Source organism: Chelonia mydas, chromosome 4 (genome assembly GCF_015237465.2).
Source record: "Chelonia mydas isolate rCheMyd1 chromosome 4, rCheMyd1.pri.v2, whole genome shotgun sequence".
NCBI lineage: Eukaryota > Metazoa > Chordata > Testudines > Cheloniidae > Chelonia > Chelonia mydas.
In genome coordinates this window covers 32,856,994-33,001,172 of record NC_057852.1, presented here as the reverse complement: position 1 = coordinate 33,001,172, position 144,179 = coordinate 32,856,994, and the positions used below count along the sequence as shown (strand labels likewise).

Genomic DNA, 144,179 nt, shown 5'->3' with positions numbered 1-144,179 from the left:
TACGACAATAAAAGAGCTGATTTTATTTTTTTTAATTTGTTTTACAACCTTCCCCCCCCCCCCCCCCCAAAAAAAAACAGATGCTCCCTCAAATGCATTTCCGTGCAATTACCCAAGCTGCATGTCTATCTCTGGATAGAAGGGCAAGCAAATGGATAGTAGGACACCTAACTATTTGCACTAAAAATATCTAATTTTCAAATGCACTTCTGGGTATTTAGTACACAAATGTGTTGCTATGGTAATGTACATGTAAAACACCTTGCCAACCTTCATTTTGAAAAATCAGGCTCTAACTGTCAACACTGTTACCATTTCATTACTGATCTTTTAGGCAGAAACATGGAGCTCTCTAGGATTATGGGCGTAGCTAGAAAAAGTGAATGGCTCTTGAGAAGAGCATATCCATTCTTTATTTTTGTCTAATCTGAACATTGATAAGAAACATCTTTCTTCTTTCTTGTTACCTGACAGTATAATTAGTAAAAATTTATAAGAACTAACAGTCTTTACATTCACTACTAGCTCATCTGATGCATGTGTGGGTAGCCCTTTCCACAGAACTGTCATGAATTTCAGTTAGGGATTGCATAATTTAAGGAAAACAATCTGTATTAAATCCATATTATTGTTTGTAGTTCATTCTGGGAAAAGAACAGCATGACATTTTGCAATTGCTGTTGTTTACGGATTTACAATAGTTGATATATTTTATATATGCATTGATCCTTGATGGTGTTTTGTAAACACTCCATAAATTATGCATATCTAAGATAAATCAGGTACTTGAAGAGAACCTTACTGCAATCCATGTAAGAGCAACAGAACTGTAAAGTCAGCTGGCTTTTCTATAGTGATTTCTGACAACCATTCAGTTACCAATAATACTCCACCAATTATACGAAAAGCTATTCTCAAACATTGAAAAATAAAGCTATTGATGCATAATGAGTACAACTGGCCAAGTAGTGAGAATTTTTTTCCTGAATATTTTTGTGATTTGTGAATCATTTTCCAGTTTGCCATGTTTGCACTCCTTTATGTTCACATTACCAAAAAGATTTGTGTGGGTGGATTTTTGCTCACATTAATGTTGAGGAAAGCCTGTTTGTGCAAATGCCTATATTTACATACATAGGTATTTGTGTGCATATATGGGTATTCTCTATTTGTGCCAAAAGTGCTGGCCCTCTTTCTGCCTCAGGGACTAGAAACAATACCATCTTGGCATGTGACTTAAATAAATTAATCACATGGGGCCTGATTCTGTCACTCTTAATCACATTGAATAGTACCTCACTATGTAGCAGTCTCACTGAATGGGACTATGGGCCTAATCAACCTTCAAGGGGAATTGGATTAGACCCTTACTTTGCAATAAGATACGATGCAGTGTAAGTAAGGGTGGCAGAACTGAGCCAACATTGAATAACTAGTAGCAAATAGTTTCAAAAGTGACTAGTGATTTGGGGTAAGGGTGACCAGATGTCCCAATTTTATAGGGACAGTCCCAATATTTGGGGCTTTGTCTTATATAGGCACCTATTTCCCCCTCCTCCCCCCAACCCCTGTCCCGATTTTTCACACTTGCTGTCTGGTCACCCTATTTGGGGTTCCTCAGTTTTTGGATATCCAGCTTGAGATACTTTAAAGAGCCCTGATTTTCAGAGGGTTTATGCTGAGCACTTGTTGAAAATCTGGGCTCTTTAAATTGTCTTAAACTCGGCACACAAAAATGGAGGCAGCCAAAATCACTTGTCACTTTTGCAAGTCTTGATGGAATTCAATAGTTTACATAGGTTGAATAATGCATAGGTTGAAATAAGTATACATTGTACTAAATCCAAATATTTGTCTTTACTCACCCTTCATTTTAGTGCGGCAGGTCTGGAAAAACCTGTAAAAATAGAGGAAACCAGTAAAATGCTGTTAACATTTTCTTTTGCCCATTATGGAATTATCCTTTCTAATTATTTAGAATTAGAAATTGTCATCAAAAACATTATTAATTATTACCCTGCCCCTCAGATTATCACATAATTTGTCATTCATTCAAATGGGCCTCTCCACATATCAGGTCATCATGTTTGCTTATATGCATTTCTGTAAACTTCCTTTGGCAGCCTGATCCTGCAGTCACTGTGAACACAACCCCACTGTTCATTTCAGTAGGAGATTTGTACATGTGGACAACAGTTGCAGGATCAAGCTCCTCTTGGTGCTCTGGGAATGCAAGGCATGGATCCAATAATGTGTAGCAATAAAAAGTATAACGTACTCCCTATTCAGAAAATGAAGTGGCTAGATATTTTTGTGATAAGTAGTGATAGCTTGAAATTGGTAGCTACAAATATATCTTGTCTTCAGGCTATTTGCTCCAGAAATCTGAGCTGGATCCTGTAATCTAAAGAGATGACAGGTAGATATAATTTGCTTTTTCCATTTTGAAAGGACGGTTATTGAGGTATTACTTAAAGTTAAAATAACTCAGTGGTAGCTGGAAAATCTCTCCTTTTAATTTACTCCAACTGGCTTTCCCTTCAATCTGCACACACACTTAAATGTTGGCATAGGGTGGGGTTTCTTAGGAATTCTGGATTGCAGCCATTGACTTGGTGATTCTTGGGAGTGGGGGGAAGGTCAAAGCATGTGTCTTGAATATTTGTAACTGGCATAGTGTGCAGCTATGCCACTTTGTGTTATGATCCCATTGGATCTTAAGCCAAGCAGGTTTCAGGTTGGGTCAGTACTTGGAGAGGTGTTATGTGACAATGACAAGAAATCACAGAAAAGCCACTGTCTTCAAGAATGTAACAAGGAATTTGATCAGATATGAGACAACATTGTCCCTGAAGCTATTCCTTCTTTCCCCTTAAATTGTACCAGTGCACCCTGGGATGTCTGGAGCACCTATCTATTAGCACAATGGCATACCTATCTAGCACTTGGCTTTTGGGTAATTTCTAAATTCAAGGTTCTGTATTGTGGGATGGAATTAGGAGGACTGGCTGAACAGAACCAACAACAGGCCTCTGGATTCCTGTTCACATTGGGGCAAAATTATCATAGATTATATCACTTCACGTAGACCTGAGCTAAAGACCTCATCGAAAGCATTGTAACCCCTGGTACAATCAACAGTTGTAAATAATGGTGATTACATTTGTGTGTGGACACATGCGATTGTGTAGCATCGCAGGCTCAAGGTATTTCAATCAATGGTTTGTTTCAGTTGCTTTTTACAGCATCTAAATTGGCCTTTCCACTTATGATTAAGAATCACCATACTTTCCTGAAAGGGCTCAATAAATCTTTATAACAGCATTATTTTTCATAACAGATGTAAGATGTGTGGTGGTTTTGGGTAGTAACTGTAAATTAGTTCATTTGCTAATAGGATATTTTACTATTGTGTTTCCAATAACAGTCCAATGATGTGCTGACAGTGCAATATTTTAATGAAGGGCTCCCACATAAATTTTTCCTTTTAGCTTTTGATAAACCCCATGTAGGCAGGACCATGCTGACATGAGAGGTGAATTGGGGACTCTATTCATATGTTTTCCTATGTAAATGAAAAGGCTTTCTCATATTCACCACTTGGCAAACAATTATATTAAGTGCCCTTCTGCAGCAAAAATTTCCCTTTGGTCTCAAACAATATACATCCTGATCCTCAATCATCACTTACATGAGTAATTCTTATGCATTCAAATACTCCCATGAACATCACTAGGACAAGCTGCATGAGTAAAGATTACTTGTGAATGAGTATTTCAGGATCTGGCTCACATATACCAGAGGTTCTCAAACTTTTGTACTGACCCCTTTCACATAGCAAGCCTCTGAGTGCGACCCCCACTTATAAATTAAAAACACTTTTTAATATATTTAACACCATTATAAATGCTGGAGGCAAAGTGGGGTTTGGGGTGGAGGCTGACAGCTCACAACCCCCTCATGTAATAACCTTGTTACCCCCGCAGGGGTCCCGACCCCCAGTTTGAGAACCCCTGATATATAGTAAGTGTATTGATAGCAATGTATAGTTACACACTATTCAACTTGTGTATTGTGAAGTGAGGGGTGCAGATTGGGGCAGGGTGATGACCTTATAAAGGAATGGGGATTGGGTGCATTCTACAACAGAAAAAAGTTGACAGTATCTGATACATTCCAAAAGTTTAAAATACTGTTTACTCTTCTGAAATATTTTTATGAGCTCCAGAACTAAAAGCTGTCTCCAGAAGGCATGATTCAGTAGAATCCGGAGCGTGGTGAATCACATCACTGGAAGGAAAATCTCCCCAGTGCACAGCATTGTTTTATTACACCAATTGGTAAAATGCCCTACACCAAGTGGTGTCTTCTGTTCGAGTATAAGGAGCAAAAGATATTAACATAAGTGCACAGTATAAAATAAAATGCTGCAGGATCCATTTGCTCCGAGATTAAAGCATCCCAATATTAGCACTTTTTTTCTCTTCGAAGTAAAGACTAAGGAAATAATCCTTACATCAATCCTGTGAAGTAGGTAAATATTTCTCCCATTTAAGAGATTGGGAAAAGGTGTCAGCAAGGTTAATAAATTTGTCACAGAAGAAGACAATTGACCTTCTTGTGCTCTGGAACTTCCTGTGCTCTGACCACTAATCCCCATATGTATTTGGAACCGACCCCGGTAGATGGATCCAGGAATTGGTAATTGAAGTGCTCTAGACCTATTAATACTGATAGGATACTAATTCTAATCCAACACAGTTTGAAAGGGACCAGAATGCCATACCAACTGAGTTCTGTATTAATTTAGTTGGTGTTCACAGTCCAGTTTTCAGTGGATATATGCTTATATCACAAAACATCACTGCGATTGTGACTATTTGCAATGGTTAAAGTAGACAAACAGGAGGGGGGAGCTCTCACTGCACCAGCCAAGGAGAAAGGGGAGCACTGCTTACCCCAGCCAAAGAGAGGAGTGGGAGCTGATCCCTTGCTTTTAGCAGGGGAAGAAGAGTGCACTCTCTATTAATTTAACCCTTGAGTATTTGGAAGAAATGTTGACTGTCTCGGAAGTTAAAAATGGACATGGAGGCGGAGTTGCCCTCTCACCACAAACATGATCCAGGTTAGGAATGTGGCACAGTTGTGAGGCAATGTAGGGACCTTGCATTGCCACAGTGTGTGTTGCAACTGTTCTGGGACAAACAGAAGATTTGTGTCCAGGCCCATTCAGTAGCTTTCAAGAGAACTACATTCACTAAAATAAATAACATAAAGTAAATAAATCTGAAGCACAGATTAAGAAATTAAATAAATGGAACATAAATAATATAGTTAAATACAACACAATGACTCTATAAAATAAATATTTTCTTAAGGCCCTTTGGAGCCTCTTTTCAGATGTAGTTCTAATGTGTGGGCCCTGATTCCCTCTCTCTTATAATGGAATAATTCCATTGAAAACAGTTACACCAGGGTAAAATGGGTTCACGGCACTGTCTAGATAACAAAACTTTCATCAATGTAATTAAAAATCTATCCAGTTACACCACCTAATAGAGATGCACTTAAATCAGTTTAAACTGGTTTAAGGACAATTTAAATCTGTTTAAGTGCATTTATATTATGGGCTGCACCATTGTAACTGGATCAATTTTAGGTTCACCCGTGCAAGTTTTCTAACAGACAAAAGTTAGGTGAAAGAAGAATCAGACCAATGAAGTTGCATCAGGGCTGTTTTCTAGCTCCTTACACTTAGTGGCTTTAGTAATATCCTCTGAATACTAGTTGTTAAAATCTTTGTATGTTAAACACCACAACACTGGGTAGTATAGCAACAGAGGAGTTCCAAATGTGATGATCCTAAATTCTGTCTCCCTATGTATTTTGCTTTGTTTGTTTGTTTTGTTTTTTCCCTGTTTTTACCCTGTTGAACATCCTGGGATCCAATGTCGTTAATTTAAAGAAAAAAGTGTTCCTGTTTGAAATTATGGGGGAAAAACATTCAATGGGAGGAAAATTCCTAAGCAGATTGTTTGTATGTGTGCCTGGTGGGGGAGATCAAAAGTTGTTGTAAAGGCTTCCTTTTTCTCAAGTGAGATTAAAGCAGGGTTTGATTTATAATTCAAGTGTAAATCAAAGACATATTGTCAGTTTTAATTCACTTTCACTCTAAGTTTTTGTAATATGCTTAAGAACTTGAAAATACAGCTCCCCTTAACAATATTTTATCTTTTTCTATGTAGAAAACAATGGGTTTAAAAAAAGTTCAGTGATGGAGAGGCAGATGGTTAAGTATACACACACAAATATAAAGCCCAAAGCTCCACCAAGTTGGTCATATTAAGGGCCAGGAGAGGCAAATGTTGGGCTTGGAAACCATGACAGTATTTCAAAGTTCTAGACAGATGTCTCTTTATTACTGGTTTAGGGCATAGTTGTTCTGGAAATTGTAAATGTTGCCTTTTGCTGTTTATTTTACATCCCTATATAAACACTGGGGCTGGGAGGGAGGAGAGAGGGAATTTTCCTATGCCTTTATAATATCCTTGCTATAAAATGTATCTCTAAATAAAAAATTTTAATCACCACCCACTATTATGAGCGCTGTTGCACTGCAGTCATCAGTCCCCCAAGGGTGACAGGTACCACTCCTAGGCAAGTGCTGCAGGGCTTTCAGCTGCTAGACGGTTGGTCACCTGGCAAGCTCCAGACAGAACTCTGCCCAGTGCCTCCAGCCACCACTCAAAGGTCCCCAGGCACCCGCCTCCCTGACCCCCCTCCTCACCAACGGCCTTCCAACTGCCATGGCAACTTCTTCTCCTGGTGACCCCTATCCCTGCTAAGCAGGAGGAAAAGAGCAGCAGCAGATTCGCCCCCAGCAGATTCACCACACTGTGCTGGGACACTAAGGCTCAGCCAGTCCATTACAGTTCGGAGCCTTATCCACAGCTGGAATCACTCACGTTGTCTTCAGTAGGCTCTGGCCATTCATCCCTATTTGGTGACACCTCAGTGCTTCAAATAAAACTGGTTTAAAAAACCTAACCACTCTTAAGCCTTTTCAACATTGCAAAAGACAGGTTGCTGACCACAGGCGTCGGCAATAGGTGCAGCTGAACCAGTGCTGAACATTGCATGGTTGCAAGTGTAGACAAGGACACACTGTATTCAGCACCACTTCAGAAATGGTGATTTAAAAACTAGGGCCGAGATCTGTGCTGAACCTCCAGAAGGCACAGTACAGTGAGGCACAGCCCAGGAGGAGAGGTAGCAAAGGTGGATTTATGTCACCTTTGCACTCATCTGATTCAGGCTGTCTGGAGACCAAAACAGTCCCCAGCATAAATCAGAGCAGCCAGGAGCTGCTCTAAATTATCCACCTTCCACCTGCTGCCTGTGGGCTGCTCCGCAGCAGTGAAGGATCTCCACAGCTACACATGTTTTGGGTAAAAAGGAAATTCCCATGACAAGCCCCCACCCCATGCCAGGACTTGCAAGGATGCCTGTGCTGGCTAAGGGTCTTTTATCGTATTATACAGGTGCAATAGTAGCAGATAGAATCTCGCCCTAAGTCTTTATCACAGTGAAGATAAACCCTTAGTTGCCCTGATAGGAGCAAAAGCATAATTGCCAAAATGGAGGGGGACACATGCACCCACAGTAGCGGCTTGGGAAAATGTCACTGTATTGACACTGTTATAACTGTTGAGAATGCTATTTATTATAGGAAAAAATAGACTCATCAGGTTCACCAAAACTTGAAACTGAGCCCTCACAGTTGTGAAGAACAGCTTGAAAATGTGACCAAGTGTATCCGAAAGGTTCAAGAACCAGATCCCCAAATTCATTATTTTTGTTAAAATCTCATGATTTTTAGAGTGAGAGTTAGCCCTGATGGGACCTTCTAAAGCGTATAGTTACCACAGATTCCATAGCACTAATGGGTGAGAGAAACCTCTGCTTTCAACAGGATGGAGGTAAATCTTAAATCTCTATCTGTACATCTGTGTGTGTAGTACGAAGGCCAAAACCTCTTGACCCTTTAAATTAATTGTGATAGTTTCAGTATTGAGTCAGGCCCACCAGTTGTCCCAACAGTGCAGTTACCCCTTTAACCATCTGCTCTTTAGAAAAACAAGTTCCCTTCAGAGATCTGTCTGCTGGAAGCATAGCCCATGGATCTGGTCTTCAATGGAGGCCATTTCCCCGCCACTTGGCTTAGTAAAATAGCTCTTCCCTGAGCTGCCAGTAACTCTCTACTGATTCTGTGAGCATCCCATTCAGCCTTTAGTTGGCTTTCTGGTTCTTCAGGGCAGCTTCCTCTAACACCCTGACCCTGAAGATTCATCTCTGTACTGGCCTCCATGTGCTTGGCGTCACAGATTGCTGGTCTTGTCACCGAATGTTGGTCATGGAATCATAGAAATGTAAGGTTGAAAGTCATCAAGTCCAGCCCCTTGTTCTGAGGGTGGACCAAGTATATCTAGTTCATCCCTGACAGGTGTTTGTCCAACCTGTTTTGGACATTTTAACATTTTAACATTTTGAACATTGCATGGTTGCAAGTGTAGACAAGGACACACTGTATTCAGCACCACTTCAGAAATGGTGATTTAAAAACTAGGGCCGAGATCTGTGCTGAACCTCCAGAAGGCACAGTACAGTGAGGCACAGCCCAGGAGGAGAGGTAGCAAAGGTGGATTTATGTCACCTTTGCACTCATCTGATTCAGGCTCTCTGGAGACCAAAACAGTCCCCAGCATAAATCAGAGCAGCCAGAGCAGCCAATGTTAAAAGCCTGCAAGATGGGGATTCCACAAACCTCCCTGGGAAACCTATTCTAGAAATTAATTACTCTTTTATCAAGATAGATTTTCGTAATATTTAACCTAAATCTTCCTTGCTGTAGGTTAAGTCCATTACGTCTTGTCCTAATTTCAGTGGAGAACAATTGATCACTATCCTCTTTATAACAGACCTTAACTTATTTGAAGACTATTACCAGTCCTCCTCCTTTTCCCAAGACAGAACATGCCCAGTTTTTCAAACCTTTCCTCATGGGTCAGGTTTTCTAAACCTTTTATCATTTTTGTGGCTCTCCTCTGGGTTCTCGCTCTCTTTCACTCTTTGCAAAACCTTGGACTTCATCATTACTCAAGAGCGGACTTTGTGCCCTATAGTTTCAAAGCATTTTAAGTCTGAATGGCTAAGGCACTTCAAACATGTATTATACACTCTGAAGTATCATTAATGGGGAAACTCCAATGTCATTACAAGATCTGAAGAAATAGCATCTGGATGCAACACAAGAAATTGTCAAACATCTAATGCTCTAATGGGGCCATAAGAAATTAATGGGCTGGAAGTTATGGCTGTAGGTTGGAAGGAGGGAAGCTATAGTGGGGTCAGGGGTGACTTATCTGAACCTAAAGAAGGTTTAGATTCTATTCCGTATGGGACGCACATAGTTTTGGGCTGGTTATTGTATTTCAACAAGGGGTTGTCCGTCCCATTTTCTAATCCAGTGAGAGATGCTGATTCCCTGGGCCACCTTGGGGCAAGACCATGACCTTTCTGTACTTCAGCCTAGTCTGCTATAAATTTAACCAAGCAGCAAGCCACTGAAAAGCAAATGCTGAATCTGAGCTAATTACATTTTAAAAACTCTTCTGTATTGTTTGAAAGGGAGATTGGGAGATGGGGGTAGGTGGGTGGGAAAGCCTATGAAGAAAAGCTTGTTTGTACCTTACACACTGGACGAAGTGTTCCTCTCTGTGAAAGCATGACCCATGCTGTGCTGCCAGTGGTCACCATGACTTTGGCTATCTGGTGAGTTAGTACCTGTCATCTGAGTTAGTACCTGTCAAACCAGATAAAGCTGCCTTTAAAATCTTAGTCTGGTTTAGATTTCTACCCTCAACTGCCCCCTCCCCAAAGTTTGAAAGAAGACTATGTGTAATTTGCTTATTTTGGCTTGCTTGTCCCCCTTTTGTACTTTTCTACCCCCTGTTTTTTGATAGGAAACCTCTTCCCTGCTTACTTACATCTCTGGGAAATGTCCCAAGAGATACTAAATTCTCAGAGGACGAATGCATTCCCTGTGCCAAGAGAGATCCATTAAAGTGTGCTTCTAAAACTTTAAATTACACAGAAAAATTATGGAGGACACAGTCATATGTCAGATCAGAATATGTTTTATTGGCTGCTGTGTAAATAAACACAGACTGGTGCTTGATGTGGTTTCCCACAGTAATTGCACTAGGCTCTCATCTGTTGCAATTTTCACTGACTGTGTCATCTGCTGCCCTAACTACAGGTTCTAGGAAAATCCCTCTGTTCATTTTTAGCTCTTTATAAAACCAAAAAGGATTAAAGAGTCACAGTAGCCATCAAACAACCTTAAAATCAATACTTAGTAACTTCATAAGACTATATAAAGTGAGCATATATCTTGTTTTCTCCAGGACAGTCCTATTTTTTCAGGATTTTGTCCCAGAATTTGGAGCAAGTCTCCCATTCTATGCTCAGCAGCTCCCTTTGTTCTTCTTCCATAGCACAGGTTGCTGCTGTGGGCTCTTGGAAGACATTCTTCCCAGCCACATGGGGAGATTCTCCTCAACACAGAGTCTGATCCTGCCTATATGACAAGTATCACACCTTCGCCTGCCCACCCTGTACCTTGACTGACAGATGCCCTATGTTTTTTATTTGGAAAGTTTTATTCACTTTATATTGATGAGGGAGTCTGGACAGCTTATTCCAATGAAGTAGACTGTACTGTGGTAATAGTTCTACATTTACTATAGCACCCTTTATCTCAAAGCACTTTAAAAATTATGCCCCCAGTTTATCCTCTGTCGATCCACACCCTGAGGACTCCTTTCTTGTCTGGATTTCTGAATTTTCAGAGTAGCAGGTGGAGTGCTGACTCTATGGCCCCATTTTCCCCTTCCCTGTCTCTGAGCAGATGTCCTCTACCCCCATCCAAGGATGCCCTCAGGCTCCGCGAATGGCTGGGAGCAGGAAGGATACCACCATTTCCTCCTTTTTATGTAGGTTTCCATGCAGAAATCTAAGCAAAAAGTTACTTCAACTCAGAGTTGTATTGCCTTCTTCTTGGTCCCCTCTGCAGCTCTCACTGAGCAGATTTCAGGGACCAAAGTGGACAAATGCCCAGCGTTTTTGGTGCAGGGAGATAAATTACATCCTAATTTGATAACTGTTTATATATAGAGAGAGATCCATAATGATTAGCGCTGATTATCATGAAAGACTACATAAAGAGTGTTTTGTTAAAGAGAGAGTAAAATGAAAGGAGGGTGAGAGGGAGGTATGTGTTTTAGTGCATAAGGAAAGGGATATTATTCCAGGCACAAAAATCAGCATGAAATGTGAGTGGAAGAAAGATGTGAGGTAATTTTATAATATCATGCAGTTTAACCAGATCAAAGGTGTTAGACACAGATGCTTGGTATCACAGGGAGAGAAACTGTACCCAGTATAAACAATGGCTGGTGGCGAGCCAGCTGTTCAAAATAAACTCTTAAAAGCAAGATCAGCCTCAAGCCAAGTAAGGAAAAATGTCCCCAAACTTACCAAACCATAGGACAAGAAATCAGCAAGACTAGGAACAAATACAAACAAAATAGTGAATTTTATATGAAAACACTGTACCTGAATCAAGCAATTTAAAACATTGAGAGGGGAAAATAATATTTCACAGCAAGCAGAAATGAAATGATTGATTTGGAGAGAACTTCATGTCCCGCTCTCATGTTTTGAGTTACCTTGATTAGAGGAGTTTGGAATCTAAATTGTTTCTTGTTTGTTACCTGTTGTCTTCTTTGTCACAATGGTTCCCATGATTATCATACTTCATCATCTTCTGGCTTTGGAATTCTACAAGGCAAGAAAAGAGTGTGGGGAAAATATCAAGGGGGAAATTTTATCTCTCTTGATATTTTACCTCGCTTCATAGTCCAACAGTTCACTCCACATCCTATCCCACTCCATTGGTTCGCAAAACAGTGTTTTTAAAAGTTTAGACTTTACACAAAAAAACTCCCCAAAAAACACACCAACACAAACTGTACAGCCAGTCTTGTGATTTAGTCAGACTGCTGCTCATCACGAGTGCAAGTCAGCCCATGATAGTGTTACTACAGGAAGTATAGCTTGCTACAGAATCTTCTGTGCCCGTTTGTTACACGTTTAACAACATATATTAGTGTACATGCTACAAAATTTATGCATGCATTTCCACTCTTCATTTGGGGTGAAAGGGTGGAGTGCTTGTAGACAAGTCAATACTATTGGTTTCAACACTGCTTAAATGAGAGGCTGGCTTATATGGAAGAAATCTTACATGTGAGTGTGTATAACAGGGGTCGGCAACCTTTCAGAATTGGTGTGCCAAGTCTTCATTTATTCACTCTAATTTAAGGTTTTGCGTGCCAGTAATACATTTTAATGTTTTTAGAAGGTCTCTCTCTAATATATAACTAAACGATTGTTGTATGTAAAGTAAAATTTTTAAAATGTTTAAGAAGCTTCATTTAAAATTAAATTAAAATGCAGATCTTATCAGTTTAGTGTGATTCTTGCCCTTGCTTTTCCTTGCTGAGTTTTCCAGTGTCTGGCGCGTATTTGGGTCCTTTAACCTGTACACAGGCTTCTGAATGATCAGTTAACCGGCTCCGAGAGGGAGAGAGGACAGATTTCATGTGTGAAAATACCTGTTCACACAGGTATGTGGATCCAAATGCTGAAAGCATTGCAAACGCAATTTTCTTCAAACCATTAAATTTCACTGGCAGGGACATCCAGCAGGTCAGAATAGAGGCCCCATGATCTCTCTGGGTAGCTTCAAGTGCACTCCGCAGATCTCCAAACTTTGATGCCCACAATTCTGAGCTTTTTAACTGAATGAGCTGCATTTCGAAATCTTCAGCACCCATCCACTGAAATACAGACAAATCCAAGTCGCTTTCATTGAACTTTTCAGGTTTAATTAGAAAAGAAAGCATTGGGCCAAATTGCTGGAAATCTTTAAATCTGTCAGAAAATTCTGATTTCAGTTCTTCCATGTACATTTCAATCTCATCGACACTGACAGTGCAACATGTCGATAGCTCTTTTATGTGTTGGAAGTAGCGGAAAGTCGAAGTTCGAATATCCCGAGAAAAAACTGCTAGTTTTACAACAAATGCCTTCCAGGTTTCATAAAGATCCAGAACCGTTTGCCCTGCACCCTGGAGATAGAGGTTGAGTTCGTTTAGGTGAGCGGTGATGTCAATTAGAAACATGAGCTTACACAGCCATTTGTCATCATCCAGTTTGGGGTAGTTTTGTCCTTTTTCTGACAAAAAGGCCTTGATTGCATCAAAGCAGTTGACAAGGCGCACCAAAACCTTGCCACGACTTAGCCACTGAATGCTGCTCTGAAGTGGAATGTCATTATAAGCATTGTCAATCTCTTCTAGCAGTGCTTGAAATTGTCTGCGAGTCAATGCAGATTGAGCAACAAGGAAAGTCACAATTCGCACCACTGAATTCATCACATTATTAAGCTCTGAATTAGAAATTTTAGCACACAGGATTTTCTTGATGGATGGTATAGTGAAATTTGACTGTCGGGTGGCCAATGTGATCTTCAAGTAACTTTACAAATCCCTTCTGTTTTCTGATCACGGCAGGAGCACCATCTGTTGTCACACAAAATATTTTTCTGATGTCAACTCCTCGTTCTTCAAAATGGTTTACAAAACTTTCCACTATATCTTCTCCCTTTGTTGTGCCATGCAGGGGTTTTAGGCAACAAAGTTCCTCTTGGATTTCATTAGAAGCACAATATCTTGCAACAACTGCCAAACATGGAACGTCATTTATATCCATTCTCTCATCAACTGCTAAGCACTGCTGTGTCTTTTAATGCAGTTGTCTGCTTTTTGTTAATGTTTTTTGCCATTTCGCTTACACATCTCTCAACTGTTCTGGCAGAGACAGGCAGTTCTTCTATTCTAGATACACATCTTTATTTGGCAAATGATTGAACAAAACCTCCAAACTGCTGAGAAAAACTTCTTTTATATATTCCCCATCTGTAAATGGCTTTCTGTTTTTTGCAGTGCACTGTGCAATCTTGTAAGTTCCTTCTGTGGCTTGATTTTTACTTACACTTAAGCATTTAAAAACACTGCTTTGCTTCTCATATCCTGCTACTGCCTTTTTGATCAATTCAGTCTTGTCTGCTTCATCAAGAAAGGTTTCCTTGTGCTTCGTTTGAAAATATCGTCGAACACTTGATGTGCGACAAACAACACTCACAACAGAAAGCACAAACAGAACGGTCCTTCTTTTGAAAAATTCAAATGTGTCTGTCCAAGAAGGCTGAAATGAATGGACATCTAACTTTGCTTTCTTAGGAGCTGACATTTTGTCAAATGTACCCCTCAACTTACAGTGGAAAAAAAATCGCGACAGACAGTACGCACAATGTCAAACACAATGTGCTGTTCCACGTGACGTGATAGTGATGTAAGCAGAAAATCAGGACTTAAAAATATCCCAGTACAGTGGCGCTGGAATAAATTTTAAGGTGGGGGTGCTGAGCTGTGCCCGCTCTTGCCCCGTCTGCACCCCTCACTGCCCCAGGCTGGGGCCAGTGGGCCACAGCTCGGGATGGCTGCAGAGCCCCGGGCTGAGGCCAAGAGCAGAGCCCTGGACTGGCGGCCGGGACCCCAGGATGGCAACAGAGCCCCTGGGAACAGTGGTCGGGACCCGGGCAGTGTGCACCACTCAAAATCATCTCACGTGCCGCCTTTAGCATGCGTGCCATAGGTTGCTGACCCCTGGTGTATAACTTCTTGCCCATCCCCATTTCTATAGCACCTTGCCTCTAAGGATCTCAAAGTGATTTACAAACTTTATTTAAATAATATTTATATTATGAAATACAAGTACTAGCTGTGGCCTTACCCATTATGTTGGAAACACACACTTATTATCTGTTCTCTTGTCAGAAATAATAGAAAGTAGGGAATCCGCTGCTAAAGGTGACATGCAAAAGATTTTGCAATAGATACAGCTGCTGTGTGCTGTCGTACACTAAACCTCTTATGCTTCTCCAAAGCACCTGCTGTACCACAGCTTGGAGGCAGGTGCTGAAGGTGCTTCAGCTGCTAGGCCGTATAGCCACTAGCCCTGGTAACTCCCAACAAGCACTGAGACACGTGGATAAAGGGATATTTTTACTTGGGTCGGCAGGAAAAGGAAAGGTTGCAAATTCCCTAGGTACAGTGGCTTAACCAATTATAATTCAAGGTAAAACTATAGTGGTTCCTAGCTTGGCTTCTGGGGATAGTCCAATAGAGGATTATGGCTCCTCAGCCCTAGTACCTTGGGTGCCTTTTCCAGTATTAAAGGAAAGTAGGTAACTTGCAGGTTTCCTTGCAGGGACCAGTCTGTGGTGTCTGTCTTTGGGGCCCCTCTGCATTGTTTCGCTGCTGGTAAAGCAGCAGTTCCTCCACAGCTGTTGAAAATGGGCTGCTCCAGTGGCAGTGGTGGCTAGGCTAGATGGCCCAACAGTGCCTGGCTGAATACAAGGATAGTATTCCCTTTTGTTGGGTCCAATCCCTAATCAGAGCACATTGACCACTTCCCAGTCTAGTCACCAATGTATAGGGCACGTTACCTGCAATAGCCTTCTTCAGGCTCCTGTCCCTTTAGCAACCTGATCTAGCTGCTGGCTCTATGTCCCCAAAAGTTCTCTTCAAACCCCTCTCTGCTCTATTTCTGCTGCTCCCCACAAGTTCTGTGCAGCCCTGTGTCCAGCTTCAATGTCTGCCATCACAGCCTGCTCCACATGCAGCTCTTCATCTTCTGCTCCCTTGTTTGGCTTCTCCGCAGCCTGCTTCCCTGCTCTGCTCCCAGCTTGCCACTCCATGCCTTTCTCAGTTGACCATACAGCTCCTCCAGCTCCAGCATATAGGGCTAACTTAGCTGACACGAGCAGACCCAAGTTAAGACAAGATATGCCTGACCAAGTAACTGCGGAACAAACCCAAACAAGTAGTTGCTGAAACAACTAACTATTGTGAATTTGTTTATAGCTTTTTGTTGCCCTTACCTACAAACTGTTGTGGGAATGTGTGTAGTAAACAAAGTAGGCAGGAACACCCTGAACTAATAAGCTTGCTTTACACAATCCACAAAGTGGTTGGTCCTTACATGCAAGAAGTATAGATGTTAATAGCTCAGAAAGGTGTATATAAACTGTGTAGTGTGTGATATGAATTGGAATTGTGGTATCACCCTGAACCTAACCCCTGCATCTTGGCCTGGCCTTTGTGAGCAAAGAACTGTTACTTGCCTAATAAAGCAACCTGACTGATGAGCTGGAGTTGAACTGAGTTTTTGGATCCCAGAAAACTGGATGAGGTATTCTGGATAAGCCAAGTGAGACCAGGTCTACAAGGGAATCCCAACACAGCTTTCCAGCTCTGCTCTCAGCTTGCCATGCAGCCTCTTCAGCTTCTCCTGGTCTTTTTTCCCAGAGAGAGGTTGCTTCGGTGAAGTTCTTTCAGAGTTTCTGCCCCCTGTCTCTATTGGCTAGAGGAAGGAGATATACCTCTGTGTGTCCATCCTGGAGAATCACAGATCAATGGTCAGGGAATTTGAGTGCTTTATATCAATTTAGTTAAGGAATCAAGGCAGAAGACCTAACCTAAGACTCAAAAATTAGTGATGGAATGGATAAAACAGAATTTTTTTGGGTCAAAATCACTTTGGGAAAGAATGGTAACAAAGACTCCATCTAGTGCTTGGAGTCTGCTACAGACCCTTCAGGATCCAATTTGGATATGGATAGAGACCTCTTTAATATTTTTAATGAAATAAGTACTACTGGGAATTGTGTGATTATGGGAGACTGATTTCCCAGATATAAATGGGAGGCCAAATGCTACTAATAATGGTAGGGTCCAGATATTTCTGGATGTGATAGCCAACAGATTTCTTCACCAAATAGTCATCAAACCAACAAGAGATGATGCCATTTTAGATTTAGTATTGGTAAGTAGTGAGGACCTCAGAAGAACTGATTGTAAAGCACAACTTTTGTTTGAGTGATCATGAGTTAATTCCATTTAAACTAAATGGAAAGGTAAACAAAATATTATGGGAATTAGTTAGGGAAGTAGACTGGACTGAAGAACTCAAAGATCTGAATGTGGAGGAGGCTTGAAATTACTTTAAGTCATAGTTGCAGAACTATCTGGAGCCTGCATCCCAAGCAAGGAAAAAGATTCTGAAGGAACTGTTGCAACCCACACTGGATGAACAAGCATCTTAAATAGGCTATTAAGAGAAAGCCGAAAGCCTACAAAGAATGGAAGAAGGGATGGATCAGCAAGGAAAGCTACTTCTTGGAGGTCAAAAAGTGTAGGAAAAAAAGTGAGAACTGCCAAAAGACAAGCGGAGCTGGACTTTGCAAAGGAAATTAAAACCAATAGTAAAAGATTCTTTAGCCATATAAATAAAAAGAAAACAAGGAAAGAAAAAGTTTAACTGCTTAGCACTAAGGATGGGGTGGAGATTAAGAATAATCACGATGTGGTCTAAACAAATACTTTGCCTCAGTTTTTAGTAAGAGTATTGAGAAACTTCTGGGCAATGGCAGAGTGGCTTATGTGAATTAAGGTGACCAGACAGCAAGTGTGAGAAATCAGGACAGGCGGTGGGGGGCAATCGGCGCCTATAGAAGAAAATGCCCCATATATCGGGACTGTCCCTTTAAAATAGGGACATCTGGTCACCCTAATGTGAATAAGGATATGAAAGAAGAAATTACCACATCCATGGTGGAAACCAAACTCAGAGTTTAATGGAATCAAATCATGGGGCCTGACAATCTCCACCCAAGAATATTAAAGGAACTGACACATGAAATTGAAAGCCCAATAGCAAGGAGTACTGGAAATATAGTACCTGTATTTAAGTTAAAAAAAAAAAAGTGATTTGGGAAGCTACAGGCCCACTAGTTTGACCTCAATTGTATGCAAGGTCTTAGAACAAATTTTGAAGAAGAGAATAACAAGAATTTTAGTTATAAGCTGGGGACACATCAATTAGAAGTAACGGAGGAGGAGAAGGACCTTAGAGTATTGGTTGATCATAGGATGAGCTGCCAATGTGATATGGCTGTGAAAAAAGCTAATGCGGTCTTGGGATGCATCAGGAGAGGTATTTCCAGTAGGGATAAGGAGGTTTTAGTACCGTTATACAAGGCACTGGTGAGACCTCACCTGGAATACTGTGTGCAGTTCTGGTCTCCCATGTTTAAGAAGGATGAATTCAAACTGGAACAGGTACAGAGAAGGGCTACTAGGATGGTCTGAGGAATGGAAAACTTGTCTTATGAAAGGAGACTCAAGGAGCTTGGCTTGTTTAGCCTAACTAAAAGAAAGTTGAGGGGAGATATGATTGCACTCTATAAATATATCAGAGAGATAAATACCGGAGAGGGAGAGGAATTATTTAAGCTCAGTACCAATGTGGACACAAGAACAAATGGATATGAACTGGCCACCAGGAAGTTTAGACTTGAAATTAGACGAAGGTTTCTAACCATCAGAGGAGTGAAGTTTTGGAATAGCCTTGCAAGGGAAGCAGTGGGGGCAATGATCTATCTGGCTTTAAGATTAAACTCGATAAGTTTATGGAGGAGATGGTATGATGGGATAACATGGTTTTGGTAATTAAATATTCATGGTAAATAGGCCCAATGGCCTGTGATGGGATATTAAAGATGGGGTGGGATCTGAGTTACCCAGGAACTGTATCTGTAGTATCTGGCTGGTGAATCTTGCCCATATGCTCAGGTTTAGCTGATCGCCATATTTGGGGTCAGGAAGGAGTTTTCCTCCAGGGCAGATTGGAAGAGGCCCTGGAGGTTTTTCGCCTTCCTCTGTAGCATGGGGCACGGGTCACTTGCTGGAGGAGTCTCTGCTCCTTGAAGTCTTTAAATCATGATTTGAGGACTTCAATAGCTCAGACATAGGTGAGAGGTTTTTTGCAGGAGTGGGTGGGTGAAATTCTGTGGCCTGCGTTGTGCAGGAGGTCAGACTAGAAGATCATAATGGTCCCTTCTGACCTTAGTATCTATGAATCTATGAATCTATAAAGACATAGAGGTAAACAATGATTGAAATAACATACAACATGGTTTTACTGAAGGTAGATTATCCCAGATCCCTTTCTTTGAGAAGACAGTTCCTTTTCTGGACAAAGGAAATGCCGTAGATCTAATCTACCTGGATTTCAGGAAAGTATGACATATATACAGTTCCACCTGGGAAATTTTGTTAAACTGGAGAAAATGGGGATTAATACGAGAAACAAAAGGTGGGTAAGGAACTGGTTAAAAAGGACACTACAAGGGGTCAAGCTGAAAGGTGAACTGTCAATGTGGAGGGAGGTACAAAGTTGGGGGTTTTGCCAATAGAGAGGAAGACTAGAATATCATACAAGAAGATTTGGATGACCTTGAAAATTGGAGTAATAGAAATGGGATGAAATTTAATGGTGCAAAGTGCAAGGTCATTCACTTAAGCTGGGGACTCATCACCTGGAAATGACAGAGGAGGAGAAAGACCTGGGTTTATTGGTTGATCACAGGATGACTATGAGCTACTCATGGGATGCGGACAGGAAAAAGACTAATGCAATACTAGAAAGCATCAGGCGAGGTATTTCCGGTAGAGATAGAGAAGTGTTACTTCCATTGTACCAGGCACTGGTGAGACCTCATCTGGAATAGTGTGTGCAGTTCTGGCCTCCCATGTTTAAGAAAAATGAATTCAACTGGAACAAGTGCAGAGATGATCAGAGGGATGGAGATCCTACCTTGCAAGATGGGACTTGAGGAACTTGGCTTGTTTAGCCTGAGCAATGCTGGCACAAGAACAAATGGATATAAGCTGGTCATTAAGTTTAGGCTTGAAATTAGATGAAGGTTTCTAACAATCAGAGGAGTGAATTTCTGGAACAGTCTTCCAAGCGGAGTAGTGAGGGCAATAAACCTAACTTGTTTCAAGGCTGAGCTTGATAACAGAGAGCATGGGATGATGAGGTTGCCTTCTATGGCATATAGCTAATCTGGAACTGCTATTAGCAAATATCTCCAATGGCCAGAGATAGGATGCAAGAAGGGGATGGTTCTGAGCTACAACAGAAAATTCTTTGCCAGGTGTGTGGTTGGTAGGTTTCACCCACATGCTCAGAGTCTAACTAATTGCCATATATGGGGTCGTGAAGTAATTTGCCCCCAGTAAGATTGGCAGAGGCCCTGGGGATTTTTTACCTTCCTTTGCAGCATGGGTCACTTGCTAGTTTGAAATAATGGTGGATTCCCAGTAATGTGACATCTTTAAATCAAGATTTGAGGACTTTGGGAACTCAGCCAGAGGGATGGGCCTAATACAGGGCTTCATGGATGAAATTCTGTGGCTTGAAACATGCAGGAAGTGCTAGATGATCATGATGGTCTCTTTGGGCCTTAAACAGATGTCAGTGTATTAAGCATTGCAAGAGTTGTAATGATGCTTATGGATCACTGCCACTTGTCTATAAAATTTACTTGGGAAGAGCGATTTTCAAGCAGTTTGATCCTGATGAACTGCCCAGATGACCAGACTAAGAGCAGATTGAGATGAGAGGGAGCATGGAGGGGAAAATATGAACACAAATATGTTGATTCTGATGGCGTTACACTTAGCTTTAAGATTCAAAGCTTTCTTTGTTTTCTCCCTCTTTAGCTTTTAGCAGCTTCTTCCTTTCTGCCAGTCTGTCCTTCCTCTCCAGATGCTCTTAGATACTGGGAGGTTTATTTTTCATTCTCCCCTAACATCTTGAAATGTGATTCTATGGTATAATTCCCTAGAGAACAAAAACTCACTATTAAAATGTTCTTTTCCCTACTTGGCCATACTATACATCACTGCAATCCAATTTTTGATATGAAAAATTATCCATTGAGATAAGAGAATTTCTATAGGAACCCAGTAAAATCTCTAATTTCTTCTATTAATGAGGAATCCCATTGTAGATTACTGAGTTTTCTGTGTGAATTAGCATGTAAGTGATTATAAATTTAAATGCTGTGCACAGGTAACATACATATCTTTAAAAACAGATTTAGACAAAAGCCAAACAAACCCCTATCACTTAAGTCATGAGCAAAAGAAACATAATACAATAAATGTGATCATGGTAATGTGTTCTGTATACGCATCATGCACATTGCCACATTAGACACTTCCAGAAGAAAGTCATACAACTATTCTATCAGGTTCTGACTGTGTCGAAGTAAGCTGTGCCCTTTCTTTCACAATGGGGTGGAGGTGGGGGGAACTTTCTCAGAAAGATCTCATTGCTCTAGTCTTTCTGACAGCAGATTCGTAGCCTTGTTCTAGGGTAGAACTTAAATATGTGTTGTTCGAACATGTTAGCTACCCATTTGAACTAACATGTTCTATAAGTCTAGCGTAAACAAGCAGTGCATGGCTTAACACATGCTAAGCTGGTCAAGTTATAGCCAGGAACACAGGTACAAATTCCATCTGTTGGAAAAATTCCAACTGATATGATTATTGTGTCTGATGGATGACCATACAACTGGGTGGATGACCAGTCTGCATTCTGGTTTTATAGTATTGTAGTGATTTTGTAGCATTCTGATTTTCCTTACCGATCAGAATGGAAGTGTGGATACATCAAGTTAAGCACCTGAATCCAAATAACTGGCCTGAGTTTAACAGCTTCCAGTCACCTTGACCATATATAACTCCCAATAACTTATTGTTGCTTGTTGTTATAATTTTGTGTGTTAGGTTATTGCAAGAAGGCTTTTGCAAAAAAAGTGAGTCTTGCCACATACTCTGAAATGGTCATATGTGGGATCAGTCTTTTATCTGATATATTGTTCCACCTTCAATTGAGAATGCTTTCTCTCCTCAGTTGATCTGACACCATGATTAGTGTTAGCTGTATTTGTCTCAGAGGACTATAGCTGCTTCAGTTGGTCACAAAGGGAGACGCTGTCTGTAATCCCATCAGCCATCCCTCAGCCTGAGGATCTTTAAAGATGACGACCAGGCCTTGAAAACCAAGAACTGGCACCAGAACTGCATTAGGAATTTCATGAAGATGTCAGAAACCAGCATGCTATGTTCTCAGGGTTTTCTTCTTGCTAAGGAGGGCTGCTGCATTTTTACACTAGTTGGAGTTTCCATGTTGCTTCAGCCCTAGACAGAATGAGTTAGAATAGTCTAACCTGGGTATGATGAACATATAGATCCTTGAGTGAGAGGAAGATGAGTAGTTTCCTGGCAAGTTGTGGGCAGAGAAAGGCACTTCTCACTACTGTTGCTACCTGAGTATGCAGTAGAAAGTCAATATAAGTGATGCAGAATAGGGATAATATGGTCCTGTTTTCAGGGAGTGAGAGTAATATGGCTTCAGAATTCTACACCACTTTAAATTTAGAGAGTTAAGATTTAGAAAGAGGGAAACTGCAATAGTTAAGTATTGAGGGCATAAAATGTGTATTATAGCAGAGACTCCAGATAAGGACAAACTCTTGTAATTTTCTGAAGTAGAATAGGCAGATTTATGAACAAGGTATGAAAGAAAAATAAAATTGAGTAACATTTTTGGTCTTATGAGCAAAGTTTAGATTAGTTAGAGATATGGGACAAGCAAGACTTTTTAGCTAACAGGATGAGTTCAGTAGTGATTTCCCCCTAGCTAGCCAGAGAAAGAAGGCACAGTGGAGAACCAGTAAATGAAGAAGTAGAATTGAATGTCAAGTACTTATCATAACCAGTCACTCCAAAACCTCAGCAAAGACCTGGTATCGTTGCTTATCTCAAATAGTTCCTCAGGGGGACACAATGTTCACAGGGGCACTACATCAGACAGCGTTCAAGTTTTTGCCTGGGCTCTCCACATTCACATTTGGCACCATTTCTCAGCTTCCACCTGGTCATATTGTCACCAGTCTTTGCCACACCAGTTCTTGTTTGATTTAGAGCACATCATTGTTTTACTTTGAGGTCAAGAGTCTGGGGGCAGTTCTTCTGAAGGAACAAGGTTCTCCAAGATCATCAGCATTTCCTGCCATTTTCTGCTATTTTGTGATAAGGAATTCTCAAAGGCAAAGCTCTTTCTGGACTTCAGCCTCTTGGGTGTTGGAATGTGCCCAGGCAGTGGGCGTCTTGGATCATACATCTATTGATGTCTCTCCTTTTTAATGAAGGCATCCTGCCTCCCTGATGGTAGTACAATCCCAGCAAGGCAGTATAGCGACAGTGCAGGAGTCAATTTCAAAGTCCAAAGGATTAACTGAATGTCAATTTTGTATGCATGTGTCATGGGGTGCAACTGGATGATGCCTCCCACTGGCAATTCTGGGGATTAGCGCTGCTCAGTTCAGCACCCCCTTTCTTCTCTGTCACCGTTGCAGCTCTCCTTCCACCCACAGAGTCACAGCACAGCTGCTTTGTGAATTCTCCCTCCGGCTAGGTCACACTGTGATTCCCCTACTGGGAGAGTCTTTCAAAGTCTCTCTCCACAAGCAGCGTCAGGCAGTCCTCAAGCCCACTGCCCTGACTATGTCACTCCTGCTGTGGATGGTACGGGCCCACCCTTTACTCTGGGTTCCAGTCCCAGGCCCTATAGCAAGCAGTTAAGGTCTGTGGTTACGTCAACTTTACTGCTCTTGCCCCAGACTACTTCCTACCATGCTTCTCCAAGCTTTTCATTCTCTAGCCTTCCTAGTCAGACCCTACTCTCTTTGGCCTACCAGGTAAACCCTTTCTCAGGGGTTCCTATCCCCCCCTCCTTCTCCTTTATGATCAGGAGAGAGACTGTAGACCTCCTCCCTACAGCCCCCTACACTTTTCCCAGCCTCCTGGCTTTATAGAAGCCCCACCTGTTCCCTCACAGGTGAGTTTCCTTCTAATTAGCACCCTCCACACAGCCTAAATCTCCCTCCTGTTTGCAGCTTAATTGGTTGATTGGACCCATCTGGCCTAATTCAACTCTCTCAGGACTGGTGTAGGGAGTACACCCCATCACAGCATGGCTCAAATGTGACCATATCAGGGCATAGTACTGCACAGCTGATTAACACAGGGTGAGACTGGTTGCTCAGAGTATTTTGGGGTTAGCTTCCCACTTTGTGTTGGCTGGTTTCTGAGGTATACAATTCCTGTAGCTCACTTTCCTTTTCAGCTTCTTGATGTGCTCTTTGAATGTCAGTGACCCTAAGGTACACCAGATATTCATAGTGCTCAAAGATTGTACTGGGCAATATCTGGAGTTTTTGCTTGGCCTGATGGCATTTCAGCTGGAAGATGCACACTTCTGTCTTGATAGGGCTGGCATTCAGAAACCATATGTGATAGTATTTTCCAAGTACACTCAAAGAGCCACTTAAAAATCTGCTCAGTGTCTTCAAATCTTTTCAGCTGTGTGGTGATGCGAAGATCATCTGCTTAAATGAATCTTCGCACATTGGGGAATTCTGGTTGGTCATTTGTGTGGACATTAAACAGCAAGAGTGATAGCACTGACCCTTCGGGTAATCCATTTGACCAGGAGAGGACCTGGACCATTTTGCTATTTCTCAAAATTCTTGCCAATTTCAGTAAAAGTGTACTGTGGTTCATTGTTGTAAGAAGCCAACAGATCAACAAATGCATGCCCTGTAATTTTGCAGATTTCCAAGCCATCTTTGATGTACTGAGTTAGGTTTGCAACTTGGCTGCAGCATGAATGTCCTGGACAGAAACCTGCGTGGTCATCTGTCAGCTGCCCTTCCACTATTGGTGTTGTTCTACCTATCAGCATCTACTTCTACCTATAGCTTGTGGACTGAGCAAAGTAATGATACTGGGTGGTAGCTCTAAAAAGAGTTAGGGTCTTCAAGTCATTGTAGTGGTGCTATCAATCAATCACTTTGACCTGTCTTCACAGCCTGGGTATCTGCATTGTCTCTGTGCAAGAGTTAAAGAAGTCATACAGCTACTTCTGTGCTCTCATCCTGCAGAGTAGTAATAGTCCACTAGATAGACCATTGAGTCCAGCTACCTTTCCACATTTCAGGGTTTTCATGGATGTTGTCAGCCCCTTAATTTTCAGCTGTTCATTGTAGACTTTGCTGTCTCTGAGGAGTGAGCTAACTTGTTTCATTCTGCATTTTGCTTTGTGGGCTTGTTTACCAATTAGAATAAGCTGGTGTGCAACTTGGTTTGGAGAGTCTGTGGCAATGTACGTTGGTTGTTATCCATCCAGGTTCAGTTTACGAATGGTGACCAATGCTTTTTATTTTATTTTTATTTTTTTTGCTATTATGACACAGATTTGTTATTTTAATCCGCTCTCTCCACTGTTCCTTTCCAATCTCGCTCATAAGCATTTCCCCAAGCCCAGTGGTTTCTTCACCAAAGGGATCCAGGTCAAACAGCTCTGAATATCAAAGTATTGTTGGTTTGTCTGTTCTGAAGGCCCAGGAACACGGAGCGTCCAGCATGCTTTTGGGCAGTCTTCCATACCAGGAGACAAATTCTCCATCATGCTCGTATGTTGGAGTAACATTACAGATGGATTCATGCAATTCAAAGGCAAAGCACTTCCTAGACCGCCTTTCTGAAGCTGAATCTTGACAGGTACTTTTTTTCCCTGGGTTGTACTGCAGCCTCTATTGTCACTTGTACTGGTCCATGCTGCAATCCTGGGATCACTGTGAGAGATATTCACTTCAAGGAGTCAAAAATCATTAACTGTCAGTTGTCTGGAGGACCATACAGCCAATGGCTCTGGTCGGGAAAAGGGAGGTACCAGGGAGGTGGTGTTCTGGGATTGTTAAGAGATGTGTCAGCCCTCTCCTCTTCCCTAGAAAAAGAACTAGCATCTCAAGCTTCTCTGTTCCCTGGGTCCCCCTCTCCACTGGGAACATAGCCAGGGCCCCTTCTGCTGAGCTTGAGATGGAAATGGGGGTAGGGCTGCTGCTGTTACAGAGCTTTGCCTTTTCTGGTCTCCACTTGGCTGGGAAGTGGAACAGTGGCCCTTCATTCTGTCTCCTCTGTCCTAGCTCAGCAAACTTCTCCTGCCACTCCAACTGTCTTTACCAAAGATCCTACTTGCGACTCCCTTAGACTTCTCCATCCCACCCTCCTCGCACTCCCTAGAGCTGTAGCTTCTATACAAAATTGACACAGGAAATTCCATGGAGGAATGCTCTGTGAAAGTGTAATTTTCTTCAAGGAATTTTACTGGAATAAGGAAAAGAGTATCCTTAAAGCTACCCACTCTCTCTCTTCCTGAGGATTGCAGGAGTATTTGGGAACAAGGCTGGGTGTGCTTTGCTGTTTTCTCTGTGTTTTTCTATTGGGGAAATGGGTTTTTGTTTTTTTGAGTTTTGTTTAGTTTTGTGATGGTTACTGGTTTAATTTCAGGATTAAATGGCCAGCTCAAGGGCACAGAGACCTCAGTTTGTTGTGGATTCTGAGGATTTAAACCATGGCCATGTCTTGCGGGCTTTGCCTCCAGACCCTGCCTTTGTAGAGGAATGTGTTCTAACTGTGGGGAAGGTGACTGGGTTTAAAAATATGACGTATGCCTCCCACATGAATAAGGCTGCTGTGGCCACGCTTAGCCTTGTAGAGCATGTAGTTGGGAGGGGATCAGTGTACAGTGTTTTTGTCTCTGTAGTGCCCTTCTCAACACCTGCTGTTAAAGTCACCATCTCTAATGTTCCTCCTCTTCTAGAAAATGAGCAGCTGGCTGGAGACCTGGTGATTTATGGTCAGATCACTCCTGTTAGGAGGATTCTTTGGGCTGTAAAGCCCCAGAGGTTTGGCATGTCTTGTCCTTTCATAGGCAGGTTCATATGATATTAAACAATGCTTCCAAAGTTCTAAAAGTTTTCCTGAAGTATAGGATTGGGGACCATGACTACATTGTGTTTGCTGCCACTGAGGACATGGCCTGTTTTCATTGGTCTGTTGACAAATTTGGTTAATCAGCACTGGAAGAAGAGGCAGGCTGTCCCTGGGAACGGTGACCCTGTACCTGGGAATGTGGGGGTTTCTGAGAGTAAAGCATGGGGTGGAATGGCCGTGGCAGAGACTGAGCCCTGGTTTACACTACAAATTAATGTTGAGAGAACTATGTCACTCACACCCCCGGAGTGACACAGTTATACTGACTTAACTCCTAGTCTAGACAGTGCTATGTCTCTGGGAGGGCTTCTCCCATCAAATAGTTACTGCCTCCCGAGGAGGTGGAGTACCTACGTCGACTGAAGAAGGTCTCCTGTCAGCATAGGTAGCATCTTCACGAAGCGATACAGTGGCGCAGCTGCATCGCTGCAAGTATAGACAAGCCCTGAGCCCCAACAGGCTCCAGATGTCTCTATGGATGTTGATTCTTGGCAGTTAGTGCCCCCTTTATTACCTGGGGGAGGCAGTATTACTGGTTCTGTGGCTCCTGACTCAGTGGCCTCTTGGCCTGAGCCTGACTGCAAGATGGAGGCTGAGCCTGTTGCTATGGAATCCGGGGCCTTGGCTGTGGATTTTGCTTGCTGACGAAGCCCAAAGTAAAAAATGGCTATTAAAGGAGGACAGGGTTCCAGACTCTGGGGATGCTGAGAAGTGGGCTAGTTTGGTCAGTGCAGTTGGGAAGCATGCTGCTGGGGTGCTGCTGAGGATGGTTCTTTGGCTTGGGGTATGGAGAATTCTCAGGTTGTCATTCTGCCCCCTTGGTCCCAGAAGCGCCTTCTCTCTGGTCTCTCTGAGGTCAGTTGTGACTTTGAGTCTGAGAGTGTGCGGGATGATGAACTCAGATTCTTTGAGTCCTGAACTCCCTGAGGGGGTGTATACATCAGATGCTATTGGAAGGTTTCTGGATGACACTAAGGGGAAATGTGGAGTAGAGGTGGCAGATTGGTTTCCTGATCTTAATCTGTTTTTGTTGTCAGCTCACTATGCTACGAGATATCTCTCTGTGTCTGAATTTGACAAACTCAAGCAGTACAGACTGAACAAACTGATGACCAAAGTGCGTGTCTCTTTGACCAATGGAAATGTTGAGGATTAAGAGAAGACAGCTACCGGTGACAGACTCCATTCAGCCTGGCAAACTGTATACAAGCCTCCGATTGAGAAGAGGATTCATGATCTTCAATGGAGAATTCTTAACAGGGCTACTGCCACAAATATGTTTGCGAATCATTTGAATCTGCATGTGTCCATGTCATGTCTTTTTTGTGACACTGAGGAGACTGGTTTTCACATGTTTCTTACTTGTTTTACTTCATTATTTGTTTTACTTCAGGGTATTTTTCAGTTATTGTCGCTAGATTTTTCTCCAACTGTATTTATTTTTACTGTTAAATATAGGTTCACAAATAGATCTATGGTATGCCTTGCAAACTTTATTTTGGGGTCAAGTGTACCTGGCTATTTTAAAAAGGAGATGATGTAAACTATGTGATACTGGGGTTGCCGATGTTATGCTTGCTTTTTTTTATTTTTAGTGCTTTTACGTGTTCGTTTGTAATTTGGATATTATACTCATAAGCAATTTGGATCAATTTATTCAGAGGTGGGCTATGGGAAATGCACTTTATACTGCTCAGGATGGGCAACTACTTTTGAATTTGTAATTTATTGCCTTGTTTTTATTGTTTCTGTACTGATTTTATTAAAAAGGTTTTAAAAGTCAAAAGTCTTTTTCTCTGTCTCTTCGTTTCACTATAGAGTTCTGTCTAGAAACTTCCCTATCCTCAGCCCTGACTAGTTTCCCACTAAAGATTTAAAGAAATAATATACCTAATATCCATAGTCCTCACATCCCCAGGAAACATACACAATATTGGTAAATTTAACCATGTTTATATCTAATTTTGACTTTATCATACAGAATTTCTATAAATATATATTATTTAACTTATTAAATTCCTTGGTCCAATCTTATAAGCAAAATTCCATCGACTTCCTTTACTTTCTCTAGTGTGTCTTTTTGTCTCTTTTCCTCTGCCTCTTTTAGTATTTAATAAACACAGCCAAATCCTGCATTCCAGGACTTCTGCATTTGGGCCCACATGATCTAAGAAACACAGTTCGCTGTCTAACAAACACTCTTAAAGACGCTTTTTTCATGTCTAATCTAACAGCATATGCTAATCTAACATCTCTAATCTAACAGCACAATTCAGTAAAGAACTTTTAGTCATGGACAGAGATCCTCAATTTTGTTGTAGGTCTTACAGTACAATTGGAATAGGCTGCCAAATCGGCCTATACTGCTCCTACAGTACCCTATATTTTCACTGTAGGCATTTTGACCAAGAATAAGAGAGAATAGAAAAAAAGATGCTTTGGGGTAAAATTTTCAAGAGTACCCAAGTGACTTAGGTGCCTAACTCCCATTGATGTTTGGTGCCTAGTGGAATCTTCAACAGCACCTAGGCATCTGTCTGTATCTTTAGATGTTTAAATGACTTTTAATATCTTCCCTAAGTCCCATTTTCAAACCTGATGAAAGTACTTAGGAGTCCAAGTCTCTTTGACTTTTAATGAGTTAAACTTTTAATGAGTTTTAATGAGTACCTAGGTCACTTCTGAAAATGAGATAATGGGCTGATTTTAAAAGGCATGTAAGCACCTAAAGGTACAGATATGTGCTTTTGAAAATTCTACTAGGCTCCTATGTGCATCTTTAAGTGCCTAAATGCCTTTATAAATCTAGCCCTTAGCTCTTTTGTTAATGTTACCCTTTATCTTGTTAATAACAAAGAGTTCTTATGGAGGAGTAAATATTTCAGAGATATAGTTATGACAAACTATCAGTCATGTCTGTGAAAGGAATGGGAATATGAGATCTAAACATATTAAGCTGAATAACCATTTTGTCCCAGTATCATTTAAAAATAAGATTCACCTCCTGTTGGTTTGTCTTACTCTTTGGATGAAGAGGAAGAAGATGCTAGAGGCAGTTTCCATGGTGGATATGAGATACATAATAATATTGGAGCAGATTAACATATTAATGAGTATATGTTTGAGGATGAAGGGCTTGATGAAGTATTGTTCAGTGGATTTTTGGAAGTTCACAAGCTTCTCCCTGCATTTTTGTGAACATCTGATATGTTGTGTGAACAACTAAGGGCACTAATTTAGCTGAATTACACTGTTCGTAGAAAGGAGAAAAAAGAATTTTAATTTTTCCTAGGTATTTCTACTGCACTTTTCAAATTGAATTTTTCTGTGAGAGATAACTTGGACATCATTTAATCCATATTTGCATGATTAAAATGCCCTGTGGAAAACCTATTCTTTTTTTATCAGACATTTCAGATCATGGTTACTTTTTCACCCCGGTAATAGAAATCTGTGTTTTATACCATCAGAATGGTAGATGAAAATCCAAAATTTTTATTTAATTTGCCACACCTGACTTTTGTAAAAGGAAGAAAAATAGTAGAGAAACATTAGCTATAATTTTTTTAAAAAGAAAACTAAAGATCAGCAGCTTTAAATTATTTCTCGTTCATTTATGACCTCTAGTGGAGGACATATACCATTACACTCCCTCACCAGTATGACCGGCTCTGTCATGTCTATATATTTTGCACCTGCATATTGTGTCCCATTGATTATCATTGTTCCAAGTTTCTGTGATGCCTACTATATCAATATTTTCATTTAATACTAGGCAGTCAGGTTCACCCATCTTAGTATTTAGACATCGAATATTGGTATACAAGTACTTATAACATTTGTGAATATTTAGTTATCTGCCTTCATCTGATGTCACTGAATGGGACTCTTTCCTTTGACTATTTCTCTTCAGTTCCTACCTTTATCAGTTTCTAGCCTATCCTCTTTACTAGGATATAGAGTATCCCCTCTAACAAATCCTCCCCTAAAGGATGTCTCTGTCCAAACCTTGTCCTCCTTCACAACTGTCAGCTTTCCCCTAGCTCTTTTCGTTCAAAAACTCCTCTACAACCTTTTTAATTTTACATGCCAGCAATCTGGTTCCTTTTGGTTTAGGTGGAGCCCATCCTTCCTCTCCTCCTGTCCTAAATAGTTCCTAATAAACTTAAATCCCTCCTCCCAACACCGATTGTTGACCCGCATGTGGAACTGGAAGCATTTCAGAGAATGGTACCGTAGAGGTCCTAGATTTTGTATGTGTAGGTAGCAGGGCTGCTACCAATAGGTCAAGCTCTTGTACCAGGTAAGAAGTGGCTACAGAGCTTCTTTCCTAGAGAAATACAGCAGAGAGGTTTCTTCCATAAGAGCCTTTAATGCACTGCAGGCTACAGTTATTACCAACTCAGGTATTTTATACATGGGGTCATCTAGTGGCTGAACAGTATAATAAAGTATGGTATTCCATTACAGGGCAGTTTCCCTATAAAAAACTCTATACAGATTAAGGGAATTAGGGATATTGTTAAAACGAAAGCCTTACTTAATACTGTATATTTCATAGGCTTTAATTGTTTGTTTCTTTATTGAAAGGTAAATGGTAACTTGCTTAGTCCCATGGCAGGCAGAAGTCTCCATACTTGTAACCACAAACAATGTTTAACTTTTGAGTGTTGCATAGTGACAGGATCATGTTCACAACTTTTACTCTCTGGGCTCATTTCTTCTATTGAAATTAACACAACACCTCTCCAATTGTGCATGTGATTAAAACAGGTTGTGCTTTTAGTCAACATCAAGATTTACAAGCCTCTATTTTCCTTTAACAAGTGTTTTCTGCATGTATTTTAAAAACAACTCTTTTGAATTTCTAGCTTTTGCCCCCCAGGCTTTTAGCTATAGTAGTTTATCATTTCTAGGGGTGGTCCTACTTACTGAGAACTCCTGGGTCATATACTAAATCCTATTGTTTTCCCTCTCTAAGCAAGGTGATGAGCCTTCCTGTGGAGGGGTGGAAGAAGTTAGACTAGCTCCCTTATGTTTTACATCATTATTTCCAGGACATTGTCACGTCCTGTGAAATCATAACTAGAGCTGGAAGAAATTTTTCAAGCTAATATCTTACTTGCCAAAAAAAAAGCAGTTTTGGGTCAGCAAAAACTATTTGTGTCAAGTTCATAGAATAGTTTTGACCAAAAAGTTTTGAAACGTTTCATTACCAATTTCTTAACTCTCTGTCATGGGGCAGCTGCTCTATGGGGAGCTAGGGCTCAGTCTGCCTGTGACTGCCTTATCAAGGTCCCACCTAGGGTAATTGACTGTCCCAGGTTCCTGGCTAGTAAACAAGCACCTGGACTTATAAAGGTTACCCAAGTTCAGTTAGAGGGGAACTCCAAAGGGAGACAGGAAGCTCCTGTGGAGAAGCACTCCCAGGAGAAGTCTGAGGCCAGAGGGCTGAGCAAGGGTGAGCTTGCTCGGGAATCTACCCATAATGGGGGACCTGTAAGAGGTACTCCTAGAGAGAGGAACCTCCTAGATGGAGGTCTGCAGTCTGCAGACCTCCAAGAGGCCCTGGTCTCAGACAGGGTTCTCTCAGACACTGGCCAGATCCTGGCCTGGCAAGGATCACCCACCACCCCTGGAGAAGAATCACCTCCCTGGGCCCCTGAGTCCAAAGAAGGATCTGACTCTGGTAGGCGCATGAGGCCTAACACCAGGGACAGAGATTGGAACTGAGAGAATGCCTGGGGAAAATCCTGGATAGATGGGAACACTGGACTCAGGTGGAGACAGATGGACTAAGAATGACCTAGTCATCCAGCTGAAATGTTGGGGTGAAAGTTCTATTTATGGTCTGCATTGGTTCTTCTGTTACTAAATGAGACCCTTCACAAGGGGTGCTCTATGCATCTAATGGTCTATGGGGACATGTTGAGATGCTGGGTGAGGAGAAAAAGTCAAGTAAGGACTCACCTTCAATACCATGCTCTCCCAATCTCTTTTTTGATGTTTAGTAGGGGCAACTTATTACTTCCCATATGTCATCTGCTCCTTTCAGTGTCAACCTCTTCCTGCTGTGTGGTGCCACTACCTCTTGTATCTCCACTGCTCATCCTCAAGAGTTGGTTGCTCCTCTCGGCACATCTGTCACTCTCTCCATCTATACTTCCCTGCATCAGCTGCTCACTTGCTCCCTCTGCAACTCAACATCTTTAAACAGAAAGCTGCTCTCACATGGTACTGACTTTGGGACACTACCAAATGTAGTTGGAAGATTTGAACTACCAATCAAGGGGAAAAGGGGTCTGCATTCCTATTGCCAAGCCCCTGAACAGAGCTCTCTTGTGAGTTTTTAATTATCCCCTAATTTCACGCAGTCCCAGGGCCACCCTTGCATGTTTTTAAAGCCCAATGACATTTCCGGGAACATAACAGCCAGAGGAATAAGAGACAATGTGGGTGAGGTAATATCTTCTGTCCAATAAAAGTTATAACCTTATTATCAACAGGTTGCTCCAATAAAAGATCTTGCCTCTCCCACCTTGTCTCCCTAATATCCTGGGACCGACATGGCTATACTTACACTGCATACAACAATGGAAATAAGAGTCAAGAGACATAAAGAAAGGTTTGAGATATCCCAGAATATGTATCCTGCTTTAAATTCACACCCTATCTTATTTCAAAGTAACTTTCATGTGTGGACAAGTTCTAAACTTCAGAATCTGACATCCTGTCATGGTAAACGGCTGCAGTCAACCATCTTGCATTTGTAATGGAGACCCAACTCTTATACACATTGAGAGCCCACTGGCTAATGAAATAATGATGCTCCACTGTATTTGAATGCCACCTGGCACAAAGCTGGCATCTTTCTGCTGGTCTACTGTATTTTAGAGCTACAACTTATCATTATAGCTGTAAAACATCTGGAGTTAAAATACCGCATGTGTCTGAGTTTCTAATTTTACAGACAGATCCTTGTGTCCAGACACCCTTTCATTAGCTATGAAGTTAATCCTTATTCCCTTCTAATCACAGTTGGTTTCATTGTTGGAGCACAGTTGGTTCACCTCCTGTTTCAACAAAGAAGGTAGATGGTTGTGCCGAGTCTTTCTTTCAAGCACCCTTCACCTAATGTGATGATCTTTGGTGTTTACATGAAGCCAGAGTGGGATGCTCTTCTTTACCAGCTCAAATCTTTTACCTGGACTTCCCCATTCTCAAGAGTGACTCTCAACAGTTAACCCCATGGTGAGGTTACAGGGCAGCAATGTCATCATAAGACAATGTCATAGGGTTGCCAACTTTCTAATTGCACACAACCAAACACCCTTGTCCTGCCCCTTCTTCGAGGTCCCACCCTGCTCACTCCATCCCCCCTCCCTCTGTCATTCCTGCTCCCCCACCCTCACTCACTTGCTCATTTGCATCAGACTGGGGAGGGTCCTTTTCGACTGCATGTTCCAGTTGAAAACCGGACACCGTGACAAAGAAGGGGAGAGATTTCAGAGCTGGGGGAGGGAGTGAGGTGGGAAGGAGAAAGAGTCTTAAGTTGAAGGTTGGGCAGAAAGAGGTGTTCTGAGCCTGGGGTGTTTTAAAACTAAGGAGGAAAGAGGCTTTTGAGTTTGATAAGGCTGAATGTGAGGGTTGACTGAGGGAGACAAGGGTCTGGTAGGAAATGGATGCTGAGGATGTAGGATTGGAGGGAGCAGAGGCAATTTGGGGGGGGGGGGGAGAAGACCTGAGCTGGGACTGGAATCATTTGGGATGACTGTAGGTGGATGAAGATTAGTGTGGATGAATTTGTGATGTATTGGGGAGAATTGGCATGATAATAGCTAGAATGGAGGGGGAAGAGGTCGGGAGAAGGAGAGAACAGCGAAAGGATCACAGGGATAAATGCTGGTTTCTTCCCTTTATAGTAAAGCATCCCAGCTTTCCATTCTGAAAGGGGGAGTGTGGTAAGAATGTGTGACCTTGGCAGGCCTCCTGCCAGCTTTTGCCAAGGCTACAGGGCAGGTATTAGTTAAGTACTGTCAAGCTCATAGCTGGAGACCAGACCAGTTCACTTATGCATTAAAACAATAGGATTTAGCTCAAAATAGGTATTTGTCTTATAGGAACGTATTTAGTGTTTAAACTCTACAGAATGTTACTGCATGCATTTGCAATGTCTGTATTCCATGCTATAAGGAAATATGTAAGTTTTGCTTTATAACTTGGAAAATATTTGCTGTGAACTCAGATGGGAAGATCGTTTTATTTCCTTCATTCAGCCTCCAAGTCCATAGGAAGAGCTTCCTTGCACACAGTATTTCCAAGGTGCAGTAGGGCCATTAACCAATCCTTTATTTTGAGATGTTCCTTAATAGCCCATCTCATTTTGATAGTTCTTCCAGACAGGCAGGTAGTGGCCGGGGGGGGGGGGGGGGGGGGAGGAGTCATAGGAAAGTTTTCCATCTCTTTGCTGTTTGAACTCTCACAGGGGCAGAGACACTAAACTGAAGCCAGATATTCCCTGGGTTGGCCTGAAAGACATTTTGAATTGTCAGATCACTCCAGTTCTGTCACCCTTAGGATTTAGATTGCAACTCATTTATGGGTACATTTGCTTGTTTTAACCTGTAAATAATGCTTTTATTTATTTTTCCTATTTAATAAACCTTAGTTTATTACAGGATTGGCTACACGCATTGCCTTTGGTGTAAAATCTAGTTACCAATTGATCTGGTGTAAGTGACTGGTCTCTTGGGACTGGAAACAAACTGAATATTTTATGATTTTTGGTGTAAGTGACTAAGTCCAGCTTGCCTGGGGGGCAAGATAGACTGGAGAGTCTAAGGGGACTGTCTGTAGCTCCATGGTAAGACTGTTACAGTGATCCAGGAGTTCACATTTGTTACTGACTTGGTGAAGTCTTATTGTAGACCATACCAGCATTTTGGGGTGTCTGCCCTGTTTTTGACAGTCTGCCCTGAGGTAGGTACTGACAGTTGTGAGCCACTCCAGACAGCATGACAGTGAACACATAGCATTTTTCTTCCTACTTTGCCAGCTTCCTTGGTCCCTCACCAAAAGCCGTCTCCCATGTTCCTTATTTTACACTGTGAAAAGCTAGCCAATCCCCAAAAGGTGGGGAGGGGAACAGATGCCACTCATTGATTCTTCCTCTACGAAGAGGTAACTGAATTAATGTCTCCCATATCCTAGGCTTTTCCCCTAACTAGTAAACGGCCTCTCTCAGATTTTACTCTCCCCAAGGACAGAGAACTCTCCTAAGATGAATTGATTCAGAATAACTCTGTTCAAGCGAATAAAGTTTCTCCATTTCTGATATACACTGATCAGCATCTGGCCAGCTTGATTTTTCATGTCATGATGGCAGAATTCCAATTAATTTATCTATAATGTAAAAAGAAATTAAGTTTGTTAGGCCTTTAAATTAACATACCTCCAGAGAAAAATGCATAAGTACTAATGGTAAGCTACAAGCCCTAGTCTTTCTATGTAGACACAGCCCCTGTTGTGTTCTGATAAACTTTATTCAAGTGGAAGAAGTTATCTTGGTGTTACACTGAGAAATGGTTGTCTGATATTTTGCAAAATCTCCCCCCTCAGTTTAACAAATAAATATTTTTCCATAAGAGAAGACTCAGAAAACTAATTAAACAAGGTTCTCATTACTTTAGAAAGCATCCATAGAGGAAATGCAGCAAAGGATTTGCAAAGCTGCAGAAGGCATTGCTCTCTAAATTGGCAGACCCAAGAGATTGAGAAAATCGGTTCCTAATTTTGTGAATCCTGAGGCCTACCTGTTCACGTTGCTCTGTGGGCCCCCATGCAAACTGGCATCATGACTCTGGCATATGCTGGTATTGGATGCCCATCAGGTGCTCTGGAGGGATCTCTGTGGGAGTTAATGTTTTCAGCAACATTACCTTCACGATGGATTTCAGTCAGAAACTGGCAATGTCCTGAAGGGAGCCTGCTGCAGAGAATGACTATTCCTTGGCTTCAACATTTTCCCACTCACCCAGAACTCTGTGGAGTTTGGGTAGCACAGACTAAGCTAGGATTATGACAAAGCTGACCAACAAATTTGGGGGAAATATGCAAGGCCCCACTGAAAGATAAAAGTATAGATGCATTCCTGGACCTTCATCTTGGAATGTGGCTCTGTGGAGGGCCAGAGGTTTGGCTGAGAGTCACAACTTGGGCCGAAAATTTGCAGGACGTCCTTTCCCTGTGAGCTGTAGTTTTTCAGCCATGTGTACAAAGGCACCACCTAGCTAGATTCCCCCTTACGGCTCCAATTTCTACATAGTTTTGAGAACTAATTGTAGAACAAACTTCCCCACCCAAACAGCCTCCTTTTTCTCACTAGGGGTTTTACAGACCCTAAAATGATCTGCATGAGGGGATATAGTTGGATAACCTAAAGAATAAAAATCACTTTTGCTAACTGACAGATTGATGTGATAAAATAGCATTGGACATGTGCAACTGTCTTGGTTTTTTAAATTTCATTTTTGTCAGTTAAAGATGCTCCCAAGAGGGGCTGCTGCTGATTCTTCAATCTTAGTGAATAGGAAAAAACCCTCTTCAATTAGCTACATAAGCCTTTTTCCAAATGGTTTCCTTTTCAATGAACTGCAAGAGAATACACACCTTTGCTCATTTTAATTCATCCTGCTCAACCAATATTACAATGGTAGAATAAATAAAAAAGTATTTCAGAAATCCTGTAATGTGAAAAATGGCAAACCCACTCTCTAAAGACAGACACATACCAAAACTCACTTTTCAAAAAGAAGCTAGATTATGACAGATGGATTCCAGCACTTTCTGGTCTTTGGAAAACCTGATGTTGTCTTGAGAAAGATGACTCAATCCTCGTAGCTCTAATCCTGTGTTCCTCTTCCTTGATGGTCATGAGTGTGATAGATAGTATAAAAAACCTAGCTCTAATATCTTGCTTCCCAGCATTATAATCCACTTGGAAAACTTATTTGCATATAATTTATAACTATTTAAAATTTCTAATGAGCAGAGCCAGTATTTTTTTTATTCTAAAAATTAAAAGAGTGAGCCCCCTATAATTTTCCTGGATAAATAGTGTTTTTAAAACTCATCCCATATCTCTGTGGTATATCCATTTATAGCATGAGATCATTACAGCTTTTAACTGTCAACGTCTTCACAGAAGGATGGTGTGATCAGAGTCCTAGTGGGGGCCAGCTGTGGTCACTCAATTAGGGTAAACTGCAAAGAATGGGGAAGCCAAACCCCCAAAAGCTGGTGAATATTCCAATATTTAAGATTCACCAAACCAGCATAAAACGGCTTCTTTATTACCTTAGTGGTTACTCAGAAGTCCAAACAGTTTCCTTAAAGTGATCCAACCTCAGGCCTCCATCCAGGTACCCACGTCAAATATGATGAAAATTGTTGTTAATCTTATTTCATCATATAAAAGAAAAGGTTCTATCAATCCCAAAGGATTGGACACATTACCTCCCAGGTTAACGAATGTTTCAGATCTTACCCAAATACACGCTACAGCCAACTCCTATTAACTAAACTAAAATGTATTCAAAAACAAGAGGGAGAATGGTTAAAAGATCAATATACATACAGACATGAGTTCAGTTCATTGAGGTTCAGATTCATGGCAGAGATGGTGAACTTTGTATTTGCTAAGAGTTCCTTTAGAATTCAGTTCATAGGTCATAGCATAGGCACCGACTCCATGGATGCTCCAGGGCTGGAGCACCCATGGGGAAAAATTGGTGGGTGCTCTGCACCCACCGGCAGCTCCCCGCCCCAGCTCACCTCCACCTCCGCTCTCCCCCCTCTGCTGAGTGTGCTGCATGCCTGCTTTTCCCCCCTAGCTCCCAGCTGTTTTGCGCGACAAGCACTGGGAAGGAGGGGGGAGGAGGGGGAAACAGTGCGCTTGGGGATAAGTTGGGGCCAGGGCAGGGATTTGGGGAAAGGGTGGAGTCGGGGTGCAAGCACCCACTGGCACCAGGAAAAGTCGGCGCCTATGGGTCATAGTCCAAATGTCCCCATCTCATATTCAAGGCGTACCAGCATAACTGGGACCTCAGTCTTGCAACTCAAACTTCCCCTGATGAAGTCTAAGCAGATCTGAGATGACAGAATCAGGACCCAAGGATCTTTTATACAATTTCTTGTCCTCTTTGACAAGTTGGAATTTCCTCAGGGAACAAAAGGTAATTTAGGATGACCTTGAAAGAGGTCCATCACTGGTACTTAGCTATATGAATTAACATAAGGCCATTTGCTTTATCCTCCACCATTCACAGTACATTTCAAAGAGAGATGAATACTGAGATATCCCATGTTCACAATTCATTTAAATGATATCAGAATACAGCATAGACAGGGACTGTTGACTACATTGTTGACCCTACTCATATGTAAATACACAAAAACGCAAACGATCTCCCCACATGTCTTTTGAGGGTTATTTTGCAGGAGGTTTAACCCTTTCTAGCCATGTGTCACAGATGGCCTATAGTTAAGGTGTGAAACTAGAACTGGGCTGCACTGAACTGGTCAGGCCAGCAGAAACTCACTACTGGATACCAGTGAGGCTCTTGCCCTCTTGCATTGGAGTGCTGTTAGGATGACAGAATGCTACTTTATTTTTATTTTAAATATTTTGGAGATCTTCGGATATTATGAAGATGGGAGCCACATAAGTACCTCACTGGAACAGGATCTTCCAGACACTAAAACTCTACATAGTTCTTGATAACCCAGTTTCAGCGCAAGTTTGTTTAAATACAATCTGTACTTTGATTTCTGCTGGGGTTGCTGATTATCTGTTATGTGGTAATCTAAATCTCTCTCTCTCTCTCCCCTCATATGTTTTCTTGGTTTGTTTTCTCTGAGGCAATGCTACTTGTATGGCCAGGATAGCTTGTACCTATAATCCCCATCTAAAACTCTTCAGGCTCTCCCTAAAACCACATTGTTTATGCAAGTTTCCTTGCCGTAAGTATTGGTGAGGGACCTGTAGATCCCTTGCCTTCACCTACCTGCTCAGTTACTACTATGCTTCCACCTTTCTTATCACTCTTAGACGGTACGTTAAGCTATCCTGGCTATACAAGTAGCACTGCCTCAGAGAAAACCAAGAAAACACTGAAATTTTTCTAAAGCCATCCTTGAAATAAATTCCTTGACCCATAGAATATTAGGGTCTGAAAAGACCTCAGGAGGGAGGTCATCTGCTCAAAACAGGACCAACACCAACTAAATTATCCCAGCCAGGGCTTTGTCAAGCAGGGCCTTAAAAACCTCTAAGGCTAGAGATTCCACCACCTCCCTAGGTAGCCCATTCCAGTGCTTCACCACCCTCCTAGTGAAATAGTGTTTCCTAATATCCAACCTAGACCTCCCCCACTGCAACTTGAGACCATTGCTTCTTGTTCTGTCATCTGCCACCACTGAGAACAGTCTAGCTCCATCCTTTTTGGAACCTCCCTTCAGGTAGTTGAAGGCTGCTATCAAATCTCCCCTCACTCTTCTCTTCTGCAAACTAAATAACCCCAGTTCCCTCAGCCTCTCCTCATAAGTCATGTGCCCCAGCCCCCTAATCATTTTCATTGCCCTCCACTAGACTCGCTCCAATTTGTCCACATCCCTTCTGTAGCAGGGGGACCAAACTGGACACAATACTCCAGATGTGGCCTCACCAGTGCCGAATAGAGGGGTGTGATCACTTCCCTCGATCTGCTGGAAATGCTCCTACTAATGCAGCCCAATATGCAGTTGGCCTTCTTAGCAATAAGGGCACATTGCTGACTCATATCCAGCTTCTCATCCACTGTAATCCCCAGGCCCATTTCTGCAGAACTGCTGCTTAGCCAGTCGGTCCCCAGCCTGTAGCGGTGCCTGGGATTCTTCCTTTCTAAGTGCAGGCTCTGCACTTGTCCTTGTTGAACCTCAAATTTCTTTTGGCTCAATCCTCCAATTTGTCAAGGTCACTCTGGACCCTATCCCTACCTTCCGGAATATCTACCTCTCCCCCTAGCTTAGGGTCATCTGCAAACTTGCTGAGGGTGCAATTAATTCCATCATCCAGATAATTAATAAAGATGTTGAACAAAACCGGCCCCAGGACCAACTCCTGGGGCACTCCACTTGATATACTGGCTGCCAACTAGACATCGAGCTGTTGATCACTATGCATTGAGCAAGACAATCTAGCCAGCTTTCTATCCACTTTATAATCCATTCCATACTTCTTTAACTTGCTGGCAAGAATACTGTAAACCTGATCAGAAAAGGCAATATATAGGAGAGAGAGAGAGAGAGCGAGGACAAACAAACACTAGCCGGTTTTATTGGTGCAGAAATCAAAGTACAGATTATTTAAACAGGTCTTGATAACCCGATTTCAGTAGAAGTTTACATAGAGTTTTAGTGCCTGGAAGATCCTGTTGTGAGGTACTTATATGGCTCCCATCTTCATATATGATATATCTGGGCATCTCCAAAGTATTTAAAATAGATATAAAGTAGCATTCTGTGATTCTAACAGCATGCCAATGCAAGAGGGCAAGGGACTCACTGGTACCGAGCAGTGAGTTTCCACTGGCCTGACAGATTCAGCATACACCAATTCTAGTCTCATAGTTTCACTACAGGCCATCATTCTGTGAAGACATCAACAGTTAAAAGTTGTTTAATGATCTCATACTATAAATGGATGTTGTGACGTTATAGACATAAGCTGGGACCATATAGATCATTGTTGCAGCCAAAGTCCTATAGTGGCACCAAATCTTGTATAAAGGGGGTCAAATAAGGTGTCTAAGACAAGCTTATGGTTTGCTGGTTATGATTATGCTGTCTAGATGTGTGTTATCATTTTTGTAGTTAAAGTTATGAATATTGGCTCTATACTGTCTGTATTTCAAACTTATGCTATGCTTCTCGGTGACACCCCAGACAAGTTGGTGTCAGCTCTGCCTAGCCTGCTTGATGGCCCATTAAGGACCATCAGCTATACAATTGACCCACTGAGAGAAGGCAGACATGCCTTGTGACTCAGCAAGGTATGCAAGGACATACCTATGGATAGAACGCTGAGGTTTTTCCAGGCCATGTGGTGGACAGCTTGTCTTTGGAACAAAGAAAGAAAGACCACATGGCATGAGAATATAAAAAGTTGCTGCAGCTCCTCCATCTTGTCTTCAATCCTGCTTCTTACCTCTGGAGGAACTTTGCTACACTGAAGCTTTGAACCAAGGACTGAAAAACCCATCCCAGCTGTGGATGTACTCCAGAGACTTGATTTGAACCTGCAGTTTATTCTATCACTGCTGCAAGCCTGAACCAAGAACTTTGCCATTACTGTATGTAATTGATTCCATTTAACCAATTCTAGCTCTCATCGATCTCTTTTCCTTTTATGAATAAACCTTTAGATCCTAAAGGATTGGCAACAGCGTGATTTGTGGGTAAGATCTGATTTGTATATTGACCTGGGTCTGGGGCTTGGTCCTTTGGGATCGAAAGAACCTTTCTTCTTTTACTGGGGTATTGGTTTTCATAACCATTTGTCCCCATAATGAGTGGCACTGGTGGCGATACTGGGAAACTGGGGTGTCTAAGGGAATTGCTTGCGTGACTTGTGGTTAGCCAGTGGGGTAAAACCAAAGTCTTCTGTTTGGCTGGTTTGGTTTGCCTTGGTGTGCACAGAAACCCCAGCCTTGGGCTGTAACTGCCCTGCTTGAAGCAATTTGTCCTGAAGTGGCACACTCAGTTAGGTCCCGCCAGAACCAGCATCGTTACAGATGTACCACAGAGATTTGGGATAATGGCTCCTGATATCCAGGCATCCCAATTTTTTACAATGTGGTCAGTATGTTGGGAAAAATGCCATGTCTGGTTTCCACCTTCGGGCTCTGAACCGCCGGTGGGCATGCTCGGGGGTTAGCCCCATTCTAATTCTGGCCTTTTGTTTAAAAGGTTTGTGCTCGTTCATGTGTTTTTTAGGCATTTCAGCTGCCATCTCTGCTAGAGGTCCACTGAGTTGTGGCCTCAGCTCCACCATATACTGGTTGTACCCAAGGCAGGCCCTTTCAAAATGTTTTAAGAAGGCCTCTGTATCATCACCTACCTTGTAGGTGGGGAATTTCTTGGAATGGGGAATGGTACCTGGAGTAGGACTGTTAGGGCTACCCGGTTGACCCAGTTTAGCCCTTTCCAGCTCCAATCTATTTTAAATACTTTGGAGATGCCCAGATATCATATCGTATGAAGATGGGAGCCATATAAGTACCTCACAATAGGATCTTCCAGGCACTAAAACTCTATGTAAACTTGTACTGATAACCCAGCTTACAGCTTGGAGGGGAAAAACAACACTCACTGCTCAAGTTACACTTCCCTCTGGAGCTGAGGGCCCTCGCCTATGGAGCATCCCTCTGCTGGAGATCAGGAATAGCCCATATATTTTACAAAATAAAATGCTGGAACATCCTTGAAGGCCTGGCCCCAACAGAGGACAATGGGGGCAAACTTCAAATACACAATACATCCCATAGGGCTCATTTTCTATACAGCAATGAACAATTCTTTTCTTTTTTAAATAATGGTGTCACCCACTTATCTAAAGTACTATGGTGATGGTTGTTTTACTCATGGCTAAGGTAGATACATACTCTGCAGCAGTGGGGCTAGGCACCAGCCGCACAATTACCTAGTGCTTCTATTTTGTGAATTCGACTGGGGGGGATGTGATCCTTTATTTGGGTTTATTTTCTTGTTTGGGGAATCACGGCTTGCTATGCCAGTGAGCAAATAAGTCTGGTGATCTCAGGTTCCTGTCACATATGGAATAGACACATGCATGTAGACAAATGAACTGATGTCTGCATGAATGTGTTCTGCTTCATCTCCTTCCCTCCCCGCTCCCACTTTTTTGTTCTCCAGCATCTTGAGAGTGACAAACATACAAGCAATCCTGAACCATGTAGGTCATGACCTCAGACAGGTAGTGAGTTGGTGAAAAAGGAGTATTTAAGAAAGCATAGCACGACAGGAAAAGTTAAATTACACAGTTTTTGGAGGGAGTAGATAAATCGGGGCTAATGAAACTGTCATTTAGACATACATGCATGCATACCTGGTTGGATGGTCTCTACACTATGCTGTTTAAGATCCTCTATCAAGACTTTCCAGGACTTGGCCTTTATACCTGGGCAGAGGAAGAGTTCTGATCTTCAGTTGAAATAATCCTGGGAAATGTAGTTCCTCAAGGGACTACAATCATTTTAATTAGCTGAATTGCAGCATCAAGTCTGTTCTATTATCCTGAGCTACAATGTCTCAGAAGTACTCTACCATAAAAGATCCCACATTCCTTCTGCCGTTGAAGAACATAATTAGGGCACTGACAAACATTTAGCATCTGATTTTCAAAAGGCTAGAATGGCGGGAGCTGGCAGGCATGGAGCACCTTTGAAAGTCTGGCCACTTCACAAAAGCACCCAAATGGGAACGGAGCTCTCGAAAATGTGGCAACAAGGGATCAATTCTGCTACAGCACACACTTTTAGTGTCTTAGAAGGAGTAAAGTTTCCCACTGAAATCAGGAGAGAGGAATGTGCCTTTTCTAGTTTGGATTTTTTTTATTGTTTCAAGGCAGCCCAATCTATGTAGAATAAAAACCAACCAACCACCCACCAAATTTGAGCTAGGCCAGGCACTAAGTAAATTCAAATCTTAGCAGCACAATTATTTATATGACTTACAAGCAATACTTATCGCATCCAAAAAAAGTTTCAAATAGGCAATCTTTGATTTCATTGCCTATGAAATTTCTTCCAAAGGACTTACGGCCAAAGGACAGTCAGTCATTTACTGTTTGCCAAAGGTGCTCTCATCAGCTGGATGTAGACTAGGGCTGAGATACGGTGCTTGCCATGAGTTGTAGGAAGAGAGAGAGAGAGGGGACAAGCAAAACTACAAAAATGTAGTCATTTCAGACATGTGGCAGTTAAAGTAATGCAAGAAAAAGCATTGTAACAGGGTTTACTCACCACTCTGCACTTCCTCATGGCCAGGCATGGCATGACAGTGCTTGTAGGGCAGCAGCCCTCATCAACAGTCACTCTGTGGCTGTGGTGGTTTCTTTCAGAGAACTCATATCCCTCCAGCCAGGGCACAGTCTTTAGCCCGTTCCTTCCAGGGTCAGCTACCCAAACTAAAGTTCAAAACTCTCTTAACAGAAATCAAAAGCTTCCACCCTCTGCACAGCTCTTCTTTAGCACAGTCACATTCAGCCTGCAGCCCCCTCGCTGGGCTCACCTACCCTTGTATGCCACTTCCTTGGGGCTGGTAGGGAATCCAGTCCCAACCTCAAATCTGGGTTACAGCCCCGGGCCCTGTACTGCACAGCTACATCAAATCCCCCACCCAAAGTGCAGTGTTCCCTACACCATTTCCTTCCTCACCTCTTTACTTGCCTTCTAGGTCTCCCCATCTACTCCCTGGGTGCTCATTCAAGGCCCTGCAGGCACCTTTTGACTCCCTGCATTCTCTTTCCTCCAGCCCTTCCTCAGCTGGGCCCACTCAGTAGTTAAACCTGGAATCACCTAATTTCTCTCAGGTGGGGCCCATTCTGTAATTAGGGCTGGCTTAGTCAGGGGCTCTCTATTATTACCTAAGAGCTCTGGATGATCTCTGAGTGTTGATCTCTCTCTCTCTCTCTCTCTCTCTCTCTCTCTCTATGAATTTTATTGTCAGGTTTTGACTCTGACCCTCTTACACCAATCACTGTGACTGACTGCTAGTCAGGGTTATCTGTTTTCTTCTAATGATATTGGGCCAGCCAGTGGTGCCATGCTGCATTCCATGAGCTGAGGATCTGGCCCATTGTTCTCATGTTGGGCCAGATTCTGCCATTCTTATGTTGACTAGTACAATACCCTACAAGCAAGCCTCATTGAAATCAGTGTTAGTAGAGTGAGGTATTCCTCAGTGTGAGTAGGAGTGGCAGAATCTTGCCTATTACGTCTAACTATTTTTTCTACACGTAGCAATGTAAATTAAAGGCTGTTTTCTAAATACTACACTTGTAAAAGTAGATTTTCTCCCTGCCTAATGCAGCAGCCATCTTGTCCTTAAATGCAGCATGTTACAGTCACTATGCTTTCTCTGCCATGAAAAATTTCTGTTTGTTCAGTCTTTGGGCCCAATTCGGAGAAGTGCTGAGTACCCACTAGTTCAGTGGGAGTTCAGGGTGCTCAGTACCTTGCAAGAAGCGGTTAGTGCCTCTTAGGGTTAAGCCCTTTCTTTCATGTTTTTCCTTGACCTGAAATGAAAACAAATCTAGACTAAAGAGTATGTTTTACTCTGTGAGTATGAGCATGAAAAACATCGATCCTGTGGCTTGGAATCACCTTTGCCATAGCCTGCGGAGGTTCTTTACCTTGTGCAAGATTTTGTGTTTAGGTAACAACGATAGCACCTCTGTCTTGTCTATTTATGTCCTTCTGCTTGTGTGTCAGTCTGTGTTGTGATCCTGTGTGTCATATTACTGTGTAATGTATGAGTAAATGTAAGTGCAAAGAAGTATCTGACAGATGTTCAAGGAGCAGATTTATACCACACAGATTTATGCAAGGGGAGAATTGATGCATTCTGACTTGTACAGTTAGTATATGTTTTTGAAAGTCAACATTTCAACATAGAAGATAGTTTAACATTTTATTATTTTGCAAATGTCAGTTGAATATATGCTGCAATTATCTGTGCGTTTGACCATCACCAGCATGAATACACAGTCAAGTAACTGAAAACAATCACCCCACTAGATATGAAATTGTTCTTTTGTGAAAGGAGTTGTGTTGAAGGGTTGCCACATTGTCAGAAGTTCAGATGAATATAGGCCAAGTAAGCTTGTCTTTTAACCAAAAAGCTCCTCAAAGTTGGAAAGCCCCTCAAGGGAAATTGGGATTAAAGGGGTTTATTTGATGGCCCTTACTGGTTATCTAGCACAGTTTTGGATGAAGCTGTCCATAAAAGGAAAAGTACAGGCAAGCATGACACAGACCAAGAGAGAGGAAAAGGAGGAGAAATGATGTGAGAAATATGCCGTGAATTTTGCAAATGTCAGTTGCATATCTGCTGCAATTACCTGTATCTATATGATTTTATGAAAATAAGCTAATGATTGTGAGTATAATATAACTGGAATATGCTTCATGCAAAAGGTCTCTTGTAAGGTATCATTACAAAGCTTATAATCTACTGAGTGTGGTCATCCTATTTGTATGTATGTATCATTCTTGTGTCTGAAACTACAAATATGAAAAATAGCTCTGAGGATCTATTGTAGTTTTGCAAAGTGTGGGCCATTAATGGTGGTTTGGAATCTTGATGGCTCCCATCAACCAGGACAACTGACTGTGGATGGCTCTGTTTCCTTGCAGGCCTTCCTGTGAGTCAGGAAGGCGTGGGGTCTCACAGGACATGTGACCATGTCACCTGATACTGAAATCCATCTTAAACCTGGTGCTTTTCGATTTAGAAGGAGGGGTGGGGACCCAGAGAGACAAAAGATTCCCACCTTGTGCCAAAGCTATATAAGGGGGTGGAACAGAACAAAGGGGGTTGCAATCATGAGAAATCCTATAGCTACCACCTGAGCTGGAACAAGGGCTGTACCCGGGGAAGGGATTGTGCCCAGACTAGGAAGGTGTCCAGACTGTGATAGAAGCTTCTTGAAACATCTGAGGGTGAGGTTTTATCTGTATTCAGTTTTCTTACTGTACTAGGCTTAGACTTGCATGTTTTATTTTATTTTTCTTGGCAATTCACTTTGTTCTGTCTGTTATTACTTGGAACCACTTAAATCCTACTTTTTGTATTTAATAAAATCACTTTTTACTTATTAATTAACCCAGAGTATGTATTAATAACTGGGAGAGGGTGGGGGGCGGCAAACAGCGGTGCATACCTCTCTATCAGCATTATAAAGGGCGAACAATTTATGAGTTTACCTTGTATAAGCTTTATACAGGGTAAAACGGATTTATTTGGGGTTTGGACCCCATTGGGAGGTGGGCATCAGAATGTTGGAGACAGGAACACTTCTTAAGCTGTTTTCAGGTAAGCCTGCAATTTATGGGACGTAGTTCAGACCTGGGTCTGGGTATGTAGCAGGCTAGCGTGTCTGGCTCGAACGAGGCAGGGCACTGAAGTCCCAAATTGCCAGAGAAAACAAGCTCAGAGGTAAGCTCGGCACATCAGTTGGCAGTTCCCAAACCCAGGAGCTGTAGCTCACGAAAGCTTACGCTCGAATAAATTTGTTAGTCTCTAAGGTGCCACAAGTACGCTTTTTCTTTTTAACCCATCATGGGTACATCCTAGATGGGAAGCCCAAAACTGTAATCAAGGCGGGGAAGATCGGAGCCAAATGGGTGGAGGTAGCGGAGAAGAAGAAAGCTAGTAGCAGTCGGTGGGGATACCAGAAGGGGCAACCCGGGTCGACACCCCACCATCAGGGTCAGCCCAAAGCCCCACCTTGCAAGGAGGAGCCCTGCACACAGCCAGGGACACCCCCCAGATGCCCTCTCATCCCACCACCCTCCTCTCCAACCACCCACCTCGCCCCAGCCCACAGTCAGCTGGGCGATGCTTTAAATGTAATGAGCTGGGGCACGTGAAGGCCAACTGCCCCAAGAGCACCAGCCGACTGCAACTCATCACCCCGGGGTCCCACCGAGAGTCTTCAGGCCCACATGCCTCGCAAATACCCCCAGAGCAAAGGGAAACTGAGTGTGGATGGGAGGAAGATTACTGCGTGGAGAGACACTGGAGCACAGGTGTCAGCTATCTACAGGTGTCCGCTCTGCGGCCATGAATCCTTGGTGGACCCCAAATTCATTGACCCAGAGGCTCAAGTGATGGTGCAACCCTTTAAGGCCAGCTCTTTTAACTTGCCTACAGCCAAGTTGCCTGTCCAGTACAAGGGCTGGTCAGGAATATGGACGTTTGCAGTCTATGACGATTATCCCCTTCCCATGCTGCTGGGAGAAGGCTTAGCCAACCATGTGAGGCTAAGAGAAAGCGTGAGGGGATGGTCATCCGTAGCCAGGCTAAACAGGCCTCCACACCTAACTCCATTTCTGAGCCTCCTACTAGGGCCCGGTCTGTGTCCCCAGATACCACCGGGCCGGGGACCCAGCCAGACGTGGTGGAACCAGACCCCAGACCAGAGTCTATGAGAGCTGTTGTAGATCCAGTTCCTGAGACCCAGCCAGAACCGGTCCAAGGATCAGAACGAGCAGAGCAGTCAGCACCAGAACCCGTGCTTATAACCCCACCAGAGTCCGGGGAGCCAGCACCAAGGGGTGCCACGGAGCCTGAACCTGCAGCAGCAGCTAACCCAGCACAAGGGGCTCAACCGGAGCCTGAAATACCGCCTAGTGCGCGAGCAGAGAGCAGTTCACAGTCAACGGAGACACCCCCGTCACCTGCATCGCTTCCAGGGGGACCAAGCCCAAGTCCACAACCCAATGAGGAACTCCTGTCTCCAGCATCAAGGGAGCAGTTCCACGCAGAGCAGGAAGTGGATGAGAGCCTCAAGGGAGCTTGGACGGCGGCCCAGAGCAACCCACCACCTCTCAGCTCTTCTAATAGGTCTGGGTTTGTTGTAGAAGGAGGACTCTTACACAAGGAGACCCTTTCTGGTGGGCACAAGGAAGACTGCCATCCTCAGAGACAGTTGGTCGTTCCAACTAAGTATAGGGAAAAGCTCTTGAGCTTAGCCCACCATCACCCTAGTGGCCACGCTGGGGTGAACAGGACCAAAGACCATTTGGGGAAGTCATTCCACTGGGAGGGAATCGGCAAGGACATTTCTACCTATGTCTTGTATCGTGAGGTGTGCCAGAGGGTGGGACAGCCCAAGACCAGGTCACGGCCCCTCTTCAGCCACTCCCCATAATTGAGGTTCCATTTCAGCATTCAGCTGTGGATATTCTGGGTCCTTTCTCTAAGAAGACACCCAGAGGAAAGCTGTACATACTGACTTTCATGGCCACAATGACCTGAGGTGAGAAACGACCTGAGGTGGGAGTTCCATTCAGAGATTCCAACGCAGGCTCATCGGCAAGTTGGGCATCCTGAGACATGTTTGGTTGCAGTGATGGAAAATGGGACTCTCTGACCAGGAAGAAAGGACCTACAGTTTCCCAGGATGAACGTGAACAGATACCAATTATTTCATAAGAGACAAGCAGTTTGACCTCAGTGCTAGCAGGAGAATCCATGTGGAATTGTGGGGTTTTCAAATATAGGACAAACTCACAAAGAAGTTTAGAAATTTAAATACCAACATTTGAAGAAGTACTAACTGAAATCAAGTAATATTATACACATGATTTAAAATGAGATGCAGGGGAATTTTAAAAGCTGTTACTATTTGTTCTATCCGTGCACCGTGAAAATATTTTCAGTTCATTTTACGATATTTGTAACAGGATATTTATGTCAGTCTATTATTTATGTATTTTTCCTCTTTATGTATTTATCATAGATATTTGTTACTTATCAATAAATAATTATTTGATAGAAAATGGCAACCTATAGCAATCATGATTTGAATTAAATACCTATTGAACCAAAAAGAAAAAAGGAGAATAAAAAAAGCCCTGTAATTGTTCAGCCTTAAAACCCCAGTTCCAGAGAGTACTTATGCACGTGACTAACTTAAAGTTTGTGAGCCATCCCGCTGCTGTTCGTGCTCGAACTAGGAACATGCTTAAATACATTGACGAATCAGTGTCCCAGTTTACAGTAATTCCATATTAAAAATAATCGGTACAGAATGATAATTAGCCTTTCCATTCAAACAGACCACACACCACACCTGAACTCTGCCACCTTTTCCTATTCTACTTTTTACCAGGTTTCTTTTCCCCGCAAAAACTTGCCAATTTGGATGTTTAGTGTAGTAGATGGTTGTGTTGGAAGAGGCTAGATTGGTGCCATTTCCCCCACTAAGCAAGATTGCATGCACTCCTTAATACACATCAATTGTAAGTTTGTAATTAGCCTGCCCAGACCCCATCAATCAGGTTGATGTGCATTCACATACCCTGTCCCCGCACCAAAATCAAATCAGGTTTGCATGTATCCAGCACCTACCCAGAATACATTTACTAGCACTGCCCCCAATAGTAAGTCTGTGATCACATGCACTCTTATCAGGTTTGTGGTCCCACCCCCTCATCCCATTACCTCTGTGTGCCCCCAGGCTAAATTCATTCTTGGGTGTATACCACAAATAAAATTACATGTGAATAATAAGAGCAGGAATAGATCATTTTGTATTAGGATTATCAAAGTTTCTCTTTGTCACCTCTAAAATGCAGCTCCCCATTTGTTGGAATATGTCAGTCAGTTACTACACATGAAAAATACGGAATTCTTCTGAAAAAGTCTAACAACCCCAAACCTATTCAGCTGAAACTATTCCCCTTCATTCCATCACACCTTTAATAAAAAAAGGGCCATACTGAACGGAGTGTTCAGTTGAGCTCTTTGACAATATCACCAGTTTCATAAGGAGCAGCCATGCCTGTGGGGAATCCCAGCTCACATTTATTAGAAGAGAGGAAAAATTTGTGAATATCTCCCTCTGAGATTCTCCCACATCCTACCACTCATGGGCAGGAGGAAGGAGGGGCGGGTTCATCTGTCAACTTCCTCGTGGAAGTGGCTGTCGTTCCATCTCCAGACTTAGCAGATTCTATGGTTTCGGCACTGATCAAAAAGCTCTCTCCAGACACAGAGACCTGCAGCATCTGTCTCAGCTCTGGTCCCATTAGATTCCCTGCCCCCGTCCTTTCAGTGCCAAGTAGTATTTTCAGAACTACTATCCACTTACACAAAACTTGGGAGAGAGGTGAATCCTCACTAGATCTGATGCCACTTTAGATCACTTTAGATAAGCTATTACCAACAGGAGAGTGGGGTGGGGGGGAGGGGTGAAGAAAACCCGGATTTGTGCTGGAAATGGCCCACCTTGATTATCATACACATTGTAAGGAGAGTGATCACTTTAGATAAGCTATTACCGGCAGGAGAGTGGGGTGGGGGGAGAGAAAACCTTTTGTAGTGATAAACACCATTTTTTCATGGTCTCTGTGTATAAAAACATCTTTTGTATTTTCCACAGTATGCATCCGATGAAGTGAGCTGTAGCTCACGAAAGCTTATGCTCAAATAAATTGGTTAGTCTCTAAGGTGCCACAAGTACTCCTTTTCTTTCTCCTTACAGTGTGTATGGTAACACCCATTGTTTCATGTTCTCTGTGTATACACATCTCTGCACTGTATTTTCCACTGAATGCATCTGATGAAGTGAGCTGTAGCTCACGAAAGCTTATGCTCAGATATATTTGTTAGTCTCTAAGGTGCCACAAGTACTCCTTTTCTTTTTGCGAATACAGACTAACACGGCTACTACTCTGAAACCAGTTGATATTATGAAGTTGTTGTCATGAAATTTCCTAATCATAGGAAACCTCTTTCTCTGTGTATCCATCCTCTTGGAAAAAACCTACTGCAGGTCCTCACTAGGCTGAGGATAATGGGAAACACTTAACTTTAAAACTATGTTCTAATGACAACATACTTATGCTAAGTAGGGAAGCAGTTTGGCCAAGGTGGTGTTAAGAAGAATGGGGGTTAGGAGTGGAACCTTACTGAAGGTCAACAAAGAGACAGATGATAAAAACAAAAGGTTCTAAAAGAAATCACTAGGGGAAGACCCACAGGACATTTGGGGAAGAGGAAGGAAGGGGATAAACTGGCAAAGGTCAGATTATCTGAGCTGGGGGAGAAGTCTCTGTTTTTGTGCCTATAAGTGATGCACTGCAACAGAAGGATGTTGGATGACCCCAAGTGACCCTGATCCAGGCCCATAGAAAGGCTTGGTGTGTTGAGGAAACTGAGACAGGGAATTGCGTGTAGGGTTTACAATTTTTCTTCCAATCTGTGTATTTTCTGCGTGATTAAGTAAATAGCACTAGTGTGTTAGAATCCTGTGCAAAGTGTCTGGGTGTTATTATATACACCAGGGGTGGACAACCTGAGCCTGAGAAGGAGCCAGAATTTACCAACGTACATTGCCAAACAAAGAGCCACCGTAATACTCAGCAGGCCCCTCATCAGCTCCCCCGCCCCACTCCCAGTGCCTCCTACCAACCGGCAGCTCCGCCTCCCCATCCCTCCCCGCACCTCCCGATCAGCTGTTTTATGGCATGCAGGAGGGTCTGGGGGGAGGTGGAGGAGCGAGGTCATCGCAGGCTCAGGGGATGGGGCGGGAAGCGGTGGAGTGGGAGCAGGGCCTGTGGCAGAACCAGGGGTTGAGCAGTGAGAACCCCCCAGCAGATTGGAAAGTTGGTACTTGTAGCTCCAGCCCAGGAGTCGGTGCCTATACAAGGAGCCGCATATTAACTTCTGAAGAGCCACATGTGGCTCTGGAGCCACAGCCTGGCCACCCCTGATCTACACTTACTCCATGGCCCCTGGAAGAGGTAAACATCTATGGGTGTACTTCTGGGAGAGGACATGTTGAAGCACATTCTGAGCTTCAAAGACTTCCCAGTTGACATCTCGGACGAGCCCCCACTTGCAATGCCGACAGTCCCTAGTTGTCAGTGGGCAGGATTGAACCTTAGACATTTGAATCTTAGTGTATGAGCCTTGACTGGCTGAGCTGAAAGCCACATGGCTCTTAAGCCAAGGTTGTAGCAGACTCCTCAATGTCTAGATCAGGGTCAGCAACCTATGGCACATGTGCTAAAAGCAGCCCGCGAGCTGATTTTCAGTGGCACTCACACTGCCTGGGTCCCGGCCACCGTTCACTTAGTTTCTCTGCAATGAGTTTATCGTCTTTAAATGCTCCTTTGTACCTCGATTGTCCAGGGGCCCCACTGGTTGTTTAGCAGGCTTCCTGCTTCTGATGTACTTAAACATTTTGTTATTACCTTTTGAGTTTTTGGCTAGCTGTTCTTCAAACTCCTTTTTGGCTTTTCTTATTACATTTAATTTAGCAGTGTTTATGCTCCTTTGTATTTACCTCACTAGGATTTGACTTCCACTTTTTAAAAGATGCCTGTTTATAGTTCTTGAAAAGCTTCCCCCCACCATCCCCAGTGTTGGATGTTACCTTATCATTCACTTCAGAACTCAATGCACAACTACAATAAATGTATTTCCTAATTCCATTCATTTATTAATACTGACTTGCTAATTGTTTGTTTATTTCTGACTTGCTAATAATTTATCTGGGCACATTTACAACCGTTTTCCCATTTCAAAGAACTCTTAACTTGTGTAAGTGATTTAAACTTTAGATGAATACATAAACCTTGCATGTTGGTACCTCTGAGAAGGTATCTTTCTAACTTGTGGTTGTGAATAAAACATTCTCCTTAGCATAGGGCCTTTGTCAGATAACATACAATGTACAGACATCTGTAAAATGTCTAATTTATATAGTAAATATAATACATATCAGTGATTCAAAGTACAGATTGTCACTATCATTTCTCTTACATTTAGCACAAGGGATAAAGCAGTTACTTAGGGACCTGTGACTTCTCTCTTTTCAATTTCCATTAAGAAAAGGTTCCTAGAATATAAAATAACAGAAAAGCAGGGGTCCAATGGGGACTTGACTTCAGTAAGATACTGTGAGAGTATAATATTATCATTGGAACACTTCAGCGATTGCTTTTATTTTAATTTTATTTGGGTTTTTTTGCTTTTCTTCTTTCCCTATTTTTAAGTTCCCTTGGCCCCACCATTCCCTCTCCACCTGTTTGCAGTGGTGGCCAGCCATAGCTAGGAGTGTGCATCATTCTAATCAGTGTACAAATCACACAAACTGGACCTTTGCTTATAGGCATCAGTGAATTCACTGCCCTCAGATTCTCTACAACCCCAGCTTTTAATGGTATGTCAGATGATATCACAAGTAAACATTTTAAGATGCATTTTTTAACATTTTTTCTTCTTTTGGGCACAATCAAAATAGGGCTGCTACTTTTGTAAATCAGTCTTAAGAGGCAAATTTGTTTGTCACAAATTCCTAACACTGCATTGGCACAATGCATTGCAAAGTGATGCTGGTGTATTAAAATATCATCCTGTCAGGATATAGCTTGCTGTCATTCTACAACCTGAGGACAGTGCAGCAGAATCACACAATGTGCTGCAACAAAACGATGTTACAATGCACCGTGAGACAGTGTCACAGTGTAATGTGACAATGGTGCAATGTATTGTGACATGTTTTCATCATGTCATGATGTAACATGGTGATGACATGAAGCAACATGTGCCAAAAAATCCTTCATGTGGTGTGCCAGCGTTGTGGTTCAACAGTCGGGTGTTACAGCAGCATGTCTTCATTCACTTCCCCTTTCTGCCTCTCGATCCTTTTCCAGCTTTGTCTTGTCTGTTTTGATTGTACACCGCTCAATGCAGGCCCTATCTCCTACTGGTTGCATGTACAGGGCCTAGCCCACAGGGCCTTGATGGCTGTTGGCAGTACTGCAATACACCTTGTGCAACTAAATCATTGAGCTGTGATACTATGTGCTGATGGGGAGACCCCATAACTGCTTCACTGAGCTGGCACGACCCCCTGTGCCGCGGTCCCAGGCTGGGGTTCTGGCCACACCTGAGGCCAAAGGCTTGGGGAGGACAAGGGGGCTGCCCCCTATTTGGGGGGTTATCCCATAGAATATCAGGGTTGGAAGGGACCTGAGGAGATCATCTAGTCCAGCCCCCTGCTTAAAGCAGGACCAATCCCCAACTTTTGCCCCAGATCCCTAGAGGGCCCCCTCAAGGATTGAGCTCCCAACCCTGGGTTTAGCAGGCCAATGCTCAAACCACTGAGCTATCCCTCTCCCCTTGTCAACCCCGCCCCCCCGCGCCAGGCTGCTTTGTGGGGAGGCTGGAGAGACCCAGCCAGCTGCCCGGGGATGTGCACGAGGATGGCCCTGGGCGAGAGGACTGGGCTACCAACAGCACGTCAGTCACGCATCCCACCCTCACCCTCTGCCCCCGGGCCTAGCGCCTCCCACCGTCTCCCGCCTGCCCAGCTCTAGGGGACAAAAGAGTGGAGGGCCGTGGGGCTAGAGCGACAACACCGGAAGCGCCCAAAACCCATCCCTGCCCTTCCCTTTTGTGTGCGTGTGCGTAGTGCAGCCGGCGCGCGCGCTCTGTACCCTGTGCGTAGCGGGAGGCTGGTGCGCGCGCGGCTGCTCCTCCTATAGCTCCCTTTTGCCGTATCGGCGCGAGCCCCCCCGCCCCCCGCTGCAGCTGGCGCTCGCGCACGAGCACGAGCGACTGAGAGTCCAGGGCGAGCTGGCCGCATTCGAAGAGTCTCTTCTCTGCCACTCAGCGACCCCGCTCACCCCGTTTGGAACCCTCCGCCGCCCGCTCAGTGCGCGCGCGCTCCCTCCTCTCCTGGAGATGGAGCGGCCTGGGAGTCAGAGCAAGAAAGTCAAGCTGAGCAACGCGGTACAAAGCTGGGTGAGCGGCTTGGGGAGCTGCACCGGTAGCGGGGGGGGGGGAGGAGGGAGAGCGATGGGGAAGCTGGTGGCTCTCTGCCTGCCTATGCTGATGTGGCATTGCTCGTCTGCAGACCTGCTTGCTGAGCTCGAGAGAGGCAGCAGCCTGTGTGTCCGGCTCGCGGTCTCCGTTGCACAGGCTGGGTCTGCAGTTTGCAAAAGGTGAGGGGCGGCGAGGGAGGATGTGCACGGCACGTTTGCACCGGGGAGGGGGTGTTTCGGGCGAGGGTGACTTGAATCCTTGGTACTTGGCTGGGGTAGGGTGTGGTGGTGCAATCGGATTGTAAATGTCTCATTGAGAGATTATAAATGTTGCCTTAAAATGAATATAGCTGTGAAAGTCTAGCTCCCGCAGGCGAGTGAGACTGGGTACCAGCACCTCTCTTCATTCCCAGGGGCTTTGCCTCCAAGGGTCGTTCTTTTATGTTTTGAAAGTTGGGCTCCGGGGGAAGAGGTAGGAAGGAGGGTTTGCACAGGGAAAAATGCACATTTCAGGCTTTCACTCCTGTCTTTTGCACCTTGGTTCCTCTGCTTCAAATATGTTGGAAGAGGGAAAGATGAAGAATTCAATGTACAATGTAACCATTCATAAATCTGGGGCAGCTTGAGACAGAGGTTCTTTGTAATGTGGTGGCTAAATAGAAAGCTGTCAAAGTAAGATTTAAGCCAAACAATGAAAACCATGGTTCTTATTCATAGAGGTGTGGGCATATGGGCAAATCAATTTACAGTGCAGGCCCGAGACTAGCAAACTAGGGAGAAAGAAGTATTCCCCGAGAACACTTATGTTGTTTTTGATACCGTGTGTGAAGAAAATGATTGGGAGTCTGAAAATAATGCTATATTTAAGCAGATGTGATATGGAGAGATGGGCCTCTATTCCTTGCCATAATAAATATTAGATATTTCTTACTGTACCATTAATATTGTAGAAATAATCAAGTAGTTAGTGTCAAAGTATTGCTCTGTAGTTTCCTACACATTCCTTTGGTAAGGAAACTTCAAAATTGAAAACTAGTATTTCTTGGTGTAGTATTTCTTAGTAAATGTTAGACAAAACAGGTGGGATCTCTGTTCCCTCTGTATTATTTAGAGATAATATTATTGGTCAAAACACGTGCCTGTAAATTGTTTCCATATTAACTTATTGTATCAAATTGTTGGAAGTTCTTAATTCTGTGTCAAGAATGAGGAGCACATGACATATTTTAATCTCTTGCTCTTAAACTGTGTGTGTTCAGTTATTTTGGATTCTAGAGTAGGAGAACCCTCTGATCCAGAATCATTGTTGTAATTGACTGCAATGGGCTTACGCTAGAATGAATTTGGTCCTTTGTATTATAAAGATCTTCACCTAGTATTTTATGACATTCTGGGCAGTGTCATTAAGGGAATACTTGTTAAAATCAAATATTTAAAAAAACAAAACAAGTTACTAACAACTCCATATGATTTTAAAACATTTAAACAAACAAACAAAACCTGCTGGTCACTGTTCCTGCTGGTGTTTTGTTTAACTGAAAAGAAATGTAAGGCTAGTCACTCTTATCTTTGTTTTATAGACAGTTTCACTTTTTCCTGAGTTAGTGCATTGCTTGAGTTCTAAACACTGCTGGGGATGTTTTTGTTTTGGTCTCATCTGGAATTTTAACACCCTCCTCCTCCATTTCTGTTGGTTTTAGGGTTGTATAAACTCACTTACTTACCAAATCTAAATTGTCAGGGGCAAATTTGCCTCAGCAGTGTCACTTAATTTTAGCAATGTTTTTTATTCATTTAAACAGCTAATATCAATAGACCATGTACGTTGTTGTGTTTTCTCTAGTACTAGAGGGGTAGCCGTCTTAATCTAGAGTCTTGTGGCACCTTATAGACTAACAGACATCTTGGAGCATAAGCTTTCGTGGGCGCATACCCACTTCATCGGGTGCATGTAGTGGATGATGAAGTGGGTATTCACCCACGAAAGCTTATGCTCCAATATGTCTGTTAGTCTATAAGGTGCCTCAGGACTCTTTGCTGCTCTCTAGTACTGTGTAACACTTAAAACTGGTGATGTAACTAACCTGCAAAGGTAAAGTAGCAAATACTGTTAACTTCACCAGTGTGTGCTGGATGTTTCCCTAAACCAGGCTGCTGTGGAAGTCAGCATGATACTTAAAAACATACTTGTTTCTTTAAGGTCCTACTATGTTCATCAATCTCCTATATTGATATGATGACCAATTGTGCAGTGTGCTGCAGGGGTGGGAGGCTTCCCAGAGCATGGGCTTCAGTCCAAGCCTGAAGGCATACACCGCAGTTAAACAGCCCCTTATTCCAAGCTGGTACAGTGTAGATGTGGCCTGTAATTGCAATGTAGACATGGCCTGGGATAACAATGGCTGAGCCATCAATGGGGCAAGATTCAACCTGTATGGGATTTTTTGGATGAGCTGAGAGAAGCTACCTGGATGTATCAGTGGAAAAAGTTGATGGTTTGGGAAAACTCACTCAGACTAAAGGATCATGTTGGAAGTGGTGCAGGCTGTTTCTCCCAATTCAGAGTGGGGAAAAAAGACACATCTGGCCGAATTATAGGGATAGAGTGGTTGAGCTTAGGTAAGGAAATAGAAGTGTAGGATTCTTTTGTTTTATATCTTGGCTCTGCCTGCTGTATACTATTGGGCAAAAGAATAAACAGTACTTTGTGCAGAAGTTGTTGTTCATTCACTTTAATTAGCTGCTCTCATAGACTTCTGAAGGGAAACACTTGTAGATTCCAAATCCCAGTTGGACCTGCAGAAGTAGTCATGGTTGGTACCCAGCAAGCTGTAGCCCAGATTCTGGTCCAAGAGTAGCCAACGTGCAGAATTCAACCTCAGGAGAAAGAAAGGCCTGATACTTCCTGAGACCCCCAAGAAGGAACAGCAGTGCATAAGCCCAGTAACAGTGGCAATGTTGCATTTATGGCCTTTAGGCTGTTAAAAAACTTATAGCTGTAAAGGTGCTGCTGAATTTGGCCACCAAGAATGGCTTATTTATATAAATCTAATTATATCCCTTCAGTATTGATTCACATCACATCAGATAAACCTTATTATATTGGCACCATTCATTTTGATATACATAAAGGCTTTCTCAGCATTTATATTGTAAAATATAAATCCCTGACTAAATTAACTGATCGCTTCTTCAGACTGAAATTAGACATACATAAACTTATTGCCAGGAAACACCGTCTTCAAGTAGAGCCAAAAAAACTGACTGTCTTTAGACTTTGTGTCCTTATTATTTTAGCACTTTTTGGTCTTTTGGCAACTCTTCTGTCTATAATTTGGAAAACTGCACATTTTGAGTGATCATTGTCAATTTTTCATAACATTTAATTGTGATACACAATAGTTTTAATTTTGCATATTGGTGCAACAGTAATATTGATTTCCAAAAGCACCCAAGTGACTTAAGAACACAAGTCTTACTGACCTACAGTGACTTATGTGCTCCAAATCCCACTTTAAATAAATAATGTATAAGTGTTATGAGTATGCTTACCTAAGATAGTAAGTGTATATTACATGCTTCCCTGAGACTTTTTCCTTACAAAAGAAAATTATTTTGAAGTATTAAGACTGAGACGTCCTTGTTTTATTGTCCTTGAAATTAAGGAATGTAATATTCTCGGGTCATTGTATAGATTTTTTTTTTTTTATAATCAATGGTATATAAACTTTTTCTGGAAAATCAGTATTTATAGTGTGTCTCTGTTAGAACATTTACTCTTTCACAAGTGAATGGCTTATTTCTATTAAACGCGACTGGGTGGGCAGGGCTGAATGGATACTCTTGTTCTCCTCTACTGCAGTGCCAGCTGTTCCAAATACATATTTTTTTTCTTCTTTGAAATCAGGAAGTGAGTCTAGCCATGGAGTATCTCCAATTTAGTATATGTACCTGAACTGGTTTGTTTCTTGAATCTATTCCAAAGTTGTCTGGCTACTGAATTAATACATTGGTTGCAGCCTTATAAAAGCCTCCTTGTTAACTTCCGCAGGCAGATAGAGCAAGAACTGGGAAACCCGCTTGCTTACTGTTCAAGTAGGAATCTTATGTGGAAACTGAAGCAGTCTGAACCATTAGTTAGTGTGGAATTGAAACTTTCATTTAAAAAAAATTCAAATGTACATTGGTGCACTGTTGTTGTCTTTAATTAGAAAGGACAACAGCCCTAGTGTTCCTGCTGCTGTTCTTAGTTTTGCTAGCACAGTAAGATTGACTGTATGCTTTTGCATTCAGTGCAGCCCTATGGGCAGCATTAAAACTGGCAGGAATCATGACAATTTTGTTCCGCGTTCCCAAGCACTAGAGCTGTTGCTGTGGACCAGGCTGGTAGCCATTGCCTCACATCTTATTCCCCTCTCTTTTTTTGTGCTGTTACTTAGCTGATTGGTTTATATCTCTGACTCATATGATTGGTAAATTTCTGGAGCCCTGAAAACATGCCCACACAATTATTGAAAAACCCTTTTGTTTTGGAGGTATTTAAATCTCCCAAGTGTACAAATGTTGAAAATTCTTCACCAAAAATCAAGCTGAACACAGAGATCTATGTCAGCTCTCCCAACCCTTCCCTAGCCAAAAATGCTAGAGAATCATAGTTTGTCAAACATAATGCAACATGCCAAGTATAGACAGCAAAATAAACAAGCCAAGGTTAAGATGTGGTACAGAAACGGAGGTAATTTTCCATTATTTAGGGCAATGGTGCTAGAGCTACTGTGAATCATTCACTATTGATGATCCCGTTTTCTGTAATATCGGCTGCACAATTTGATGGTGGATTGTCTAGACTAGGAAAATTTGTATTGCATCAAAACTGTCATAATTTCCCAGTTATGTTCAATTGAGAACAAATTAACAAAGTAACTAAATCTTAGTGCAACTCTTTATTAAAAGCTTCTCTCAAGAGATTTAGTCTAGATCCAGTTTTTTTTGGAGTCATGGGGGTTTTGTCATTTACGTGAGAGGGAATAGTATTGAGCCCTTTGGTTTTAAAGGTGAACTGCAAAATGAAAAATGAGTTGTGTTGTTAGGAAAGGGGTGTATTCTGGGATTCATAACCTTTGGATTCTTTTTATGGTTTCCTGACTCACAGCTGCACCCGGTAGGTTTTTGACACTGAAAGTACACCCCCAGAGCCCACTGGCTGCTGTGCTGGGTGTGTGTGTGTCTTCCCCACTCCCTCAGCTTTCTGCTTGTGGAGTGCCTTGCCTGGTGACAGGTTTCAGAGTAGGAGCCATGTTAGTCTGTATCAGCAAAAAGAATGAGGAGTACTTGTGGCACCTTAGAGACTAACAAATTTATTTGGGCATAAGCTTTCGTGGGCTAAAACCCCCTGCATCAGATGCGTGGAGTGGAAAATACAGTAGGTAGATATAGTATACACTCACAGAACTTGAAAAGATAGGGGTTGCCTTACCAACTCTAACGAGACAAATCAATTAAAGTGGACTGTTATCCTTGTGCTGATACATGTTCTCTGTGTGTATAGATATATATCAGCACAAGGATAATAGTCCACTTTAATTGATTTGTCTCGTTAGAGTTGGTAAGGCAACCCCTATCTTTTCAAGTTCTGTGAGTGTATACTATATCTACCTACTGTATTTTCCACTCCACGCATCTGATGCAGGGGGTTTTAGCCCACGAAAGCTTATGCCCAAATAAATTTGTTAGTCTCTAAGGTGCCACAAGTACTCATCGTTCTTTTTGCTTGTGGAGTGTCTCTGCTAATTTATCCTTGGCCAGACTCTGATTTTGAGTCTTCCTCCCTAGCGAATGACTCCAGCACCTCTTTCTGCTGCAGCAGACAGTTCTTCAAGCAGCAGCAGAATGATAATGACCTGATCTTTGTCACTTTCATTGCTGCCTGCAGTTTTCTCTAGAACACCAAAGAAAACTGATAGGACTTCTGCTGCTGCAGCCTGGGAGAGCCAGCAGCAGAAGCACTGGAATAGTGTGCCCTGGGTTCTTGTTTTGAAAGGTGAGTGTGTTGGGGAATAGGGGAAAGCGAGAATGATGGCATTGTGTGTGCTACTGGAAATAGTCATAATGAATGAATGCTTCTTTTAATAGGTTAAACAGGGTCCTTCTGTACATATAACCGAGCAACAATATTTAATTTTTTAATACTTCAGGTTATTGTTAAAGAAGATGCCTCTGTGCTGCATCCCACTCACTGCACCCCCTCCCAAGTTGAGACTGTGCAAGATGTATGTGGCAGGGAGAATAAGGTTTCTCATGCCATTCAAGATATCTGAAGCAAAAGTAAGGCCTTGTCTGTACTACTGCGGTAAGTCGACTTAAGTTACACTACTCCAGTTATGTGAATAACATAACTGAAGTCGACATAGCTTAGGTTGACTTACAACGGTGTCTACACCATGCTGTGTTGACGGGAGATGCTCTCCTGCCGACTTACCTTATGCTTCTCAGGGAGGTGGAGGACAGAAGTCGACGGGAGAGTGCTATGCCATTGACTTAGCTTGTTTTCACCAGACCTGCTAAATTGACACCCGCTGCATCGATTGAGTAGTGCCAATCTAGCGGTAAGTGTAAATATGGCCTAAGAGCGCAGTGGTGATGAACATACTAAATATGGATGGTTGGTATTTTCCCATTATAGTTTCTGCAGTGCACCTTTTTAGTACTCTGTATCATATCTCTGAACTTCTCCTAATTAAACATCTCACTTTGGACTCCAAACTACCTGTCTCCCATAAACCTCACTTTAAAACTATCAAATTGCTGAATCCGGAAAGTGAATTTAGTAATGTCAGTGTGTTTAAGTTAATTCAGCATTTTTTGAGAATCCTTTGAGAATCCTTTTCTAATGTGCTTTGTGTTTTTGTTTTTCCCCTTTATTGTCATATCTCTCATGATCTGTTGTCTAATTACCTAATTTAGGCCTCAATCTTGCAGTGATTCACATGAGCAGCCCTCTACACCTTTGTGAAATTCCATCCCCAGACACGTTAACAGACTTCTCCGGCTTCGTTGGGTTGGGAAGGTATTTCAATCAGGGTGATAAAAAGATCCTGGCTGTCGGGGAGAACGGTGTGCTGTGTGCTCTCCTCACGCTCCTCCTCCTTCTCCTCATCTTCCCCTTCCATAAAATCCTCAGGCACGGCGGAGAGTACCCCATCATCGGAGTCCACGGACAGGGGTGGGGTAGTGGTGGCGGCCCCCCCTAGAATTGCATGCAGCTCAGCGTAGAAGCGGCCTCTGTCTGGGCCTCTGTCCTGGAGCGTCCGTTTGATTCTTTGGTTTTCTGGTACGCTTGTCTGAGCTCCTTAAGTTTCGCACAGCACTGTGTTGCGTCCCTGCTGTAGCCTCTGTCCCTCATGGCCTTGGAGATTTTTTTTGAAATCTTTTGGCATTTCGTCTTTTGGAATGTAGTTCTGGTAGCACGGATTCCTATCCCCATACAGCGATCAGATCCAGTACCTCCCGTTCGGTCCATACTGGAGCTCTTTTTCGATTCTGGGACTGCATGGTCACCTGTGCTGATGAGCTTGTCTGGCCAAACAGGAAAGGAGATTCAAAAGTTCCTGAGGCTTTTCCTGTACATCTGGCCAGTGCAGCCGAGTTCAAAGTGCTGTCCAGAGCGGTCACAATGGTTCACTGTGGGATAGCTCCTGGAAGCCAATATGTTTGAATTGCATCCACACTAACCCTAATTTGAAACAGCGATGTTGATTTCAGCGCTAATCCCCTCATTGTGGAGGAGTACAGAAATCGGTTTTAAGAACACTTTATGTCGAAAAAAATGGCTTCGTTGTGTGGACGGGTGCAGGGTTAATTCGATTTAACGCTGCTAAATCCGACAAACTCGTAGTGTAGACCAGGCCTAAGGGACTGCCCATGCTGATCACTCTGCTGGTTTAGGGTCTTAGATTGTAAGGTCACCATGACAGGAATGTCTTCTTTTTTGACTAGATTGTCACACATGCTTACAGTGCTATATAAGTAGGTTATTTTTTAATTTTTTAATTATAAAATAATTCTGTATGAAAGGTCTTGGCCAAAACTATTAACCCATCTCCCGTAATCCCTTCTCATCCACGAACAATGTCCTAGACAGATGGAAAACATATTATGAAAGTGTGGCGGTTCAATGATGAGACAGAACACAGATTTATTCAAGCAAGCAAGCTGGTCAGCTGAAAATGGGCTGCTGCCTGTCAGCTTTCCACCTTCTCCTTTATTATATTTCTCCCCCCTGCACATTACCTACTTTCACCGCAAAGGAATGCATGACATTGATTAATATTCTTGTTTTTCAGCTTCTATCTACTACATTCTTAATTCTCAGGCCTTAAGGCCAAGCCAAGGAAGCTTCCCACGATTACTGTCCTTTAATCAAGTTCCCACCTTTAATCAAGTTCCCAGGGTTCATATCTGGTCCTCGTCCTTGGACGGAGCAATGTGTTGCTCCTCACAACGGTCAGGGTGTGCCCTGACTGTTTGCAGGTGGATGGACCAAACATGGGCCCTTCATCTCCCCCTTTTTGTTTAATTATACTCGGCCCTCTCATGGGAGCCGTCAATTTGCTTTTGCGAGCAATTTAACTCCCAAACAGACAAGGACATAACTCGGGGAGCTTGCCAGGGCGAATCTCTACAAAGCCTTAGCAAAGAGGGAATACATTGTACACAGCAGCAGCAAAAAATAAGCCCAATGATTATAAACACAGCATAACCAAAAAGTTGTCACAGCCAGCCTAGAGATGGCTTGTACTAGTGCAGTTAACCACACGCGCACAGGTGACATCATTGGCCCCGGCCGGGTACGGTGTGTGGAGGGATATAGCCGTGTGAGGCAAGGTATAGTAGGCCGGGCCCCAATTAGCCATGCCAGAGTACTGGGAAGAGAGATTCGCGTAAGCAGCGAGCATCGTCTCATTCCCTATCTCCTCAGGGTGATGACAAACTGGAATAAGGCATGTACCTAACAATTCTCCGGCTTCTACAGAATTAGACAAACAAAAGTGGGTAACATTTGCTATTGAAGCCAATCTTTCCCATATGTTATATGTCATTCGGGCCCGTAACGGGGGAAGCGCTTCCGAGCCAACCCCCACAGGAAACAGCAGGCACAAAAAGCATACAATCAGTACAGAATTAGCAGTGATTTGGGCGAGAATCGCCACAAACAAAGTCTCAGGAGTCTCTGGCTGTTGGTTTGCTGCCAGTCTTCGTTGAGCCGCCGCGACCAATGCTTTTACTGCTCCCCATGTCACGGGCTGGCTTGGGGCGCTACGCCTCTTCCGTTTCCGTCCCGCCGTTGTTGACCCGGGAGGCACCGCGTTCTCCTCCAAGGTCAGCTGAAACTCCGGTATGGGGTTCGGCAGCCCCTGGCGCCATGCCATGCTGTTTCAGTGCCGGTCGCACACACCGGGCTGGAACCCACAACGGTCCTGCAGGGAGAGACACCGCAGCATATCCCCGACCCCAAGTGATTAGAGGTACTGGGCCCAGCCACTGCGGATCAGGCAGCTGACGGTAAAAGACACGCGGTCTTTCCAGTACCTCAGATTTGTGAAAATGCCGATCCGCGGGGGTCTGCTGATCTGCGTTCAGCGTTAAATTATTTAAAGTAAACAAAAGGATATGCATTTGTTGTTGAATGTCTCCTAAGGTTCGGAGACGCAGCTCCCCTTGTTTTAATTGTTTATCAAGCAAGGTTTTGAGCGTGCGATTGGCACGTTCAACAATGGCTTGGCCCGTGGAATTATAAGGGATCCCGTGTTTAAGACGGACGTCCCATCGGGCACAAAAGGTGGAGAGGGCTGTGGAGCAGTAGGCTGGGGCATTATCTGTTTTAATCTGGCTTGGGCGACCCATAACAGAAAAACAGGCTAGCAAATGGTGAATCACTTTGGCAGTGGCTTCCCCACGCTGCGGGGTTGCCCAGAGGAATCCCGAATAAGTATCAACAGAAACATGTAAAAAGGAATAGGGGCGGAATTGTGGCACGTGAGTGACATCCATTTGCCACAGCTGATTCGCTGCGGTACCTCTGGGGTTAACGGCATAAGAAAAGGTAGGGGCAGCAGCGGCACAGTGGGGGCAGGAACGAACAATGGAACGTGCATGATCAGTAGGAATGTGAAACTGCCGGGCCAAAACTGAGGCAGACTGATGAAAAAAGGCATGGCTTTCAATGGGGTCAGAAAAAAGAGAATTTACCTGACCACGTAGCGCGCGATCGGCGCGCGCATTGCCCTCAGTGAGTGACCCAGGCAAAGGGGTATGACTGCGAATGTGAGCAACAAAATAAGGAAAATTACGAGTGGAGATAAGATATTGCAAAGACAAAAATAGGCGAAGGAGGTCCGCATCGACCTGAGGGGTAATGAGGGCAAGGGGTAAATGATCAATCACTTGATAAACATAATGGGTGTCCACAATTAAATTAAAGGGACAATCAGCAAAAAGTTGAAAGGCCAAAATAACAGCAGCCAGTTCCGAGCGCTGCGCGGAACGCTGAGGCAGTGTAAAACGAGAATGCCAGCGAGGGGGGTCACCGGATTGATAGGTGACAACACCTCGATGTGAAGAGCCATCAGTAAAAAGAGTAACAGCAAAAACAATGGGTTGAGAGTGGCTAAGACGATGAACAACTAGAGGCACCTTTTGGGTAATTACCAACCGAGGATCTTTTGGGGGGTTATAAGAAATTTCTCCCACATAATCACAAAGAGCAACCTGCCAAGCCAAAGAGGTGTGGCACAAGGAATCAAATTCACTACGGGACAAGGGGAACACAATATCAACTAAATCAGTGCCAGTGAGTTGCACTGCACGGTGGCGGGCTTTACGAACAAGATCAGACAGGGCATCTAAATATGGATAAATATTCCGAGGAGGAGTGGAGGAGAGGTACAGCCACTCTATGATAGAGACGGCTGTATTCGTACGGGGTACAAACAGAGCCGCAGTGGGCGTATGAGGGGTGGCAAGAAGAATCAACCGTAGGGGACGGACCTCAGGGGGTCTGTCCACAAACTGCTGACTCAATGCTGCATTGATTTGTCGAATGCAGGCAATGTGCTCTTCAGTGATGGCAATAACTGCACCCGGTGCTCGGGCTCCACGTAGGAGCTCGAACAACGGCTGCAGCATTGAGGTGGGGAGACGAAAATAGGGCCGAATCCAATTTAAATGACCCAAAATCTGTTGTAATTTAACAAGGGTTAGGGGTTGAGGTAGAGTTAGTGCCGGACGAACCAGAGCAGCATAGGTTTGTAAAACCTTATGGCCGAGGTAGTGGTAGGGATAAGAGCGTTGGATTTTTTCTGGTGCCACCAACAGGCCATTTTGGCCGAGAATTTGAGACAAAGATTCAATCTGTTGTTCCGTGACCCGGGGACCACTAAGCAAAATGTCATCCATATAATGGTAGACCTTTAGCGTAGGGTACCGGGCACGGAAAGGGGTGAGGGCCCGATCCACAAAAAGCTGACACAAGGTTGGACTATTTTGCATTCCCTGGGGTAAGACCTTCCACTGATATCTTTGAGAGGGTTGCTGATTATTATATTGTGGCACCGTAAACGCGAATTTTTCGCGATCTTGTGGGCAAAGGGGGATGGTGAAAAAACAATCTTTTAAATCTAACACACAGAGCTGATCGGTTTGAGGAATTAAATTTGGATTTGGTAAGCCAAACTGCAAGGGGCCCATAGGTTGGATGCATTTATTTATTTCCCTTAAATCATGTAACAGCCGCCAAGCACCAGATTTTTTCTTAATAACGAACACCGGGGTGTTCCAGGGACTAGTAGAGTACTCCAAGCGCTGTGCCTGCAAATGCTGCTGCACAAGCGAATGAAGCGCTTTCAGCTTTTCTAGAGGGAGGGGCCACTGGTCAATCCAGACGGGCTCTAAGGATTGCCATACCAAGGGTAATGCGGAGGGCAATGTGGGTGAGGGAGGGTTTTGAGCCATCAGATATTAATATCGAGGGTGGTGTCCAGCTTTGTAAGTAAATCACGGCCCCAAATATTGAGGTGGACAGGGAGCACAAAAGGGCGGATAGTAGCAAGGGTATGGCCTCCCGGTTTAGAGACTGTGACCCAAGACAAACTCTGTCGCCCGGGTTTACTACCCCCGATCCCCCACAACTCTTTAGAAGGAACCGTAGGCCAACTAACCGGCCACTCCGGATCACGAATCACCGTAACGTCAGCTCCAGTGTCCACCAGCCCTGTGAAGGGAACATCATTTAAGAGAAGTGTTAACTGAGGTTTCGAGGGGCGGACTGACATTGTCAGAGCAACAAGTGGAGAGGACGTGCTGTGAGACGGCGAGTGAGACAACGTTGATCCAAAGCCGCCTCCGCCCCGAGTTCGATCCTCGGCAGCTGGCACCTGATAGGGGACTAAAATCAATTGTGCAATTGACCGTCCACGCGGGAGCGACTGTGGAAGATGAGTCCACACCTGAACCTTAATAATGCCGGTGTAGTCGGCATCAATGACTCCGGGGATGACAAAAAAGCCCTGTTTCCCAGCATGAGAGCGAGGGAGAACGAGACCCACAAAGCCGGCAGGGAGAGGTCCCGTCACCTGGGTAGGTATGGCGCAGACCTCCCCTGGCAGCCGAAAATCAGTGTCCTCCTGCATGATCAAATCAAGCCCTGCACTTCCAGCAGTCGCCGCCCTCATAGAGTCTATGGATTTTAAGGCAGAGGAACGGTTGTCTGAGTGGGAAACACCCCCGTTTGGCCCTGGGTTCGGGGGGTACCCGCTGCGCGGTTTCCCGACCCGCTACGACACTGATTAGCCCAGTGATAGCCCTTCCCACACTTGGGGCACTTCTTTGAGGGTCGAGCGGGTGCCTTTGATGAGCGGCACTCCCGCTGAAAGTGACCCTCCTTACCACAGCGGTAACAACGCTTCCCTGCCCTCCCGGTTTTTCTCAGGGCGGCAGCCAGAACTCCAGCCTTATGGGCTTGTGTGCCGATGTTCTGGCACGCCCGTAGCATGTCTGAGAGCTCTAAAATGCCAGAGACTTGCGCCGTCTGGAGAGCACGGCGGCAATCCTCATTCGCATTCTCAACCGCCAATTTTAACAGGATCTCCTGAGCGGCCACAGCATTATCCACCTGTCGGAGGATAGCCTCCTGCAATCTGTTGGTAAAATCCAGAAAGGACTCTGATGCACCCTGACGGATACTGACAAAGCTTTTTGTAGGCTTGCCTGAATCCGGGACCCTCCGGAAAGCATGCTGGGCGCAGGTGGAAATGATAGGGAAGAAGACCTGAGGGAGTTGGGTCTGCTGCTCAACGGTAGCAAACTGTCCCTCCCCTGCCAATTGCTCATAAATAACATTAACACCTGCTGCTCTATGAATCTGGGCCTGACGGTCCGCCTCCTGCCGATACTCACTGACCCAAATAACATACTGACTGGGTGACAACATCATGCGCAACAGCGCCTTCCAATCTTCAGGGATCAAGGAGTACCCACTACCTAGCCCTTCAATGAGACCACGCACAAACGTGCTAGTCAAACCGAACTCGCGAATCGCCTTCTTTACCTCTCTAACCACCGAGTAAGGCAATGAAACCCAGGTTCCCACCGGGTTGCCCTGGTCGTCATTCTGCCAGGTCACCGGACAAACTGAGACCAGCTCAGCCAGCTCCTCTGCTGTAAGATCTGAGCGAGTCTTCGCTGCGTGAACCATTTGTTGCACCAGCGAAAGCCTCTGAGCAGATGCAGACGACCCCGTGGGGGGCCCCGAAGCATGGGGTCCTAGGGGGGGAGGGTAATCACACACCGGCTCCGGCGGGGAAGGTAAGGGAGGCGGTGGTAAAAAAGGCACTGGGGGCGAAGCAGGGAGAGGGATGGCTGCAGGAGCCGACGGCGGTGGCGGAATTGGCAGTCCCTCTATTGGCGCGAGAGAAGGTTCTTCCGAGGCGACACACTGTGTTGCATCGGTAGGAGGGGGGGTGACTGCAGGAGCCGACGGGCGTGGCGAGATCACCAGCCTCGCGACGGAGGGCCTGTCCGAGGCGACACGCTGTATCGCATCGCGGCAGAGGTGCCAGGCATGTAAAGCCTGCACGGGCGCCCGAGGCTCTTCATGCAATGTCTGGCCCAAACGCTCCCAGTCCGCTAGCTTAAGGGTTCCGGCTTCAGGGTACCATGGGCACTGGGCACTCACCTCCTGTAACAGGAGAGTGAGTTCTCGAGTGGGGCAGACATGCTGAGCCTTACGCAGCAAATACTGTAGCTCAGTGCGATGTTGCACTTGCAAAGCAGAGAGGGAACTTCCCATACTTACCACAACGAAAAATACTCACCGGGATCCACGAAGTGGATGAGTGACGCGTCTGAAACCCTTGCCGGGCGAGGTGAGTGCTGAGGGCCCCACGTTTGGGCGCCAGTTGTGGCGGTTCAATGATGAGACAGAACACAGATTTATTCAAGCAAGCAAGCTGGTCAGCTGAAAATGGGCTGCTGCCTGTCAGCTTTCCACCTTCTCCTTTATTATATTTCTCCCCCCTGCACATTACCTACTTTCACCGCAAAGGAATGCATGACATTGATTAATATTCTTGTTTTTCAGCTTCTATCTACTACATTCTTAATTCTCAGGCCTTAAGGCCAAGCCAAGGAAGCTTCCCACGATTACTGTCCTTTAATCAAGTTCCCACCTTTAATCAAGTTCCCAGGGTTCATATCTGGTCCTCGTCCTTGGACGGAGCAATGTGTTGCTCCTCACAACGGTCAGGGTGTGCCCTGACTGTTTGCAGGTGGATGGACCAAACATGGGCCCTTCATGAAAGTGTGTTGAACCACACACCTGCTGACAGCTGTCCAGAGCTATGTGATCTGCTAAATCACGTGGCTGCAGACCTAGGGGAAAACACTGATCATCTGGGATAGCCTTTCATACTTCCTCACTGACAAAGTTGCAGAATGGCAGTGCTGCTGGACCTGATGGTATTCCATCTGAGCTACGCAAAAGTGCCTGAGAATCAGTGAGCATCAGCTTGCATCGACTGTTCTTAAAAGTGCAGTCATCAGACAATTTACCACCAGAATGGAAAGTTGGCATCATAGTGTCCCTGTACAAGGGCTAAGGATCTCACACCGAGTCTGGCAACTGTAGGCTGATCTCATTGTTATCAGTGCCTGGGAAGGTCTTTGGTCTCATTCTGTGTAGTAGGATGCAGCTGCTCCATAACAGACATTGTCATCTACAGCAATCAGGTTTCACTGATGGGTGATTAACAGTGGAAGCTGTCCCTATCCTCTAGCTCCTGGCTGAGCTGTGCCAAGAATTTAACCTCCTGCTTCACATGGTATTTGTCGATATAAAAGCAGTGTTCAGTTTGGTTGACAGGTCAGCACTCCTCACACTGAAAGGAGTTGGCATTCTAGATGTTTTGCTAAACCTGGCACGCAATCTTCACACCAGTACTAGTGTGAGGAGTGTGCTTTGATTCATGGCTTTTGCTGTGTTTCAGCACAATCTCAGGTGTGCAGCAGGGATGCATTCTAACCCTATCACTTTTCTGTTGAGCAGCTGACTGGATATTAGGACTTGCCGCTCCACATGTTAGAATCAAGGCTGGCCAAGAAGCGTCCACTAATCAAGACTATGCCACTGACATTTCCTTGCTTATGGAGAAGGCAGAGAATTTCAGCCCTGCCCTTCAAAGTCTCCAAGACACCACCAGCACTTTGGAGTTGACTGGTCTTCTGCCATGAGACATAGCTGGACCTACAGAATCCTTGGTGCAGGTGGAGTCAAGTACCATGGAGAAAGCTTGTCCAGTTCATCTATCTAGGTTGCAAACCTCATAGGGTAGTAACCTCATGGCTCCTGATTGGCTCCCCCACCCCATATAACACCCAGGGGCATTCCAGGAAGTATCCAGCGTGGATCTTCTGTAGCTGCTGTGACAATTCCTGATGTCTGCTCTTGAACTCCTGGCTTCAACCTTGGCTTGATTTAGACCTTGGCTCTTGGCCTGGACCTGAAACCTGACTTGGACTCTGGTCCTTGGTATTGATCCTGTCCTGGAATTTGACTATGAACTCCTCCACTATTGTCAGCCTCAGGTTTGACCTTGCTCCAACTATTTGTCCTGACTGCCCTCGTCAGGATCTTGGCAGTCTGGCTGGTGCAATGGTCCTCAGTAGACTATATTTGTTTGATGATGGGGGACCCCCACCTCCTCCACACACACAAAATCCTAGTTCCTTTTAATAACTTTTCATAGTTTTTTAAAGCATTTTGCTAACTTTTCCTCTAACTGAATAGTCAGGAATTGGAATGATAGTGGAAGGTATTTTAGAAGTTGAAAGAAGATTTACCTAAGGGCAGGGTGGTCTAGATGTTTGAGTGCAAAACTGGAAATCAGACCACACGTGCACAATTTATAGGGGAAAGGACCCCTTTTGGGGAATTTTAGAAAAGAGCCAAGATTAAGCCTTATAACTGGAGCCTTGTTACAATCCTGTGAGAATAGTTTTCCCCTTAATCTAAAGAATTTACAGTAGTGCTGAAAAAAATCTAACTGGTTTTCTAATTACCTAAATAAGGGCATTTTAGCATCTGACCTCATATTTTTAGCCAGTCAAATTTGCATGCAATAATTGACTAGTCCAGCCATCCCTATGGTGGAAAGTGGGGAGTTCAATGTATGTGGTCCACACAGGTGGTCTGTTTAATTTCCTTTGTGCCCTTTGGCTTTATGGAGCTGCTGATCTATTCAGTGTTAACTTTTGCTTTTATTAGTTTGCCTGCCAGTCTCGCTTTGTATGTGTGAATAACTTAACCTAACTAACTCTCCTATCTACAGGGAATGCAGAGAGCTACCAATGTCACTTATCAAGCCCACCATGTCAGCAGGAACAAGAGAGGCCAAGTGGTGGGGACGAGAGGTGGCTTTCGTGGCTGCACAGTCTGGTTAACAGGTACAGTCAAACCCTGTGCAGGGATTTATGAAGCTTTTCTTCATTTTTGTTTGCCCATTGTATCTTTTTTTCTTCTTTTCAACTTTTTCTTGCTAAATGTGGGTATGAGGCTTAGCTTAAAACAAAGGGGCTTGTCACGGTGCGAGACTTGCCCCTGCGGCGCCTCCTGCTGGCCTCTCAGGGACTTAGCTCTTCCAGCCTCCGGCACGCCCTCTGGAGGCTGGTGTCCCACTTGCTGCTGGCCCCCGTGTCCCTCCCGGACCCCGGTGCCCCTTTTACCCAGGGTGCTGTCCCCTGGCAATACCCCCTCAGTCTCTGGGTCTCCCCTCCGCAGGGAACCCCAACCTACTATCCCCACCTCGCCTCAGTCTTTGGCTACTGCCAGTCACCATTGAGCCCCTGCACACTGGGGCGGACTGCAGCGTATAAGCCAATCATCACAGGCAAGGGGGGTTTGGACCTGCTGCCTCTGCCTACCCGTGGGCTGCCCTGCTGCAACCCCAGTACCTTGTCTTAGGCAGTCTGCCAGGCCTGCATCCTGGGGCTTTTCCAGTCTGGAGCCTCCCAGCTCCTCTGGCCTTCCCCAGCCCTCGTACGCTCCCTAGCAGCCAGGCCCAACTCCCTCCACAACTAGAAGAGACTCTGTCTGCTCCTGACCCACTGCCCTCTTAAAGGGCCAGCTGAGCCCTGATTGGGGTGTGGCCACAGCTGAGCCTGCTTCCCCCAATCAGCCTGGGAACTGCTTGCTCCCAGCCACAGCCCTCTCCTGGGCTGTTTTAAGCCCTTCAGGGCAGGAGGGGTGACCACCCCGCTACAGGGCTACTGCTAGTTTGACTGCACAGTCATGGAGTAGGGAAAGGTTTGCTTCTGTCCTAGAGAGAGCGCTGAGTGTTGCCTGTAAAAGGAGATATTCAGTCCTTTGTGGGGGTGTTGTGTGGTTTTTTTTTTTGTTTTTTTTTTGTTTTTTGTTTTTTTGAAGAGAGGTTCTTGGAAAGGGAAGTGTTCTATAGAATCACAGGTCTCATAAAATATACAAAGTTTTTGTGTAGGAGAGCAAATGTTTCTCTTTAAATCTGTGCAGTGGGATCCTGGTCAGGCTTGCAGGAAATTACTGTAGGATAGACAATAAAATGGTCTTTCTGCTTTGAACGTGATTTTGAGTAGGCCAAATATCGGCTTGCATTTGTGTAAACAAGACAACACCATGCCAGTGTTAGGGAGCTTATTCCTTCACCCACTTACTTCCCTGGTCCTTCTCGCATGAACAGAGAGCAACAATACCCGAAGTCCAAAGGTGCAAACAATTTGATGTTTATTGGGGTGAACTTCCAGTAAGCATGATTCCAGTTTCCTTCCTTAGTGTCCCCCTTCCCAGCTCTGAAACCAGAGAGCCTTACACCTGTGTCTCTGTTCCCATTCCTGCCCTTAGCCAAACATGATTCCAATTTCCCCACCCCCATTCCCTGTTCCCCCACCCACCCACCCACTTCCTGATTGACTGCAGACTATATAGTAAAACTTGAGTTCTGCGTAGCTATACCGTAACCAATCGTTTTACTGAAATTTAACTAACCAATCCTAACATATTGTAACATGATTATTTAACCAATTATATCCCACCACCTTAATTAGTTTACACCCAGCAAAATTAATTATACAGCAGACAGAAACAAACACAGAACCAGACAGAGATTATACAGACAAACAATGGGGAAATGGGGACTACAGTGATAGAACAAACACAGAAATGAGGATTTCACATCCCAGCTATTGATAAGTGAGTTCTTGCCAAACAGGATGCTATCAAACTAAGTTTCCTTTTACATCTTCTAGGCACTTCCCTTTCTCTGGAGGCGATAGCCATTATCAGGACAGGATTGTATTCCGAACAGCCCAATAGCACCTTATTTCAGTGTGACTAGTTTGGAATGTGAGGAGGTGACCGGTCACTTCCCAGCTTATGGCTGCCTCTGTTGCTTAGCCAAAGGCCTTAGCCTAAGAACAGGGCCTCAGACTGTCACAGTAAGAGAAGGACCTTACACTGGAAGACAGTGATTTTGATTCTTTCTTTTATACCTCTATAACTAGCCAAGTGATAAGAATACACCTAAATTCTTAGAGTATAGGCCTTTAAAGACAGGCCTGAATATCTATATCCTGACAGCCAGGATCAAGAACTTCCTTCAAATATCATTTTAAATGGCACTGTTGATTTAAGTCTCACTGCTGCTTCCAAATATAAATATGACAAATTCTAAGAACCTTGGTAAGCAGACTTAGAGGAAAACCAGAAGTAAAAGTACTGATTTCTGTCAGGATTCACAGGATGAAATTGGCCCCTTTATTGCCTGTCTAGGCTCCAGGTAGAGAGTTGGAACGGCTGTTTCTGAAAAACCTTGAAGCTACACTACAAAAGTATGGGATTTTCAAAAGTGGCAAGTGACTTAGGATCACAAGACTCTCCATGGGACACGTGCTCCTAAGGTGCATCATCGCTTTTGAAAATCCCACTAAAAGTGTATAAGAGAGCCTTAAACTTTTTTGCATATCTCTGTGCACAAAACGATACATGATTTTAAAACTGCTGTAGAGGATTTCAGAGGTTCTGCAGATGATGAGCTCCCTCATTTGGACAACACAATGGAAACCTAAGTCTTGTTGGATCCCATAGATGATACTATGATATCAATACATAGTCAAGTGCTTCAGAGGCAGAGTAGTGAATCAGAGCCATTAAAGACAGATTCTACAGCACATGATCAGAGCAGTGAAAAGCAAATAAAGTCTTAGGTTACTGGATCATCTTAATCTGGTTTCTTTATTAAAAATTAATCTTTTTGTACCACCAGGTTTACATCTTAAATACCTGGCAACCTTTTCAACATAATCTTTCAGGCAGATGCCCAAAGTAGCCCATTAATGGCTAAGAGGAAAAACTAGGGCTCTCTGAGCAATGAAGTGTCTAGGTACTGTTTACATCCCCCCACCCCTCAAGGTTTTAGGGCCTGAGCTTAACTACCCTGAAGTTGATGGGATGACTCTCTTGGTTGACTTCAGTAGTCTTTGGGTCAGGCCCTTACTGTATGAGATTCTTTCTTATATTTTAATGGATTTATCTGCAACTTGTCAAGATTCTAAATTGCAGTGTTTGTTCCTTCACTTGATATCCCCCTCTTTGTAAATTGCAAAAAATTATAATTCCTCTTCAGGGTTATGTGATAGTGTACCACTCTCTTTGTTCTTCCTTATGGTCTCAGTCCAGAATGTTAAAGAAGTACATTAACCAGCATATCAGTAGTGTCAGGCAAGTCATATCACTGAGTTCACTACCACTCAAATAGGTATTGCTCTTCTGTTTTGTAGGATCTCTGCCTCCCTTTTTTGAAGATTAAGAATTTTCTGAGTCAATGATTAAGCTTTTTTTAGTCTTTTTTTTCCCCCTCAAGTGGTTGCTCTTTGAGATGACTGTTACTCTTAAATTTTTTCACCCTGTTGCTGTCTTGTTTGTTTTCTCAAGTTACTTTTCAGTCAGGCCCTCCGACTTTGTCTGCTTTAAGAATCTGTCATGTGTATCTACGTAATCATACAACACGCAGTCACAGGCCCTGATCCAGCAAAGTACTCAAATGTTTAACTTGAAGCACATGAGTAGTCTTACTGACTTCAGTTAAGTTTAAAGTTAAGCATGTGCTTAAGTTCTCTGATGGATTGGAGCCTTCATGAGCAGTCTTCACTGAGTTCAGTGCTGCTACTATCTAGTTTGCAGAAGACGGCAACTGCACTGGAGACTTGTGTGAGCACTGCTTAATCTGTCTCTGGTATTTCTCTCATTCAGTAGTCGAAGTCTGGAAGGAGAAAGTAGCAGCTCAATAAGCAGCTTCTTATTGTAGACCATGGAGCTCCTATTCGTATGGCATCTCTGGCTCAAATTTCTTTCATCTGCTTAAAAATATTTGAGGGGGGTGTGATAGTGACTGAATATAAATAGAGGAAGCTGATGGAGTTTAACATAATTTTTCTCCCATTTCTTAAAGTGGTATATGTTGAATGTCTAATTGGTCTAACTTTTTTGTTTTTGACTTGTTTAGGGCTGTCTGGGGCTGGGAAGACCACAGTTAGCATGGCACTGGAGGAGTATTTAGTGTGCCATGATATTCCATGCTACACATTGGATGGTGACAATATTCGCCAAGGCCTTAATAAGAATCTGGGCTTCAGTCCGGAAGACAGGGAAGAAAATGTTCGACGTATTGCTGAGGTTGCTAAGTTGTTTGCAGACGCTGGTCTGGTGTGCATCGCTAGTTTTATCTCTCCTTATACCCAAGTAAGCATACTGCCTTGATACATATTTATGGTGCTACAGGATGCAATGGTTTTGCTGTGCCACAAATATGTTCATCTCACCAGTCTCACTGGAGAAAACACATGTAAAATATGTCAGTGTCTCTCAAGGAAAATTTTTAAGCTCTAGAAATCGTCCATTTAGCCTCTCTTCAGCTGATAAATATAGTATACATTTTTGGTATGTAAGCTTGAATTTCCTTTGAGTTGCCTTAGAGATACAACTGTAGGTGACATCTCATGAATTTCCTAGCCCAGTTGAACTGTTTTCAGTATTAGTGCAGTCCCTGCGTCTGCTAAATTTAAAATGGGAGCTGTCTTTTAGTGTAATTTTGTCACAGCTGAGAAAAACTAATTTGGCATTAGGACAAGGGGGAAAAGGAAAAAAGACAAACCAAAATTTCAGTGTGTTTTTTCGCTTGTCCACGTTAGCCGTCTGGATTTCTTTGTTTTTTAAATACTGAGAAGGTGGAGAATATGCTTCATCTGGAAAACATAATTCAGCTGTTAAAACCTCTTTTCCACCCACCTCAAATATACAGCATGGTCTTCACTTCCTGAAATTGTGCAAGCAAAATATGCACTTGAGCATGCAAAATGGGTAACTGTGTTCAGCTAGTTCAGTTTGTTGTTGCATGCAGTTTTGCATGTGTATTTAGATGTGGCTTTTTGGAAATACAGCATAAATGTGTGTGTACATTTTGTATTGTTAAGAATTTTTCATTGTGTCTGTGGAGATGTACTCAGTGAATGAAGGGGAGAGAGTTGGTGAATGGACACCAGGGAGCATCTTTCAAAATAGTTTTTATGGAGGATGTCTATAGTGTGACAGTTTCCAAGTGAGAATTACCTCAGTATTTCTCTGGGTGTTGAGCTGCAAACTATTCATTAAAGAATAGTTTGGAGAATTCAGGATCCTGTAGCAGGCCACAAGTTCTAGAGATGAGAAAAATGCTCTATTGTGTATTTGTTTAGCGATCAAGAAATCTAGATTTAATATTTTAATGAATTGCCTTTTTGATGATGGCTAATGATTGGGAATCTTGTGACTAATAGTATGCTCTCAGCAGGACTGTATTTGTAAAATGTATGTGTGTTATTTGGGGCTGCACAAGTCTAGTCAGGTTGAGGTGTGCAGAAGGAAAGTTGGTATTCAGTGAAAAGCCAAAAAAAAAAGGTCGGGGGGAGGGTTGAGAAGAGTTGAAAGATTCATGGGCAGTAAGTGACATCCCTTCATGGCTTCAATGAAATAGGGTAGATGTATTACTCCCAATGGGAGGTAACGCCTAATATTTTTTGGGGGGGGGGAATAGAATATCCCATTGTACATATGACTTGAGTATAAAAATCCAGTCCTGTATAAACTACCTCTGAATTTGGTGTCCATTTTACTATGCAGATAGCAGCAGACCCACTAATCATATGTAGCTTGTACTTTATGGAAGGAACATATCTGTTCCCCTACCCCCCTCCCCTGCCCATTTTGTGATTGTAATCTTAAAGAAGCAAATGTCCTTCAAATATTCTTCTTTAATTTTTTCTGCTTCAAAATTCTATTTAAAATCTGTTAATTCTTTCCCCCCCTCCCTGTTCAGGATCGGAGCAATGCCAGGCAAATTCATGAAGGTGCAAGTTTGCCTTTTTTTGAAGTATTTGTGGATGCTCCACTGCATGTCTGTGAAAAGAGAGATGTCAAAGGACTCTACAAAAAAGCCCGGGCTGGAGAAATTAAAGGTGAATCTAAGTATAGTCACATCTTTTCCATGCTAAACTTTGATCTTGTTGTAATGGTTGGCTCTATGGACAAATAAATAAAGGGCACGCTCCAGGCTACGTTTCATTAAGGTGCAGTATGGTCCAGTGAATTGACACTGGGCTGGGACTCAAACAACTGGATTTCTATTCCGTACTCTGCCCCTAGCCTGCTGTGTAACCTTGGGAAAGTTGCTTTGTCTCTCTGTGACGGTTTCTCCTCCCACCCTTTACCAGTCTTCTCTATTATAAGCTCTTTGGAGCAGGAACAGTTTCTCCACTCTGTACAGTGCCAACCACTGTGGGGTCCTGAGCTAGTTTCCATGTGTAGACACTACTGTAATGCTAATAATGGCCTGCCAAAAAAGTAATGGAAAAGCAGTACATTCACAATCCTTCCTTCTGTAAAGCTGCATCATGAAGACCGGTTTTACAAATTTATTTTTGTGGTGCTGAAGAAGCTGTGGTTGCGTGCTGATGCTCTGTTACATTTTAATACCCCAAATAAGACCCACTGCCCCACTAGAAAAAATTTAAGAAGCTGGAAAAAAATATCCTAATGGATTGGAATCAGTCAGCAATTTTGCTTAAGGATAACCTCATAACTGCCTTTTTGCTGGATAGTAGTCCTGCAACTTGTAGTGGTTAGCAATAGTCATTCTGCCTGTATTTGGAAGCAAAACAGTGTTGTACAGTTTCTGCTTCAGCTACTCAATTTCATAGACTTTAAGGGCAAAAGGGACCATCATGATCGTTTAATCTGACCTCCTGCATGTTGCAGGCCACAAAACCTGCAATAGGCCCATAACCTCTTGCTGAGTTACTGAAATCTTGATTTAAAGACTTCAAGTTACAGAGAATCCGCCATCTTTTTCTCTAGAGATGATGAAGCTACTGAATCAAAGACCGCTTAATGCGTATCTGGATTTCTGTGGAGGCGATTGTGGGTGTGACGGGTTCGATCATAGAAACCTCCTTGGGACTGTCACCTGATGTGGTGAAACTACGTCTGAGCCCATTTTCTCTGCCAGTTTCGGCCTCCAGAACCCTGCCTTATTGTGCCAGACATGCCAGTCTTCTCCAGCACAGACCAGGGTCTGAACCACGTGCCCCAAAGCTGCAGACTTAACTGAAAACAGCTTAAGAAGTGCTCCTGTCTCCAGCACCCAGACACCCAGCTCCCAATAGGATCCAAACCCCAAATCAATTTGTTTTACTCTGTATAAAGCTTATACAGGTAAACTCAAAAATTGTTCGCCCTCTGTAACACTGATGGAGAGATATGCACAGCTGTTTGCTTCTCTGCTCTGGGTTAATTAATAAGCAAAAAGTGATTAAATATAAATATTAGGATTTAAGTAGTTCCAAGTAATAACTGACCAAACAAAGTGAATTACCAAGCAAAATAAAACAAAAACACGCAAGTCTAGGCCTAATTCAGTAGGAAACTAAATGCAGGTAAACCTCACCCTCAGAAATATTCCAATAAGTTTCTCTCACAGACTAGACCCCTTCCTAGTCTGGGTCCAGCAATCACTCACATCCCCATACTTACTGTCCTTTGTTCCAGTTTCTTTCTGGCATCTCTTTGGGGTGGAGAGGCTATCTTCTGAGCCAGCTGAAGACCAAATGGAGGGGTTTCCAAGGCCTTCTATATTCTCTCTCTTGTGGGAGGAAAACCCTCTTGTTCTCCTGTGCAGAATCACAGCTACAAGATGGAGTTTTGGAGTCACATAGGCAAGTCACATGTCCAAGCATGACTCAGTTATTTACTGGCCAACGCCATTGTTTACATGTTTGTTTGAACGTTCCCAGGAAAGCTCAGATGTGGATTGGCGTCTCCCAAAGTGCATTGTCGGTTAAGTGTTTCTTGATTGGGCACTTATTGAGAATAGTCCTTTCTCAAGAAGCCAACCAAATGCTTCACTGAGGCTACTTAGAATCAAAACACATTGAGATACAACTACATAGCCAATATTCATAACTTCAACTACAAAAATGATACACACACACACAGAGTATAATCATAACCAGCAAATCATAACCTTTCCATAGACACCTCACACAACAACCTTTGTACAATATTTGCTGCAAATATTGTGACAAAGCTCTGTCCTTGCCTCTGTGGGTCCTGCGTTTCCTGGTGGATTTTGCTAGCCTCAGAGGCTCACTGTGACCCTCCAAGTAACCCTTCTCTCTCTAGAGACAAGGCTCACAGTCTACTGAGTCATTTTCATCATAAGCCAGCAAGGGAGGTGAGGAGAAGTTATCCTTCCTTGCACAGTCTCTTTTGTCTCAGTGATTAATCAGGGGGCAAAGGTCGGGGGGGGAGAGCCCGGGCCCACTCTCTACTCCGGGCTCCAGCCCAGGGACCCTAAGAGTATCAGCTATGGTATCTGACCTTTTAGAAACATGACATGTACAATTCCCTGGGCTACTTCCCCCACAGCAGCCCTCACTTACCTCAGGGCCTCCTTCCTTGTGCCTAATATGGTGTGTACTACTCAGCGTCTCCACCAACGCAACTTCCTCCCACAACTCCTGACATGCACACTCACCTCACTTTTAACTAGTTTCAGCCAGCCCCGATTGGCTTCAGGTGTCCCAATCAACCTAGCCTTATCCTGTACTAGTACCTAGTACTTATCCTGGTACTAGGGATTTGTTTAGCCTGGAGCTAATATATCTGTCTCCCACTACTTTTCCATAGCCATCCGGCCTTGCCCCCATCACAATATATAGTAGTGGTTGCAACAATGATCTATACCGTCACAGTTTATGTCAATAATGTCTCACACTGATAGAGGGAGATGCATAGCCGTTTGCTCCCCCAGGTATTGATTACTTACTCCTGGTTAATTAATAAGCAAAAGTGATTTTATTAAGTATAAAAAGTAGGATTTAAGTGGTTCCAAGTAATAACAGACAGAAGAAAGTAAATTACCAAGCAAAATAAAACAAAACATGCAAGTCTAAGCCTAATACATTAAGAAACTGATTACAGATGAAATTGCACCCTCAGAGATATTCCAATAAGCTTCTTTCACAGACTCGACTCCTTCCTAGTCCAGGCCCAGTCCTTTCCCCTGGTACAGTTCTTGTTAGCTCCAGCTCAGGTGTTAAGTAGCGGATTTCTCATGTCTGGAACCTCTTTTGTTCTGTTCCACCCCCTTATATAGCTTTGGCACAAGGTGGGAATCTTTTGTCTCTCTGGCTCCTAAATGAAAAAGCCCCAGGTTTAAGATGGATTTCAGTATCAGGTGACATGGTCTCACATGTCCTGTGAGACCCCAAGCTTTAATTCTTCTCAGCCTGACTCACAGGAAGGCTTGCAAGTAAACAGAGCCGATTACAACTAGTTGTCCTAGTTGATGGGAGCCATCAGGATTCCAAACCACCATTAATGGCCCACACATTGCATAGTTACAATAGGGCCTTAGAGTTATATTTCGTATTTCTAGTTTGATACAAGAACGATACATTTATACAAATAGATGACCACACTCAGTAGATTATAAGCTTTGTAATGATACCTTACAAGAGGCCTTTTGCATGAAGCATATTCCAGTTAAATTATATTCACACTCATTAGCATATTTTCATAAAATCATATGGAGTGCAGCGTCACAATGGGATTGCCTCCCTGGATGGAGAGGCATGATAGCATGATTGGTTAGAAGCTCCTCTGTTTCAGAGTAGCATGTTAAGTAGAGAGGGCAGAGAAAATGATATGGTGTCTGATTTGGGATGTAAATACAGTTTTTAGGAGTGTAATAGCCATGTATAGCAGGCTTTAACAACTCACTTAACTACTTTCAGCTGTATTAGAAAAAACACTGTGATGTTTTGCCCTTTAGAGTTCTGCATGTTGAATCAAAAACTTGTTAATCCATCTTGAGTGCAGATAAGCAAAATATATAAAGATTTAACAATGCATTCCCTATCAAAGCAATTACAGTAAGGACAGCCAAAAGGGTGTCTAATTAGTAATTCCAGATTGTTGTACATTGTGCTTTTGCAACACTCCCTTCCTCATCCGTGGTATATTCTGTTATTTACTGTAGAAGGGTGCATTTAGAAAGATCGGACAGTGATAATAAAGGGCCTCATTTAAAAAGTCAGTCACCATACAAAATAGCGTCAAAGAAGTTAAAACTAAGTACTCTGCCATACTGCGTGTCTGAACTATGGAGAAATTTTCAGTTCTGTCTTCTGTCATGCAGGTTTTACTGGTATTGACTCGGAGTATGAAAAGCCTGAGGCCCCAGAACTAGTGCTGAAAACTGATTCCTGTGACGTGAATGACTGCATTCAACAAGTAGTGGAACTTCTTCAAGAAAGGGTAAGGAGATGTGGTGGTGTCGTCTGATATTGATTTAAGTTTTGGTTTAAATTTATCTCCAAATTCGAATTCTTTTAAAAATAAGTTTTATGAAACTAAAGAGCTATAAAAATCTTTTCCACAATTAAAAAAAAAAAAAAAATCCACTGTGAACGTTGTCTTTAAACTCACCCTGCAGAGTCTTAAAAACAAAAGTTGTAGCAGTAAGAACCTGAAAGTGGGAAACAGACTGCAAACAAAAATGAAACTTAATTCATTTTTGTTGTCTAAGCTGAGAGACTCAAAAAGTGAGGAGCTCTTCTGATACCTCACAACTTGTTCATCAGTAATATCATGGTAAAGTGCATATAGCAACATTATAAATAAAGTTATGAACATAAACTGAAATCCATGGCTGAAGAGTATTTCCCAGTTAAGTCTGGGGAGTGGTTAAACCAGTTCCTCAAAGACAAAGGGCAAGTTAATGCCCCAGCCAGGTGTCAACAAAGCTAATGAGCCATTACCTACCAAGTGGCCATTATTTACAAAAAAGGGTGGGCAGGGACAAAGACTTGCATCTTAGCACAGAAACAGCATGGAGATTTTTTCTTCCTGAGGCTGGCAGTCTTCTAGTTTCCAACTGGAAAAGCTTTTAAAAGAGGAACAGGGGCAAACGCCCCAAGGGATGGACCTCCCATCTGTCTCTGGCATGGCACCTAAGACGACAGAGGAAAACAGCCATTAGACTCTGGAGGGGACGGGCGGGGATGTGGGTCCTGACCTGAAGAGTTTGGTTAGTAATCTTTCTGGAAGCGTGTGGTGAGAAATTTTGCTTGAATCTAATATAGTTTAAGCACCAGTAAGCTTTTTATCTTGATGTTTCATGTAACCATTTTTGACTTTTATGCCTCATTACTTGTACTCACTTAAAATCTCCCTCTTTTTAGTTAATATACTTGTTTTATCTAATCCAGTGTGTTTTAGCTGAGTGTCTGGGTAACTTTTTAAGATAAGATGGTATATTATTCCCTTAAAAGAATAATTGAGTTAATACATTTGAGCAGTCCAAGAGAGAACTGGGCAGTATAGGACATACATTTTGGGGTGGGGGAGGGGATGGGAATCTGGGACTGGGGGTGTGATGTGATGTGGCAAGGGTGACACAGCTCCTCACTGTTCTGACTTTTACCCCAGTATGTCACATAAAGCCACCCCTGTCACTGTAGCGTCTGAGCACCTCACAATGTTTAATGTGTTTATCCTTGCAGCACCTCTGTCAGGTAGGGGCAGTACTATTCTCTTTATTTTACAGAGTCTCTGTGTCTCAGGTCCCCAAGTGACTGTGGCAGAGCAAGGAATTAAATCTAGGTCTCAAGTGCCAGGGTAGCACCCTAGCTATAGGCCATCATTGTCTGAATATTCTCATACAGGGAAGCATTACTTGCCATATATAGAATGTTACTAATAACTTGATCACAGGATCTCTGCACTTCCTACTAGGAAAAGTCATCTCTGTTCTAAAACTTCATAATTCAAGAGACCAGCAGCATGTCAGCCCATGTAACGAGCCTCCGGTTCTTTGCTTAGTGCTCTGGGTCCGGTATGCTGACTAGGGTTTGGCGTCTTTCTCAATTAAACCGGTTTACCCTGCCCCTTGCTTAGGCCATACTGTAGCACTTACTAAGAAGAGAGAGAGTGAATAACTATTCAGGGAAGAGCGTGGGAGACTTTCTTGCCATTCCTCCCCTGAAGGACGAAGAGGGTGAATCCAGAAGGGAGTGTTGATGTGCCAGAGACTGTCTACACTACCTCGTTTACAGTGGCCCAGCAGTAGTGCTTCAGGGGAAGACCCTCTAAGCGGATGGGACAGAACTCTCCCATCGGCTTAACTACTGCCTCCATGAGAGGCGGTACCTATGTCGGTAGAAGAGCGTCTCCCGTTCACATAGCGCTGTCTACACTAGTGCTTGGGTCAGTATAATTTATGTCGCTCAGGGGTGTAGATTAGTCACACCCTTGAGTGATGTAAATTATACTGAAGTAATTTGTAGTGTAGATATAGCCTTAGTCTCAAGTGAATTATGTATGCTTTAAGAATCTATCAGGAGTAGTATTTTACCTGTAATAAGCACGTGGATTCTCTTCTTTAGCAATCTATTAGGACTAGCAGAGGAAAAGCAGCAGAGGGAAGACAAGATTAAAAAATTTGATTTTGTTTAAAATAGTTATGGAGCAATCCTTACGCAAAATGTTGGTATTCCTTGAATTTTTTTGAAGGGAAACAAGCAGCTTTGATGTCTTCCTGAAATCTGTGCTAAAAGCTGGTAGTTTAATGGCTATCCAAGGGTTATGTAATCCCAAATTAGGGGGGTATGTATTAAATTGGTATAGGATTCCTCATCATCTTGCATCTTCCATTTCACTCATGCTTTTGAAATGGAGTAGGAGGAGGTTTCTGGAGCACTGAATCATGTCTGGATTCCTGTGAATCTTGTCATGGCTGGAGAAGTGCTGGATGTAGCAACATCAGTACAGGTACATTCCTCCACTGTGGTGCTCCACTAGGGGGCTTGGAGAGCTACAAATAGAAGGATAAGATGAGTTTCAGACTTAGAGTTGAATTGCGGAGATGCCCAAAAAGATGGAAGGTAGTAGTGAAATAGCGGAAGATGTTAGTTCTTGCTGGGTTTGGTTCGTGTTCTCTTTGGTGATATAGCTGTAGTAACTGAAGAAATATCATCAGTAGGATTCAGGAAGGAGAGTTGATGAGAAATAGACTCTGAAATGGGACTGTGCATGTAGAGGGGGAAGAAGATACAAAATATATCTCCATGGGCTCCTGGGAGAAAAGGAGTGAGGGAGACTAGAGAATAAGGCAATACGGGAGAGAAGTGAGACATCAAAGGGGGTTTTGAAGAAATCTTGCTGCAGAGGAGATGAGACAAGGAAAAGAAAGGAGTTAGGACACAGATGAAATGTAGGGATTTGGGTTTCTTTTGGTTATAGTTAGTTTGGTGGCTGAAAAACCTCAAGCACCCTGTAAAGAAAACCTTCTCACCACTGCCCCACACATTAAAATTAAGAAACCTGAATGACAAACTAGCGTATAATGTGATCTCCTGTTACCAATATCCATTCTGCTGTAATGCAGGTTTAACAATCAGTAAAAAGCATACTGCTTAAACTTCTTTGTCTAAGGTTCAGAGACTAATATTCTCATTGTTAAACCAGGAGGGGAACTGGCCTGTGTGTGATGTGAACAGCCAGAAGTATTGAATTGTTCTCTAAGGGTATGTCTACACTGCAATTAGACCTGTGGCTGGCCTGTGCCAGCTGACTCAGGCTTGCAGGGCTCAGGCTAAGGGGCTATTTAATTGCAGTTTTGATATTCTGGCTCAGGCTTCCATTCGAGCTATGGGTCCTAGAGCCCGGGCTCCAGCCAGAGTCCAAACATGTACACCACAATTAAATAGTCTCTTAGCCTGAGCCAGCTACCATGGGCTAGCTGCAGGTTTTTAATTGTAGTGTAGACATACCTGAAGGGTGCTTAAGTTGACCAGCAATATTGTTGCTAGCTATTTTTCTTTTGTTTATTGTTTAGGGCTAACTATTTTCCATTCCCTTCATTTTGCTTAGTTACACATGGTCCCATAATCTGTTCTGAGGAAGTTCTCCTTCTAGCTGGCATACTTTCCAGGATGTGACGTCCTAGATTCTGTCAGTCTTAAAAAACACATTGTGTATGAAACACCATCCCCTGTAGTGTTTTATACATTTCACAGCAAAGAACAACTATTAAGACAAAATCAATCAAATAAGATCTAAGCACTATCTCAGTTCTATGACATGACAAACAAAAAAGGTATTAGCCTTTATTAAAAAACAAAGGCAAACCACCACCCCCACCCCCAAAAACCCCCAAACAAATCTATGGTAGCTGTGAGGTTCAGAATATTACAATAACTGTGAACTAAAGAAACAAAGATATGGGCAGAGTCTGAATCACAAGAGCCTTTAGAACTCAAAGCCCCATACTCTCCAATCCACTTGAGTGTCAAAAGCTCAGCAAGATACTTACGTCAGGGTCTCCTTTAAACAAAAATGTGTAAGTCAGTATACGTGCCAACAGATTGGTACTCTCTATTGGCTACAAATAGGAAGAATTCCTCCCTTCCCATCCTATAACTTCTGGCTTTATTTTGTCTTGTGGCAAAATAGTCTTGTCTTGTCTTGAGGAAATACAGAAAAGCATAGTTTTGGTGATAGTTACTTTCTTATAATTTACACAAGCTACTCACCAGCTACTCACTACTGCTACTCACCAGCCAGTTTCTCAGTGGGGTTCCTAAGAAGAAGCTATTTGTCACTGGGGTTTTTGGTCTCTCTCAGATTTCTTATTGATCATAGTTTCACCGCCTCTGGGTCAGCAATACCGTGCAGAACGTACGCTGCCCATTCTATAAACAATAACCAATAATCTGCTGGTATATAAAATGTAGAAAATACACGTTTAAATTGCAGTGGTGTCACTGAGTCTTCTGCTGAAAAAGGATGATATTAGGCCACACTTTGGGCAGTGATCACCTTTTTCAGCAAAATAAAGGACAACTATGTATGGCATGCAAGGGGTTAATTTTGATTAAAGAATACATAATTTCATTTATTTTTAGTTACAGTAATATAGTGGTATTAAGAAATAGTTGACAGAATATTGAAATCGAAACAAATGCCAAGGTAACCTCTGGGTGAACTCTTAGAGTTCAGATTAGTGTTGGTTCTATTCTCATACGGTGCACTCCTTTTAGAACTGTCCCAGATGATTCAATTCTTATAAGTGGTTGATTTTTACAGTGGGAATTGCAAAGTGTGGATAAAATCAACTTGTTTTAGACAACCGTCTTTTTTTTTTTTATTCAATTGAGAAACGTCTCATTTACCGTAAGGAACGTCTTTAGACTTTAAACATATTAAACAGGGAACAGAACCATAGAAGCATTCTAACTGAGCCAAATGCTACTATTATTATTATTATCATCATCATCATCAAATCATTTAGCTGGTGCTTTTATTCAAAGCAATTATTAATCCTGTACAGCATGTTATAACTTTACACAAAGGAGTTAGTAGAGCTATATACCTCTTAAGGTAAAGATCCAAAGATATACATTTTAAAAATTGCTCAAATAACCTGCCACAAACATAACATATGAATGTGCATGACACTGACTTCTATAGCGTAAATACAAATGTGAAACAACAAAACGGACTGTTTAACAGTATTGACTCAATATTTATTTTGGAGTGTCACAAACTGTCACTGTGAATGCATAGTGTGGGGTAAAGAAATACAGGAAAAGGCTGATTATTACAGGATAGAACACCACGTTTAAGTTGTAGTACAGAAACAATTGCCTTGTGTCACTATTTAGCCTGTGAGTGTTGCTGAAATACTGAACAGTGCGTTCTGTTAACTTGATGCGGAACACTAGTCACCAATAAGCCATAGAGAGTCGCCCTGGGACATTTATGTAGGGATAATAGATCAGTGTCCAACCTGCTGCTGTATTTATTTTAAGGGTAGAAATGGTTTAATGTACTAAAATGAAGTATTTTTTTGTGATAGGCCAATATTAAGGTGGGTTGAAAGCTATTTTTCTTCATGCTGAGGTCCACAGATCCATTATAATGGTACTGCAACGTGGGGGCAGAACCAGACCTGTCAGTTACTGGCAACAGGAGAATGTCCCACTTTCTGAAATCTACAATTTTATCTGTATTTGCAGCAGCCAATGGCTTAGCAAGACCTTCCTGTTGCAGAGCATTATTGAGGACCATTCCGAACTTCATTTCCAATTTTCAGACTAACATTTCAGTTCAATATATCCATGTAATTCCCAGCTTTGTCCATTAGGTTCCTGAAGAGATTGTCCCCTTAACTCCCCTTTCCTTACTACTTACCATTTCTTTCCTACCCTGGCCTCCATTGTATAAGGCCAGAAGATTCTTGTGTGTGCAGTCAAAACTTAACCTGGTATCTGTAGTAAAGATAAATGTGGCTGTTTTCCATGTGGTCAAGGACTTGATATCTTCTAACTGCAGGGGAGATTTTATCTTCACTATACAGGCCCTTTGTAGACAGCCAAGTCCAGGCAGGCACTCTCTGTCCTTTCATTTGAGCATAAAATCACAGGTGGCAACCGTTTAATAAAAAATATTAACTGTCCTCTGACAATATGTGCCTCAACATGGTTTCACAAGCAGCGCTAACATGGGTGGACTGTATTGCAAGTATGGTCTATCTCTCTCTCTGTCGAAAAGTCACATAGTCGAAGGGCTTCTGTCTTGCAGGTTGGGGGAATGGGATTCAGATGTATTTTATGCAGATACGCTGAAACGTCTAAAATTTCATAACAAAGGCTTATGTTTAAAGCATTCCCATATTTTCTGTCCTCAGACTATTCTGTTTTGCAGCTGGATGACAGCCTCTTCTCACAACTTAGATCATTTACTGTTTGATCTTGTGTGTGTTCCCTGCGTCTCAAGTCTCCCCACTGCCTGATGGGGAGGGAGTATTTGAACTTGAGTCTCCCACCAACTGGGAGAGTGCCCTAAAACTGAGCTATGGAGTATTCTGCTGTGGGTCTCTTGCTCTCCCCTGTTAAAGCTGTTAAAGCCGTTAAAGCCATTTGGAGCAGGACAACTGGACCTCACCTCTCAGAAGAGTGTCCTAACCACGAGGCTGTCGTCCCGCACTCACACTGTCCTCAGAAGTGGGAGACACCTGTTCAAACCCTCTCTCCTTGCAGCCGAGGGAGGCACTGAACCTGGGTGTCTCACCTTTTGAGTGAGTGCTCGAAGTAATAAGGGCGGAATCACCACACCTCCTCTGGCATTTCTTGCAAAAAACAGCTTAGGTGCCTAACGCCAGGAGAGAAGCTGAGGATCCCAAGCAGAGGGAGGCACCTACCTACAACCTGGACTCAGGTGCCTAACTCCCAGAAAGGGGCAGAGCTTAGGACACACCCCTTTCCTTGGCATCTACTACTGGCTACCTTGGGTGGCTCCCAGCCTAGTGTGCTGGTTTTTGTGGTTCCCATTCTTAGGTGCCTGTCTGTATCCGTTCATTGTATAGGGAGGCTAGGGTTAAATACTATGCCCAGTTTGTTCAGTCCTTTTCTTTAGGGCACCTTTTATTCGTTGTATTGATAAGTTTCAGCAAACCACAAAATAAAACAGTTCAGCATAAGTCAAACAGCTACCTTTCCTTTGACTCCAGGGCTTCTTGCTAGAGCTTCCCTGTTCCTGGCAACTCTTCCCCGTCTTCCTGTCACAGGGGTTAATCTGCATCCTGGAGCCCCTGCTCATGAAACTGAGCAGTTTCAGTCTTTGCCTGATAAGCACCTGATTCCTATAATCACCTAACACATCCCAGCTGGATCTGATAATCCCCTGTACCAGACACAAACACCTGTTCTTAATAGGCTCAGAACAGGGCTGGTTGGACCCCAGGCCCATTGGTCCTTAGTGGGTCAAAAAAACTCTGTTACATATATCTATCCAGTAACTCGGTATTCTTCTCCCACCACTCTACACCCATATTATCCTATCTCATCCATTGGCATAGTCTTCATTCCCACAACTGGTGAATGCAAAGAAGCAGGTTTTTATTTATTTATTTATTTATTTATTTGAAGGAATCTACCCAGTTCAGCCCAGCATCCACCTGCTGGAACACAATGATTAATTGAGGTCTCTGAGCACTGCTCCTTCCTTCCATAGATAACAGACTTGTTCTGATCATGACAGTCAATGTGTCTGAAAGGATTTTCTGTACTGCTATTATGAAAGGGATTCTTCAGTTTTGGGCAGAGCAGACTTTCCTGTCTCTGTGCACTGCACACTAAGGGGTATATGAATACCAAGAAGTCAGATTAGCAGGGTGGCTGCTGCACCCAGAAATATCTTATCTTGAAGTCAGTTTGGTGAGCTAATAGATCACATTGCAACTGGAAGCAGCGGTCACGGGGCCCTTTATCTAGTGTCTGTGTGTTGGATCTTTGGATGCCTTTATCTTATTAGAAGTCTGCTATTGGAAGACCATCCTCCATCTGAGACCAGACAGGTTTTTAATGAATTTTTGGTTGAAATGATTATTGCTCTCATGGAGCCCCAAAGAGATATTAACAAATAGAACTTATTCTACTGGTTGGTGCAAAATTTACTGGCTAATATATGTTAAACCAGTGAAACATAGTTGTTTGCAATGTTGTTGTAGTCATGTTAGTCCTAGGATAAAAGAGAGACAATGTAGGTGAGGTAATATCTTTTATTGGACCTGCTGAAGAGGAGCCTTTTGTAGCTCTAAATCATGTACCTTCCACCAACACAAGTTGGCCCTGCACAACTGCCTGCCTTGTCTCAGTGAAACATTGTCACGCGTGGCCATCGCCCAGGAGGGCTTTCTTTATAAAGAAAATAGGAACCCGAAAGCCAAATCTTACGTGTAGAAGCCCTTACTGAGGTCTATAGGAATACTTTGCTGGAACTGAAGGATCAGGCTCTCAGTTTCTCACTTGACTCCTGAAAAATACACAGTTGTAAATATGCATAAACATATACAGAAATTCGGTATTATCTGTGCTATATTTTTGATTTGTATCTGTCTGTTCAGAGTAACAGAAATAGAATTCTGTTATGTGAAGCACAGTATGTTCCTGGAGCTAGTGATCTGATGTCTATACTTCGATATTGAAAAATAAGAGTAAAGGGCATGCTGGATGGCCACCTGTGTCATAAAATGGAATCATTACAGGCCCACATACATCTTTCAGTATTCTTTTATTGAGAAACTTAGGCCATTTCAAGCATCGGAGCCTAATATTTTCAATATCAACATAAAGCATGCATACAAAATCTTGAATCTACTGCATTTTCATCATTTTAATATAAATTAGAGAAGCAATACAGTGCATTTGACACACAATTCATTATACCCATCTTTTAGTAAATTTTGAATAATTATTTTACCTAAAACCTTCTCTCCTGTCTCTCATGCTCTCCCCCAAATGTCCTTAGTAGTATTCCTAGGCAGTCCCCATTGAATCCTTGAAACCCTTTCTTATCTAACTATCACAGAGGATGATTGGGTGGGACTTTTTTGGAGTCATAAGAAAAAGTGCTCAGTATAAGATAACTGAGTTAAAGATTTGTAATGGTGGGGGAAGGACTTACTGCATAAAATGTAATGCACAGGAAGAAATCTGTTGAGCAGCTTGTTTCTAAATCTTCAGTGTGTGCAGCGCTGCATATTCTGGGATATCAAAAAGATAAGCTAATGGAGAAAAGATCACTGTTGGTGTAACCTTGAGGAAGTTTGTAAGTTTGTAAGAATAAGATTGGCAGTCAGTTTCAGTAGTAAAAGGGGGAGAGAATGGTTTAACATATTGATCTTAATGAAATACATTGTTTTGCATCATAAGAATGACAGCTATATTTTGACACAAATGAGGGGAAAAACGCTGGTGAACTGGTTTAAAGAGACTTCTATTTATTTCCTAAAATATATGATTATTTTTATACTTTTATACTTCTAAATTGAAGATTTGAACACACAACACGTTGTAAATATGTTCCACAACACTGTGGGCAGAGAAAAGCCTGCATCATCATAAAAAGTGCTCATAATATTAAGTATGATGAAGAATTTCTGTGTACATTAAACTTCACTAATCTTCACACCATATAGTCAACACAAAAGGTGGATCTTTTCCCATATCTCTCTGCAAAATTGAACAGCACATATGGTATTTAAGTTGCATAAGTTTTCTCTATCTTTACGAAATATACTACAGTGTGTGGATGGGGTAAGCTGTTTCGTATAATTAAAACAACTGTAGTTGATCAAATCAATAAAATACAGGTATAATTGTTTTGAGTTAGTTAACTGGCTAATTTAAAAACTTGCACTGAATCTCCCAGTCATTCATGAGGTTCTGCTGTGGTTTCTATTTTATCAACTGCTACATTCTTTCAATTTATGTCATGTTGTCTATGACTTCTAGAAACAAGAATGAGGGGAGGACTGCTAATAAAGAAAAGGTGTAGGAGTGAAACGCCCCCTCCCCTCCCCCACTTCCTCTTAAGTTGCTTTGTTTTACAGAATATGGGGTAACTTTGAAATCATAGGTGCCTAATTTGAACCCAGTGTATTTAAACAAATAAATAATTACATGTTTAAAACCATAAAATATACATGCATGTTTATACATACGCATACATTGTGGTTTTAACTATGTTTGCAGCTTTGACCTAAAATATGTTTACTGTTTGTCTAAATATTATTTTTACAAAAAAAAAACAAAGTGTATTTAAAATGTTGATCCATAATTGGAGAGGGCTCTGAGTGCACTTGTTTTCACCAAGGCTATTTAAAGCAAAAAATATTATCAGTGTCATGTACCCAACTTGCTACCTGTCGGCCACCAAAACATTTAAAATACCCAATGAACACTGATGTCTTTTTAATACTGTAAAATGCTTGTGACTAATATGAATATCTAGTGGTCACCATTAAGATCTTGACAGTTGTTGCATGCAATTCTGGCCTTGTCCATGAGACTCAGTTTTCTCTGTACTTGGACTACTTCAGCACATGCTATTCCAAGCTGAAAGTATCAAAATTTTAATGGTAATTGCAGTACAGCAAGTGTCTGTACTACTGCATTTTTAATATCTGGTTTTTGTGGGCTTAACTCAATGTTAGTTGAATGACTGGTGTTACAAGTGCCAATCTATTGGTGTAAATTAGCTGAAGACTGACTGTTCCTTCCTCTAATAGTGTATGCTTTTCGCTACTATCTGATGTGCTTAATAAATTGCTTGAAATGCCTAGGTTTTTTTTTTTTTTTTGTATTGGTTTGACATGTAATTATATAAATGTACAAAAAAAATAAAAGGGAAATGCTTTATAAGCATTGAGGGATGTTCAGTGCAACTTTATCAACCTAAAGTGGTCACTAGATGGCCTGCTAGCATAGCCTTTTTACTGAAATTTCATATGGTTTGAAGACATATGGATTCTTCTTGCTGCTGTTTTTAATCTAAAGTGATGTTTTAAATACTGTTTTTATATCTACCAGGAACACTAGATTTACTAATGCTTTAAGTTATTTAAATGTCTGTCTCTTTGTGAAATGGTTTAATGTTCCAAAGTGAATTTTATACTGCACATAAAAAACAGGTTTTTTTCACAAACAAATTTTAATGTGCTGTCAAATATATCTTTGGGTAGTGCGCACCCCCTTGGATGGGGGGAGGGAGTGTGCGCGCGCATGCGTGCGTGTGTGTAATATACACATTATACAGTTCAGATAGAGATTTTAGTAGACATAAAATATGACTAAGTTTAACTTTCAGAGGCAAATTTGGGTGCAGAAAATAAAGGGGGGGGGATGTCATAACTTTGTTATGTGGGAGCACAGTGTTTTGTTAACAGTATACCAAAATGCTTTTATGTTTAAGGAAAAGTGTCCTTCACCTCCCTTTTACGCTTATGGAGCAGACTGAAAGTTGTGCTTTTTTTTGTTTCTTGATTGTTTTGAGGGGGGGAGCAATGTTTTAATTCTGTCATTAAATGAAGCTTTAATTTTCTCATAGCCATGTGATGGAAGTTAAAATAAAAACAGAGGCTAAGCATTAAGATGTATGAAAGATGACCAAATAAACATTGCAAAATTTAATTTTTAATAATGAGAGATCTGGCAGCAATAATAGATACAGATCATTGACATATTCTTAGCTGGGTCTATGTAACTTCTTCCATTTAATTATGAATGTAATTGATTCTGTATTTTCTCATTATATACATAATTAAAATTGAATATCTTCATTTTTGTTTTGCATTCTGCATCTGCAGTAGATCAACTTTAAAACAAAATATTTTTACTAAAAACTTTATGGTAGAAAAATGTATGGATTTTGCAAAGCTGCATGCTGTGGAATTTAAGATTTTTCTTAACAATAAAGAATGTAATATTTAATTTTTTTCATGTGTACAAACACATCAGGTTTATAACAGAATAAGTACCAGACTGTTCCCATGAACAGATTATTATAGTTTGTAATCTTGTTTAGAAACTGTAAGGATTAGTAGATAGAGCCTGGAGATTTCTTAGGTACTATGTTGCTCAACTGGAACTGTCTAGAAATGTGGCACCTTAGAGACTAACCAATTTATTTGACCATAAGCTTTCGTGAACTACAGCTCACTTCATCGGATGCATACTGTGGAAAGTATAGAAGATCTTTTTATACACACAAAGCATGAAAAAATACCTTCCCCCACCCCACTCTCCTGCTGGTAATAGCTTATCTAAAGTGATCACTCTCCTTACAATGTGTATGATAATCAAGTTGGGCCATTTCCAGCACAAATCCAGGTTTTCTCCCCCCCCACACACAAACCCACTCTCCTCCTGGTAATAGCTTATCTAAAGTGACCACTCTCCTTACAATGTGTATGATAATCAAGGGCCATTTCCAGCACAAATCCAGGGTTTAACAAGAACGTCTGAGGAAGGAGGAGGGGGTTAGGAAAACAAGGGGAAATAGGTTACCTTGCATAATGACTTAGCCACTCCCAGTCTCTATTCAAGCCTAAGTTAATTGTATCCAATTTGCAAATGAATTCCAATTCAGCAGTCTCTCGCTGGAGTCTGGATTTGAAGTTTTTCTGTTGTAATATCGCAACTTTCATGTCTGTAATCGTGTGACCAGAGAGATTGAAGTGTTCTCCGACAGACACACCCCTGGAACCCCAACCTGGGATATTCTATCTACTACCCAAGATCCATAAACCTGGAAATCCTGGGCGCCCCATCATCTCAGGCATTGGCACCCTGACAGCAGGATTGTCTGGCTATGTAGACTCCCTCCTCAGGCCCTACGCTACGAGCACTCCCAGCTACCTTCGAGACACCACTGACTTCCTGAGGAAACTACAATCTATCGGTGATCTTCCTGATAACACCATCCTGGCCACTATGGATGTAAAAGCCCTCTACAGCAACATTCCACACAAAGATGGACTACAAGCCGTCAGGAACAGTATCCCCAATAATGTCACGGCAAACCTGGTGGCTCAACTTTGTGACTTTGTCCTTAACCATAACTGTTTTACATTTGGGGACAGTGTATACCTTCAAATCAGCGGCACTGCTGTGGGTACCCACATGGCCCCACAGTATGCCAACATTTTTATGGCTGACTTAGAACAACGCTTCCTCAGCTCTCGTCCCCTAACGCCCCTACTCTACTTGCGCTATATTGATGACATCTTCATCATCTGGCCCTGTGGAAAAGAAGCCCTTGAGGAATTCCACCATGATTTCAACAATTTCCATCCCACCATCGACCTCAGCCTGGTCCAGTCCACACAAGAGATCCACTTCCTGGACACTACAGTGCTAATAAACGATGGTCACATAAACACCACCCTATACCGGAAACCTGCTGACCGCTATTCCTACCTACATGCCTCCAGCTTTCACCCTGACCACGCCACACGATCCATTGTCTACGGCCAAGCTCTGCAATACAACCGCATTTGCTCCAACCCCTCAGACAGAGACAAACACCTACAAGATCTCTATCAAGCATTCTTACAACTACAGTACCCACCTGCGGAAGTGAAGAAACAGATTGATAGAGCCAGAAGAGTTCCCAGAAGTCACCTACTACAGGACAGGCCTAACAAAGAAAATAACAGAACGCCACTAGCCGTCACCTTCAGCCCCCAACTAAAACCCCTCCAATGCATTATTAAGGATCTACAACCTATCCTGAAGGACGATCCATCACTCTTACAGATCTTGGGAGACAGGCCAGTCCTTGCCTACAGACAGCCCCCCAACCTGAAGCGAATACTCACCAGCAACCACATACCACACAACAGAACCACTAACCCAGGAACCTATCCTTGCAACAAAGCCCATTGCCAACTGTGCCCACATATCTATTCAGGGGACACCATCACAGGGCCTAATCACATCAGCCACCCTATCAGAGGCTCGTTCACCTGCACATCCACCAATGTGATATATGCCATTATGTGCCAGCAATGCCCCTCTGCCATGTACATTGGTCAAACTGGACAGTCTCTACGTAAAAGAATAAATGGACACAAATCAGATGTCAAGAATTATAACATTCATAAACCAGTCGGAGATCACTTCACTTCAGTTTCTCTGGTCACGCGATTACAGACATGAAAGTTGCGATATTACAACAGAAAAACTTCAAATCCAGACTCCAGCGAGAGACTGCTGAATTGGAATTCATTTGCAAATTGGATACAATTAACTTAGGTTACCTTGCATAATGACTTAGCCACTCCCAGTCTCTATTCAAGCCTATTTCCCCTTGTTTTCCTGTGTCTTATAGTTTTCAGAGTAGCAGCCGTGTTAGTCTGTATCTGTAAAAAGAAAAGGAGTACTTGTGGCACCTTAGAGACTAACAAATTTATTAGAGCATAAGCTTTCGTGAGCTACAGCTCACTTCATCGGATGTAGCTCACGAAAGCTTATGCTCTAATAAATTTGTTAGTCTCTAAGGTGCCACAAGTACTCCTTTTCTTTTTTGTGTCTTAAAGTATTTTTCAGGGCTTCTTGAGCTTTGGCATGTGTGATGGGACCAAACTCAGTCAGGTGCAGTGGAATGGATAATACTATCTGGTCAGTGCTAGAATCTTCTTTCCCAGGTAGCCCCATATGTATTCAGTCGACCTTGTCAGCAAAGTATGCAGACTGCTCTTCACATCAGTCGATGCTTAAGTCTGGTGTATAGGATGTGCAATCTGGGTTGAGAAGATGGTTTACTATGCAATAGAGCTCTCATAGCCATGATTCTGCTGTGTCGTTTGTGGGGGAGGAGAATGCTCATTTTGCCTTCTTTCCTGCAGTGGCATGTATTTGTATTGTGCAAATCTTAATGAACAGCAAATAAAACCAGCAGCTTTTGTGCCATGTATATTTGTTTGAGCTTCCTTTTCACGTAAACTAGTTCTTAGAGATGGCATTATTTTCACTCTTGTCTATGGAGATTTATTAGTTACTTGTCTAATAATTGGCCAGACATTCCTCCTTTTTTCCATAACTACAGGTGCTTTATCACTTCTCTGTCCCACCTTGATTTCTGCAAATGACACCCATGATCTGTCATGCAGTTTACTCAAATGATGCCAGTTGCCTAAGATGCAAAGAACATTCCTTTTTGAAACACTAAGAACAAACTGTCAGCGAATTACAGAAGCACCAATCTGTATATTAGTTTCAGGAAATGGAAGAATTTAGGAATAGATTTATATTCATGCTATGTTTTTGCAAATGACTTATTTTAAAGCTGTCTGCACCAGTTTTTTGCCTGTGTCAAAAACAGAACACAGCTAAAAGTTTTGCAAAAAGGGACATCATAATCTAAAAATTATAGTAGCTGACTGACAAATGTTTCACTGACTTTAGTTACTAATACGACTGGAACACTTGGTTGGATTCTGAAACTAGCCATCATTGGAGAGGAATTAATTTTCTAGTGAAATTATATGGTGTTCCTCCTTTAAATATTTATCATTTTTCTCTAAGATGGTGAATAGACACTTGTGTGTGTCCTGTACATCTCATGGAATCTGTTACACAATATACATTTTTAAAATAGACAGACATGGAATAGACATTTAATTTTTATTTTAGACTTTAAATGATGTAGATTTGGATTTTGGGTTATAGCAGAAGTCTATCATAGTACTTTTATTGTTGCTATCTGACTGCCATGTCAGACATCTTGAACGAGGGATAAGGATAAGGAGGATAAGGCTAGAGAGAGACTGAGGATGACAATCAGTATACCAAGAAACAGAAGAGGAAGCTTGAAATTTTTTCATCTGGGCAGTTTTCTCTTGTGAAGACTTTAGTTCAAGTCCCAATCCTACAAACACTTATATACATGTATAACTTCATGCACAGAGTGTTTGTTTCCATTGAATTCAGTAAAACTTCTTGTGTAAAACTACTTCATGTTAGTGTTTGGATTGGTGCGCTTGTATTATCCACTATTTACATGTAATATTTAAATTTGTGCCAGTGCTTTGTGGTAATCAAATTTGCTTGAGAAGCGCATTTTGCACCGCTTTGTTAACCTTGCTAAAGTCTCCTGTGCAATTAGTTGCTTAAATTCCAAAATGAATGAATGTTCTCTCTTTCTGCATAAGTAAATAAAGTTTAAAAAAATTTTACATGCCCTGACACGAGCTAAATTTGTAAATGACAAGTACAGTACTAATGAAAAATTGTATTCAGTTCAGTGATAAATAGTTACTCTGTAGTTGCTAGAGTTTATACCATACTATATAATTATAAGAGTTCAGAAAAAGGTTCCTTATAAGGGCACTTCGCCTATGCAAAAATTAATACCTCTAGCCAACTTGTTGGCTAGCAATATATCAAACTTTTAGAATAAATTTGGTTTTCAACTGAATAAAAATGATTTAAGATGTATACCGCTCAGAGAGATTCTGCAACAATAAAATATTACCTTGACCATATGTTCAGCAGCTGAAAAGCATTTTGAGTGAGTACTGAATTATGATTCTTTCTTTTTTTTATGTAGGACATTGTACCGGTGGATGCCTCTTATGAGGTGAAAGAGCTGTATGTGCCAGAAAACAAGCTGAAATTGGCCAAAAGTGATGCAGAGACTCTGCTAACGTTGGAAATAAATAAGGTAGAGGAGTAATGGTATTGTGTTTCAGTGATTTGATTTCTGAAGCTGAAGCCAGAGTCTAATCTGTCATTCAGGAGGCATAGCACAGTACCTAAAACTAGTTACACACTGTAACTTTTTAAAGATTGCTACAACATCCGCTTTGCTGATCTTTTGGTATCTTTGAGTCTCCATGACCTCAAAACTAATTGTTAGCATTTTAAAAAATTTTAGTTAATTCCTTTAACATCTCTATGACATGAGTCGGATGGTCTGGATGATATGTTTTCTAGTTTCCTAAACAAAGCAGTCTCCTACCTGCCTTTTATAGATAACTTTTTGTACAAGTTCTTAATTATTTTACAAATGTCCAGGCTTTTTTATTTTTCTTAAAGACAGATTTATACTATAGAAGGTGACTCTTTGTAATTTCATCCTTTTCTTTTTATTAACTAAGTTACATTTTTTTTCCTGTCACTTATTTTTCTTTTATGCTTTTAGCTATCATGACCTCATGCTGCTTTTTCGCTCCCCTTGGCTTCCCTGCTGGATGCCTTGACCTACTCTGTTCTTATTTGATTAATTTACTACTCTTCCAGTTCATATTTGAGCCAGTCTTTTGAAAACACAGACTGGCTGCTTTTTGTTCCTTGTATTCTTCTTTTTTTCAGAGGAATTGGGCCATGAGCCAGCAAAGCACTTAAACACAGACTTAACTGTAAGCACATGAGTTTTCCTTTTAACTTTTTAATGAGCTTACTAGTGCTTAAGCATATGCTTAACTTTAGGTGCTTTGTGGGATCAAGGTCTCAATCTGTCTTGGAAGGATGCCTTAAGATTTCCAGTCTTTTTTCCACACCTGTGGATTTTAACACTTCCTCTCACTGCAGTTTATTAGATTCCTTGCTCTGCTGCCTTCTGTGAAGTTATCTGTTGCTTTTCTGAATTAAAGTAGCTTATTGGTCACTAGTACCAAGCTTCCTTAGTCTCGTATTGTAAATTGCTTCCTCTCTCTATTGGTAAGAAATAGATCAATCTAGAAAAAAAATTTCCCCCCTCCTTTTTTTTTTTTTTTTGGTTACTAAATACCAGCACAAGCTGTGGGAGAAATCTGCATCTTAATTGTCTCAACATGAGGTAAACAAAGTAGTAAATATTAGTCATGTACTTGTATTACATGCACTCTTGCACAACGGACCTGCCCAAGCTCAGCAAGCTCTTCCTTGTGAAAAGCTCTTGACTCAGTCTCATTAATGTACATACAGAAATAATAAAACAGTTGTGATACATCTCACTGTGTGGCCTTTACTAAGTGTTAAGGGAGGAAATTCCCTGTAAACTGATATAAGTCTTTTAAACTAAAATAAGTGGTAGTCTGATTATTATGAGGCTGACGGGGGAAAAGTCTTAACTGCTTTTTGCTATAAAAATACCACTTCTAATCGATTAAAAGATTTTTAACAGTTACGCCCAGATTATTTTTCTGTTTTATGTGTTTCCCTCATCCTCTTGCTTAAGAATGTAAGTAGCCCTATGTACAAGACATGGCTTGTTCATTGCAGAACTATCTGAATTCTGCTGATTTGAACTACTAAAGGCCTTCAGTATACAAACTAATTTCAATTCATTTATTTCTAACGTAGCATTGGAAATTCAGCTAATACGATGCTGGAAATGTGAAAAGTAGCTCATTTATAAATTGTGAGGAGGAAAAAGGCATTTTTTTTTCTGTGAAGAGACTGAGATCTATGCTACTGATTAATGCTCTCTATTAAAAGCTGATCTGTACTTACATATACATTAGATTTAGTATGGAGAATATATCTGTATTCTGAAAAAAAATTCTCGAAGGTTACTTGGCTCAGTGCATGGAGTTCACTGGTGTCAGCATGTGTATGTCTGTCTCTTTACCAGGTGGATATGCAATGGGTGCAAGTACTGGCAGAGGGTTGGGCGACACCACTTAATGGCTTTATGAGAGAGAGAGAATACTTGCAATGCCTTCATTTTGACTGCCTTCTGGATGGTAAGGCATTTCAGTTTAAAAATACTTTTTAAAACCACCCGAAGCACACAGCTCTGTAGCTTTGTTGTGGTACATTGATTTGTCATGTGAGAGAACTGCATTAGATGTGTGTCCTCTCCTGAGGACAGAGAATCAAAACTTCCAAATGATTAAACTTAATATGAAATAATATCTTGCTTTTAGCTTCTGCCTTCTTGTTACTGGATTAGTTTTATAAATGAAAACCTTCCACAATTAATAATTATCTTCAGCAGTGTATATGTCTTTCAAACTTTCCTATTCACTTTTGAAAAACTTTGTCCTTCTCCAGTCTCATTAATTTTTGGTATTCAGGCTTACTGATAAATAACTGTTAGTATGTAGCTCTGGACCAAGATTGTCTAAAGACATGTTCTGTGGCTGTGCCAGAGTGAAGAGAGTGCAAAGTGATTCTCTGCTGAGGCTTGGAGCCATGGCAGACAAAACCAAGAAGAAGGTTCAGGCCCTTCTGGTCCCCTTTGAAGCTCTGCTGGACTCCAGCCTGTCTGATTTTGCTTTTGCCTCTTACAGCTCCCCTTTGCTACAGAATTGACTCCCGTATCACCATTTCCTGCTGTTATTCTTTGTCTGCCATGCTGCCTCCAACAATTGTTACTCCTGTCTTATCCCAATGTTCCAGATACCTAGTCTCTCTCCATATAAATACCTCTTTTAAATCCCCTTATTTCTTTTACAAATCTCTCAGATGCTAACCTATATAATAAAATGTTATCACCATTCCATTATTTCATACTCTTCAGGTTTGCACCACCCTCTGAGACTTCTTTCTTTCTTTCCATACCATTCCATTTCTTTGTCTCTCTGCCCTGTAAAGCTCATTCGTATAGAGACTTCAGCTTCTTTTTGCATCTTGTACATGACTGAATGTACTGTTGTTTAACAAAATATACATCCTTTTGTAGTGATACTATAAATGCAGATAAAAAGTTTAGTGAAAAGAGTTTTAAAATGGTGGATTATTTTAATATTCTTTGGAAAAATGTCTGGTTACTGTTTTTGAAACAGAATGTATCTCTGTCTGTGTAGAGCTGTCCTGCAATTCTGTTCTTTTGTCTGGTTGTATCTGTAAATGCAACTGCTTTCAGTTTTGCCTGTTTCTTTCTTTGATTCTTATTTAGGTCAGACACATGGAGAGAGTAGCAATGTAGGGAACATGTGGGAAGAAAGATGTTGGGGTGAGGGGTAGAAACAGCTGCACCCCTGTCGGTACACCTACAATCTCTCCTTTGATCACAGATTTTTCAACACTTCAGAGGCCTGTAGTTTCACAGATGGTCATTTGAGGGTAGGTCCTTCAATGAGGTAGAAAAGAAACGTCAATTTTCAGATTGAAGGTAGAGAGGAAATGTAGTGCCTAAGGAGGTGATAGCAGCCATTCGGCAGTGTGTGTTTGGTGGTATTCATTTTGAAACATGCCTTTTTCCCAAATCACTTCTTCTGTTCACCTGTTCTGTTCCTTACATTTTTCTTACATTTGTGTATTAGCAGTTAATTACAAGCTAAAATTATTTTGTAACAAATAACAAAATGCATTCCCCCATTTTCCCCGTTCTTTCTGCGAATAAAGTTTACTTCAGCACAATGCAGTTTCAAAGCCCGTAGCCCCAAAACTTTTCCTTCATGGCTTTAGTTTGCAGCCCTAGACTTGTCATAGTTATAGAGCAAGCTGCGCTTTAGACCCCTTTACAGTTCTTCCTGAGTATACACTTCAGGCAACAGGCTATGCAGCCTTCACCTCTCTAGGTGGAACCCCATGGTTCTATCACTGCTACTCTGGATCTTTGGGGTGCGGCCCCCACTATGCCCTAAGGCTACTTAACTTCCAGGGTGTTTGTATGCATTTGTAGTAAATCAGGGTTAGCAATTTTTGACTGTCAAGTGAAATATTAATTATTTAACATTGTGGGGGTTTTTTTTGTTTGTTTTTTTTTTTTTTTGCAACCAAACCTTAGTGGTGGGCAAGTAGACTGGCTGATAAAAGGTTTGACACTTTTGCAACACAGTAAATGTTTCTCTTTTGTACAACTAAGTGCTTAATAAGTGCTATTTTGTCCTTTGTTTGCTTTAGAAAACAAAGAATCTGGATACTAAGACTAAATTCTGAGTGCAAGTATGCAACACACCTTTCATTTCAGATTATATGAGAGACTGGGAATAAAAAATTATTGCATGTTCTCTTTCCAGCCAACTTCATCATTTTTAACTTTCTGACTCTAGGGGCAGGTTTGAAAGGTTTCTAAAATGTATTGTCCAAAGATGTGAGTTTAGCAAAGGGCCAGAGGTGAATTCCTAACCCCACTGAATTCATTGGCCAAATTCCCGTTGACTTCAGTGGGGACAGGATTTTGCCCTAGTGAATACCCTGGAGTTTGTCATGGTAAGTATGACGTTAAGACTTCAAGCTTTTTCAGTTAATTTACAATAACTAGTCCACTAGTCTCTCATAACCTAATTCCCTTATTGTTGTCAAGAAAAATAAGACTTCCAGCATGTAGTAATGAAGTAAATCTTTAAAAATGATCACATGTAGTTTTAGAATTGACATGCTCTGGGCTAGTTTTGTGGGAAGTTGACAGTTGATAAGATTGCTAAACTAAACAAACATATGCTAAATGTCTGACCAACTCAGTTGTCAATCTGTTTTGAAACATATGGGTTCAGGTAGTTCAGTCTGAAAATATGTTGATTCTCTCAATATTATAGTAGTAAAAACTTAACTTCTGAATTAATTGAATAATATACACTAGGTGTTTTGACGTTTTTGACCACTTTGCATCACATTGAACTCGCCCAAGCATCTGAAGTACAACTAACAAAAATGTTAGTGGGAACCAGAGGTTAAAATGCAGGTTTGTGCCCAAATGATTTTTAGATGATCTTCTGATTTAAAAGGCAACATTGAACAAGAAGCGAAGAGCCTCCTTTTACTCCCTGAATGTCAGTTCTGGAACCACATACCCTAGTATGTAAGGCGGTTCTGGCAGCCATAAAACATGGACTATCTTTAGACTCCAAGTATTTGTGTCTAGCATCAATCTTTTGACAGATAGTTCTGTCTGTGTAGATTAGAAGGTTTTGGTACCACTTTCATTAGTGCACATGAACCAATTTTTAAACACGCTGGTTCCTTCTCAAGGCTTGGTGCCTAAATTACTGTATAGCTACCTTGTATCTCATAGAGGAGCACAATCTCAAGTATTTTATTCTAAAATTTGCCCCTTTAGCACCAGTTAAGTGTAATTACTTGAACTATGTGTCATGGAATGTATAGCTTGTATTATAACTTGTTAGAAAGAGAAGATTGGGTTTGCATATGCCATTTGGTCACCATTTGTTAAGTGTGTATTCTTTATCCTACAGGGGGAGTTATTAACCTATCAGTGCCTATAGTGCTGACAGCAAGCCAGGAAGACAAAGAGAGACTGGATGGATGTACAGCTCTTGCACTGGTGTATGAGGGGCGTCGTGTGGCCATTCTTCGTAACCCAGAGTTTTATGAACACAGGAAAGAGGAACGCTGTGCCAGGCAGTGGGGAACAATATGCAAGGAACATCCCTACATCAAGGTTGTTTGAAAGCTGTGTTTATCTAGCTCTAATTAAAGCTATCCTTTTTGTAGAGTTATAGTTGCAAGTGGAGTAGAGTTGACACCAGCAACTGTTTACCTGGACCAAAAATTCTTTGCTCTTCTGTTTAATTTTTAGACAGAAGTAAAGCTTTTACTGTTCGATGCAGCTGATCTCTGTTGCATACTCTTCACTTGTTAGTGTGGCATTCTACAATGAGTGGATGATCTACATGTGAAACGCATTGACTGTGCCACAGAATCAGCAATAGATCAGAGAAGAGAACTTTCTCCTTGGGTACACTTAGGAAATGCAGCCTTCTGTTTAAGGTGGGCCCAGATGGGTCATCAAACCTACTCAAGCAGCAGATGAACATGGTGCATATAGGGTGTATCTATCCTCCCTGAATATATAGTGGATGGTTTTGAAGGTATTGAAACATTTAGTGTTCCCTCCCATAGGGATAATTAACTTTCCTGTCTCCTTGCACTCTGCCTACCACAGTGCGTGTTCTGATCATTGAGTAGTCTTCATGACTGTGTCTTAAGGTTTGTAAACTCTGTTTGTTAGGGTTTGTAAGCTCTATGTGGATACTGCATTAAAGATTATCTGGGTTATCCTCAGTTGAGATGTTTTTTGAATAGTCTTGTTGGCATGCTGATGACTCAAAACCAATGTATTTTTTAAAAACTCAGACTAACCGTGAGTTTGTCCTAAAAAAAGGGAAAGTTATTGATACGTTTAAAAAAATCTATACAACTAATACTTGCACAAATTTGAAAACTGCACACTGCCCTCCCTACTTTACATTAACCTTTTTAATAGAACATTAGAACATTCTTGCGGAAATATGACTATATCTGGAATATTGCGTATTTAGCTGTTGCTAAAATTATTTCAATGATCATGCGTTCCATCCTGTACAATGACAGGTCCGGTGGATATGACAGATGGATGGTGAGATTGCAAGTTCAGTAAAAGCTGACAATTATATCGGTTAAAGAAATCCAAGACAATGGAATGCATACAACAGGTGAATGCCACCTTATAGTATGCCTCCAATCGCAATATGACTTGGTTAAGATTGGTATAGAAAATATGAGCCCTCTTCTCATGTCTGCTCAGCAGCTTTGCACCACGTTATCAGCCCAGAGCAGTGGATCTGGCCCCTTAGAATTCCCCTTAGTTAAGAGCACTGTCTAGGTGTCATAGAGCTGGTATAGTAGTTCCTATGTTTTTCACATGCCCCTTTTTTTTCTGCCCTTGGGCCTCCATTTCAGCAGGCTTTTTTGCAGAAAAGGGCACCATTTTGGCATTCTTAAACTGTAGTGATCCCTAGCTGTTGGAATGATCCCTTTGGAGAACTGGAAGCCCGACATAAGTTAGATTTGCCAACAGGTGCAACTTGGCTGGAGCAGATATTCTAGGCTTAGTTACTTCAATATCCTGATTTGTGTAGTTTTTAAAAAAAAAATCCTTTATTGTAACATTTTGAATGCAGATGTGGCACAAATTTTGTATTCTTCAAGTTCCATAATGCTGGAATTTAAGGATAAATTTATTCACACAATTGCTCTTTCGTACAACAACTGAGCAGTTACTGGCTCAGTTGCTCATTTGTATATCCTTGCATAAAGGCAGCTCTAGCCTTTCAAGAATATGAATTTCATACTTAGATTTCCACACATACGCTTCTGCTCTGTCGTCTTAACATTTGTCATAAATTAATATTTGGTGATAAAGGATGAGATGACACTACTTCTTAAAAGTTATAAATAAGTAAATACCTGTTATGACACAGATCAATAAAAGTCAAGGCAAAATAAATCTAAAAACTTTAAAAATCCTTAAGATTTCAGTTTTAGTCACAAATGTAATTCATTGTAATGGATGAATAGTCAATCAAAACTTTATTTCTTTATTTGCTACTAAATGCTTGTTGTTACTTATTGATTTTGGGTTGTAGAGCTTTTGTAGGCTTCATTACAATACTGGGAGTAAGAAGTTTGAACAACAATTAAATGGCATGTGTCCTGAAGTAGGAAGCTTCCCAGGCATCTACACCTTTTGGCTGTGGATGTTGCATAATTACACTGTTAAGATGTTAGTTACTTTTCATTTCTATGCAGCATTTTGAAGGGAAATACACGTGCCGGTCACAGATTAGTTATTCTCACCTTCTTTGCCCTACAATGTAACTGATTCAGATCACATTTCGTTGATTTTAAAAATTACCACTTAGACTCAGAGAGTCTCTATAAAATAGAATTAACTCAAAACAGATTTTAGCAATTGCATTGAAGTGCAATCCTTTGGATGTTCAGCTGACAACTTTCTTCTGTAACTGAAGTGTTTTTGTTTTAATTTATATGCTGACAAAACCTCTTCCACTCTTTCTTCTAGATGGTGATGGAGCAAGGGGACTGGCTTATTGGTGGAGATCTACAAGTCCTTGACCGTATTTATTGGAATGATGGTCTTGACCAATACCGTCTCACTCCTGCTGAACTAAAGCAGAAATTCAAAGAAATGAATGCTGGTGAGTCACTTTTGTAGCTGTATCCTAGTATTCTCCATATTATCCAGGAGCTTACTGCTGCAAGACTGAATGGGCTTCTTGCCCAGGAGGGACAAACATCATTTGTGGGACATGTATTTTGAAAATGTTTTCAGTATCTTGGAAAACTTGAAATTCTGTCTTCTAGATGAAAAATGGGCTGACATATTCTTTAAAATTTGGGTGAGCTGTTACTTGCCCAAGGCATCATAGCAAGTCAGTGACCATTGAAGATCTGTCTTCCCAGTACCGTTCAGAAACCACTAGATGGCTGCTCCACAACTACATTCCACAACTCAGGAAAAGAAGAGATAACACTGGCTTGTGGTGCAGCATGATTTTAAATGATCATAAGGAAGATGTACACTAAACCTCTCCCCAGTATGTTCCCAGCTGGATAAAAGAGTACAAGTCTGATTGATTGATTTAATTCAGTTCTTCAGAAATAATTCACTAAGCCATTGCAATATTGAGCCAGAAAGGTAATCTTCAACAACAAGCAAGTGCCTTTTTTCTCCTTCCAGATGTAAAAGAGAGCCTGACTGCTTTTGTTTGTTAGAAATAATGTGTCCACACACACACACACACACACACACACACACACACACACACACACACACACACACACACACACACACACACACACACACACACACACACACACACACACACACACACACACACACACACACACACACACACCCACCCCTTTAGAGGACTGGATTAGCTTGACGAACTAAAGACTGAAATCTGAACTAGTTGGAGAGGAAGCCATGTTTTGTCAGGCTGTCTAAATTTAACTGTGTGGGTGTGTTAATACCTGTGAAACTCAGACTCCTGACAAACTCTTGGTGGGGTGGAGGTTGGGTACGTGGCTTTTTTCTGTGAAAGATTTGACATCCCTGATCCTTCAGTTGAATGCCAAGAATGCTCCCTCTTCAGTTCCCGAGTCCTCAAAGAAGTCCTCCAGCAAAACCAGGGAAGACAATTGGTATTTCTGATGGCTTGAAGGGCAAAAAAAAAAAAAACCCTTTCTTAAAAATAAAATCTTTCAGACTCCTTTGTAGATCATAAAGAACCCGCCCTCCCCCTCACCCCCCCAAAAGCACAAGTATAGTTTTTTTTTCAGGTCGCCTTTGATGACTGCCTTTTAAATGAGCCAAATATTATTGGTGTTCTGTAATTCTTTGGAATGCCTTTATAGTGTTTTTCCTTACATATTATCTTCATTGCCTTTTACACTCTTTTAATTAAAATCTATTCCATGCTGCTCTTTGGGAACAAAACACATGAGCCTTGCAAGGAAACTAGTATAACAAAAGGTATTGGAACTTTTTTAGAAGTATTTCGGATCCAATTACTAGCTTCACATCAGAGAAAAGTAACCATTGTGTTAGTTTATTTGTTTTCCGTTTTTAGAGGTTCCTGTTAGATAAATAAGTAACAGACCAAGTGGTAATGGCTTGGCAGTAAAGTTGTTTGTTCTTTGCTCTTCTAGCGGAGCCGCAACAAACGGGCTGCTAAGAAAGCACTGTAAGGTGTGGGAGAGGGAGGTAAAAGATGGAACCAAATCAGCTATACAGAGTTTGAGATATAGAATCCTTACTTTAAGTCTTAGTTATCCAGTGAGCAGACAAACAGTTGTCTGACATCTGAAAAACCTGTTATCCTGGCTTCATTATTTCCTTATAACAAGTTGGTGGTGCTACTGTGCAGTCATGCATGATCCTCATGTCCTTCATTGATTTTCAGTGGAAGGAAAAACACTGTGGTTTTTTTGGTTTGATGTATTGTTGAAATGATTTTAAGGTAATATTAACTCTAGTCTACCTATGTCAGCTGCTTACGCTACATAAACTCTACTATGGTGATTAAAGGTGGAAGAGACCTATTAGGTTGTGTCAAATCCCCTTGTAAAAGGTAGGCTACATTCCTTTTATAGTGGGGGCAGGTGGAAGGGAGGGAAGAGGCAGGAAACGAGGGGGGATATTAAAAGAATTCTATTGACATCTCAGATAGTCTGTAGACTGTGTGCTTCCTCAAGTTTATGATCTGGTTATTTTGTAGACTAGTTCATTAAGACCTCCGTGTCCAAAGAACTTTCATGTTCTGGGATCACTGCTAATGTGATGCCTGTTTGGTAGAGTTCAGCAGCAAGCTACTGGATTTGGATCACTCTGGCAGCTTTATGTTCAACAAATGCCATTGCTGTTGCTTATGGAGAAAAGTTTGTGTATTCTAGATAATAGGGGTGCGTTGGTTCATGTATTACATAACATTTTCTTCTATGGATATTATGTATACCTAAACCAAAACCAGTATCTTAAATTTCATCCAGAATCCAATCGGTAGAGCCTTGAGCAGATACAAAATTTATATCCGCGGATATCTGCGGTGTTGCAGGGCTCTACCTGTAAATGAGCAAGTCCAGCAGGGCCATGGCCAGCAACCGTGCCAGGAACTGCAGCAGCAGGTCAGCTGCCACTTGCAGGAGCCAAGGGGGAGGGATAGGTCAGTGGTTTGAACATTGGCCTGCTAAACCCAGGGTTGTGAGTTCAATCCTTGAGGGGGCCATATAGGGATCTGGGGCAAAAACTGGGGATTTGTCCTGCTTTGAGCAGGGGGTTGGACTAGATGACCTCCTGAGGTCCCTTCCAACCCTGATATTCTATGAGTGCCGAGCCTGGGCAGCTCCTCTGGCATGGCTGTACCGCCCCTAGCCCTACCCACTGGGCGAGCACCAGGTTCACCAGCAGCTGTCCCTGCTCATGCTAGTATATGCAAGTGGCTAGCACGCTCCCAGACAGGAGATGCAGACCACTGCGTGGGAGGGACCATGGGACCAGCTAGCTTTCTATGGACCCTGGTTTGAGAACCTCTTGGTAACCAGTACAGATCATGGATCACAGCTGCAATGTGCTCTTGGAGAGATGCCCCACTCAGTAAGCAGACTTGTTTTTCAGTCTATTTTTCTGAATACATTTAATGGGGAGTAGCGCTGTGTAGAGCTCATTGCAGTAGTCTAATTTTCTGAGTGATTAACATAATTGTATAGGCAATCCATTATTGACACAACTTGATAACCAAAACCTGGACTTATTTTTTGCTTCTGCCCTGTGCGTAAGGTTTGAATCCATGCTGATTGGCTAGTTCGAAAATGCTGATAAAGTACATAAAGCAGTGATCACAATTTAACATTGTTGAATCATGCAGTCTACTGCTCATGGTCTGAACTTCACAAATAGTAACTCTAACCATTTTGGTCCTTTTTTCTTTCCATAGATGCTGTCTTTGCATTCCAGTTGCGCAACCCAGTGCACAATGGCCATGCTCTGTTAATGCAGGATACCCATAAGCAGCTTCTAGAACGGGGCTACCGGCGTCCAGTTCTGCTCTTGCATCCACTTGGTGGCTGGACAAAGGAGGATGATGTTCCTCTGATGTGGCGTATGAAGCAACATGCGGCAGTACTGGAGGAAGGAATATTGAATCCAGAAACAACAGTGGTGGCCATATTTCCATCTCCCATGATGTATGCTGGACCAACGGAGGTAGATAAATTGTGAGAGTATAAAAACAATGCCAGTGTTACTCTGTAATGCTTTGTATTATTGCGCTGTGTATTTTTTTTTTTAAACTGGCAGTTGAGCCTTTAATAATAATCTTCTCTTCCTTAGCAAACAGCACCACAGAAATCTCTTTCCTATTCAGGCAAATATCTGTTTCTATGTAGTAATGGGTTTAAAGTGGGAGATGGGAGACAGAGCAGTGTCAGATTTTTAGATGCTGTTTCCTTTTTTCTGTTAAAAAGACATGATGATACATATCTCTTCACCTTTTCTTTTTAGATGAAGTTATAAAGTCTTGTAACATATTGAATAATTGCCAAAAAACAGGGATTTTAGAGATCCTAGTTTTATGTCCCAATTAAAATTGGGACAGTGGGGTGGGTGGATGGGTGTGTGTCTTTGGCAAACTTAATCTAGGGAGAATTGCTTTACGGCATTACATAAAAATGACTATGAAATAACTTTTGGCAAGATTTTATTTAGAGGTTTGCATTCAAATTGAACCCTCTAGAGGTTGTGGGATACAGTAAAGAGAATTAAATGTTGACATTTGGGGGAGATTATTTGGCTCAGGGGACATTGGTTCTATATCTCATTACCATTTTTTTTTTTTTTTCCATCGGGCCATGGGAAGTTCAGATCCTGACTAGGTTCACAGTAACTGAAAATTAACCGTCTGATGGCGTTGTGATGGACTTAGTCTAGTTACTGTAGACAGGGAGTCCACATAGCAAAAATCAGCAGTGACATTTAATGTTCAGTGACCTCTCGTTGGCAGGCAAGGTAGTTATGGAGACTGAGCGGCCTTTTCACCCACAGAGAAAGGTAGCTCCAGATCACAGTTGAGACGTGTTAGCTAGGCACTATGGGAAGCTTGTGCTGTTGCTTGCGGTGGATGTGTTGCCACCTTTCACTAAAACTAGATTCATGCAGTTTTTTTAAAAAAAATTCTCTCTTTTGACATTAACAATGTTCTTGCTTTTGGCTACTTCTTGTACTCTGTTGTGGTTTAAGAAAACCAAAAACCTGTAAATTAAGTCGCTTATGAATACAGTGTCCCTGTTTCCATGTTTTCCAAGTGAAAATCTTGAGTGTGTAAGAGGGATTTGAACAAAACTCTACCCACAACCTTCAGTCGTGATACTGAATAAAATAAGAAACATCCCCTAATTTATGCAGCATTTCCAATGACCTCAGAAAGCAGCCTGCCAGTAATGTATTTTAACCAGCTAAGGGAAAAAAAAAAAAGACACTCTTCCTTTAATCATTTTCTGTAGGTCATTTAGAAGACATTGGTACCAGATTTGTTTCTTTAGCGCAAATGATTTACAGAACAACAGGCAGCTGTTAAGCCAGTATGGTTATCAACAGGATGTACATGGTTTTCCAGTCCGTAAAGATTTAATGGGCATGTTTTGTAGGCCTCAATTTAGCATTTTTGTACTTTAAAAACCTCTTTTTATGGTGTGTTGGGTAACCAGCTAGGAAACTATATTTGCAGTCCTGACAGTTATCTCTGAAGGAAAAGAATCAACTCCAAAAAGGGCAAATGCCATATAAAAACCTTAACTGCTTCAACCACTGGGGAAGATGAGCGCATTGTCAAGGAATATGAATGCATCACACTTGGACAATAGTTGCTGATTATGTTCTTGCCTCTCACACTTACACTTTATATGATTCTAAAGCTTTTTGAAATTATTCTAATGAAACATCAGTTGTATCCTCCACCAGATGTCATTGTGGCTGAGATTTCTTGGTTGTTATTAGCAGTATGATAGTACAAAACAGGGGTGGCCAACCTGAGCCTGAGAAGGAGCCAGAATTTACCAATGTACATTGCCAAAGAGCCACAGTAATATGTCAGCAGCCCCACATCAGTTCCCCTCCCATCTGCTGATCAGCGCCTCCCTCTCCCTCCCGCACCTCCTAATGAGCTGTTTTGTGGAGTGTAGGAGTAGAGGGCATGGCAAACTCAGGGGAGGGGATGGGAATGGCGGGGGGGGGGGGGGGAGGGGACAGAGCCAGGGGTTGAGCAGTGAGCACCCCTCCACCCCTGCTCGGCACTTTGGAAAGTTGGCGCCTGTAGCTCCTGTCCTGGAATATACAAGGAGCCGCATATTAACTTCTGAAGAACTGCATGTGGCTCCGGAGCCACAGATTGGCCACCCTTGGTATAAAACATAAAATTTTCCTTTAGAGATCAGGAAAAGCCCAACAGCTATAGTGGCCCATCTGCATGTTGCTTGTGTAAGTGATGGTGTATTCATGGTGCAAATGTGTAAAATAGACTTCAGATGCTTTGTTTGTACCCATAGCTCTCATCAGCAGTGGAATCCGGTACATGTGCTGTCTAGCTGTGGTCAAGGTGAAAATTCATACCAGTTGTACGGTGGTAATTCTGTAATTAGTTCCTGGTTCCAGTATTTGCACAGTACTTTGATACTATATGAGCTCCCCTCTTAAACGTTAAATCCTGTGTTTCTTGCCGTGTTAACACTTGCATTATAATTTAATGCAGAATACAGTGTCATGCATAGTTACCTAACACATAGGATATTCATCTTTCAATAGGAGATCTGTGTATGAAGCAGCTGCAGAAGCAGGCCTTTGACTCTTAAAACTGTAAAAATGCGAATTTACATTTTTGCATGTAAATGTTTGGAGTAGGAAGATGATTATAGGTGTCTGCAGAAGTCTGTTTAAACCTAACTTTTTGCTGAAGCAATTTTTATTTCTAAAGTTGCATGTTTCTAATGTCACAGTAACATAACAGTCTCACTCTGATCTTCTGTATCACTTTTTTTTCTCAGTGGTTGCCTGGTATTTTTCTTTTAAGACATTTTAATTACCGTCTAACTCAGTGTGTCTATTTTATGTTATGTATGTTAGTTTATAGTTATTTTTATGAGAGGATAAGAATGTAGTTTTAAAAATTTTGTGTTCACACTATCAAGTGCAATATTCTGTAAGCTACACCCTTGGAGTCTTAAAAGGTCACCTGCCCTGCAGGGAATTTTCTAACTTGCAGGGTGAATTCTATTGATTTCCTATAAAAGACACACTCTTCCTCAAGATAGGTAGAATTTTAAGGCATCAGGATTGTACACTGAATGAAAACATGCACATGCACAAGGTGCTGTACTTGTTAAGCTGAATTTAATTCCCCTCCCCCCCCCCCCCACTTGTTCACATCAAAAAGTGTGAAGGTTGACAAACATGAGAATATTTCCTGTTAAGGGGATAAATTGATATCCGCTGAACTTCTCTATCATTTTCAGTCAGTTACTTACTATATATTGTACAGCTAAGCCACACACTGAAAATATTACAACTAACAACGAAAGAAGAAAATTTGCTTAAGAACTAATTGTATAACTGGTTATACTAGAAGCCACAGAACTGCTGCTTGGTTACAAAAAAATCTAGTTCCATAAGAGCCGAAGATATTTAATCGGTAGGTGTTACTTTGTCCTATCCAAGATTACATCATAAAAAGACTCCAAGTGGTTTTACTCATAACACACTTAGATTGGGATTTCAAAGGTGAGGGAATTAGGTGCTCAACTTGTAGTGAAATTCAGTGGGATTTGGATGCCTAAATCCCTTAGGCTTATTTTGAATACTAGGAAAAATATCTAAAACATACATGGAATCACACGATATGTTACACTTTGGAATCTAGTGAGTATTACTTGCAGTCTTTCTATCCACCTGTTATGTTAATGAGGATTATCTACAGACAGACGTTAAACAAGTTCCTCACTTCTCTAAAAACAGTTCTGTGTTTGGCTGTAGAGGAATGTCAGTTCTGTTCAATGTGGCATAGTCTACACAGAATTTGCTTTTTAAAGAAAAAAATTTCTCCCTTCAGTAAATAGCTTATCAAGAGGGAAAAAAAATGGCAAAGTTGAGCTGATGGAATGAGTGAAGCTTGTAACTATGAACTTTACAAAAAGTAATGTAGGAAAAAAAAGTTGGCATGTCTCAGTTTTTAAAATGTGTGAGTGTATATAAGTGCATATTAAAAACAAACAATATGTTTTAATATTTAAATGCTGCTTTAAGATTGAAATTTTAACAAAAAGTCAGGAAATGCAAAGGTAAAGTTTCTAATAAGTGTTATTTCCTACCTTTTTCATTCAGGATATATTTCAGTCTGACAAGTAATCAGAAATAGTGCACAGATGCAGTATGGCCGTGTTTAAAATTGCTGTGGGAACTGTAACTTTCACATTTTCCTACTGTTGAGATTTGTAGTCTTAAAACTATTTTTCCTTGATGTAGGGGAAGTAATTGTAGTAATGTTCTATTCTTTTAAGTTCCGGAATCTTTCTGTTGACAACCTAGTCTGCTTGAATATATTGCTAACAGAAATAGCAGTGACTTTGGAAATACACGAGAAATACTGTTCCTTTGTCTATGTGACATGAGGAATACCCATCTTCTAAGACTCTAAGGGACAGATTTTCAAAAGAGCCCTGCATGCAATAGCTCCTGTTTAAACACCTAAACAAAGTGGACAGATTTTTGCATTTGTGCTCAGCATCTGTTGAGACTAATGGGAGCTGGGAGTCATCTGTTGAGACTAATGGGAGTAAATAACACTTCCTTATTTACTTTCTTCACACTAGTCATGATTTTATAGACCTCAGTCGTATCCCCTCTTAACCGTCTCTCTTTTCCAAGCTGAAAAGTCCCAGTCTTATTAATCTCTCCTCATACGGAAGCTGTTCCATACCCCTAATAATTTTTGTTGCCATTTTCTGAACCTTTTCCAGTTCCAGTATAGGCCACTTGCATGCCAAATGGAAAAACTGTTCATTCCCTTGCCTATGTTTGTCAGTTTGGGCTCTTCTGTATATCTTGAAGTAGTTCTTGGTGAGAGCTGCTCTTTTACACAGGAATAGCCGTATGGGATCAGACCCAAGGTCTGTCTAGTTCAGTATCCTATCTCCATTAGTGGATAGCACTAGAAAGCTGCAAGCAACTTCTTGATAGGTTGATATGGGGTAATCTGGCCCCATGAAAGTCTCATCCTAATCCCTAATAACTAATCTGTCTTCAGCCCTGAAAAATTGAGATTTCATCTCCTTTCTGCTGCAGAGCTACTCTCCTCCTTCATCACTAATGGGTAATGCTACCTGTGGAGTTTTGGATGTGATCCATTGTTATTGCTGGAGTCTCCAGGACTAAGCCTTGCCCTTCAGATCAGGCCACCAGATCTTCTGCATCCAGTGGTATAACAAAATAGCAGTTCAGAAGGGGCAGAGGGTCCCGGGAGGTGGTGGTCAGGGAACAAGGAGCAGGGGGTGTTGGATGGGTCGCGGGTTCTGAGGGGGGCAGTCAGGGAGCGGGAAGTGGGAGGGGTTGGATGGGGGTGGAGCACAGCCTTCCATACCCGGCCCTCCATACAGTTTCGCATCCCGATGTGGCCCTCGGGCCAAAAAGTTTGCCCACCCCAGCCTAGGTCTTCAAAGTTGCTGCAGACAAGATGTTAAAATCCTGCACCAGTTGGAATGCTAGGCATCTGAAAAACTGTTCATGAAGAAAGATTCACAGCTCCCTCTACAGTGGTTCTAGTGGCCTTGCGGGAAGCTGCATCTGCGGAAGATTTGCAAAGTAGGTTTCGATTCCCCTGCGCAGGTATCTACTTGTAGGAGGTGCTACTGGGTTGGTTCCCAAATAATTCCTTTAAATTACAAATCTCTTGCTGAATATGGGGTGAATGTCTGTTTCTGCCTGTTATTCTATTACAGTAGTTAAAACTCTCTTCTTTTCCTTTCACTCCCTCGTTCTGTGGTACACTACTTCCCATTAGTGATGAAAGAGGAAAAAAGCTGTGCAACAGAATGAGAAATTTATGACCTGGTAATTCTCTTTGTTAGCAGATTCTCTCCTTATTCAACCTACCCTGGTGGTCTGGTAAATGACTAGAATGCAATTTGTAACAAATTGAAATTTTTTTTCCCTAAAAAGACTTGACCATTTAATTGATTTAAGGTTGTTATATATAAATCAAGTTATTATTTTAATGCTAATCCATTGCTGGAGGATTTTTACAGTTTTGGAAGAACTCTTCTGGTGGCCTGAGCTGCAGGGTGGGACTTAGTGCTGGAGCCTACAGCAACATTGGATTGCCTCCAAATTTCTTAGGTAAATGATATTAACCCAGTAGTGATACATGAGGAGAGAAGCTGTTAACAGAAAATTATCAGGTAAGAAATTGCTCATTCCAGTATAACTTTGATTATGACCTAAAAGTCATTCATCAGAAGTTAACATTTTTCTATTTAATTGCTCAATTCTTGACATTTGCTGACTTATTCTACTGTGAAAACTCCTTATGATAAAAGAAGAGGACAGTGGGGAATATGCAGTCCTTTGGCACTGTGCCTTCCAGCAGTCTCTTTAGTCTCTTGCCATCTTGCAGAACTTGCTAATTGATCAAACTGTCTTCAAGATGCCAGATGCCTCCTGATCTACTATGGCCACCCAGTGTAGTTTGGAAGGCCAGGGAAATGCAGATGGAAAGTTGTTTTTAGTTTGACTTCAGTTTGGCAAAAGTAAAACTGCTGAAAGTGGGTAAATATTTATTTCATAGTACTGATTAACCTATAGTAATGTTTGCAATTAAAATGTTTATATATGTAATTTTTTTATTGCTCTGATGGGATTTTTGGCAGGGAATTACTGGGCTGCATTTCTTTTAGAGGAGAAACGTATTTAATTTTAAAATGGAAATGTGGAGCCAGATCGCATTTCACTGATGAAAAGACTTCCTTTGTATTAATCTGTCATTATACTATAGGCCAAAAAAAAAGGAAAAATAAAACATTTTCAGAGAAACTAAGTGTTCCCAAAAAGGATAGCAAAAAAATTAAAGGTTGCGTATTTTTCTTCTCAACCATGTTAAACACAAATGAACAACCCTTTTCCCCACCTCAGCCCTCCCTCCCCCCAGAATTAATATAGAGTCTATTAGGATTCGCAGGTGGGATTTTCAAAAGTGCCTAAGGACCCAATTTTCAAAGGTATTTAGGTGCTGAGAGATGTAGATTAGCACCTAGTGGGATTTTCAAAAACACCTGAGCGGGTTAGGCACCTAACTCCGATTGATTTCTGAGTGAGAGAAGCTTTGGGGAGTTTTGGATTTAGCAGTGATATGCAGAGGTGTTGGGAGCAGGGAGCCCAGAATCTCATCAGAGGTGCTCGTAGCCACCTCCACTCCTGCTTTGTCTCAGCGAACCGAGCAAGAGTGCCAGGGGTGCGGAGTGCTTGAGCCATCTGTGCACTAAGAGTTCCCTACTTCCATGCAAAACAGTGCAACGTTTACTCCAACTGTGTTAGAAATAGCCACCTTCTTACTGGTTGGAGTGTTGAATTGATATATTGAAGTAGATGGCTAATGTGTGAATCCTGTAGATTTTAATTAATGGTTTATGTTTCAGTGTGTTGTATTGGGTGATTGTTAATAAAGGGAGTTTTTTTATGTAGCAATAGGTTGTAGTGTATTAATATGGGAAACTATTGCCTGTCCATGTTGCTTAAGTGATGTGGTGGTTTATGCATAACTGTTTTTTCAATAATTGGCATTTATGGTTGGAGATAAGTGTTGCGCATTTTATGCAGAGATGAAGAGGAAAGATGTGCATTATGGTGGGCGTGTCTGGGTGAGGTAATATACATATGGCAAAACTATGGTGGATGGGTGAACATTGAGTTAGGGATTTCCTGTGGTGGCTTTTTATTTCCTTTTTTTTTAATAATTGTTGTATTGGTGATATATGCAGTTGAGCAACCTTACCTGCTTTTTAACATTTTGTTGGGACACTGTATATTCAGCTCATGGATCATTTCCCCCGCTCCCTGTCTTTTAGTACCAAATAAGAAGCATAGTTATTTGAACACAGGTGCACTTTTAAATATGCATTTCCGAATTTTGCTGTTGTAAAGCAACGTTGTGAGAGAATGCATAATCTTTTAGGGAAGTGCATTTTACTCTATCAGATTAACTTTTAAATTTTGGGGGGAGTATTGAGGATTGTGCCTAGAAATTGTAATATTATGGAATGGAGAAATAGTGTGTGCTTGGGTCTAAACTATTGCTATCGTTTATTTTAGTATCCTCAAGAATACTCCAGGATATGTGCTCCCTCATGTCTCAGATCAGTGTTCCAAACACTATGCTAAAATTACTGTATTTTAAATATGTAGAAGACCCAAGGAAATCTTAGATGTCATTGGATTGCCTGGAGATGAAGCACCACTTTTATGGGCAATACATATAAAAATGATGCAGAAAACCAGTTTAATTTTAGGATAGGTCTAGATGAAGGCTTATATTTACATGTTTAAATATTTGAGGAAAAACTTGTGTTTGTGTGTTTGTTTGATTAGGATGTGGAAGTCATTTCTGTATTATCAATCAGAGGCTACCTACCTATGGTCATCCACTGTTTGAAGGTGTGAGACACTCTTCTGACACGGCATGTGTGACTGGTTGGATCACAGAAACCCCCTTGGGAACTGCCAACTGATGTGCCAAGACTACTTCTGCCCCTGCTTTCCCTGCCAGTTTGGGACTCCAGCACCCTGTCTTGTTGAGCCAGACATGCCAGTCTGCTCCAACACATACCCAGGGTCTGATCCACGCACCCCAAAGCTGCAGACTTAACTGAAAGCAGTTTAAGAAATGTTCCTGTCTTTGACACTAAGATGCCCAACTCCCAATGGGGTCCAAACCCCAAATAAATCTATTTTACCCTGTATAAATCTTATACAGGGTAAACTCATAAATTGTTCAACCTCTATAACACTGACAGAGAGATATGCACAGCTGTTCCCTCTCCTCTCCCCCCAGGTATTAATACATACTCTGGGTTAATTAATAAGTGAAAAGTGATTTTATTAAATACAGAAAGTAGGATTTAAGTGGTTCCAAGTAATAGCAGACAGAACAAAGTGAATTACCAAGCAAAATAAAATAAAACACGCAAGTCTAAGCCTAGTACAGTAATAACACTGAATACAGATAAGATCTCACCCTCACAGATGTTTCTATAAGTTTCTTTCACAGACTGGACACCTTCCTAGTCTGGGCACAATCCTTTCCCTGGGTACAGCCATTGTTCCAGCTCAGGTGGTAGCTGGGGATTTCTCATGATGGCCACTTCCTTTGTTCTCTTCCACCCACTTATATATCTTTTGCATAAGGCGGGAATCCTTTGTCCCTCTGGGTTCCCACCCCCCCTTCTCAATGGAAAAGCACCAGGTTAAAGATGGATTCCAGTTCAGGTGACATGATCACATGTCACTGCAAGACTTCATTACCCACTTGCCAGCCCACAGGTATACAGGAAGACTTACAAGTAAAGAAGAGCTATCTACAGGTAATTGTCCTGGTTAATGGGAGCCATTAAGATTCAAAACCTCCATTAATGGCCACACTTTGCATAACTACAATAGGACCTCAGAGTTATATTTCATATTTCTAGTTTCAGATGCAAGAGTGATACATTTATACAAATAGGATGACCACGCTCAGTAGATTATAAAGTTTGTAATGATACCTTACTAGAGACCTCTTGCATGAAGCATATTCCAGTTACATTATATTCACACTCATTAGCATATTTTTATAAAATCATACAGAGTGCAACGTCACAGCATGTTAGTTCAGTTACATTTCTTGATTTTGTAGGCTTATCCGAACAGCACTTGTGCATTGCTCTCTACAGGCAGGTTAATTTTGACACTGCTGTTAAACATTAAAAACATAGTGATTTACACATTAGGTCTCTTTGTTGTAGTCTCTTGTCTTTTTATAGTGGGCAATACCACATGTTTCAGAGGAAGGTGTCAAAAAATCTCTGAAATATATCTACATTAACACTGTAATTTTTCACCTCTAGGGGAAACTTTCTTCCCTAACTCATAAGCTTATGTTTAGAAGGCTGAAACAGGACACCTCTTTTAACTTCATTGTTGTTAATACAACTACGATACTCTTATCCACATGAATAGCTAATCTGTTTTAAATCCTACTGAGCTATTTACTTCCACGCTGTCCTACACAAGGGAGTTGCATAGGCTAATTATATTACTTAGCGTTTGCCCTTATAGTTTTTTTTATTTAGTTCCTTTAAATTTAGAGGTCCCAGCTGACCATTCTATTCATTATTCATTCCATTCATTCGTCATGTCAACATATTCTTTCCAAGTTGTGTCATCCTATTAATCTCCTACAGAAGCTTCTCCCTACATCTTAACATGACATCCCTAGGGCAACTACAGTAATTGGTTACATGGAAAAGTAAGAGGAAAGTATTCATTGTAGCCTGACTGTCTTTTAATGAAACTTAGCAGCTGGAAATGGAAAACCAGCACTGTGACCAGTCAGGTCTTCATGAACCTAATAGCAAGTGCTCTGTTGAACCCTCACTGATTTATGGCTTGTGAACTGCTTAACAAACTGGTATGTAATGTTGCTTTCAAGCAAACTCTTGTTTTATATTTTTACTGTAGAATAACAACAATATATACACTGATGCACATTTTATTTATTTTCTTGGGACGCATGAGACACCAGAGCCTAATTCTACGTTATAGGCAATAGTGTCAGTTTAGCAGTAGTAATAGTGTTGTTGGTCATCCCACTTACCTCCCACAACTTCTCTTTGTCTCCTGTTCGTTTGTTTTTCTCAAATTGTGTTCCAGGTTCAATGGCATTGCAGGTCACGGATGGTAGCAGGAGCTAATTTCTACATCGTGGGACGGGATCCAGCAGGCATGCCACACCCTGAGACTGGGAAAGATCTCTATGAACCAACCCATGGTGCAAAAGTGCTGACTATGGCTCCAGGCCTCAAAACATTGGAAATTGTACCCTTCAGAGTTGCAGCTTACAATAAGAAAAAGAAGGGCATGGATTATTATGACTCTGAACAGTAAGTTGTTTCTGAGTAATGTGTGAGGTTTGGGTTGTATTTTTGTTAAGTCTTTCAGCATTTATCACCTAGTTTTTGATTAAATAGAAGCTTCTCGGAGATCAGACAATTTGGTTTGGGAACACTTAGTCTCAGTTCACAGTTCTTAACTTGTTTTTTATCTTTGTATAGAAGAAATTATTTTAACCTCCACCTCTTTTGAGGTTGTTCTTCACTCTGTGTGTCCCAAAACAGTTTCTATATATATTACTGTGGTGCCTACCAGTGCAGTGCCACTGTAGTTGGAGATCATTTGCCATTTCATTTCAAACCACTTTCTTCAGGAGTTTAAAACACAACTGCTTTCATTTTATACTAGTTGATATCGCTGACAAGCTGTAAGGGTAGATGTCTTTCCAAAAAGACAGCATAAATTAGGTACGTTATGTCTATAGCATACATTGGGGTGGCCACCCTGGGGCTCCGGAGCCACATGCGGCTCTTCAGAAGTTAATATGCGGCTCCTTGTATAAGCACCGACTCCGGGTCTGGAGCTACAGGCACCAGCTTTCCAATGTGCTGGGGGGGGGGGCGGGTGCCCACTGCTCAACCCCTGGCTCTGCCACAGGCCCTGCCCCCACTCCACCCCTTCCCATTCCCTCCCCTGAGTTTGCCACTCCCTTGCTGATCAGGAGGTGGAGGAGGGAGAGGGAGGGGCTGGGAGAGGAACTGATGTGGGGGGGCTGCTGGCGTATTACTGTGGCCCTTTGGCAATGTACATTGGTCAGTTCTCGCTCCTTCTCAGGCTCAGGTTGGCCACCCCTGGCCTACATCTACCCTATACTACATCTGGGTGCTATGTGGTGTATCAGGTCTCAGTTATCAGGGCAAGCAAGCTGCCTGTATCACGTGGCCTGCTGAGGGGTGTTGTGTGGCACTGCTGCTTTTCCCCCAGTGGCTGGCCTCTGTGAGAGCTTCCTGTCCCTTCTGGATACTGACCTGATCTATGAGCCGGTCTAACTTTTTTCTGTGTATACATACAACCACCCCTAACTCTTGTTGCCGTCCAGTTCGGGCAATAGAAAAAATGTGGCTGTGCTGTAGGGCCTGCGCATGTGACCACTATGCGCCTATTGCTGAAGTTGCAGGATCCCTCCCTTGGGATTTTTCTGTAGGGTAGGAAGGGTGGTCTAGGGAACAGGGCAGTGGACTGGGACTCAGGAACCTGAGTTCAGTTACCAGCTCAGCCACGAATTTCCTGTGTGACCTTGGGCAAGTCACTCAATCTACCTCGTGCCTCAGCTCCCCTTCTGTAAAATGGGAATAATACTTCCCTACCATCCAGGGGTATACGGTGAAGATAAAATCAATCGGTGATTTGAGGCACCCAGATCCCATGGTGATGAGGGCCGTATAAGAAAGCCAGTGCTTTTTTTCCCTCCTACCATTTGTTTGAGGCTAGTGCTTGCAAGCCCAGGCAGCTGCTAAGACGAGAGAGGTTAAATGGTTTTTTTACTGGAGGAGTGAGGCCAGATGGAAGTAGGGAGGATTTAAGATGATATTCTGAAGAACTCCTAAACTCTGCAAAACTGAAAGTGACCGAAGCTGTGTTTTTTCTGGAGCTAAATAACTCCATAGGACCATGGATTTCACTCTTGTAGAGCTGAGCAGGTGTTCCCATCCCCTTCATGCTAGCTGGCTGAACTTGTGGGTGGGGAAGAGGAAAAGGTAGACAGACATGTTATGTTCAGCCTCGCAGCAGGGAGGGTACTTGTGCAATGCCGACAAGGATTAGATGGCAAATTTACAGAGGGAAATTATGCGGGCATTTGGACAGCCCGTATAACCATGTTGTACCTGGGCCCTGTATGATGCTTAACTAACAATTTGGGATGGTTAAGTAGTTTTGGGTGTCTACTGAGGCGGAGTAATTTTCAAAAGTGCTGTAGGTGCTAAGGCGTCCAAGTCCCACTGACTTTCAGTGAGACTAAGGGCTGGTCTATGCTGCAGAGTTAGGCGTGCTTATTTACATTGCTCAGTGCTGGGGAAAATGTCATGCCCTGTGTGATGTCATTAAGCCAGTCTAAGCCCCAGTGTAGACAATTTTAGGTTGATGGAAGAATGCTTCCATCGACCTCGCTACTGACTCTCAGAGAGGTGGATGAAAGAACCCCTTCTGTCACTGTAGTAAGTGGTTCTACACTTAGACGCCTAAGTGTCTAAGCAATTTTTGAACTGCTGGGACTTCGTCCCTGGGACTTAGTCCCTCTTGTAAATTTTACCATCGTTTATTTTTACAAAAGGCTTAATTTTAAAAGCTAACCTGGGATTAGGGACAGGGATTATGTGCATAGTTTGGACTGGTGCTGTTTATAATAACTGAGAGCAGTAGAACTCCTTAATATTGAAAAGTTACTAACAGCACCTAAATATTTCTGTATTTATATAAAATAAACTACAAGCTTTATAGTAATGTCAAACTAATGACATGAATATATTGTTACTTGAAGATGTCCGAGTATAGTGATACCATGGACTATGTAGTCCTAAATCAGCAATGTTAGCAATGGCAAGAAAGTTAAATCATTGAGTCTACCCACTTGGAAAAAGGGGTAGTGCATGGGGAGACTATCCATATGTTATACTGATAAGGTACTGTCACTGCTAGTGCATTGAATAAATATGCAGGCATGGCCATTAGATTAACCTGCTATTTAAGGGTCCTTGCTATAGATACAGTAGCAGTTAATATTGAGCATCTTATCCAACCAAACACTGGGCAAGTCAAGAGGAGTGTTCATGGAAAGGGTAATGTAAATGTTGGGGCTAGGAACTAGAGAATTAAGCAACTGAGAAATGTTTTCTTTAGTTGTAGTGGAAGGGAACCAGCAACAGACAGCAAAACTGAAATGTGACAACAGAACTCCCATTTCATGTGATGGAGAAAGTTCGTAGGGTGAAGCACTCTCAGAAAAAGACGTGCTTAGGAAGCAGAATTTTAAATCCTTTTACAAAGGGAATGCAAGCCAACCACCTGGGACTCAGAGAACTTGGCATTGCGAAGGGAAAACAGACTTAAATGTGTTCTGGGCTTTTCCTTTTGTCAAATGATCAAAGCAGAATTGTCGAGCATGCTGTGTTACCATTTCTTTGTATTGCTGGATAGCTGATCTCACCTACATTTCCGCAGGAAAACTTGAGCATTTTTGCTCAAAGCTGAACTTTTGTAGAATTTCCTCACAAGACTAAATTCTACTTCACTGAACTATTACATGCAGAAACCAAGATGGTACAATACTATGGTCCTGTGCTAACCCTAACTTTTAATGTGAAATTTTGTCATACTTACGGGTGATAACTGAATCAGTTAACATTAATACAAGCAAGAGGTTTGGAGAAAACTTCCAAATGAATTGTAATCATAACAGTGCACTAGGTGGGTGCAAAATTTGCTTGCTAGCCAAAAATATACTATGATGATAACCATGAAAAGGCAGCTGTTACACAGTTAATTACTTCAGTCAGGTGTAACTTTGCAAGGCTGCAGTTGGCAGCTAAATAACAGTAATTGTTTGGGAGAGGACAGATTCCCAAGTCTTTGCAAGAAGACTTTCCTGTAAAATTCAGCCACAGACTGTTGCTGAGAAGAAACTCTATTAAGAAAGGAAATTTGTTTAACAATCGAAAGAAACCACAGCAATCTTTGGAAAAATTAATAATTCTGTCTTGACGGAGAACCCTGTGAGATCCTCTTAGCTAAAGGAAGCCCATAAATACAGTTACCAGAGCAGGCTGTTTGTCCTCCCTCTAAAATGTGCTTGAAGCTAATCTATCTACATATGCAAGGAGTGATGCTTCTTTAGCCCCTTCTGTTGGCCCTGATAATGGGTTTTGGTGCTGCCAGTGGAAAATGGGAAACTTAAAATGTTAAACACTTACTTTAAAAGTGTGGGGGGAAACTTCAATTTGTTTAAACTAAACATTGCACTTTTCTCAGTAGCCTGCTATCATTCTGCCATGAGCAGACACTTTCCTGGAGGTTAAGGCACCAGACAGAGACTGAGACTCAGGAGAGCTGGGTTCAGTTCCTGCCTGTGCCACAGACTTCCTATGTGACCGTGGCCAAGTCCCTTAATTTCCATGCCTCAATTCCCCATCTCAAAACAAAGGTAATATTTCCTTCCTCTTACCCTTTGTCTTCCCGATGTGGACTGTAAGCTATTTGGGTTAGTGACTGTCTTCCTATTTTTTGTATGTAAAGCTCATAGCAGGGCATGATGTTGACCCTGATTTCTGCTGGGGCCTCTTGGTACCACTATAATTCAAAAAAATATTGAATGGTTAAACTTGTAATCTTTAAAGAGAGAGAGAAGCCCATTTTACTGGAGTGATAAGAACTCTGGTCTTGAAAAATGAAAGAAAATAATGAACTGTTAATCTATTTTGTCTGGTTTGTCAATTATCACATACTTTGTTTGATTTTTATATCGTAATTAGTGGTATAGTCCAGTTGTGTTACTGATGTACAATGTGACTAATGTGAAGACCAAGTGGACAGCACCAAATTGTTCTCTGTTTGCATCCTAATAGAATATAGGTTTCCACATGTAAAATGCTCTTTCTCTCTCTATCCATCTTGTCTTTTTAATTGACTTATTGCCATTTCCCCTTATTCAACTGCTTAGCTCTTTAGAACTGAGCTGCAACAGACTGTACTTGTTTTTGGGTCTCAGGCTTACACCAGGCTATAAATCTGCAGCGTTGTTGACCTTCAAATGCCCTTTCAGCTACAGAGGAGGCATGAGGAATACTATGGAGCTCTTTCTTCTCCCTCCCTCGTCCCCACCTCTGCTATGGGTTTAATAGAGCAATCTAACCCAAACTTCAATGCCCACTCACAAAACATATTTCATAGCACTCTCATGGAGATTTTACAGCTTCAGTATAACAGAGCTGCAATACGGTATGCTTTGGAGAAACTTTCATCATCTCACTGGTGCATATTTTGAAGATCAAGTTTTCTGTTTCCCACGCCACGTTGACAGTTTTCACAGCTAATTTATTCCTGTCTTTTTGGAATGTGTGTTTAATTGCTGTTGCTCCACAAATTGTAAAATTTAAGTGGAGTTGTTAATCCTTGTGCAGATCCTTCATGAAATTCCCTGCTGTACCAACCAATCCATATAGCTGCTCCCCAAAACAAAATAGTTTAAATGTTACCAGGCTAAGGGGGAAATAAACTAAGGACACACTCTCTCTTTTTTTGTTGTTGGCCACTTCTAAAAGGCTGTGAGTAACCTTTATTCTTGTGAAAGGTACTCCATCACATCAGTGCTACAGTCTGAAACACAACTGGCAGGAAAATAATTTTAAATAACTTGTGGAAGCATATAGGGTAATATAATTTGGCTCAGCCGAAACTAATTCCATCCCATAGAAATAATTTTCAGAGCGTCTAAGTCCTATTTTAAAAAGTGATTTAAGTACTTAGGAGCCTGAATTCCCTTAATTTAACTGAGCTTTAAGTTTCTAAGTGCCTAAGTCTTTTTTGGAAATGAGACTTATGTGCCCTTGAAATGTCCACCCAACATCAACGTTACTCTTATGGTAAAGGTGTCTTTCTGTCCCTTTCGTCGCCCCATTTTATTCCTGCCCAGCTTCCCATTCCACCGAGTAATGAGCACAAGAATTCCTAACGCATCCAGGAGTCCTCCTTAGCAGTCCTCCTTGATCTGCGTTGTTTAAGATATTTGTTTTTCTCAAGTAACACCTTTTCAACTGGAAGCAAACTATACCAATATGTGTTGTTTCAAAAGAATGCTGGGTCCTATTGAATCATAGTTTCAGTAATGGTATTGGATAAGGCTTCCTTTTCTTGCTAGTTACATCCTCCATTGCTAATACTCAATGGCATTATGATCTTTATCATTAATAAATATGTCAAATCGTGAGTGGTTGAACAATTAAAGCTACTTTTATAGTATTTTCCATTTTAAAATGGAAAACTTTCTGGCAATACATACAACTTCAAACCAAGGCCTATGCAACGACTAAGCAAACACTATTGGACCAGATCAGTAGCAGGTTTAAATTGGAATAGTTTCATTTCAGTTTAGCTAAACTTATTTATGCCAGCTGCTGAGAATCTGGCCCACTGGGTTTAAGGAAAGCCATGCATTATAAAAGAAAATGTTTGCTGGAGGAAAAAAGAAAAGTGAGGAAGAGGAGGAATAACTCCTTGACCAAATCAAAAATTTAATTTTATGAAGATTTGTGTAAATCTTTTTTAGATAGTAAAAGTTCTTCCAGTTTCTTAAAAAATTAGAACTTTTTAATGCAGCAATGGACCCCGAGACTTCTTTATAATATTCCCCATAATTCTCTAATCAGAGTTTCTTAGCCATCTGACATATCTTGCTTGAAGTCTTCAGGTCTGTGCTCTATGTGGCTGCTCCTTAGGGATGCTGTTATACAAACAGGGCCAGGGAGAGGTCAAATAGACCACGCATTGATGGAGATGCACTTAAATAGCATATCTGAGTCTCTTTAAATCCAAAGGCTGGTACCCTCTTCTGATCCTTTCTGGGAACCTGAGCCTCTGTTCAAATTCGCACCCCATTCCCTGCCTATAAACACATGCGAGCTTCAGAATTAACACCCCACAGAGTAGAATGTGGGGAGTCCGTTCTTACAGCTATCTTAATCTGTAAACTCTGTACTATCTTATTCACACTAGAAAATTAATCTGGGTGCTGCCTCCTGCAAACTATTGGAGAAAACAACTGCTTGTGTAGATAGGACAAAACTCTTTCCAACACAGTTATTGAGAGGTTGATAGACACCAGAGTCCTGTCTATGCTGGGGAAGAAACTTGATGAATGTTCCCTATTTTTCAGTCCAATTCAGAGCACAGCTCTTTTCCATTCCAGTACGCTCCCTTTAAAAAAATAGTTCAGTTAAGGTTTCTTATCTGATGGGTGTTGTATATTCTGTGTAGTTGAAGTACGTTTATATATATTTCTCCTTTGTTTCCGCAATCTGGGCACCCACACTACTGAGAGCAGGAAGCTCATTCTGGGCTTTACTGTTCTGCACCGGACTACAATTCAAATCAAAAAGCTGTGTTGCTAACTGCTTGTATGGTATGCATTGTGAAAGGGGACTGTGGAATGCTTTCTGTACTTTCCAGAGTTGCAGCCGTGTTAGTCTGTATCCGCAAAAAGAAAAGGAGGACTTGAGCACTCATGCTCAGATAAATTTGTTAGTCTCTAAGGTGCTACAAGTCCTCCTTTTCTTTCTATACCTTGCTAACCTCCAGCTTATGCTGAGCATGGTTTAGCACTTAAAGTTAAACTCTGCCCTCTGATGCACACACTTGGTTCTCATTTGTTTCAGTCTGAACCATGTGCATGTGAGGTCAGTATTTGGCTTTTATTTCAAACAGACTAGGGAAGAATGAGTAACAAATACATGTTGCAAATTGAACAAATGAAGTAAGTAAAATTGCTATATTTAATTTAACAATAAATCACTTTTGCTTAGGAACACTTGGTGGATTTTCTTACATTGTGTCTTTGTTTTCAGCTGTGTTGGATGTTGAACTTGAGTAGCTGATGATAGATAATCCTGATTGCCCTCAATTTTCCATCTCTCCTCCTGAATTTTATCTTTAGGAATTATAGCTGTAGGAAGATAAGCAGTGGACCAGGATGAAACTATCTGTCTTGAGCATGTGCGGACATACACACATACCCCTCATTTATCTTAAGAATATATATGTATATTCTATAGGGTGTATATACTTTCAGGATTTTCTGGTACTCTTCGTTAGCAGCATGTCTGAAACCACAGTTGTGTTCTCAAATATCACACTCCAAGGTGGGGTTTTATTAAAGTAGTATAAAGTCATTGTCAAAAAAAGGAGGAGGTAAGATCAGTCTCAGCTATAACTTCCATCTTTTCAATTTACATTCTCTCTTTATTTATTTTTTTAGCCATGAAGACTTTGAGTTTATATCAGGAACCCGCATGCGCAAGTTGGCTCGGGAAGGACAAAACCCTCCTGAAGGTTTCATGGCTCCCAAAGCCTGGACTGTGCTGACAGAGTACTACAAATCCTTGGAGAAGGCTTAGGCCTCTTATTAACTGCAGATCAATCTTTGACGCTTGATTTATTACCAAGAAGGGGACCACACAGTCACCGTTCATGCTGCTTTGTTGTGGTGTCTGTCAGGAAGTTCTTCCCTGGAAACAGACTCTTTCTCCCGAACTTAGCATCATTCGTTGCTTGTCTTATGTGTTCTATTATGTATTGGCACCTAACAAACTGCTGGTTTTAATGTCTTCTCTTTTATTACAGTCTATACTCTTGCAGTAGGATTTTTAACTCTTGTCTTTTTTAATATTATTTTTATGCCTTTGTCCTATGAACTCTGCAGCTGTTACATCGATGCAAATTTTTTTCATACACGATTTAAGCAGTCTGGTAGTTTTTAATTTCATGGTTTGCAGGATAAATGTAATGATTAGAACTATGGAAGTAAATGAAATATTTTAAAACTGTACTCAATACTTTTTCTGTCAACTAGTGATCACAGAAGCATTGTAACTTTAAGCTCTTGTTATATGTAATCTCAGAGAAAACTTCTTTATGAAGCTCAATTAAACTTTTTTGCTTTCTGTATTACATTTCGGAGTTTATTATTTTATTTTGTACTTCTGCACTGGAGCAGCAAAGTGAGAGAAATGCATAACTCATGAACAGAGAAAAATATAGGCTTTACTATTAATTATATGTAATGCTTATCCCAGAGGTTTAGGGTGGTGGTTGAATCTCTTTTATTTGCTTGTTGCCAATGGTGTAATATGTACTTAGTGTGAATGTTTTATCTAGTTGGATTTTAAGTCTTCCCAGTATTTGGTGCCACTTATTGTCTCATGACCTTAATACCTTTTTTAAAAAAAAATGTGGGAAATCCTGCATCCATTTTTCTAGTTACTTATATTTCTGCATATGTTCTTAGGCAGAGAGTTCATTCTCACCAAAAAAATCTTCAGGTCTTGGCTACTATTGCAATATAAATACATGTCTCATGAGAGAATTTAGCCCAACATTTGAACTCCCTATTTCCATCTTTTCAAGAGTTTTTGATGCAAAGTAAAATCTAGCCTTTTTTCTGGAACTTCTCAGTTTGCGTAAACGATGAAGCCCCGCACATTTCAGAGGTCCAGAAAAAATCTTTAACTAGTTAAATTCAGCATCCAAAACAATATTTACTGCAAAAATTACAAAAAGCAAATTCTCAGAAGAGTGAAATACAAACACTTACTTTCTGCTGCAGGATCTTTAGGGGAAGAGATGAAAGATCACACCAAGTGACTAAGTTTTAAAGCTTTATTGATAAAATAACATCGGTGAGTGTGGGCCAGAGGGAGGGACGCTAAGCCTCCCTCTGTGTTACTCGGCCTCTACCACAGAGGGTTCATACACCAAATACCAACCGCCGCTCCCTTCCCCCCCCCGCCCTCAGGGCAGAGCGAAAAACCCTAAATTCTCTTCTGCTCAGTCATGCTATGGCTGAGGGTGGGGCACACCTTTAATCATAAAATCCTCAACATGAAATACCAACCGTGCTGGTCAGAGCAAACATGAAATACCAAGGGAAGACCAGTTGGTGCACTCCGCAGGGCCGGTCGTGCTTTCCCCCCTTCCCCCACCCCCCGCATTCTCCACCAAAACTGTGACAGATTTATGTTCTCAATCTGCCTGGGGCGTCAGGTGATCAGGCTGAGGCCACAGGATCTTTAGGGGAGGAGATGAAGGAGCACACCAAGTGACTAAGTTTTAAAGCTTTATTAATAAAATAACAGCGGTGAGTGCGGGGTGCTCACCACGTCATTCAGAGGAAGGAAGGAAGCGTTAGTGCCCCAGCCCTAATCCACTTTCATACTCACACACGCACGACCCGAGGCTGGCCAAGCCCGGGTGTAAAGTAAGAAGAAGAGGGGGAAGGGTGGACAAGAGTTCTGTCCTGTGCACAGGCCGTCCAGGGTCTGCTGTTCATCTCCGACTTGCTTTAGCTTTCAGGAGGGTTTTAAGTCTTGGGATTTTTGTGCGGCGTTTTGTTCAGGGACCTCTGTCCCCTGTGCTCTTTGTACCAGTCTGAACCGGCCTTCCGTGGCTTCCTCAGCTCTCCCAAAACACACCAGCTTCAGGGACACAAAACTGTTGTTTTCCCCCTCGCTGGCCTTCACCGTCTCACTAATTTTTGCAATCCCCTGCCGTTTTGTTTAGTTTACTGCTCTGTTCTCACGGCTGGTTGGGGTTGGAATTCAGGCCCCGTCTTTTTTGGCATCAGAGAGTTTGCTTGGGTGCGATGGCCTTGGGCGGCTGGAGTCAGCTTCTTATTTTCGATTGTCGAGTTAATCCGTTCCTTTCTTCCTTCCTCCCCCTTTGGCCTCTCGCAACCTGCAAAGGAATCTTTCGCTCCACACTCACACCTTCAACCCCTCCCAAAATCCTTTCCCATACATATGCCTATATAGGTGTCAGCGATATACAATGTTGGTGCTTACCCAGGGGACCCCATGGGGGGGGCAATTTAACTGTAACTGGGACATTCCCATGGGCCTATTTTACTGTGACTGGGACACTTTGGCTGTACCTTAATTTTCTTTTTCTCCCTCCCAGTAATGAAACTGAGTGATTAATTCTGCTTCTCCTCTGTAGACAAACAGGCTTTTTCTGTGTAAAGAGGCATACAACAGAAATGCTGCTCCTTGCTGCAGGCTCCTCTGTGGTGTCTCATTCATGACTATACAGTGATTCAGAACCTTTTCTATAGCTGCTCTCAAGCTTAACTAGAGGAGCTTCTCAGTGTCCTTAACTGCCTGGCGCTGACATCCTTTTCTTTACAGTGGGTGCTATCTACCAGGGGGCCATAACTTTGAGAGCCTTATGGAGAAACTAGCAATAAGTGCCTTACACAGGCAGTAGCAGGACTAATGAATTACAGAGGTAAATTTATCCCAGACCTATCCACATAGCTTTTGGCACTTCATGTAACTGAAGACTGACCAGGGTGTTAAAGGCTAACAGGAACTATTTATCTCAGGAACAAGTGAAATTAACAACTTTTTGGAAATACTGATGTAACTCTGAATTGCAAAAAGATAAAGATATATTTATTGAGATGTTTATTACTTGACAATAAAAGAGCACCCATCCAAAGTTCTTCTTTTTGAAGATCATCTTCCTGAAGTATAATGGACCGGAGTTGATTCTGACTCAAAGAATGTGGATTAGATATACATTTCAAGATGACTTTTTTTTCCCCTCTCACTCTCTGGCTAAAATCCTTACAAATGGGCAGTGGCCTCCCCTTCTGATCTTACACAGGGGGACCATATGGCTGTTCTCCCATATTTTTTGCAGATCCCTGGAACTCTTACTCGCCACTATCAAATCATTCTGACATATTGAGTATAATGGCTTAAAAAAGTAATAAAACACCAAAAAACTAAACCCCTTTCCTGCTGATTTTAAAACCCTGTATCAATGATGCAAGGACAAACTGGACCCAGCTTTCCAAAACGTAAGAGTTAATGAGGTGGATGGAGTTTACCAAGTCCTAGTCTTTGGGGTTGAATAAGTGTTACAAAATGATTACAGCTCCTCAGTGACATTATTTATTCCAGATGATGCCAATTCCAGCAACATGCATTGAGCAACTTGAGAAAATTGTATGAGTTTTCCTGTAGAGTCACAAGGAAGCATAGAATGGAGGACTCAGGTTGCCTATTTTAAGGTTACACCAAACTGCTTGTCAGTGTAAATTGTGTGGGATAATGTTCCAAATCAGATGCCCTGGTTTGTGATGGAAAAGCAGCCAACAAAGACTGAGGATAGTGGCTCCTATCTGTATTTTTCAATAAGGGATCTAAACACTTAACAACTCAGTAATATTCCAGACATGGAAAATGTGGAATAGGTTGCATAAAGCCTGGAGATAACCCAAACTTCTACATCTGGAATAATTCTTCAATAAAAATCAGCAAGAATCAAATATACTGAATGTTTTGGATGGGGAATAAAAGGATTTGAGTGATCATAGATCTTAAAGTGGATCTTAATTGCTGTTGGGCCAGTCCTCCATGTGCTTTGTATCTGGCCCATCCATGGACTTCAGTTTTGCCCTAATTCATTGACTTCAGTCAGAGTTCCATGAGTGGAGCCCCTTGCAGGATCAGGTCCAATGACTTTTAATGAGCTAAAAGAAAAATATACCCTAGTGTTTGTAACTTAGGAAATGCTAACCAGGAAGTCTTGGCCCTCTATTCCTGATGGAATGTGAATTAAGGTACATCTACACTAACAACTGTACACATGTCCATGCACATGGTTGTGCCATAACCCCCCTCTTTTCCACATCTAGACCCCTGAAACCTGTGTCTGAAAGTGAATACAGGGCATGTAAGCCAGCATACTTGAGGAGTGTGGGTATATACACACCTCACACTAGCAGTCACATACCCATTCTACGGGCCAATACCAGGTGCTAAATTTCAGTAGTTCTCCAGCCCCATTTCTACAATGCAGTGACCCCTTGCTGATCCAAACTATAAAGGTCCCTGTCTGCCCCTTGTCACTGGGGGTAGCAAACTGCGCTGACCAACTGAAAATGTGTTTTCCGCTGCACTATTTTGATCAATACATGTGAACATGGATCATGTTCTGAGAGCAGCTGCCTAGTTCACCAAGCACACGGGCGTGGTCAATGTGTAGTTGGAATACACCGTCCTCCACGATTTCTCCCAGAGCTGCGAGAACTTTCATCTATACTGGAAACTTCACAAAGGCTGCAGGAGGTGGGCATTTGTTGGACTCTGTCCCAGCGCTGGAAACACCTGAGGCACCTGTACTGGAGATCAAAACAGTCACTCTGGGAGGGATCATCATACATGCCCATTCTATGATAAACTGGACACAGTGAATCTAAGGTTCCCAGTGTAGAGCCTGGAGTGGCTAATGACCCCCTCCCCTCAACCCTGACAGCCTCCTCATCCTTTGGGATGCCAATGAGGGCCAGGGTAAGGAGGCAGCAGCGACTGTGGAGGAAACCCCAGAAGTCCCAGAGGAAGAAGAGCATGTCACTTTGCTCCTAGAGGAAGAAGAGCATGTCACTTTGCTCCTAGAGGAGACAGCTGAGCAAGCACCCACTGATGAGCCTGGGGAGGACCCTGAGCCAAGGCAGAAATAAGTACCAAAGGCTAGTAAGTTACAATAGACCCACCCCTGCCTTTTCCCTGCCAATATCCCCTCATGCTCTGGTGCTAAATGTCTGATTTTTAAACCCAGCCCCTGCTCCACTCTACTCCAGAATGGTCCCCAAGCAAGACATGGCTGCAAATCAACGATTTTACTGAATTCCCATGAAGCACTATTATGTATTTGGCAGAACATGATTTTATACACATACAAACACATCTTTCCTGCATAGGCTTCTCCTTTCCCAAAAGGTTCCTCAGTTCCTAATAAACCTAAAACCCTGTTCCCTACACCATTGGCTGCCCCTTTCATTGCATTAAGACTCTTCAGTTCTGCCTGGTTAACTGACCCTGTGCGAGGAACTGGAAGCCTTTCAGAAAATGCTACTATGAAGAACCTGGACTTTAATCTCTTACTTAATACTGTAAATTTGGCTTTCAGGACCTTTCTCCTATCTTTCTTTATGTCTCTGGTACCTACATGTACCATGACCACTCCTCTCCAGTACTGCACATAAGTCTGTCTAGATGTTTTGTGAGATATGCAGCCTTTGCACCCAGCAGACAATTTACCATGCGATTCTCCTGATTGTCACAAATCCATTACTCGTGCCTGGCTCTCCCTAGTAACTGGGATTCCGTCCTTAGGAGAGGTATCCTTAGTGCGAGAGGATACCATGTGACATCTGGAAGGAGGGTCCCAACTATGGGCCATCTTGATTATTACTACAAAAGTTTTTTTCTCCTGCTGATAATAGCTCATCTTAATTAATTAGCCTCTTACAGTTTGTATGGCAACTTCCACCTTCTCTGTATGTGTATAGATATATATCTTCTTACTATATGTTCCATTCTATGCATCCAATTAAGTGGACTGTAGCCCACGAAAGCTTATGCTCTAATAAATTTGTTAGTCTCTAAGGTGCCACAAGTACTCCTGTTCTTTTTGCAGATACAGACTAACACGGCTGCTACTCTGAAACTATGGGATTGTTTCCCTCTGCTACAGCTTGATGTTCTCTTTCTCTGAGATTTTCATCCTCTTTAACAGCATAGAGGCTGGCAAACTGGTGGTGGGATTGCTCTATTGTGTTCCTTAAAGTCTCCTTTTGTACCTCTCTGTCTCCCTTAGCTCCTCCAGTTCAGCCACTCTGGTCTCAAGAGCCTGTATTATCAGAGGGCCATGAGCTGCTTGTCCCATGCCACCTGTTCACAACTGCAAAATGCAGATAATTGCACATGCTGCATTTAGTGCAATGAATTGGGTAGCCCTCAGTCTGCTGCTGGACTTCTGCCTGCTTTATTTGTACTCCTGCAGTTCTTTTTGGGGGTGGGGTTACTGGCCTAAGTTTAGAGTATGTTTGTTAGGTGTATTTGCTTCTCACACTCCTTTGCAAAACTCCCCTGTTTGCTGCTCCTGGCTTTTTAAACTCCTGTTCTTCTGAGTTAGCCCCACCCTAGTCAAGGGATTGCAGGATGGCAGGCTAGAGTCTCTTTAGTAAGCTCTCAGCCCAGCCTTGCTGGACCTTTGTCTCAGCACACAGCCCCCAGAAGAGACCACACTATAGTTTGCATGCAGCAAACAAACAAATTAACAGACAAACTCTCCCCAATGGTCACATAGTCTCTCCTCCTTCACCTGGAGAACTCCCTCATGAAACTCCCCTCTTTGCTGCTCCTGTTCGTTAGCTCCTGACCTGAAGCTATAAAACAGATTATTAGCAGACTATCAATGGGGCCTTGTGTCTGTACATTTCTTGGCCAGCGTGCTGTCAGCAATAGTCCTGGGGCCATGCAGACCAAGAGAAGGGATGGGTTTGGAAAATGCCTGGTTGGGGATAGGATAGTTGTTGAAAACTAATGGTTGTCCACAGTTACAGCTGTCTTTGTCTCCTGTGAAGATTACAAAAAAGTTTTGAATGATTTACCTGAATTAACACTTCCCCCTCCATGCCCTGTCTTACTGTCCTCTTACAAATTAAAGTTGCACGAAACTGGGGGGCTAAGAGGCTGCAGGGTTGGTTAGATATGGGAAGGGAAAGGGAATCCTTTGGTTGTCCAAGGAATGTCATAGCAGTTCTTTCTCCCTTTGAAGATTGACAGGTTTTTTAACCATTCCCAGTCCCTGGTATCTGGCTTCTCCCTGCTCCTAGCCCTGTAGCAGAAGCCAGGAGAGGTGTGGGGTGGGTGCAGTATCTGCTTCAGCAATTGTACAAACACAATGCAGTGTTCCTTTGCAGTGGAAAGGTGAGTAGCTTGCAGTGTTGATCACAAAGTTCAGGGAACAAAATAAAGTTGTGGTGTGTCTCTTTCCTTCCCTGCCTCTTTCACTACTGTTCGCTGGACACAGGGGCCAGATTTTCTGGTGATGAAGGGGCAGTTGGGGATGGGTGAATGTTCGTAGTGGTTTGCTTCTCTCCTTTCATGGAAACGCCATCTGCTAGCATGGAATATAATCCATTTCCTGTCAAATTCCTGCCCCTGCATATTTCAGCAAATTTCTGGGGTAGCAGAAATTCCAGTTGGTTCCTGAGGTTCAGCGGCAATGCAAATGTGGTTCACCTCCATAGCTGACCAAAACCATCCATTCAGCAATACGTAGAGGGTTAATCATTAACAGAAACATCTCTCTGGCATTGATTGACAAATCATCTCCATGGGACTGGAAAGCCACATCTCTTTTTTCCATTCTGGTACCTTGAAAACTACTTTGTTCTCCAGATGCTGGCCAGCCTTTAAAGAAGAAATTAGCCGTTGGTAATATAGCCCCTTGAAGGACCTGAACCCCATCCCAACTTCCCACTTGAGACTCCAAGAATTATATTTTTTTAAAAGTATTGCTATGTGTGTCTTACCATTATTAGCCTCTGCTCCTTGGGGACTGAAAAAGTTGTCTGAGAAGCAAAGATAGTCTAATAGTTGCATTCCTAAAATGCTAAAAAGTATTGATATTGTGGCCTTCAACAGCAAAATTATGTGTGGGGGATTTTTAGCTTTGTCCAAAAAATTTAAAATAAATTGCTATCCTTGTCTTTGAATCTGAAAGACCTTTGGCTGCAGAGAGGGGAACAATTCCACCAAGAGGCCAGGAGCTGCACCCCAAAGACAGCAGAGGCAGATGGAGAAGGACCCTGGAGAACTTGCTCATTGATATGGAGACTAGGAACCAGAAGCAGTTTCAGTTCCTCAGAGCACAGGAGGATCGGTCTCTTTAGCAGGAAGAGATACTGATGAACCAGTTCCTGGAGCACGATGCACGCTACAGGGAATGAGTGCTTGCCCCCCAAAAATGGGAGCATGCCCTGATGGCCACTCATACAACTGGTGGCTGAAAGAATTTGAAGCCTGCATGCTGCCGTGAACACTGCTCCTCTGTGGGAACTGGCACCACTACCTCCTCCAGCTGCAGTCTAGGGTGCTGATGTGGTGGATGACCCAACCCCCCTGAGTGACTGGGAGGAGCCTGCATGACTCTTTATACAAACACCCCTCCATCAGCACCTGAATGCCCTCATAAAGGAACCCCCCTGAGTGTGCAATGGGGGAATGATGAGCCTGAGGCAGTCTCTGAAGCCCAGTAAGAGTTCAGCCTCTAAACCCTGTCCAGGAGTAGGGTTGCCAGGTGTCCGGTTTTTGACCTGAATATCCAGTCAAAAAGGGAAGCTGGCAGCATCTGGTCATCCACAGTAGCCTCCAACTCCATCCCATCCCAGCACCGGCATGCAGCAACTCCCTCCAACTCAGGCTGCCTCTCCCTGAAGACTCCGCAGAGGGTCAAACTGCTTGGGTGACCCCGTTCCTCCCTGGATCCTGCTCCCAGGCTGCAGCTGCTCCTCACCTTCTCCTTGCAGTCTGGGCACCCCGCTCACGCCTCATCCTGAAAGAACCCAAGGTTCCTGGTTGCAGCTGACTGCACTTATGAGTTCCAGGTAGTAATCAGCCCTGTGCTTGCATCGCTCAGCCTGCAATGTTCAGAGCTAAACAGCAAGGATGGTAGCTTTCTACCTGTAAAAGAGAGAGAGGAGAGAGCGTGCACACGCTCTCCCTACGTACTGTCACACACCATGGGTCTGCTCTTTCAAGTGCTGAATGCAGAACTGCATATGCAATAATAATAATAATAATACAAAAAGCATCTGCAATATCTCAATTGCAGTTATCATGGACAAGCATGCAAATTGATTATTTGAACATGCAACTGCCATAATTGTGAGTGTGCCTTTTTTGCACAAACAATTGCGCCAAAAATCATGTGTGTGTATGTAATGCCTCTGTGCACGAATGAATGATTGGTCTCCTTCTCTGTCAGGCCCCAGTGTTCACTACGCGGCTGACAGAATGCCAGCTGCGGGGTTCTGTTTTTCACTTCAATATCGGCCACCCAGCTGAACTGACAAAGCCCTGAGCCCAGGGGTGAGGGGTCTGCAAGCTGCCTTCTCACAGACAGGCCACGGTGGCTCCAGGCACCTCCAGTGTGCAGGGTTAGGCTGCTAGGCCCGTGTCTGTGGCGACGCTATGCTGTGGCGCAAAGACCAAACTGTGCAGTCGATGGGCTCTGTTCACAAGGCTCGGGCCGGGAGACCCCGGGCAGGGAGCAGCTTTGGGCCTCAGAACAATCGGACCCCTCCCTGCCCTAACCCCTTGCTCCAGGGACCAAGCTCCGCTGTGCCCCAGTTGAGCAGGTTCCATGTCAGCTCCTCCCAGCCTGGCTCTGCAGGCAGCAGGTGAGTCCCAGGAGAGGAGGGAGTGAGGGAGGGAGGGGTGGAGAGCGAGCGATGGAGGGAGGAGGGAGAGGACTGAGCGGGGGGACTGGGCCTCGGGATAAGAGGCGGAGCAAGGGTGTTCGATTTTCAGAAATTAGAAAGTTGGTAACCCTATTCAGGAGACATCCTTAGTTGTTCCCTTCTCCCCCCCCCCACCCCCGAACAGTTTTCTGTAGCCATTTCTCCTCTTGTCAGGGGGAGTGGGAGCGGGAGGGTAAGGAGACAGGTTCACATGATAATGAGTGTATGGTACTCAGGGAGTGAGAGACCCATTGTGTTTTGACATGCAATTCCTCTTTTAAAAGTTTCACCTTTACCTTACATGTGTCACTTTTAATAAATGTTACAGTTTCCTTGACTTGAGTGTGGACTCTCCTGCCTGAATGGGACATTTTTTCTGTTTTGGTATAGGGCCCCCTATTCAAAGCTTATTACTTTGATCTGTGTAACACTCTGTGGTGTCAGCACACTGCAAATAATAATTTTTCCCTCCCACACCACTTCTCCCCTTCCCCCCCATTACCATAAATATCCAAATTCCAAAGAATACACCAGAAGGATGGGGAAAGTGAAATGTGCTCATAATGCACAGGTAGTTTTAACATAAGCAGAAGTCACAAAACAGAGAAAGGTTAAATAAACTTATTTATGGCTTGGTTCATATACATGTAAGCAGGATCTGAATGAGCTTTCCCGCCCCACTCCCTCAACATCTAGTGATGAGCTGGGGGAAAACATTTCAGGAACAGACCATATTTGCATAAACATACCTACTCTGCCTAGGAATTCAGCAGAGGGAACTGCTTTGCTAAAGTGATCAGTTTTCCTGGTGTAATGAAATGTTATCCTGATTGTATGAGTAATGGGCAGCAGAACTGTACTTATTCTGCCCTTATTGAATGGGTCACCCTCAACTGAACCTCACTTGCTAATCAGGTGGTTGAGATGCCAAATCCCAGTGAAAGAGAGAGAGGGTGGGACAGCTGTAGGCTATGCCTAACATATCCTAAACACTATTTAACTCTCTCTTTCTCCATTGTTTAATGACTGAGCTAATTAGACTCAATTGCGAGTCCTTCCTTTTGTTTAGTGATTATTAGAACTGAAATCACTTGTAACTAGGTCTGAGAGCCAAGCTTTAGACCTGGCGTGGGACAACGTTTTAGTGAAAGACACTGTACAGCCTGAGCTCTAGCGGTGAGGTTCCCCACTAACTGGTGAAATCATGGAGAGCTCCGTTAAGTGGTGGGACCTCAAGATGTGGCATCACAGGGGGTGCAGTAGAGAGGCAGGTGCAGCAAAGAAGTAAAGGCGCAGTGGAGAGTATGACAGTGCAGCAGGCAATGGTGGCAGCGGTGGGCAGCAATGCAAAGTGAACAATGGCAGCTGTGAGACAGTTGCAGCAGTGGCCACAGCAGCTGAGGTCTTGACGAACACAAGTGAATGCTCCTCTGAACTCTGGGTCCTCGCTGACAAAGGACAGCAACTGTGGGGTGCAGTGGAGGGGGAGAGGAGTGGCATATTAAAGGAATTTTTGTTTGTTGGACTTTCGCACCGCAAGATGAGAAACTGAGGCAAAGGACACTACCCTAAGTACTCTGGGGTGGGTGTTTTTCTCATGGTATATGCTTTTGAATCATAGTTGTGGTGTTTCCTCAAATTAATGCTGGCTTCCTTTTTTCTTTTTATTAAAAGTTTTCTTTGTTACATACAGACTCAGTCCTTGCAAGAAGGGAAGAATTGCCTCTTAGAGGCACCCTGGGGTGGTGTTTAACTTTCCCAGATTAGTTACTGGGGGTCAAGCCGGTTCTGTTTTGTATTGTTAGAGGAACCTCCTAGATACTGAACCCGGCCCTCATGGCTGATGACTCAACCTGGCAGAAGTTACATACAGAACCAGGAAACGCAGTTAAATTAATGTAACAGTAAAGACATCAGGCACTGAACAGTGATTAAATGGCCCCTCACCCCCACCAAAATTTGACCTGTTTCAACTTTGGGTGTAGTCAAGCATAATAGCTGATGAGTGCTGTTATCACCACACTCAGTCAAGTGTGAAAAGAGAGAATTTCTGAAGTTCTTCAGGACCTTTAAACAACATTTTGGTCATTGAAACTGATTGAGTGCTCCTGAAATTGTTAATGTTAACACTTGTTTGAAGTTAACACAAAAGCATTCCACAATGATCCCAGTAGAACTGGATCAACACCCTCGGCAACACAAAAGCCAAGCTCTGAGGTGTTAACCCCGTGGAGATGCCCTACCAGGAGTCAGTAGTTACAGAAATGAATGGCTAATCACATGGTTATAGAAACGTCGGCTACAGGGGAACAAAACCTTCACAAAGGTATGTTGGCACACTATGTACCAATGTTCTCTCTTGTGCTGTTCCAGCCTCTGCATATGATGTGATGGTATCCCATTGGCACAGGCAGTAATCACCCTCCGTCTTCCTGCTGTTCAGCACTCTAGCATCATGAACCTTTCCTGTGTTTCCAGTCTTGGTAATCATGAATCTACCTCTGAGGTCCACTAAGCCGTGCAGAACAATGAATTAGTAACCTTTTTGATTCACAAACTCACATGCCCCTTTTGGTGGGCAAAGTACTGGGATGTGGGTGCCATTGATGGTCCCTGAACTGTTCAGAAAACATTGCTTCCTCCCTAGTTCAAGCATA

At 42.3% G+C, this 144,179-nt stretch overlaps 1 protein-coding gene and 1 long non-coding RNA gene across 4 annotated transcripts; one reads left to right on the top strand and one right to left on the bottom strand.

The window, feature by feature from the left end:
- Positions 1-36,054: 36,054 nt before the first annotated feature.
- On the bottom strand, positions 36,055-45,523 carry LOC122465637. Of its 2 annotated transcripts, XR_006290624.1 has the most exons (4): positions 45,086-45,523; positions 44,170-44,241; positions 36,818-36,912; positions 36,055-36,407 (listed from the first exon to the last, which is right to left on the bottom strand). It is a non-coding gene; the product is annotated as an uncharacterized LOC122465637 (long non-coding RNA). The 2 variants fall into 2 exon arrangements; XR_006290623.1 differs by lacking the exon at positions 44,170-44,241.
- A 10,693-nt stretch (positions 45,524-56,216) lies between these two features.
- On the top strand, positions 56,217-132,158 carry PAPSS1 (3'-phosphoadenosine 5'-phosphosulfate synthase 1). 2 transcript variants are annotated; one of them, XM_037897014.2, is made up of 12 exons: positions 56,217-56,606; positions 73,507-73,621; positions 77,710-77,945; positions 79,558-79,696; positions 83,938-84,056; positions 100,695-100,808; positions 102,702-102,813; positions 106,213-106,418; positions 108,822-108,957; positions 112,258-112,526; positions 123,264-123,493; positions 131,467-132,158. In XM_037897014.2, the coding sequence occupies exons 1-12, from the start codon at positions 56,547-56,549 to the stop codon at positions 131,603-131,605; spliced, it is 1,875 nt and encodes a 624-aa protein (XP_037752942.1). In that variant the 5' UTR covers positions 56,217-56,546; the 3' UTR covers positions 131,606-132,158. The 2 variants fall into 2 exon arrangements, with proteins under 2 accessions (XP_037752942.1, XP_037752943.1); XM_037897015.2 differs by lacking the exon at positions 56,217-56,606 and adding an exon at positions 56,665-56,806.
- The last annotated feature ends 12,021 nt before the right edge of the window (positions 132,159-144,179 follow it).

What these genes read in the sequence shown, in the direction of transcription:
- PAPSS1 (XM_037897014.2), top strand. Translation starts at nt 56,547, where the DNA reads ATGGAGCGGCCTGGGAGTCAGAGCAAGAAAGTCAAGCTGAGCAACGCG. An exon ending in TTATCTCTCCTTATACCCAA is followed by an intron (nt 77,946 to 79,557) that starts GTAAGCATACTG and finishes CTCCCTGTTCAG; the next exon opens with GATCGGAGCAATGCCAGGCA. An exon ending in TTTTGACTGCCTTCTGGATG is followed by an intron (nt 102,814 to 106,212) that starts GTAAGGCATTTC and finishes TTTATCCTACAG; the next exon opens with GGGGAGTTATTAACCTATCA.